The 144,179-nt window shown below is 45.0% G+C and overlaps 3 protein-coding genes and 1 non-coding gene across 5 annotated transcripts; 2 read left to right on the top strand and 2 right to left on the bottom strand.

Annotated features, from left to right (window-relative positions):
- Nucleotides 1-16,173: 16,173 nt before the first annotated feature.
- On the bottom strand, nt 16,174-34,595 carry LOC106601005 (cyclin-dependent kinase 12). 2 transcript variants are annotated; one of them, XM_014192844.2, is made up of 14 exons: nt 32,564-34,595; nt 28,822-29,520; nt 28,092-28,271; nt 27,735-27,874; nt 27,195-27,365; nt 26,899-27,088; nt 23,564-23,620; nt 22,672-22,773; nt 22,242-22,319; nt 21,345-21,461; nt 21,072-21,203; nt 20,615-20,838; nt 19,979-20,422; nt 16,174-18,072 (listed from the first exon to the last, which is right to left on the bottom strand). In XM_014192844.2, exons 1-14 carry the CDS (start codon nt 33,820-33,822, stop codon nt 17,654-17,656), a joined length of 4,212 nt encoding a protein of 1,403 aa, XP_014048319.1. In that variant the 5' UTR covers nt 33,823-34,595; the 3' UTR covers nt 16,174-17,653. The 2 variants fall into 2 exon arrangements, 1 of the variants encoding a protein (XP_014048319.1); XR_006769178.1 differs by having other exon boundaries at nt 17,863-18,072; nt 19,442-20,422.
- LOC123741957 (small nucleolar RNA SNORA5) lies at nt 28,400-28,536 on the bottom strand. Its single transcript, XR_006769480.1, has one exon. It is a non-coding gene; the product is annotated as a small nucleolar RNA SNORA5 (small nucleolar RNA).
- Nucleotides 34,596-37,213: 2,618 nt separating the features above from the next.
- On the top strand, nt 37,214-55,526 carry LOC106601006 (F-box/LRR-repeat protein 20). The gene is made up of 15 exons (XM_014192845.2): nt 37,214-37,658; nt 42,075-42,136; nt 45,259-45,313; nt 45,428-45,502; nt 46,186-46,280; nt 46,422-46,490; nt 46,609-46,704; nt 47,074-47,200; nt 47,662-47,736; nt 48,597-48,727; nt 49,051-49,111; nt 50,073-50,117; nt 50,215-50,271; nt 50,498-50,710; nt 50,864-55,526. Exons 1-15 carry the CDS (start codon nt 37,617-37,619, stop codon nt 50,969-50,971), a joined length of 1,311 nt encoding a protein of 436 aa, XP_014048320.1. The 5' UTR covers nt 37,214-37,616; the 3' UTR covers nt 50,972-55,526.
- A 2,977-nt stretch (nt 55,527-58,503) lies between these two features.
- LOC106601007 (SH3 and cysteine-rich domain-containing protein 2-like) lies at nt 58,504-114,965 on the top strand. The gene is given in 13 exon segments (XM_045715013.1): nt 58,504-59,432; nt 81,246-81,388; nt 81,390-81,503; nt 81,505-81,605; nt 96,096-96,190; nt 97,798-97,888; nt 98,981-99,099; nt 99,500-99,566; nt 99,713-99,801; nt 99,917-100,005; nt 109,228-109,279; nt 110,539-110,676; nt 112,384-114,965. Coding segments are annotated over 13 exon segments (1,365 nt in total). The 5' UTR covers nt 58,504-59,264; the 3' UTR covers nt 112,483-114,965.
- Nucleotides 114,966-144,179: the final 29,214 nt, after the last annotated feature.

Below are 144,179 nucleotides of genomic sequence, written 5' to 3' on the forward strand. Positions count from 1 at the left end.
CTAAACCAGCTGCCATTACCCAACACAAGAAGAGGTTCACCAGCTGAAGAACATTCTGGAACCTGCCTGGAACCAACAACATCCATATTCAGTTGGACTGATGTTGTAGTATAATTATGAATGCCTATTATGCTCACCACTGCATTGTGGTATAGATATTGCTAGCTGTTGTACATATGTATAGAATTGTGTTTTATATAATATTTTTTACAAGTGTATTGACAAGTGACTAAATGATTCCAGCTGCATCAGAAACCAATAAAGTGTTGACTTCAACTTCTGGATCAATTCATTGTGATATTCATGAAATGTACAGTCGTGGCCAAAAGTTTTGAGAATGACACAAATGTTAATTTTCACAAAGTCTGCTGCATCAGTTTGTATGATGGCAATTTGCATATACTCCAGAATGTTATGAAGAGTGATCAGATGAATTGCAATTAATTGCAAAGTCCCTCTTTGCCATGCAAATGAACTGAATCCACACAAAAAACATTTCCACTGCATTTTAGCCCTGCCACAAAAGGACCAGCTGACATCATGTCAGTGATTCTCTCGTTAACACAGGTGTGAGTGTTGACGAGGACAAGGCTGGAGATCACTCTGTCATGCTGATTGAGTTCGAATAACAGACTGGAAGCTTCAAAAGGAGGGTGGTGCTTGGAATCATTGTTCTTCCTCTGTCAACCATGGTTACCTGCAAGGAAACACATGCCGTCATCATTGCTTTGCACAAAAAGGGCTCCAGAGGCAAGGATATTGCTGCCAGTAAGATTGCACCAAAATCAAACATTTATCGGATCATCAAGAACTTCAAGGCGAGCGGTTCAATTGTTGTGAAGAAAGCTTCAGGGCGCCCAAGAAAGTCCAGCAAGCTCCAGGACTGTCTCCTAAAGTTGATTCAGCTGCGGGATCGGGGCACCACCAGTACAGAGCTTTCTCAGGAATGGCAACAGGCAGGTGTGAGTGCATCTGCACGCACAGTGAGGCAAAGGCTTTTGGAGGATGGCCGGTGTCAAGAAGGGCAGCAAAGAAGCCACTTCTCTCCAGGAAAAACATCAGGGACAGACTGATATTCTGCAAAAGGTACAGGGATTGGACTACTGAGGACTGAGGTAAAGTCATTTTCTCTGATGAATCCCCTTTCTGATTGTTTGGGGCATCCGGAAAAAAGCTTGTCCGGAGAAGACAAGGTGAGCGCTACCATCAGTCCTGTGTCATGCCAACAGTAAAGCATCCTGAGACCATTCATGTGTGGGGTTGCTTCTCAGCCAAGGGAGTGGGCTCACTCACAATTTTGCCTAAGAACACAGCCATGAATAAAGAATGGTACCAACACATCGTCCGAGAGCAACTTCTCCAAACCATCCAGGAACAGTTTGGTGACGAACAATGCCTTTGATGGAGCACCTTGCCATAAGGAAAAAGTGATAACTAAGTGGCTCGGGGAACAAAACATCGATATTTTGGGTCCATAGCCAGGAAACTCCCCAGACCTTAATCCCATTGAGAACTTGTGGTCAATCTTCAAGAGGCGGGTGGATAAACAAAAACCCACAAATTCTGACAAACTCCAAGCATTGATTATGCAAGAATGGGCTGCCATCAGTCAGGATGTGGCCCAGAAGTTAATTGACAGCATGCCAGGGTTGATTGCAGAGGTCTTGAAAAAGAAGGGTCAACACTGCAAATATTGATTCTTTGCATCAACTTCATGTAATTGTCAATAAAAGCCTTTGACACTTATGAAATGCTTGTAATTATATTTCAGTATTCCATAGTAACATCTGACAAAAATATCTAAAGACACTGAAACAGCAAACTTTGTGGAAATTAATATTTGTGTCATTCTCAAAACTTTTGGCCACGACTGTACACTCTTAGAAAAAAAGGGTTCCAAAAGGGTTCTTCAGCTGTTTTATTATTATTTATTTTACCTTTATTTAACTAGGCAACTCAGTTAAGAACAAATTCTTATTTTCAATGACGGCCTAGGAACAGTGGGTTGTTCAGGGGCAGAATGACAGATTTTTACCTTGTCAGCTCGGGGATTTGATCTTGCAACTAGCTTCAGTCTTACTGCTAAAACAAAGGATGAAATAAGCAGACATGGCTTGTATTCAAGACAAAGTGTATTTGCTTTGGAGACCGAGGTAAGCTTACACAGCAGTATGCAGTAACAGTTATGGCAATGTATGACATACAGTGCCCTCCGTAAGTATTTGTCACGACTTCAGCGACTTCACCGACCTTCTAGCCATCGCTGATCCATTTTTCATTTTCCATTGGTTTTGTCTTGTCTTCCATCACACCTGGTTCCAATCTCATCAATGACATGTTGTGTATTTAACCCTCTGTTTCCCCTCATGTCCTTGTCGGAGATTGTTTGTTGTATGTTTTGTGCAAGTGTTGCTCTGGTGTGCAACGGGTTTTGTACCCTTTTATATTATTTTTGTATATATTGGTTGTCGGAGTTTTTTAGCATTTATTAAACTGCTCTGTTTATACCAAGTTCACTCTCCTGCGCCTGACTTCCCTGCCACCAGCACGCACCCATTACAGTATTGAGAGAGTGAAGCATTTTTTCTTCATTTGGCTCTATACTCTAAAAGTTTGGATTGGAAATCAAACAATGACTGAGGTTAAAGTGCAGCTTTAATTTGAGGGTTTTTTCATCTATATCGTGTGAAGCGTTTAGATATTACAACCCTTTTTGTATATTGTGCCCCCATTTTAGGGGACAAAAAGTATTGGGACAAATTCACTTGTGTATTAAAGTAATAAAAAGTTAAGTATTTAGTACCATATTCATAGCATGCAATGCCTAGATTAAACTTGTGACTCTACAAATGTGTTGGATGCATTTGCTGTTTGTTTTGGTTGTGTTTCAGATTATTTTGTGCCCAATAGTAATGAATGGTAAATAATCTATTGTGTCATTTTGGAGTCACTTTTATTGTAAATAAGAATAGAAGAGTTTCTAAACACATCTACATGAATGTGTATGCTACCATGATTACGGATAATCCTGAATGAATAATGACAAGTGAGAAAGCTAGACGCACAAATATCACAGCCTCAAGACATGCTAACCTCTCACCATTACAATAATAGGAGAGGTTAGCATTTTGGTATTTGTGCATCTAACTTTCTCACTCATCAATAATCACAATACATTCAGGATTATCAGTAATAATGGTAGTATCCACATTCATATAGAAAACATTCTATTCTTATTTAGAATAAAAGAGACTCCAATGAAACAATACATTATTTACCATTCATTTCTATTGGACACAGTTGGCAGGCAGTGGGGGAGGGAGGAAGGTCAGGTGCTGTGACACGGCTAGCCCAGTAGGGGGCAGAGGTGTGAAGGCTGGGAGTAGTTGGAAGTCAAACCAGACCTCACCGTGTCACACTGCACACAATGTGTCACTACCCTCTGACAAAGAGTGGGAGAGAGGGATGGTAAAAGAAAGGATGGACTGCAAGTGTGTTTGTGTGTACTTGGCCTCCTCAGTGCTGAAGTGTAGGTGTATGAATTGATGAAAGTATTCAAACGTCTGTTTGTAAATGAGTACAATTATATGTGTTGGTGTGACTGTGTGCATTGTATGTGTGTGTTAGATTGTTTGTATGTTCGACACAGCACATCTCTGGGTCTCTTTGTGTGTGTGTGTGAAATCCTATTTTATTTCCTCTTTCTTCTCTCTCTATCCCCTGAATTTGTCTCCTGGGACTCACTTGGCATCACTCCTCACTTTTTATTCTCGCTCCGCAAACTGCTGCTGTCTGAGCACAAGCTGGCACACCACACACACGCACACTCCCTGGCACACACTAAAACACAGACACTTACTTAAGATCCCACCCATACATGTACAGATCACACACACACACACACACACACACACACACACACACACACACACACACACACACACACACACACACACACACACACACACACACACACACACACACACACACACACACACACACACACACCTTCACATTTAAACCACACACACTCATTCTTTCAAGCTCACATCATAGATAAAGAACAAGCTGTATTTTGACATGCAATCTCCCAATACAAACACCATCAAATACAAGTTCCATCAAAGACATTAACACAAATACACAGACATCTATGCAAGCCCATGATGCGTGTACAGACTCTGAGGTAATACACACAAACAGTTAATCAGTGACAACAGCACATACAGAATCAGTGCCACTCAGAACACCAATGGAGAGAGAGAGAACGTAAACACACACACAAACACACACATCCTGTAAAATGAGAGAAGGTTCCACACGTTCACAAGCACACAAAAAATAACTGTCACAAGTGCTCACACAGTCAGCCACACAAACACTCTCCCACAAACACAGACTGACAGGCAGACGAGAGAAACTTCAAAAAGCAACAAATAAATAAATAAAAGACAAGTATGTTAGAGATGAATTAATAACAAGGAGAGAGAGATGCAAACAGGAAACAAGAGCGAGAGAGAGTGAAGACAGAGACAGCTGGGGAGGTAGACCCCCATCTCACTTTTCTATTGAGCCTAATACCAATACTCACAGCTGTTGAAACTTCATAGACAGCAGGAACTACATTATTCACTGCATACACAACTAGCAGAAGCACTAGTTAAACTGTACGTTAGAATGTGGGGTTGTGAGTACTGTAGGTACTGAATACATGTACCTGTGTGTATAGTATATGAATGTGTACGTAAGTTTGAGCGACAGTAGGAGTGGTCATGAGTGCGTCCTATTTCACCCGTTTTTTTAAAATTTCCTTCCCTCGCTCTTTTTTTGGGACGGGAGAGAGTAGTGTGATGGCAGTATGCAAATGAAATGGTTATTACCGCATTGCTCATCAAGCAGCGCGGAGCAGACATTAATAGGCTGATGAATATGCATGTGAATTTGTTAATTAAGTTAATTATTCTGCTGAAAATGCATTCGTCTTCCAAGGACATCTTCCCCAGGATTCCAACCACCTCCTCTCATTAGTCATGTGATATTTTACACTGGGCCTGGCTGGCGCCGGGACAAGTTGGGTCTGGGGTCAGGGGTCAGGGTGCAGCACACACTACATATAGCATGAGGCTTAAGTCTACTTAATAACAGTAACGACATTCTCAGAAAGGAGAATAATGACCTCAGATCATTTGCTATGTATTCAAAACGACGTTTTTCACATTCAGTCATGAGAGAGAGTTGAACTTGACCGATATATTTTATCAAAACATACACCTGCCTATGTGATCAGGTTTTCCCCTCCATCTCTATTTCTCCTCCCTCCATCTCTCCTGTCCATCTCTCCTCTTTTCCAGTCTAGTAATTCCCTTTCTCTCCTGGTTTTCCTCTAATTGCTTATTAAAACCCTCTTAAATGAACTTTTTGTGCCAACTTTCCAACACATTAATTAATTGTTGTAGCCAATTAAGTGTCGCTGTGCAAATGAGCTTCAGCACAAATGGTCCTGCAGGGCCACCCCCCCCTCCCCCAACAGTCTGCCATCCCAGCAGCCCCTGCTCCCTTAAAGAGGCAGACCTGAGTGAGAAATAGAAAGTGACAGAGCGATTGGTGACAATGGTCACTTTTATCCACCGGAAATGTGGGATTATGCAGTGACTTTATTTGGTCGATGGAGCTTGACAAACCCCAGTCTTAACCCACCCCCCTCAAACACTATGGATACTGATCGCTTCCTCTAATCTCTGTCTAGTAGTTCAACTAGCGATTATGTTACTGTCTTTCTATGGCTGTTACTCATTAGTGATAAAACAGTGAACAAGAAACTGTGGCACCATTTTGGCTCTGAACTATAAACTGAGGAGGATTAGTATTTGGTGTTAAAACAGCAATAAAGCACTCTGCTGCAGCAGTAAAACATATATCACTAGAGGAATAAAGTCTAAATGTTTTTCAAAGAGCCCATCAATAAATATGTAACCAGAACTGGAACGACTGACACACAATTTTGTTGCAAAGATGGTGAGAAGAGACAGCTAATTAGACATTGTGCTTAACTTTCACCACATGGCCTGAGTTGAATTCATCATTTAAATATTTTTCTACGTTTATAATTGTGTCTTAGCCATGAGCGCCCTTAGCAGCGTTGGCAGAATGCAGATGTTTCTGGTTTTCAGGGATACAGTATTTTTCAACCTAACTTCCGTTTCCCCTGAAAAAAGGAAGTAAGGACTCCACAACGTTAGGTTAAGCCATGAGAGGAGAGGTTCGTCGTAAGTGTTCAGCCATTAATAAACAAAATGTTGCCATTTGCTGTTCATGCAACTCTATATGGGCTTTGAACGTGACACGTGCTCAGCTGCGATGCCTGTTCCCTTCTCTGTGTTCCAGTGGTGTGTGTGTCTGTGCGTGCGTATATATAACTATGTCTTAGCTCTGGGGCCGCAGGAGTCTGTCTCCGCTCCCTGAATTTACACAGCCTTGGATCAAAGAGCCTCAGTCATCAAACTGAACATCAAACTCTAGCAGGGCGCAGGGAGGCAACTGTGGCCCAGACACAAGCAAACACTCAGGAGGTACAACAAGCATAAGCAAAAAATACACACACACACACACACACACACACACACACACACACACACACACACACACACACACACACACACACACACACACACACACACACACACACATTCCAGACGAACTAATTAAAGTATCTTGGTCTACTGCTCTATGGGTACAAAAAATGACTAGTGGTAGAATTAAGCAATAAGGCCGGGGGGGGGGGGGGGGGGGTGGTATATGGCCAATATACCACGGCTAAGGGCCGTTCCTTAGCACGATGCAACGTGGAGTGCCTGGATACAGCCTTTAGCCGTGGTATATTGGCCATTTACCACAAACCTCAGAGGTGCTTTATTGCTATTATAAACTGGTTACCAACATAATTAGAGCAGTAAAAATACATGTTTTGTCATACCCGGGCTATATGGTCAGATATACCACAGCTGTCAGCCAATCAGCATTCAGGGCTCGAGCCACCCAGTTTATAATATTTCTTATTCCTCCAGAACCATATAAAAAAGAAGTGTGTAGAACAAGCTGTGGGATGAAACCGATGACAACAGTCAAAATGGAGGGTCTTAGCACAGACATAGTCCATGGGTTGTCTGGATGGGCAATAGTGAGTATGAGAATCAAAATGGCAGGGTGCCACTTTTATGGGCATTCCCTGATTGATGGTTAAACCATGTCTACCCCCGCTCCTCAATGTATTCCTCTTGTCTGTAAGACTTGGCACTGGCATGCCCACTACTTCTCCTGTGGCAGCTCCCCGCGGGCACATTCACTATTATATAAAGCCCCTATAGGACAGACACACACACACACACACACACACACACACACACACACACACACACACACACACACACACACACACACACACACACACACACACACACACACACACACACACACAAGCATGGGAAGGCACAAACAGACATATATATGCGCACACACACACACACAACCATCTCAGTCACACACTCTGCATTTGGGGCAGGTGAGCCCCCCACCATCAACACTCATAAAGGATCACTCACCCAGAGGGCTCAGCTGGGCCTGTGTCTGGCTGGTGGGGCAGGGGGTAAGCGTGTCTGTACGCGTGCCAAATGTAGAACTAGTCCGTGGGCAAAATAGGGCGCGAGGAGAACTCAACACCAACACACACAGTCTGCCATTAGACTGTTCAGCCCCACCTCTACATTTGCCCCATTCTTTACTTTCTACTGTTCATTAGGCTACACAGGCTAGAATGATGTCCAGCAAAAACAAATTGGGGGTATTTAAGTTATTAGTTTAGTCCTTTTTTTTTAATCAAACAAACACATTGTAAAGCATAAAAACATTGAGCATGACATCTAGACATACCCTCCAGGATAACACGCATTCACAATCTAATATTACTTCAGCATCGCATAAGATACAATACAACATGGGTTCACAAGCACAGTATTAACATACAACCTGGGCTATCCCCTCCCAGTCCCAGAAACGACATGACAAAGAAAGTGTGTCCGGATTCTCTTAACGTTTTCATTTCTACCAGTGATTCTAGCAAGCATTTGTTCATAAGATGCCACTTCCAGCATTTATTATATCCACTGTTTCAGAGTAGGAGTGGCCAAAGTAGAAGGATCAATCTAGAAGCTGTAATGATACCAACAGTGAACAGTGAAAGTTCCTCATTTGATACATTAGGTAATTATGTTGTCACCTAAGAGACATATTATTGGTGAAACCGGGATTGTTGATTCTGACCATTCTCCCAAATGTCTCAGAATATCCTTCCAGAAACATAGTTATGCATTCCTATATAGCATGTAAGGATGTCCCTGTGTCAAATGTACATTTCCAGCACAGATTATTGTCGATAAAACCCATTTTATGAAGCCTTGTTGGAGTCCAATATAACCTACTGTATGTAGTATCTTGTATTGAGTGACCTTCCCCCTGGCTTCCCTTATGTTCCTCCCTGAGTTAGACTAACTCTTTAACCAGGTATCATCCTCAATTTCACATGATGTCCAGCTACTTTTGAATTGCAACCAAATGTTTAAGCGATGGTGTTAAGAAAATTACAGCCGATCTATTACAGTTTCGGCCTTAGGTTCTCCTCTCATGACTGAGCATCCATAGCATGCTGTAGGTATTAATTGCGTACATGATGTGCCATCTACATTTATGTTGGGAGTCTATGGTATACAGTTTTTTTATGTAATGTGCTCTTGACATTCAAGTGTTGTCTTTGTCACAGTAAATAACACAGTTTCTCATGCTTCCCGCCTCATCAAAAGGTGCTAATGGCCGTGCTGCCCATAAAGTGCTGGACAGGACAACGATATTTTTAGAAGACAAATAGTCTGTGGTTACAACCGAATAAACCGTGTTACCGTCTGGATGAAATACAGGTAGGTCTAGGCTGGACTACGTTTAAGGTTTTTGCGCAACGTTTTTTTTTTTGCTCCCACAGGAGGAATATGCGGAGCCGGCATCTTCAACACAGTCCTTGCAACCTAATGTGCCTGTGCCACCCAGAAGAATAAACCCCATGTCCCTCAGGCTCCAAACATTGCCCTCCCTAGACTACGGAGGCCCCTACCTCCGGGTTGTCAACCTAAATTCGGAAGAGCGCGCAGGGTCAGTTTATCATTCCCCTAGGACAAAGACGTGCCGCACCCTCCGTTGGACTGGTGTTAGTGAACGAGACCGGGCCTACTGAGGAGACACTCCGGTATAAGGGAAGGAGACGGAACAGGGCCAGGGTGTGTCCTTCTCCGCTCTCGTATGTAAGCAAAACTGTTGCATGTATGGTCTCTTTTCTCAGTAGGCTAACATATTTAATTTGGCTACTTCAATATTTGAACTATATGCGCCTAATATTCAGATATCGATACTTTTGTTGAATGTGTCGTGGATTTGTCTAAGCCCTTGCCATCTCTTCCACAGGGTATACCTACAGCACATTCAAGGCAAGGCAAGGACAGAGACAGTCCAGCTCACCTGCCGCTCCACGGTCACAGTCAGTGGACACGAATGGACATCAACCTACTTTGAGTAACGCCCCAGCTCCAGGCTAAAACTAAACTGCAAATAGCCTGGCATATCCAACACCTTATTCTGTCAGTGGACAACAGAACAACACCTTGAGCGAACTCCCAGTAATCAGAACTGAAATAGAGGATTTATCTCAATTTAAAGCAATGTACAGTTGAAGTCAGAAGTTTACATACAGTTTAGCCAAATACATTAAAACTCAGTTTTTCACAATTCCTGACATTTAATCAGAGTAAAAATTCCCTGTTTTAGGTCAGTTAGTATCAACACTTTATTTTAAGAATGTGAAATGTCAGAATAATAGTTGAGATAATTATGTATTTCAGCTTTTATTTCTTTAATCACATTCCCAGTGGGTCAGAAGTTTACATACACTCAATTAGTATTTGGTAGCATTGCCTTTAGATTGTTTAACTTGGGTCAAATGTTTTGGGTAGCCTTCTACAAGCTTCCCACAATAAATTGGGTGAATTTTGGCCCATTCCTCCTGACAGAGCTGGTGTAACTTAGTGCTCACACACGCTTTTTCAGTTCTGCCCACACATTTTCTATAGGATTGAGGTCAGGGCTTTGTGATGGCCACTCCAATACCTAGACTTTGTTGTCCTTAAGCCATTTTGCCACAACTTTGGAAGTATGCTTGGGGTCATTGTCCATTTGGAAGACCCATTTGCGACCATGCTTTAAATTCTTGACTGATGTCTTGAGATGTTGCTTAAATATATCCACATAATTTTCCTACCTCATGATGTCAGCAATTTTGTGAAGTGCACCAGTCCCTCCTGCAGCAAAGCACCCCCACAACATGATGCTGCCACCCCCGTGCTTCACGGTTGGGATGGTGTTCTTTGGCTTGCAAGCCTCCCCCTTTTTCCTCCAAACATAACGATGGTCATTATGGCCAAACAGTTCTATTTTTGTTTCATCAGACCAGAGGACATTTCTCCAAAAAGTACGATCTTTGCCCCTATGTGTAGTTGCAAACTGTAGTCTGGCTTTTTTATGGCAGTTTTGGAGCAGTGGCTTCTTCCTTGCTGAGCGGCCTTTCAGGTTATGTCGATATAGGACTCGGTTTACTGTGGATATAGATACTTTTGTACCAGTTCCCTCCAGCATCTTCACAAGGTCCTTTGCTGTTGTTCTGGGATTGATTTGCACTTTTCACACCAAAGTACGTTAATCTCTAGGAGACAGAACGCATCTCCTTCCTGAGCGGTATGATGGCTGCGTGATCCCATGGTGTTTATACTTGCGTACTATTGTTTGTACAGATGAACGCGGTACCTTCAGGCGTTTGGAAATTGCTCCCAAGGATGAACCAGACTTGTGGAGGACAAAAAATTATTCTTTGGTCTTGGCTCATTTCTTTTGATTTTCCCATGATGTCAAGCAAAGAGGCACTGAGTTTGAAGGTAGGTCTTGAAATACATCCACAGGTACACCTCCAATTGACTCAAATGATGCCAATTAGGCTATCAGAAGCTTCTAAAGCCACATCATTTTATGGAATTTTCCAAGCTGTTTAAAAGCACAGTCAACTTAGTGTATGTAAACTTCTGACCCACTGGAATTGTGATACAGTGAATTATAAGTGAAATAATCTGTCTGTAAACAATTGTTGGAAAAATGACTTGTGTCATGCATAAAGTAGATGTCCGAACCAACTTGCCAAAACTATAGTTTGTTAACAAGAAATTTGTGGAGTGGTTGAAAAACAAGTTTTAATGACTCCAACCTAAGTGTATGTAAACTTCCGACTTCAACCGTAAATGTTTGCTTGTTAGCAATACAGTACTGTATACTACATGATTAATCATATCAAGTATTCCATGAAATCAGATTTTGTGTATTAATGCAGTTTTTTTATTATAAAAAATAAATAAATAATTTCACCTTTATTTAACCAGGCAGGCTAGTTGAGAACAAGTTCTCATTTACAACTGCGACCTGGTCAAGATAAAGCAAAGCCGTGCGACACAAACAACAACACAGAGTTACACATGGAATAAACAAACAATAGAAAAAGTCTATATACAGTGTGTGCAAATGAGGTAGGATAAGGGAGGTAAGGCAATAAATAGGCCATTGTGGCAAAATAATTACAATATAGCAATTAAACACGGGAGTGATAGATGTGCAGAAGATGAGTGTGCAATTAGAGATACTGGGGTGCAAAGGAGCAGAATAAAATAAATAACAGTATGGGGATGAGGTAGTTGGATGGGCTATTTACAGATGGGCTATGTACAGGTGCAGTGATCTGTGAGCTGCTCTGACAGCTGGTGCTTAAAGCTAGTGAGGGAGATATGAGTCTCCAGCTTCAGTGATTTTTGCAGTTCGTTCCAGTCATTGGCAGCAGAGTACTGGAAGGAAAGGCGGCCGAAGGAGGAATTGGCTTTGGGGGTGACCAGTGAAATATACCTGCTGGAGTGCGTGCTACGGGTGGGTGCTGCTATGGCGACCAGTGAGCTGGGATAAGGCGGGGCTTTACCTAGCAAAGACTTATCGATGACCTGGAGCCAGTGGGTTTGGCAATGAATATGAAGCGAGGGCCAGCCAACGAGAGCATACAGGTCACAGTGGTGGGTAGTATATGGGGCTTTGGTGACAAAACGGATGGCACTGTGATAGACTGCATCCAGTTTGTTGAGTAGAGTGTTGGAGGCTATTTTGTAAATGACATCGCCGAAGTCAAGGATCGGCAGGATAGTCAGTTTTACGAGGGTATGTTTGGCAGCATGAGTGAAGGATGCTTTGTTGCGAAATAGGAAGCCGATTCTAGATTTCATTTTGGATTGGAGATGCTAAATGTGAGTCTGGAAGGAGAGTTTACAGTCTAACCAGACACCTAAGTATTTGTAGTCCACATATTCTAAGTCAGAACTGTCCAGAGTAGTGATGCTGGATGGGCGGGCAGGCAGCGATCGGTTGAAGAGCATGCATTTACTTTTACTTGCATTTAAGAGCAGTTGGAGGCCACGGATGAAGAGTTGTATGGCATTGAAGCTCGTCTGGAGGTTGGTTAACACAGAGTCCAAAGAAGGGCCAGAAGTATACAGAATGGTGTCGTCTGCATAGAGGTGGATCAGAGAATCACCAGCAGCAAGAGCGACATCATTGATGTATACAGAGAAAAGAGTTGAATGAATTGTGTGTGTGTGTGTGTGGGTGGGTGTATGGGATGAAAAACATTTTCTGGGGCCTGTAGTTTTTCCTGATCTGGTAAGCTAACCAGGTAAAACTCCAGACCTAATATCGTATGACATGATTAATCTGTTGTATAAAAGGTGACAGCTTTGCACACTCTTGGCATTCTCTTAACCAGCTTCACCTGGAATGCTTTACCAACTGTCTTGAAGGAGTTCCCACAAATGCTGAGCACTTGTTGGCTGCTTTTCCTTCACTCTGCCGTCCAACTCATGCCAAACCATCTCAATTGTGTTGAGGTCGGGTGATTGTGGAGGCCAGGTCATCTGATGCAGCACTCCATCACTCTCCTTGGTCAAATAGCCCTTACACAGCCTGGATGTGTGTTGGGTCATTGTACTGTTGAGAAAAAAAATGATAGTCCCACTAAGTGCAAAACAGATGGGCCGCAGATTAAAGGGAAAGCAGCCAACAGGTGCACAGCATATGTGGGAACTCCTTCAAGACTGTTGGAAATCTATTCCAGGTGAAGCTGGTTGAGAGAATGCCAAGAGTGCGCAAAGCTGTCATCAAGGCAAAGGGTGGCTACTTTGAAGGATTTTCGAACACTTTTTTGGTTACTACATGATTCCATATGTGTTATTTCATAGTTTCGATGTCTTCACTATTATCCTACAATGTAGAAAATAGTAAAAAATTAAGAAAAACCCTTGAATGAGTAGGTGTGTCCAAACTTTTGACTGGTGCTGTATATCTTAAAGAAGGACTAAACACAGCCACTGGAGTCTGCTGAGGGGAGGACGGCTCATAATAATGTCTGAAACTGAGTGAATGGAATAATCACATGGAAACCATGTGTTTGATAACATTCTGCTCCAGCCATTACCATGAGCCTGTCCTCCCCAATTAAGGTGCCACCAACCTCCTGTGACACACAGAGAAAGCAACATGATTGGACTGTAAAACTCACAGGGCTGAGCTTGCATCATGCAGGTTTGCATCTCGCGTAGTCCTGCCCTATGCAACTGTAGGTCTAATAAAACAATTACTCACAGTCTTGTCAGCTATTGCGTTTATTGATTAATTCCAGTTAATAATTTGGGATTGAAAAAGTCTAGCCTAGTCTGCCCAAATTGGAATATACCCTGAACAAAAATATAAACACGACATGTAAAAGTGTTGGTCCCATGTTTCATGAGCTGCAATAAAAAAAAATCCCTGACATTTTTCATATGCACAAAAAGCTTATTTCTCAAAAATGTGGTGCACAAATTTGTTTACATCCATGTTAGTGAGCATTTCTCCTTTGCCAAGATAACCTGACAGGTGTGGCATATCAAGAAACTGATTAAACAGCATGATCATTACACAGATGCACCTTGTGCTGGGGACAGTAAAAGGCCACTTTAGTATGTGCACTTTTCTCACGCAACAAAATGCCACAGATGTCTAAAGTTGAAGGGGCGTGCAATTGGCATGCTGACTGCATGAATGTCACCTGAGCTATTGATAGAGAACTGAATGTTCATTTCTCTACTGCAAGCTGCTTCCAACATAATTTTTGAGAATTTGTCAGTGCATCCAACCACTCATTCTGATTGGCTGGGCCTGGTTGCCAAGTGGTTGACCTTATGCCCAGTCATGTGCATTTCTCGAGATTGACTCATTTCCTTGTATGAACTGTAACTCAGTAATATCTTTGAAATGATTGCGTTTATATTTTTTTTCAGTATAAACCAAATTTGATCCCATTCACATTCTCACAAACAAATGGGCTATAAATGCCCAACGTTACCGCTTCGTTTACCTTGGCCAGAGGGACAGCTGCTGTTAGTAGCCTATAGTTGATCAGACTGAAAAATGGTCTCGTTTCCATCCAATAAAGCATGTCAGATCACTAATGCTGCTACATTTATGTATGAGTTTTTGCTCATCGCGCTTTCTAAATAAATACCGGAAGAAAGTGGAGAGATTTGTGCCCGGCCAGCGCGAAACTGCAATTTCCGTGACTGATTGGTCAAGACACGCACAGAGCCTGCAGCAGCACTCGATGTTTAGTACTGAAATTGTGCATGAGTTCTCAAATCGATAAAAAAAAAAAAAAAAAGGTTATTTGCCCCTTTTAAAAAATGTGCGGCAATAGATTTTATTAAACTAAATCAATAGTAGCGCCACACCTGATTGAAAAGTCCTGTGGCAAATTATGCCTTGCCACACGTTTTCCAGCGGCCCTGTGTGTATGTGTATGCATAGCCACACGTTCTCCAGCGGCCCTGTGTGAATGTGTATGTGTGTGAGAGTGTGAGAGAAAGCATTTGAGAGAAAGATGATTCAATGTGCCACCTAGTGGCCATTCTGAATTCTAACAAGCAAAATACACTGAGCATACAAAACATTAACAAATCAAATCAAAGTTTTTTTGTCACGTGCGCCGAATACAACAGGTGTAGAGAAATGCTTACTTACAGGTCCTAACCAACAGTGCAATTTTTAAGTAAAAAACAGGTATTAGGTGAACAATAGATAAGGAAATAAAAAAAAACCAGTAACAACTGAATAGTAACAGTAGCGAGGCTATATATAGGCACCGTTAGTCGGGCTGATTGAGGTAGTATGTACATGTAGGTATGGTTAAAGTGACTATGCATATATGATAAACAGAGTAGCAGTAGCGTAAAAGAGGGGTTGGCGGGTGGTGGGACACAATGCAGATATTCTGGTTAGCCAATGTCCGGGGGCACAGGTTAGTCGGGCTAATTGAGGTAGTATGCACATGAATGTATAGTTAAAGTGACTATGCATATATGATAAACAGAGTAGCAGCAGTCGGGGGGCACACAATGCAAATAGTCCAGGTAACCATTTGATTACCTGTTCAGGAGTCTTATGGCTTTGGGGTAAAAACTGTTAAGCCTTTTTGTCCTAGACTTGGCACTCCGGTACCGCTTGCCATGCGGTAGTAGAGAGAACAGTCTATGACTGGGGTGGCTGGGGTCTTTGACAATGTTTAGGGCCTTCCTCTGACACCGCCTGGTGTAGAGATCCTGGATGGCAGGCAGCTTAGCCCCAGTGATGTACTGGGCCGTACGCGATGTTGCAGCTGTAGAACCTTTTGAGGATCTGAGGACCCATGCCAAATCTTTTCAGTCTCCTTAGGAAGAAAAGGTTTTGTCTTGCCCTCTTCACGACTGTCTTGGTGTGTTTGAACCATTCTAGTTTGTTGGTGATGTGGACACCAAGGAACATGAAGCTCTCAACCTGTGGAATGCTTTCGACACCTTGTAGAGTCCATGCCATGACTAATTGAGGCTGTTCTGAGGGCAAAAGGGCTACAACTCAATATTAGGAAGGTGTTCCTAATGTTTTGTATACTCTGTGTACATGACAAGAGAATAAAGCACATCACTTTAAAACTTTCTGGTCGCATGATTTCCTTTAATAAATTGAACCGAGAAAACACATATTACAAAATATCATCTTTTACAGTCACATGGTCACATGAAACCCAAAGTCAGATCTCTTCCCAATTTCTCCCTTCCCAAAACAAAACAAAGGAAACAAAACCATGGACCATCTTTTTAACATCTAACTTTGTCTTTAAAGTAGAAAATAAATCACACAAAAACGTATTTGCTGCACAGAATTAGGCAGGGAGGCAAAAGATAACAAGGCTATCAGAGATCGTCAGGGAAAGCTTTGGAGAGGTGTGTGTGTGTGTAGGTCTATAGGTGTCCAGTTGCTACGGGGTTGGGTGACCGGCTTGCTAGCTGTGACCAGAGGGTCAATGAAAGACTAGTGAGTATAGTAGAGCAGTTAATGAGACAGTGTCTGAGTGTAGCAGAGTGAGTATGAGGGTTAGAGAGACACATGTACCTGTTACTAGAGAGAGAGCGTTCGAGAATGAACATTTTCATTTCTACATGGGAAAGCTAACTGGGGCTGACATACATAGATTGAGCGAGAGAGACAACAAGGGGAGATAGGACTGAGACCCAAATACCTTATTTTACAGTACCTTTGGCCAAGGACACACAAGGTATGCTAATGTATTTTGAGCCATGCCTTCTCTTGTTAATGTGCCTTCCAGAACAGAAGAAACAACCCAACTCTTCCCTGCGGGCAAAGATCATTCAGGGGTTGCTAAGGTCACAAAGGAGGCACAAGGTCGAAAGTCAGGAGCCAGCTAGCATGATGAGACTGACTGAGTAGTTAACTCACTCTCAGTCCCAGTGTTTTACATCTGCACCCCCACTGACCCCCAGTTAACCACCTCTACATTTCAGACTTGTTCTTTGTTCCACCGGTGTCATACGTAGCAGACACCAACCCCCACCCATTCAACTGCAGATGAAGAGGAGTGAGGACACCAGACTCCAAAACCCACTGATAGCCTCATCGTTAGAGGGCACTGCAGTAGACATAACAATCATTTGAGTTGCAAATTAAACCAAAAAAATCACAGCTGATCACATTCCACGTGTGGAACTCGTTAGGATCCAACTTCTTCAGCAAGTCAGGAGGTCCAGGAGGAGGGGCAGTGTTAGTGATTGAAGGGTGTGGAAGTTTGTCCCACCTCCAGGTCTAGCACCTCACCAAGGCCCAACCCCAGTCTGTCTGTCTAGAGTGGGGCTTAGCTTGTCCTTTAGCCAAACCAACACTGTCCATCTTCACAATAACATCCTAACCCAAAGACCTGCTCTTTCCTTCAGACTAACAATCTCACAGCCATCTACCTCACATCTTCCAATATACACAACCTGCTCAGGTGAGATGCTCTTCTGTGCCCACCTAGAGAGACTGGTCTATAGTATCATCATTATCAGTACAGTAGGTGTCCCTGGCTCCTGTTCGTCGGCCCATTGTACCCCAGGTCTCTAAACAGGCCCACCCAGGATCAGCGAGCGGTCCTGTGGGCAAAGCGGAGGTCCTGGTCCTTGGGGAACTGTGCTGGGATAGCAGAGGCAGCGGGTTCCATGCCAGTAGGAGGCTCTCTGGCAGGAGATGGTTTAGGGGAGTCAGTCGTCCAGGCAGGGGGTGGCTGTCCCCGGACAGGGGTACCCACGGCGGGGGAGTGGTCCCTGCTGCGCTGGGGGGCCCCAGCCTCTGGGTCCTGCTGAGAGATGAGCTGCAGCAGGGCGGCTGCCACCGCTGGGCTGATGTCCTGACCGGGCCCGGGCTCAGAGCTGGGCTGCTGCTGGCCAGGGGGGAGGAGGGCTGAGGGTGGAGTGCCAGGCGGAGAGGGGGGACGTCGCTCGGAGGATGGAGGGACCTGATTTGTTCCGATCGGCTGCTTCCGCTTGGTGACTGCACAGTCTGAGGGGGGGTGGGGTCAGAGAAAACAAGTCAATCAGATATTTACAAGAAACACAAAGCACACAGTTACAGTGAGATTTCACCTGGACATTTGCACCATCTACACTACAGACACATTTTTATTCAATTCCCTTTAGTGAAACGTCCCAGAGAACCAGGTAAGTGTCTGCGAGTGGGGTCTAGACAACGTACAGCTGTATTTCCCACCTTGGCCAGCAGAGGGAGATCATGTACCATTCCTACCGCTGGATCCTCACCATCCACTCAACAAGTCGTTTCAGTTGGATAAATGTTTCCAATAGGCTACTGTTTTAATTGGATGAGTAAAACGTGTAGTTGTCATGGGTTGATATTGCTACTAAATACCACAATTGTGATTATGATAAATGTTCATTCTCTAAATTAGTCTGGAGGTGTGCCACCTACGTTATTTCTCCCCTCTTGGTTCATGGTGACTGGTATGTTATAAAATCCTTAAGTAGGTAACATTTTTGAACGTTGACAGACAAGTTGTAATGTTGAGAGATGATGGAATATCAAAAGACCTCATGGTGGCCTAAATAATCAACATAACATTTATTCACACGTATGTGAACAACACAAGAAAGAAGCAGGACATGGGGGCGTGTTTATAACAATAATAATCGATTGGATTCATATAGCGCTTTTCGAGACACCCAAAGCGCTTTACATAGTAGAGGGGGATTCTCACCTTAGGGTTTGTTCAACCCTGACAGACACTCAGTTATATTTCAACAACAATACGAGCATGGGTTATTATGGATAGGGAGGGGTAAAACCTGAAGTTTGGGGAGGGGGGGGGTGACACTACAGGGAGAGAGGTGCATAAAGCTCCATGCAGGCCATAAAGCTGAGACAGAGAGATGCCTTCTCAGTCTGCTGTCATGGCTACCGGGCAACACTGCTGCTACAGTTGTTTCCTAGGCAACAGGGTTGTTGCTTTAAGTGCCAACAGTAGGGTGACTACAGATAGACAGACTACAGAGGAGAACGCTTTACTAGCGTCGGATGATTCCGAGGTCTAATGTAAAAGACAACATACAAAAATAAAATTAAAATGTGTGATTTAAATAAAAGTTAAAAAGAAAGACATGCAGGTGAAGTCTAAGGTTCAAAACATATATTTTTGCTTGATAATTTATTAGACTTTCTTCATAAAAATGTTGACATTACAGACTGGTTTTAAAGCAATATATTTTTATGGAAGGAAGAACAATCCAAGAAACCTGCTTTAACAAATGGAGAAATGAGAGAGAAAGAGGGAATGGGAAAAGAAAACAGGGTGATAAAGAGGCAGAGTGAAAGGAAGAGTGAACCATTTTCTTTCTAACGCTGTAAAACTACAAACCTTCTCTTAGTTTACATTCACACCAATGAGAAAAGTCCTTGTGCCCAAAGCCCAGTCCATGTGACCTGGGCGTCCGAAGCCACTCTCTGGTCAGACATCTTGAGAACTTGCCAACTTCATGTATGGTATGTTTCCACCTATGTGTGACTGAGTGGGTGAAAGTAGCCTTTTAAGTAGGAGACAGGTGAGACAGACAAAAGATGGGTAGGGGGGTGAAACTGTTGTTGATAGGAGGTGGGTCTAGACAACATAAAACTCATCTTCCTCAAAAAATATTTAAAGTAACCATGGAATCTTTCTTCCGGTTTGCCATTTAGTTAAGATCTTTCATCTCATCAGCTCGTTTATAAAGGAATTTACAACTGCTTTATGGTAAGCAGAAAAATAATCGATGACAAGATCCGCACCATGACAGGGAAGCTATGACGGGGCGTCACCCTCCGCCCAGTCTCCTCCCCCTCGTCCACCAGTCCCCTGTGAGATCCCCCTGACCCAGTGCTCTCTGCCCCTCCCCCTAGAGACTGAACCCAGACTTGCCCTTGCGGTCAGCAGTGGAGGCAGACGAACCGCGAGGCACCGCCTCCTCTGATTGGACGCCATTGCTCTCGTCGCCTTGCTCAGTCCCCTCGGCCTGCGGCTTAATGAGCTGGCCCAATAGGAGGGCCAGGAGGTTGGTCTGGTCGTCCTGGCTGAGGGGCGGCTCGCTGTGGTGCGGGGAGGGCTCCTGAGGCTCTGGGGGAGGTTCGGGGGGCTGGGACCTAGCCGGACCCTGGTCCTCTGAGGCCCCCCGGTGGTGGGAGGCCTCGGTCAGGGCAGACAGGGACTGGCTAAGGGTCTCTAGCTGCTGCTGGCTCTCTGGGTTGGAGGAGACGTTGAGGAGCTGGGCCATCTGAGGCAGGCTGAGGTCTGTCTGTCTCTGCAGCAGGTTCAACAGTACAGCCAGCTCTGTCTGGTTCAGCTGCTCCGCTGCAGCACCCAGGCCTGATGGGAGAGAGACAATGGTCACACATACTGTAGACAGAAGCCTGCTGAGAGTGTATGGAGACAACATGTGTTCACATTATAGACTTACAACCCTCGTCTGCCTGTGCAGCCACTATCTAACCAAGGAGACATTTGGATAAGGGTATGTTCTTCTATAGTAGCGAACTGTGACTACTGTGTCGGCCTGACCTGCTAGCTCATTGGCTGAGATGGCTGAGGAGGGTGGTCTTCCGGGTGGCGGGGGCGGGGCTCCAGCTGGGCTGGCTTGGGGCCGGCTGTTCTCTCCACTGGAAGCCCCCGAGGGGTCCTTACGGGGCACTTTGGGCACAGGCACATCCTCGGGCAGCCCGCTCTGACGCTGGCGCCGCCGTTTCTTACTCCACAGCTCGTGGCAGTCCTGCCAGTGAGGGAGACTGGAGAGAGAGAGCGAGAGAGAGTGATACAGAAGCAAAAACGGGGTGATGAATGCATGAGGGAGAGATACAGAAAGAGAGGCAAAGTTAGGTGTATGGAAAAGAAATCGAGAGGGGTGTTGGTGTGACAAAGAAAGCAATAAGGGTGTTGGGAGTATGGTGGTAGATAGTTTGAGGTTTTTCTCTAGATGTAATGGGCCCAGGAAAAGACAGGGCAAAGACGAGGTCCTCACTTGGGCGGGGACATCTTGCTGGGTTCCACGTTACACAGGAAGTCACTATTGAGGGCCTGTTCGGCCGTGCAGCGCCGCGCAGGGTCAAGGGTCAGCATGCGGTCCAGCAGGTCCAGGGCCTGAGCAGGCAGACTGACAGAGAGTACGAGAGAGAGAGAGCAAAATTAGACAACGCGAGTCAAACAAATAGCCTCAACAACTGATGTACTGCCACAACTATCATACTGATGAAAGGACAAGAATATCCCATGGTGTGTATGTCATGTGGCGTACAAGGCAAACTCCTCGCGTAGCCGTCGGCGGTACTGTTTCTTGGGCTTCATGGTGTTGAAGTAGGGCAGCTTGATGACGTCAGGCCAGGCAGCGGGACAGGGGCTCCCACACAGACGACTGAGACAGGGAGAGAGTTAAAGCTGTGGTAAACATGGGTCCTATCCCAGATGGCACCCTATTCCCTATATAGTGCAATGCTTTTGACCAAGGCCCTTAGAGCTCTGGTCAAAAGTAGTGCAATATATAGCAGGGCTATTCAACTCCTATTTGAGAAGATCCAGTCACACAAATATCCTAGGCGGCAAAGGCCCAGATGGGAAGTCATTTATCACCGTAGTAACAACCTCCAACCTTGCAACCCATACGACCCGAAATGGTTCACACCCCTCTTGTTGGCGGATAGAACATACTTTTAATGAGCTAATTTCCTGCAATTCTACACATTTGGCCATTTCTTGTGTGTTCAAACGATACCCGAGTGACTCAACAAAATCTAAAATGGGGGACCAATGTGGGTCGAGGCCCCTGGGCACATCATTTGGCCATGATAACTACAAGATTTAGGTAGCTGGTCAACTTACCTATCTAGTTAACATCAACTGGACATTTATGACAAGTTAAAAACATCTCTTTAAGATCTGTCAGTGAATGACATGAGGAAGCCTGCCCATGCACTTCCAAATTTTAGAAATTGCACTCAACCGCAGTAGGTTGAAAGCCCGACTGAGTTCCAAAAACAAGAAAGTCAGGACCCGCGGTCCGTATTCACCCCATTCTGGGTCTGGACTGCGTTCTACCTGTTGAGTATGGCTGCTATATAAGATAGGTTGCCATGTCAGACAGGATTGTAATGTGGAGATGCAGTCTTCCAGGCAGCAGGGGGCAATAGCAGCATACCTGATCAACTCTAACTGCAGCAGCTCCTGATTGGCCTGGAAGATGGGCTTCTTGGTGAACAATTCTCCCAGAATGCACCTGTGAACAAACATTCAATGGACAATGTTGGCCACTCACATTAAAAAAAAGCATTCACAAATCTTGAGTTAGGATTTGTTAAGAGTGATAATTATCTGCCAATCATTAGGTTTAGCGCTCCGACTACTTCAGTCAAAATGATATAGCAGTTTTATAGTGACACCATGTGGAACAATAAGGTAAGTACAATCTGTTTCCCTACGTGGCGCTTGCTCGATTGGAGAATATATGTGTGAATGAAATGTTTGTGCACCAATAAACCTGCACAGGGAATGAGTGTTCTTGGGCATGTACAGAATCAGTGTCCAGGTGCATGACGGTGTGTGTGTGCACAAGGTGAGTTTGTACTAACCCGCAGCTCCAGACGTCGATGGCTGGAGAGTACCTCTCCTCTCCCAGGAGGAGCTCAGGGGGGCGGTACCATAGCGTGATTACTTTATTAGTGTAGGGTCGACTGGAGGGAGCAGGGAAGGGGACATTCAGATATAACACACAGATAAAGTACATTTACTATGCCCTCCAGTGTCAAAACACCCACAATTCATCTCTCAACAATGGGCTGATGGGAGGCAAAACCTCTTTATACAGGACACAGCTCCACCTATTGGGGAATCACTGGAATAGATAGACGTTTTCATTCTGACCGCAATGGCAACAGAGGCCTTTTCTCAACTGGATTTGCTCAACTCCCACGTCCTCTCTCGCCTTCTTTTGAAAAAGGTAATGGAGGAGAGGCGAAGGAACATGGATGAAAATGTGGCTTGTATGAAATGAGACTCCTCCACTCACGGATAATCAGGCAAATTAGGTTTACAGGGGTGGATCCCAAATGAGTAACGTGATAAAAATAGATACAGATAAAACGATAAGCAGCATATTGTTTGTGTGCATGCTTTTCTCCTCCAACAAAACAAAAGTGGATTCAAAGGGGCTGTGGCAGATATCAAAACTCTTCCGTGAAGGACTCTGGTAGGATACACATGGCTAAAGGTGGCTATCAAGGAGGGAAGGACACTGTTCCGGTCGCCTACTAACGAATTGGCATTTCCTTGACCACTTATCGGTTTCCGGATCACAGAGGAGAGCGGACATAGGAGAGGGTGAAGGACGGGCTTTTTCCCAAATGAGAAAAGGCCCGTGTGAGGGTCACAGTTCAAAAGGGTTGAACCAGGGGCAGGAAGGACCACTGACTTTATGGTGATGTCATCGTTGCTCCAAAGCAACTTGAGAAATCCAAGTCTCACCTTTCCTCTGAGTTGTAGAGGCGGGCCAAACCGAAGTCAGCCAGTTTGATCTGACCACTGCACAAGGAGAGAGATAAAGAAGTTAGAGACAGAGAATCAAACTCAATAACAAGACAACGCATTACATTCTACAGCTGCTACCTTACACAACCCTCACTAAGTGAATAATTCAATCACAACAGCGAGGCAGAGGAAAGGGCATTTGAATTCCCATGGTAGAACGTTGCACATTGACAGAAGCACCAATCAAAAGGAAAAACCCAATCCTACTATAGCTCCAACAATCATTTCAAACAACTCCCTGTGCTTACTACTAAAACCACACAAACTACTACCGTTTCCATTACCATAACATTCTAGGTTAGTGTGTCAATTGTTAATAGCAGGGACCGGCAAAGCTATGTTTTTCCCTCCTTGGGGAACTGCTTACATTAAAGGTAGACTCAGCGAGATGACGTAGATGCACAAAGTATTCAGCAGTAGTGGGTCAATTTCCACGACAACTAAGAGCGTTGAAGCGCGAGGCTGAACTCGGCCGCTGTTTTTGTCCCGTACATACTATGTTGTAGCAGCGTGAATCGCAGATACTCTGTGTGACAGGAAAGTCTTGCGTCACGCTCATCTCATTATCTGCGGTGCTGCTCGTCATCTCGTTGAGTCTACCATTAAAACTAGCACTGCGGAACTGTATCGTTTAAAATGGACAGTGAAGCATCTCAGCGACCAGCCAGATACATCTCACGGACCGGCCCAAGGACCAGGGATGGGGAAACACTGTTCCTTCCTCCTTGTGAACCTATTAGTCACGATACCAACATTTTACTAATGATACGATACCAGGCCAAGTATCACGATACCAAGAAGTATCGCGATACCATGGTGGGGGGGGGTCTGTGGCTTAGCATCCTGTTCACCCCGTCTCCCGGACGCTTGTTCCCGTTTTTTCTAAACGTTCAGTGCATGTGCTACGCAAAAATCTGTCACTGAAATTCACACTTCTACTCAATACAACACATTGCATTTAACTGCATAAAATGGCTGATTTGCTCATATTTGTAAAGGCCTACGTGTGATTTGGCTGGAGGAAAAGACATGCATAATGATCGGCAGGTAGCCTAGTGGTTAGAGCGTTGGACTAGTAACCAAAAGGTTGCAAGATCAAATCCCTGAGCTGACATGGATAAAATCTGTTGTTCTGTCCCTGAACAAGGCAGTTAAACCCACTGTTCCCAGGCCATCATTGAAAATAACAATTTGTTCTTAACTGACTTGCCTAGTTAAATAAAGGTAAAATCATTTTTTTTATTAAATTGTAGCAGTAAGGGGAAAACGCTGCACGACACCTTTCTCTTCAGTTAACACAGACACACTCCCTCACGCGCTCTCTGTCTCCCTCTCTCATAAACACACACGCCTCTCTCTCTCCCACAAACACACACACTGCTCCACAACTTTTAAAACGTTAGGAACCAAACAGAATTTAAGGAGCCCCAGAAAGAAAGATTTTTTTGATACAGTTTAGGCTTACATTAGGCCTATATGAATCTGGCTTTGAAGGACATCTCATGAGTAGCAGACCCTTTTCCTTTCCTCCTGTGCCAATCAAATTAGTCTAAACCTACTGTCAAGTTACCAGGTTGTTAGCTAGCTAGGTAACATGACTGAAAAACGTCAGAGACTGGGGATTAGTTTAAAACTGCCCGCAACATGGTTTGTGAAATTATATAAAATGCGCACGAATCCTGCTAGAAAGACAGAAAGGTATCTCTGGTAATATTGTGCACGAATCCTGCTAGAAAGACAGAAAGGTATCTCTGGTAATATTGTGCACGAATCCTGCTAGAAAGACAGAAAGGTATCTCTGGTAATATTGTGCACGAATCCTGCTAGAAAGACAGAAAGGTATCTCTGGTAATATTGCTCAGATGTTTTGCTGTTGTTGCAGTTTAGGCTAGAGACGAGCTCTTTTCTTTTCTGTAAAGCTGCAAGCACGCCTGTCGTGAAGCTGTGCTCCATTTCCCCTCTCTGACACTCAGGGGCTGTATGACAGTGAACTTGCAAAGTCTACTCAGACTGACCTGTGTTCTTGGTTATAACAGGCTATGAAATTATACAATGTAACAACACTGCTCGAACTGCTCGCATGTAACATAATGTACAAATCTAACAGAAGACTTATCAGGGTCTCTCCCCACTCGCCATCACGGATAAATTATATTTAAAAAACTAATGGAGGAATAGATGTACATGTAGAGGGCACGGAGAGAGAAGCAGGTGAGTGAGGGCTGGGAGGGGATGCTGAGAGAAGCAGGTGAGTGAGGGCTGGGAGGGGATGCTGAGAGAAGCAGGTGAGTGCTGGGAGGGGATGCTGAGAGAAGCAGGTGAGGACTGGGAGGGGATGCTGAGAGAAGCAGGTGAGTGAGGGCTGGGAGGGGATGCTGAGAGAAGCAGGTGAGTGAGGGCTGGGAGGGGATGCTGAGAGAAGCAGGTGAGAGTGAGTGCTGGGAGGGGATGCTGAGAGAAGCAGGTGAGTGAGGGCTGGGAGGGGATGCTGAGAGAAGCAGGTGAGGACTGGGAGGGGATGCTGAGAGAAGCAGGTGAGTGAGGGCTGGGAGGGGATGCTGAGAGAAGCAGGTGAGGACTGGGAGGGGATGCTGAGAGAAGCAGGTGAGTGAGGGCTGAGAGGGGATGCTGAGAGAAGCAGGTGAGTGAGGGCTGGGAGGGGATGCTGAGAGAAGCAGGTGAGTGAGGGCTGGGAGGGGATGCTGAGAGAAGCAGGTGAGTGAGGGCTGGGAGGGGATGCTGAGAGAAGCAGGTGAGTGAGGGCTGGGAGGGGATGCTGAGAGAAGCAGGTGAGTGAGGGCTGGGAGGGGATGCTGAGAGAAGCAGGTTAATGAGGGCTGGGAGGGGATGCTGAGAGAAGCAGGTGAGTGAGGGCTGGGAGGGGATGCTGAGAGAAGCAGGTGAGTGAGGGCTGGGAGGGGATGCTGAGAGAAGCAGGTGAGTGAGGGCTGGGAGGGGATGCTGAGAGAAGCAGGTTAATGAGGGCTGGGAGGGGATGAGGCTGGCTGATTATAGCTGCCATACGTGATATGAGCATGAAAGTGAAGTGGCATTGGACCTGTGCATATAAGAGACTAGTGGCTGACGCTTCAATTCAACTGACTTTATAAACCCAAATGACTTTATAAAGATTTTATAACAGGCGGCAGCAGGTTCTTTAGATCGGTAGGGCTGAAAGATTCAGTGGTATCATACGAAACAGTACTAAGGTATGTTAAAATGTTGGTATCATAACGTTTTGGTACCGTGATATTACCATGCTACACCAGTACCTGTTGTTGAGCAGTATGTTGGAGCACTTGATGTCTCTATGCAGGAAGTTCTTCTTGTGGCAGTAGTCCAGTCCCTCCATCAGCTGTCTCATGAAGCTCCTCACGTGTTCCTGGGAGAACTGACACAGCCCTGACTCCAGTAGACCCATCAGGTCATGATCCATGTACTCAAACACCAGGTAGAAGGCACCTGACGGAACAGGCAGGGATAAGGGGGATGCGCATACACACGCATACAGGCACAGACATACACCAAGCACAAACCCTACACACACACAGTCCCCCTTTCCACACACCTTTGTCCTTCTTGAAGTCCAGTGCGTCCTGTTTGTCTGTGACGATCTCCTTCATGTTGACCACGCTGCGGTGGTTGAGCTGGCGGAGGATCTTGATCTCTCGGATGGCCGTGATGGGGAAGCCCTCCTTCTCATTGTCCAGACGCACCTTCTTCAGAGCCACCAGCTCACCTGGAGGACAGGAGAAAATTAACATTACAGATTACGTCACTGTCCAATGTAGGAGGTGGATGAAAACGTCCGTTTTACTGTACCAACTCTGTCGATTGTCCCGATCAAAAGTTTAATAAATGTGCTAAATAAAAACACATTTGTCCAATGTACACGGACGCCCAACGGAAATGTGTCTTCTGCTTAATTTCAAATTCCTCTGAAAGACACATACAGAGAGGCTAGAGCAAAGGGGACATGGGGAGGCGAGATCAGTCACAACACCCCATAGCATACACACATACCGCAGGCATGGTGATCATTTGTGCCGCTCTCAAGAACAACAAAACACAGGTATGCCAGTGAAAGGGCAGCACACGGGGCTCTCACCGGTGTCTTTGTCCTTGGCCTTGTACACCTGGCCGTAGGTGCCCTCCCCGATAATGCCGATGATGTCAAACTTGTCCACGCAGCGTTTGCCCCAGTCGCTCTGTGTCTGTTTGCGTTCGCCATAGCGAGGACAGCAAAACCTAGACAGGAGAGCCGAGGAGACTTGGTATTAGGAAACGCTTTACCTCACGGAATAAGCCCTTGATGATAACTTTGTACCATCTTGTGCTTATTTTTTATTGAAAGGAAATAGGCTGCGATGGGAGAGGAGGGCTGTGGAAAAGAGGAGTGTAGATAGGTGGTTTGGGGGAATTGATAAGGAGAAGGGTAGGTTAGGTTGAGCAGGTAGGAACTCACTTTGGTCTCTTCTTGAGAGCGGACAGGGGTGGAGGTGGAGCTCGGTAGACGGGGGACTGAGGGGGCGAGGGGTCTCCTCCGGCCAGCGTGGGGGGCAGCGGGAGGTCGATCAGAGACGGCCGATTCCGCACCTCTTTCTCCTTCCTGGAAGACCTCTGAGGAGGAGTGGACTTCTTCGGACTGATGGCGGGAGAGAGAGAAAAAGGGAGAGCGAGAGATCGAAGGTAAAGAAGGAAGGAGAGAAAAAGAGCATTTCATTACTCCACCGCATCATCGTTTCTCTAGTGAGTATGGATTTTCTTTTCCTTATGTGTCTGTAGCACAAATGTATCCCCAATTACCATGACAAAGGGATGTGGGGCCCATGAACTACAGTTTCACTTTGGCAGCCATTTTGGCCAGTGCAGTCCACTGTAGAGGAAGCACTGAATTTGACAAGGCTGCAAGGAGTTAGTGATCATTTTTAAGTCCCATGTAGGCCTATTTTTACTACTTGACATACTCGTGGTCTAATGGCAGCTAAGACATCGCCTACAGAGCATTCAGGTAATCTGTTCAGAATTCCAGTACTGTACTGCAGGCAGGTGTGTGTTTCAGAGAGACTGACTGTTGGGTGAAACCTGAGCCTACTGTATTGGCCTAATGGCTGTTCTGTTGATGACTACAGGTTTGCCAAGCAACAGGACTGGGGAGAGGAGAGTTGTGTATGTGTGTGCGTTTCATGGCTTACCTGTCCTGGCAGTCTCCCACTAGCATGGGTGGTAAAGGCAGGGGGGGCAGAGTGGAGGTCTTGTGGATGGGTGTCAGGCGGGCAGGGCTGCGTGTGGGCATGGGGGCAGGAGATTTGGACTGGGGAGACGACAATGAGGAGGAGAGGGCTGTGGAGGGTGCGAGGCTGGTCTCAGTCTGGCCCTGGGGTGTAGGTGGCTGAAGTTGGGTGACAGGGGTGGAGGGCAGAGGAGGTGGAGGTAGTGGGGTCGTCTGACCGGGGGGCAAAGGGGGAGCAGGAGATGAGAAGGTGGAGGGTGGAGATGCAGAGCCGTGTTCTTCGCCAACAAGAGTGTCCTGGGGCGCAATGGGTGGAGGCTGGAGGTCCGTGACTTGGACAAAGTCTCTCTCAGGTACTCTCTCGGGCTCAGCTTTAGGGGGGCGTGAGGTGGACCCCTTGGACTTGCGTGAGGAAGGTGGAGGGGAGGGGGGGCGAGCTGCAGCCACCGCAGCCTGGCGCTCCTTCTTCCTCCGGCTAAGCTCCGCCCCCAGGCTGGAGTTGAGTGGCAGGCGGGAGGAGGGTGGGGAGCGGCTGGTGGGCCGGCTGCTGTGAGACCCGCCCCCCCCGGCAGAGGACGAATGCTTCTTGTTGCGAGAGCGAGAGGAGGAGCGACGGGAAGAGGAGAAAGGCGGCGAACGACTCCGGGAGCGAACTGAGCGCCTGGAGAGAGAAGAGGCAAGATGTCAGGAAAACAATCATTCCTTGTTGGCTGCAAGTTCTCTCTCTCTCTCTCTCTCTCTCTAAGTTGGGAGTGAGCAACAAGAAAGAGGAACTAGAAGGGAGGACATTTGACATTACTGGGGCATTGTGCACTTGTGTATTAATAAAAACAACAAATGGCACACCACTGCAAATGATAAGTACGGAACGTGTGTTATGTTTATATAATGAGGTAAGACCATGCGGCAAGCTCACTCCACAGCTAGCTTGACATTTCACCAACTGTGCTACCAAATTGGATCCTTTTCTGTAACTCAACTGGTTCGTAAGTGGTCAACTGGCGCTCACGTGTGTTGGAGAGGCAGGACCCTGGTCCAAGCTACGTTAGAGACGAGTTCAGAGAGGTAGCGCCATTTGCTGAGATAGCACACTGACTGCGTTTACACATAAAAGGAGTTGTGTCTCCTTCCATATAAGCTACACTTCCCATTCCCTTAGTCAGCATACAGACATACAATTAGGTCAGCCAGGGGGACAACCTTTGGCTACTTTAAGTTCAGACTAAAGCAATGTGTGTACAAACGTACTCCAGAAGTCTACTGTCTTGTGGGTTAACCTCAACATTCCAAATAGCTTAGGGACATAAATTCAAACACCTCATCACCATACATACTTTTGATAACCATCAAAGTAACCCTTATTCAAATGTGGGAGATGTAAGATGAAAAGTATAAAGATTCTGAACATACTTAAAGGGATACTTCGGGATTTTGGCAGAGTGAGATAAACTCATCTATACCATTTTTATCTGTGTCCAGTATGAAGGAAGTTAGAGGTAGTTTTGCGAGACAATGCTAACTAGTAAGCAATTCTGCTGGCGCTAGTTGGCAACTTCCTTCAAAATGCATGCAGACAGAAAAATGGTATCCACAAGTTGATCTGACTCTATTTCACTAGGCAAATCAGTTAAGAACAAATTCTTATTTACAATGACGGCCTCATAAAGGTCGCTTGGAAGAAGATGGCACTGACGAAAATCATTAAGTATCCCTTTAATTGCGGAGACAACATTCAGATTCCATCATTTGTTTGAAGGTTAGGAAAACAAATGAACTAGTAGCAAGTGAATATGTCCCTGAGCATGAAAACTTATACAAGTCTACAAACTAAATCTAAAATGTGATTCTTATAAGTTAATAACTGGGACATTGAAGTTAATTAGCTAGACTAAACAAATAGCCTACAGTTAGCTACATGCTCGACTGGCACCCGAGTGGCGCAGTGGTCTAAGGCACTGCATCTCAGTGTTAGAGGCGTCACTACAGACCCTGGTTCGATTCCAGGCTGTATCACAAGCGGCAATGATTGGGAGTCCCATAGGGCGGCGCACAATTGGCCCAGCGTCGTCCGGGTTAGGGTTTGGCTGGGGTAGGCCGTCATTGTAAATAACAATTTGTTCTTCACTGACTTACCTAGTTAAATAAAAAGGTTAAATAAAAGAAAATGAAATAAAAAGACTACACCAACATGATTCACCAGCAGCATCTTTCAATAGGGTCTACTGACAGCAGAGAACCTTTTAACAATCACTACGGAGGGCCTAGTTTTATCGTACAGCTATGCCACCTCTCACCAACAGAAGCTCAAGGTCCACTCACTGATGCAACACAAAATCAAAATGGCTGAATGTCAACAGCCTAGCCCAAGGCTGTCCAACCCCGTTCCTGGAGAGCTAACATCAGCCCGCTGCCTGGCTAGTGTAGCCTATCCCCCAACCCATGCCCTCTCCTGCTCCAAAGACCACAGCTCCTCATACGGTTTCCCTAGACTGGAGCACACAGGACTTGCCTGTCTGTCTGAGCCCAATGTGATGCCTCTCCCGACGTCCATAGGTTTCCCTTCCCCCTCTACACCACATGGCAAGAGGCAACAACTCCCTGGCAGAAACAGCCCTGCGTGTCACAAAGACACATCTGAACATAGAATCAATGTCTCTTCCCTGACCATAGTTTAAAGTAGCCAGTGCAGGTCATTGCAACCTGGCCTAGCCATTCCCTTTCCAACACCCTGAGGCTAGGAGCACAGGAGAGGAAGCTACAGGTACCCTCTGTTACCCATGGCTCAATCCTCAGCTGTCTAAAGTGCTGTCTCAACCACTTACGATTTAAAAAGGTACAATATGCTGAAATCTCTCCGCCATTTCCTGTTTGCAAAATTTCTATTAGTTGTCCTAATTTCAGTTTGTTACAAAACAAGCAATGCATCATTGTACCAACTAAACTCACTGTGAAATATTGTCTATAACCCAAAATATTGTATTTTCAGCTGTTTGAAGCTGGTGTACAAAACCGAAAGTTAAAGAGGCAAAAACGAAACTTAACAGGAAGCATAGAAATAGCGCATATAAAACAGATCTACTGCTTCTTAAACTTACTTTCAATGAGAATGACAGATCTATAACTCACATTTCTATGTGAATTTGGTCAGGTCGCCCAAAAAGTTACATATTGCAGCTTTATCAAACACATAGTACACGCACTTCCTTAGCACAAACAAAAGGGGGTAGAAAACAAACAGTAGAAACAGTCAGAGTGGACCTGGCGTCTCCTCCAGTGGCCTGGCCATGTTCCAGTGTGACCAATAAGATCATCAACAGTAACAACACCAGTTCATTATCACGTTCGCGTCCTTACTGGGCCTCTGTAAAAAGGCACTTTGGGCACTTGTGAGAATCAATGTGTGTTAGACAGCACTGGTGAATATGCCTCTGTGTGTGGAGGTGCATGCCATACAGTGAGTGAATAACCAACAGATTGGGTGGCTAGTAGTAGTCCATAGCTACAGGTTAGTATTAGGCTGTGTCTCAAATGACACCATATTCCCTTTGTAGTCCACTACTTTTGACCAGTCTCATGGGACCTGGTCAAAAGTAGTGCTGAATAAAGGGAATAGAGTGTGATTTGGTACGTATTACACTACTAGCATAAATGTGAATATGAGGCAGGCTGAATGGAAGGTGCCTGGGCCAGGCTAGAATACTCACCGGGACACAGGGCTAGCGCTGGAGGACCTGCGGTTACCATAGGGACTGATGGAGCGTCTCCTGGAGTAGGGGCTGTCGTCTCGCTCATAGCTGGAAGACCTCTGCCTGCTGGCGTAGGGGCTGTCCGACCTCTGCCTGCTCCGCCTTGACATCTCCCTGTAGGGGCTGGGGCTCTGTGGGGCCGGCCTGCGTCTCTGGTGGTGGTAGCTGTCCACCTCCTGGCTGTAACCACTGACCATGGGGCTTCCATTACCCCCTCTCCTTGGGGGGCTGGGGGACTGTGTAGGGGCTGTTACCTTCCGGCGAGGGCTCCCCCTGCTCGAGGAAGGCTGCCCCTTGCCCTTAGGGCTGGACTTGTGGCTCTTTGAGGACTTGCGTTGGCTCCTCTCCGTCCGGACCTTCTGAGAGGCAGAGGTGCTCTGGCTGGCGGTTGCATCCCCCCGCCCCTCACGTCCCTCTGTCTTCTGTGGCTTATCCTTGCGAGACTTCCCGGAGCGGCCACCCTCCTTGCTGCGAGATGACGAGGAGGAGGATGTGGTGCTTCCCACACTGGCTGCAGTTTGGGCCTGGGAGGAAGGGGGCAACTCTCCACGCTTTGGCCCCAAGTCAGCCTCCAGCTGACCCTGACGTCGTGATCCGGAGGACAGGGATGCTACAGAGGACAGGGAGGCCACCTTCTCCTTGACTTTCCCAGAGCTCCCTCTCTCACGGTCTTTGCTGCTTTTTTTCTTGGTACTCTGACCCCCTTCCCCAGAGTCTCTAACTTTGTTGGGATCCTTCGACTTTTTGCGAGAGTGTCGGTGCTTGTGTTCCCGACCATCTCTACCAACAGCCCCGCCCCCATCCCCTTTACTATAATCTGGGACGGGTTCTAACCGATCCCCAGACCCTCTTTCAGCAGGCGGGTCCGAAAAAGTATCCGAATCGGAACTTATGTCGTCATATTCTACCAGCGGCTTCACGGCGCTAACGGAAGGAGGCGCTGTGGAGGTGAGGGCAGAAAAACCAGGGCCCTGAGCCACCTCGGACTCACGTCCATGTTTGGCTGATTTATGCCGTTTGCGCTTGGAAGAAGATGGCACTGACGACTTTGACTGGAGGTTACCGTCCTTGCTCGTCATGTTGCCCGCAGAGGTATGAGGCAGGACCAGGGGCTGGTGTTGCCCGCTGTTACCACTCGTTGTTTGGGGCGGCAGGGCAATGCTACTGTTGGATTCCGGCTTCCTCTTGGTCCCATGGTGTCTATCCGACCCAGGCATTCCTCACGTCAGCGGCGGAACCTCTCCCGAGCGTCGGCCTCTGTAGCCGAGATAATACATTAACGGGAGAGTAGTACTCCGAAATCCGGTAAAATGAGATCCAGTGTTCTAAGCAGGCCGACAAATAGAAAATAGTCTGCCCAGGTTTAGTCCTCACGCATTATCCAAGTCGTTCGGCAGCATGGTTTGTCAAAGCAGAAAAATCAAGGTTGCTAGTGCCAAAAAACGTCACTAAAACGAAGGCCTGTGCATTTAACTAGTTAGAGAAACTGGCTGAAAAGGCCCAAACAATAAATCGGAGCATTGTGCGCTCTTCTCCGTTTCTATTTGGCTAGCTAGCTCTGTGTAGCTAGCATGCTGCGTGGTAAAAAACGAAAGAAAAAAAATAAGTCCCTTTTCTTTTAGCTTCCCTTGTCCGGTGCCAAGCTTAGTTTAGGTGTTATTGTTCCTTAGATTTACGGTTTTGGAGTTCAATAAACAAACAGTTAGCCGTCATTAACGGCCGATGTTGTTTCTCGAACAAAATGAAAACTTGACCCGGTTGGTACAGTTTACATGGTCCCTTTTAATATAATTTTATCTCTTGTTAATTTGATATTGATCAGAAATTATAGTATTTTCATGTGCAGTAGATGTTCCAGTTTATTTTTAATGGCTCTGGGAATCTACCAGGCCTATCTTTAGGGCGATGATAGTGGATTTAATAACATCCACAGCCCTGTCAAGAGACTACAACCGCCATTGTGGCTCCTGTTATAAATTCTGCAACTGCGCTCTTATCGTTATCGCCCTATGACTAGAACCGGAAGTCTCGAAGGCTGTCATTCTTCACGGTAGCTCAGCAACAGCCTATCCCAAAGCGCTATCCAAGGAGCTGCACCGCCTTCCACCCTTGGCGAGACGCAACGTTTCACCTGTAGAGGGCCAATTAAATATAACTTTCTTTCCATGAAAGTCAACGTTATTGTATTCCAACTACATTAACTATCTTGTAAATAATTTAAACAACTTCTGAAGTTGACAACAAAATACGGAACACAAAAACGATACGGGTAGAGTAATGTGTCTTAATTTTATTGAGAAATTAAACAGAAAGTGGCCATAGCCCTGTGCAGCCGACCAAAGAGAAACAGCTAGCTATGTATGATGTGTAAGCACAGATATTGAGACCTCTCTGTCGTAAAACATAGCAAACTGACACTAACCGACTTAAAAACAAATGTATTTTTTATCACTCAGTGGTGTCACCTCAAAAACCACATCACTCAGTGGTGTCACACCAACAACCACACAAATGGTAACTAGAGACCAACTATTGCTTCCATGAGGTATCCGCACATTCAATAATAATTGAATTTAGCTTCATAATAAATCAGCGCAGTGCTCAACATTAGACAGTTTATAGTATTTTTTTTTTTTTTCAACACTAATGTTATCGTAGACCGGTCTCCACCATCAGAGACTTGTGTTATAAAAAGTGTCCATAATTGTATGTTGAACCAAATAGTAATTTATCTAACAGATACCTCAATTTCCAAACTGGACTCAAGGGTAGACGTAACATAGTAAACAAAGTCCGGGACACAAATTAGTATGATACGTTACATTTAGTATGGTATTTATTAATTTGTGGATGTCCATCATCCATTTCTATGATATGTTACGAATTACAATTTGTTGTGGCTAATGCTAATGTTAGCTAGGCTAGGGGTTAAGATTAAGGTTAAAGGTTTAGTTAAGTAGTTTCAGAGTAGTTAAAACATGTTATTTTATATTTAACTAGGCACGTCAGTTAAGAACAAATTCTTATTGACAATGACGGCCTAGGAACATTGGGTTAACTGCCTTGTTCAGGCAGAATGACAGATTTTTACCTTGTCAGCTCGGGGATTCAATCTAGCAACCTTTCGGTTACTGGCCCAACGTTCTAACCACTGGGCTACCTGCCGCCCCAAATGTAGTAAGTAGTTGCTAAAATGCTAAAGTTGTCCGTTTTGAGATTCAAACACGCAACCTTTGGGTTTTAGACCTTTGCGTTAGCTAACATGCTAAAAAGTAGTAAGTAGTTAAAGTTTCTAAAGTTGTCCGTGATAAGATTTGAACATGCAACCTTTGGGTTGCTAGATGTTCTTGTCATATCCACCCCGACCGACCAACCAACCACCCTCATTTCGTTTTTACTTTCTGTAACCATATCAAACGGCTTTTAGTTTACTATGTTACGCCTAGTCTATGAGACCAGCCTGCCATTTCTCGACCAACTACGCTTGTCCATTGCTGTGTTCACAACCACTTGGAACTCTGAAAAATATGAAGGCAAATCATGACGTTTGTTTTCTTCAGGTTGGAAAGTCAGAGCTCTAGAAAGATGCCCGAGTTGGATGATTGTTAAAATCGATGTTTTTCCCAGTCGGAGCTAGTTTTCTTCCGAGTTCCCAGTTGTTTTGAACGCACTAGTCGGAAGTCAGAGATTTCCGAGTTCCCAGTTGTTTGGAACGCGGCACATGTCCCGGATATATGACGTCTTAGCAGCTGGACGTATGTACATGCGACGTTGGAAATTATAGCCAAAGTACATTTCCTCCGTTATAAAGATATTATGTGTAATCATTTTCTTTATACTGTGTGAGTCGACAATAGGAATCCAGAAATAACTACAACTTGATTTAAAATGCAATGGTTCAGTGTGGATTTCTACTCTGTGTTTACGTGCACATTTTCCCGCTGTAATGACATCGGATGACAAGTCACGTATATGTGTCTTCATTGGTTTCTTGCGAGCTGGAAGCAGTCCAAAGCGGAAGTGCTCTTTCCCCAAACAGCAACAACAAAGTTACAATGTATCCATTCGATCATCAGATTGGCAGTTTCAGAATGTTGTCCATTGTTTTGTCAATGGCTAAGGGCTATTATATATATATATATATATATATATATATATATATATATATATATATATATGCATGTTTTATAATGGGAAATAATGGACACCACAGTGCATTATTTTTTAATAAAGATATGCCTACATTATTATGACCATTTATGTGTATACACACAAAGTAGGTATATGCACAAGGCGATGTTATTATGTATGTAATCTTTATTTATGCAAACTAATTATGCCCTTTATCCTGCATGAAAGACAACACAAAAAACTGTACAAAACAAATCGCAGGTAGGTTATGCTCCTGTCCAAAACTAGGCCTCACATGGCTCCAATGACAACTGGACAGCACAATAGCATATACAGTAGGACTACCAATAAAGTGCTCTTGCGTAGTGTCCTCCTTTATATCACACTATTTAAGGTTAATGTTTTGATATCCCATAGCCCAATGATGTAGGCAGGGCCTAGGCTAAAGGGAGAAATAGGCTTGGCCTAATTCTATAGAATTCTAAATAATGGCAGAATATTGCCCTGATGAAAAATGCATGTAGGCTATACTTCGTCCAGGGTTATTACTAAATGTAATTATTTGTGTCCATAATAAAGAAGGCTAATGCTAAAAGCAGTGTTCACATATAAAGGGGGGACGGTGGAGGGGAGGGCGAACTAGTGTGGAGATATAAGAGTTCGGGCTGTTGGCTGGGGCAGTTGTCGAGAGGTAGGCTATTGTAATTGTGTTACAAACCGAAAAAAACTATGAAATCCGCCGTCGCAGCTGCCGAAACAACGGTAGCATGGTAGCTTTGGACTGGGGTTTGCAAGACGAGCGCCGATATCTACACGTTACTGCAATTTTAACACCGAATTACTTATCCCCCTGATCGAGTCGGGTAAACCACCGTCCGAGATGGGGAAGGAGGTTAATGGTGTTTCGCGGAGCCGGTTTGAGGTGAGTTTATAATATAGGAGATTGATAGATGACAATTATTTTTGATTGGTGTTATGGTGTTTGTTAAACTGCGTCCATGGTTGCGCACCGATGCAGCTTCCGCAGTCAGTGTTTGGATTAGGGCAAACATGTTGTTTTCAAGTATCGACAATATTTCTTCAATAGCCTACCAGAATGTACAATTATTAAATGGGGTTATAGTTTCACATTTTGTGTTTATAAAGCATTCATAGGTTTCCGGGCTGATTAAAAAAAATTGTGGAGCCTATCCGAGCTTTCTCTTTGTGCCGTCAAAACAAAGACAATGGCACAAATACAGACTTTTAGGCTTCACACTGATACGAAGCCCTATATTTCCCATCGTTTTATAAACATAAAATGTGCTAATATTCGGGCCTACTTCATCCTACTGTGTGACTGAGTTATTTCACAGAGTTGGAGAATTGGAATGTTGTCTTTGATCAGCTAGGGTTCTGTTGTGTAGACTCATGGCCGCTGCGGGTTGATTCTGCTACAGATGGGCCATTCGCTCGGCCACGACTCGGCTTGTCCACCACCACACCGAATATCAACAGCAAATGCAACAATATATAACTGTTTTTCAAATCATACAGGCTATGATTTCCCTATAGATGTTTACGTTGACAGAAGCCCGATGTTTTTTTTATGCAAGCGATCGTTATTCAACGTTGTGGCAAAGTTTTCGTCGCTTTATACGCAGCGATAAAGAATGCACCAAATGTGAAATATGGCTTTGGATAAATACAGTCTCATGAACAAATGCCGTCCGTGTGTGTTCACGCCGTGACATTGGCCTGACTACCCTGAGCACTCTGTTGTTTAATCCTCATCTAGGCGGCGTGGGATTTGTGTGGTTTTATTTATTTTTAACAGTGCAACAGCTGACGACTCAGAAGATTCAGGCCGTACCTTCTGGCCTGACAAGCTGACATCTGCGGCAGATACGTGAGCTGTAGTTTACTAGCCAATAACAATGGACTTAAACGGTTTGGACAGTAGAATTGAAATTGTGTTGCATTTATAGGCAGGCCTATTCTTAGTCACGCCCCTGTTTTTTAATGCATCAACATATTGCCTATTGTCAAGTGGCCTAGTGTTGTTGATTGAAACGCTACAGTTAGAGAGATAAACTATCTTGCCTTGTGCGTATTTCGTTTCCAAAGGGATAAGGTGTGTTTTCTTCAGCAATTCTTAGAGTGAATCAGTCAGTGAGCTCAGCTCATGTACTTTAACCAAGGCAAGGCAACACATATATTCCATTAGTCTTGAGCATTTCAAACAGTTTTTCATAGACCAGAGACAAAAATATTATAAGAGAATTCTAGAAAGTCATTCATATCTAGAGATATTCTTGATATGATTTCATATTCAAATAGTAGAGGAAAGTGAACAATTTGTACATTTAACTTTTAATCTATCATGCTGGGAAAGGATCCAAGTTATTTAAAAACGTCCTAAATAGTATGAGTATGATTGGAGATTCAAACATGATTTAGCCTTATTTCAAACCATTCGATATACAGTGCATTCCGAAAGTGTTCAGACCCATTGACTTTTTCCACATTTTGTTACGTTACAGCCTTATTCTAAAATGGATTTTATATATATATCTCCTCACCAACCTACACACAATACCCCATAATGACAAAGTGAAAACCGGATTTTAGAATTTTTTGCAAATGTATAAAAAAGCAAAAACAGAAACCTTATTTACACAAGTATTCAGACCCTTTGCTATGAGACTCGAAATTGCGCTCAGGTGCATCTTGTTTCCATTGATCATCCTTGAGATGTTTCTATAACTTGATTGGAGTCCACCTGTACTAAATTCAATTGATTGGACATGATTTGGAAAGTCAACACACCTGTCTATATAAGGTCCCATAGTTGACAGTGCATGTCAGAGCATAAACCAAGCCAAGAGTTAGAAGGAATTGTTCGTAGAGCTCTGAGACAGGATTGTGTCAAGGCACAGATCTGGGGAAGGGTACCAAAGCATTTCTGCAGCGTTGAAGGTCCCCAAGAACACAGTGGTCTCCATCATTCTTAAATGAAAGAAGTTTGGAACCACCAAGACTCTTCCTAGGGCTGGCTGCCCGGCCAAACTGAGCAATCCGGGGAGAAGGGCATTGGTCAGGGAGTTGACCAAGAACCCAATGGTCACTCTGACAGAGCTCCGGAATTGTTTGTCTGTGGAGATGGGAGAACCTTCCAGAAGGACAACCATCTCTGCAGCACTCCACCAATCAGGCCTTTATGGTAGAGTGGCCAGACATAAGCCACTCCTCAGTAAAAGGCACATGACAGCCCGCTTGGAGTTTGCCAAAAGGGACCTAAATGACTCTGACCATGAGGAACAAGATTATCTGGTCTGATGAAACCAAGATTGAACTCTTTGGCCTGAATGCCAAGTGTCATGTCTGGAGGAAACCTGGCACCATCCCTATGGTGAAGCAAGGTGGGGGCAGCATCATACTTTGGGGATGTTTTTCAGAGGCAGGGACTGTGAGACTAGTCAGGATTGAGGGAAAGATGAGTGATGTGAAGTACAGAGAGATCCTTGATGAAAACCTGCTCCAGAGCCCTCAGGACCTCAGACTGGGGCAAAGGTTCACCTTCCAACAGGACAACTACCATAAGTTCACAGCCAACACAACGCAGGAGTGACTTCGAGACAAGTCTCTGAATGTTCTTGAGTGGCCCAGTCAGAGCCCGCACTTTAACCCAATCGAACATCTCTGGAGAGATCTAAAAATAGCTGTGCAGCGACGCTCCCCATCGAACCTGACGTAGCTTGAGAGGATATGCAGAGAAGGATGGGAGAAACTCCCCAAATACAGGTGTGCCAAGTTTGTAGCGTCATACCCAAGAAGACTCAAGACTGTAATCGCTGCCAAAGATGCTTCAACAAAGTAATGAGTAAAGTATCTGAAAACGTTTTGCTTTGTCATGGGGTATTGTATGGAGATTGAGGGGGGTGGGGGGGGCAGTTTAATCAATTTTAGAATAAGGCTGTAACATAACAAAATGTGGAGGAAGTCAAGGGGTCTAAATACTTTCTGAATACACAGTACAATAGGATATATCACATGGAACAGTATTTCTCACCATTCAAGAAAAGGTACTTTGTAATAATATGTGACAACATGCTCAAACCATAAGGGCAGTTCCACGGAAACGGAATTGCGTTGACTCAGGTTTTTCACTTAATTGGTAAGCCCAACAAAAACCATTGATTTCAAAGTTTAACAAACCATACAAGTCTATGCACAATGAATGAATACTTTTGAAAACAATTTACACTGAACAATTTACAATAACACATTTACAGGAAGAAATGTGCAGATGCAAAGTTTGGTGACAGAATTTTGGTTGATTTGATTGATTGATTGATTGTAGGACAGGCTTAATGTACTATTGACCCAGTGCGTCCACTGAATTTGTATTGTAAGTTAACAGAAAAAAAATCATAGATTCACCTTCAAAATATACATATATTGGAGGTCAGACTAACAGCAGACTCATGTTGACTTTGTCACAAAGTTGCTCAAGTCTCTACAAAGTATATTCCTGTTTATGCTTGATATCTTTGTCATTACATGGACCACCAACATGGTTCAGCATTACTGCATTTGACAGGTCCTATTCTGACTACAATACTCCTCCATAAAAAAATAAATAATAATATATGCCATTTAGCTGACCAAAGTTATCCAATGCGACTTAGGCTGCACTTACACAGACAGGCCAACTAAGATATTTGTTCCACTAATTGGTGTTTTGACCAATCACATCAGATCTTTTCACATATCTTTTTCAGAGCTGATCTGATTGGTCGAAAGACAAATGAGTGAGAGAAAAAAAATATCAGAATTGGGCTGCCTGTGTAAATGCAGCCTTAGTCATACAACATTTTGTTGTATGAGTGGCCCCAGGAATCAAAGATGAATGCAATTGACTTACCCATTAAGTGCTTCATACTTGGACAAATGTAGGTTTGCTCCTAAATATGGGAACTCTGCAAACTAGAGTAGGATACACTGAAAGATGATGTCATGGAAAACAGTATCAAGGGACTGAATATCTCATGGATCATAATTCTGTTTGTGGGTGTGTTAAAACACCTCTTTTGTAGTCACTGTTTGATTAGGAGACAGAAAATGTCTCCCTTCCTCTCAATCTCTCTTCATCGCACTCGCTGTACCACCCCCTTTCTCCCGTCAAGCTTTGACATTGAACCTATCTCTACTGATGACGGTGATTGTTTATCATTGGTTATATGCTGGAGCTTTCCTTGGGGTGGGGCAGAGAGAATAGAGGAAGTCTAGGCCAGTCCTGCTGTGAGCGATGGAGCCAGAGGAAGTTAACACGCTCTTCTTCATCTCTTCCTCACAGATGTTCTCAAACAGCGATGAGGCCGTCATCAATAAGAAGCTGCCCAAGGAGCTGTTGCTACGGTGAGCGAGGGCTTTCCAATGACTGGGCTGTATGCACACACAGAATATGGCATGCCACATGCTCAACACCATCAAACATCTTAACCTGCCCAAAACACAGCCGTTTACACTCTGGTCCACCTGCTCCACACAACACAGCCACTGACAATTAGCGAGGTTACATCGTGACACTTGAGCCATGAGCCACCTTAGAAACGAAGGGTCACTATACCGGGGATTCTAGTGGTTTGGTCAACATCACCGGCCATCTGCCACACTCCCTCATGCGCCCCATCCCACTTGCCCCAATTTCCCCTCCCCCCCCCCAATGCTAAAACTAATTAAACACAGATGGTCTGGGCTATAAAACATTCTAATCGATTAAGCAAAAAAAAAGTAAAGCCCCAGAGCAAACAGAAAATGGAGGCCATAACTCAAGCCTGGGTCTCACCAGCAGAACGGTCTGGGATAGAGGTGCTGACGGTTGGGGGTGTGCTGAAGGTGCAGGGGCCACAGACTGAGCTCTGATTTACTAGGGCTTTTGGGTTACGGGCAGGCTTGCCGAGGCCAATTGCAACATACTCACCCTACATCACACTGGGCTGCAGAGTGTAATGTGTTACATATGAATCCATCACACATGCATACCTATTCTCGAAGGGCATAGGCAGTATTCACACTCCTTGACTTCTTCCACATTTTGTGTTACAACCTGAATTTAAAAATGGGTAACATTTAGATGTTTTTTGTCACTGGCCTACACACAATACCCAATAATAAGTTCAGTAGTAAAAATGTCTTAACGAGTGACACGTTGCATGGACTCTGTGTGCAATAATAGTTTTTAACATGATTTTTGAATGACTACCTCATCTCTGTACCCCACACATACAATTATCTGTAAGGTCCCTCAGTCGAGCAGTGAATTTCAAACACAAATTCAACCACAAATACCAGAGAGGTTTTCCAATGCCTTGCAAAGAAGGCTACCTATTGGTAGATGGGTAAAGAATTTTAAAAAGCAGGCATTGAATATCCCTTTGAGAATGGTGAAGTTATTAATTACACTTTGGATGTTGTATCAATTCACCCAGTCACTACAAAGATACAGGTGACCTTCCTAACTCAGTTGCAAGAGAGGAAGGAAACTGCTCAGGAATTTCACCATGAGGCCGGTGGTGACTTTAAAACAGTTACAGGGTTTAATGGCTGTGATAGGGGAACTGCGGATGGATCAACAGCATTGTAGTTACTAACCTATTTTATAGTGAAAAGAAAGCCTCTACAGAATACAAATATTTGAAAACATGCATCATGTTTGCAACAAGGCACTAAAGTAATAATGCAAAAAATGTGGCAAATCAATTCACTTTTTGTCCAGAATACAAAGTGCTATTTTTGGGGTCAATATGTTACTGAGTACCACTTTACATATTTTCAAGCATAGTGGTGACTGCATCATGTTATGGGTATGCTTGTAATCGTTAAGGTCTGGGGAGTTTCTCAGAATAAAAAATTAACGGAATGGAGTTACGCACAGGCAAAATCCTAGATGAACTCACCTTTCTGCAGGACAATAACCTAAAACACAAGGCCAAATCTACACTAGAGTTGCTTACCAAAAAGACAGTTTGACTTAAATCTACTTGAAAATCTATGGCAAGACCTGAAGATTCACAGCTGCAATTGCTGTAAAAGGTGCTTCTACAAAGTATTGACTTAAGGGTGTGAATACTTATGTAAATGAGATAATTTAATAAATGTTGAATTCTCTCTGAAACACAACAATGTGGAAAAAGTCAAGGGGTATGAATACTTTCTGAAGGTACTGGTACACTACATACATACATACAGTACCAGTCAAAAGTTTGGACACACCTACTCATTCCAGGGTTTTTCTTTATTTTTACTATTTTCTACATTGTAGAATAATTGTGAAGACATCAAAACGTTGAAATAACACATATGGAATCATGTAGTATCCAAACATGTGTTAAAACAAATCTAAATATATTTTATATTTGAGATTCTTCAAAGTAACCACTCCTTCAAGACCGTTGGAAAAGCATTCCAGGTGAAGCTGATTGAGAGAATGCCAAGAGTGTGCAAAGTTGTCAAGGCAAAGGGTGGCTATTGGCTATGGAATACAAATGTGTTGGTTATTACATGATTCCATGTGTTATTTCATAGTTTTGATGTCTTCACTATTCTACAATGTAGAAAATAGTAAAATTAGTCAACTTTGAATGAGTAGGTGTGTCCAAACTTTTGGTGTGTGTAACCAATACAAATACCTTCAGTTAATTTGTAAAATTCTGAATATCTTTTCATCTACACAATTTATCAATACTTTCTGAATACTGTGTGTGTATGTATGTACGTGTGTATGCACTTAAACAATTGCTGGGAGGAACCAGAAAGATCAGTTAGGCTATTGGAATTATTGCATACATACATACATACATACATACATAGGTACATAGGTACATACACAGTGCTTCCCACTGTTGTCAAGTTGGTTGGATGTCCTTTGGGTGGTGGACCATTGTTGATACACACAAACTGTTGACTGTGAAAAACCCAGCAGCGTTGCAGATCTCGACACAAACCGGTGCTCCTGGCACCTACTGCCATACTCCGTTCAAAGGCACCTTTTTTGTCTTGCCCATACACCCTCTGAATGGCACACATTCTATTCTCAATTGTCTCAAGGATTAAAAATCATTCTTTAACCTGTCTCCTCCACTTCATCTACACTGATTTGAAGTGGATTTAACGAGTGACAAATGAGGGATCATATCTTTCACCTGGATTCACATGGTCAGTCTGTCATGGAAAGAGGTGTTTTTAACGTTGTGTGTGTGTGTGTGTGTGTAATGCCCCACCACACAATCTCTCTCTGCAAAAGTAAACATTTATATAGCCTTCAAACACAATAACCATACTAGAGTTAACATAAATTCACCCACACAAGAACACAATCAAGTGTCATATGCTCATCAAACATAAAGTGGCATACGTAGCAGAGTTCTATGTAATTAAAGGGTAGAACCGGGATTCTTGGTAGAGCCTTGTATACATAGAGGGCTCTGGTTCTGATTCTGGGTACCAGGGGTTCTGAACCATCCCTGTCTGTGTTCCAGAATCTTCTCCTTTCTGGATGTGGTGACACTCTGTCGCTGTGCCCAGGTCTCACGGGTGAGTTTGTGTTTCTGAAGTGTGTGTTTGGTTCAGTGTGAGAGTGTATGTAATTGTGTGTTGGACAGAATAGTGAAACCAGTGAAGTTGACCTTGTGCCCCTCTCTCCCTCAGTCGTGGAATGTGCTCGCCCTGGACGGCAGTAATTGGCAGAGGATTGACCTTTTCGACTTTCAGAGAGATATTGAGGTCAGGAAGTCTCGCATAAACCTTCTTTTTCCTCACCTCTTCTCTCTCCTATCCTCTCCATCTCCTCCTCACCTGCCATTGATTTATCAATTGTCTTTGTCTGTCTTGCTGTCTTTTATGGAAACAAAGTGGACATTCATGGCTTTGACCTTATAAACACAAACAACATTGACTTTAAACCCACATACCGTGATTATCGAAGATTGAATTCAGGACCTTAGCAGTTGGTTGTCTACCAAAGGAAAGTTTGAATTGACTACTATTGATGTTGTGCGTTCACCACAATCAATGCCATGTACTGTATGTCACTCTATTGACCTTGTCACTGTATGGATGACCCCAGATGACCATGTTAAAGGCATTTGAAGGGTATGACTGATGTATTCACACGTGACCAGTTTAGTACATTGCCATAATCAACGATGAATGAATGACCTGAACGCCAGGTCAAGTATGATCATGTCTGCCAGACTTGAGTGCAATATTAAGACAGACACTCAACAGGCTCTGTGAAATTGGTTCAAGTTAAGCAGTCAGTGTTTACAAAGATGGTTGAGTTTTGCCTGAACAGGCAGACTCCTGCCCTATGCTCCTGCTACATGTATTCTTGCATGTATGTGAAAGTGAAGATGATCTGGGGATGAATCTATGTTTTATGAGAGGTTTGTGTCCGTGTGTTGCAGGGGCGAGTGGTGGAGAACATCTCGAAACGATGTGGGGGATTCCTGAGGAAGTTGAGTCTGAGGGGCTGTCTGGGGGTGGGGGACAGCGCTCTGAGGTGAGGACTGACTGGGAATCTGGCCTAGACTGGGCACTCTTGGCACTGAGGAGGGTGAGGGGAGGAGATTTATGTGGGAGCTGGAGGGCAAGTACACACACTCCAGTGCAAATATGTCTGTTCCTGTTTGTTTTTCAACAGAACCTTCTCCCAGAACTGCAGGAATATTGAGCTGCTTAGTTTGAATGGCTGCACCAAGATTACTGATAGGTATTTACAGACATTTATGCCTTATTTTGTTTTGTCTAGTATAATTATGTTTTGCTAATGTACTAAAGTGTTATATTATTATACATGTAAGCCTCTTGTCTCTTTCTCTCCCATGCAGCACATGTAATAGCCTCAGTAAGTTCTGTCCCAAGCTCAAACACTTGGACCTCGCCTCCTGTACCTCAATCACCAACCTGTCACTCAAAGCACTCAGGTGAGGGGTCTCTCTTTCTCCCACTCATACTGTCAGCATTCCTGGAAAAACCTTGTCACTCACCTTTTGGTGATTTGATCGTAGTCATCCCTCTTCATGCTCCGTGACAGTTTGCTGACTCTAGGACTAATATAAGCCATTCAAAATATCCTGGGACTTTTTTGAGATGCAAGGTTTTTCCGGGACTCTGACAATACTCACACACACACCGGGGAGTCTCCTCAGCAGGAGCAGATGGTTGCATTTGTTGTACAAGTGTAGGGTGAACAGGTAATTCAGGGGATGTGCATAAATATAGGACACGTTGTTGTTTTGCCTGCTTTTTATCTAATATCTGTCTCGTGGTCTGACCCATTTCTTCCCCTGCAGTGAGGGCTGTCCTCTGTTAGAGCAGCTTAACATCTCGTGGTGTGACCAGGTGACTAAGGATGGCATCCAGGCCTTGGTACGATGCTGTCCCGGACTCAAAGGCCTTTTCCTCAAGGGCTGCACACAGGTAGGGCCAGGGCAAGGCAACAAAAGGGTCAGCTAGAGATGGGACCATTTTTAAAAAGCATAAGGTCGCTATCTCAGTCTAAGCAAGGTGCATGAACGGAAGAACAGACTGGATATGTGAGAGGTAGTCAGACACCCTTGGAGGTGAAATGAACAAACGGATCGCGTATGATTAGTATTGTAGCCAGGAGGATGAGGCGTTAAGATATAGGTAGACTGAAGGGCTGACTGAGGGGAGAGGGGCTTAGCTAGTCTAGATATGAGACCAGGGCTAAGGTTTCTATTGCAAACAGTGTGATGGGGATGTTAGATCCAAACAGCAGGTAGGATATTTAGTTGCAGAAGGGGGTTAGCTAGCTAGCTCATTGGTGGGGTTACCTTGGGGCACTGCTAATGGGATTTCAAATGACACCTCTCTCGCTCTCTCTCTCTCGCTTCTTTCCATCTCCACCAATTAACTAGTTGGAGGATGAAGCACTGAAGCACATTGGTGCACACTGTCCAGAGCTGGTCACTCTCAACTTACAGACGTGTTCGGTAAGCAAGCACCTCTTTCAGTGTTTAGGTCACATAACGGCAAAACCTGCTGGTCTCACAGATCCAAAATAAAGTGTCTCGCTTGATATTTCAGCACCCATCATGTTTGGGGCTGAATGCTTTGTTGTGATGGGTTGGGAGATTGTAACTCCTGATTAGGTTTGTCATTGAGAAATGATGAATCTCTAATAGCTGTTGTGGCCATCCATATGGAAGGTAAATGAGTCATGTCCTGCCTCTCCTCTGCTGTTTTTATTTTTTTGGTGGACTGAGGGGAGTTTCTTGTGTACAAGGCTGCTCAGTCAGTCTGCATCCTGCCCTGCAGTAGAGGGACTGGTGTGGACTGAGGCCTGCCCTGCCATGTAACCTACATAACCAATAGCGTGTGAAATCCACCCAGACAACACATTTGTTTCTCTGGCATCCTCTTTATCTGTGTCTCCAAATTGCCTTCCTGTTATGTCTACACCCCAAATGCCTCTTTCTCCCTCCCTCCCTCCCTCTTTCCTTCCTTGTCTCCTTCTCAATGTCTCCCATCTTTCAGCAGCTTCCTCATCTTTTGCCAGAATCGCCTCTTTTTCATCCTCTGACCTCTCTCTCTTTTTACACCTGTGCTTTCTTTGTGTGGCTCCCCCTCGCAACTTTCTGCAATCTTGCAAGATCAGAACTATAGAGGGAAAAGAGATGAAAATATATCACAAAAAACAAGATATGATTCTCATTCCCCGTTCCGAGGTGGATATTCATAGCCTACGGCATTAGTTATGGTAATATTATGTTCATTTTGTTAATGGCGTTATAGCTGTTTGATGCCGTGGAAGTTCTGCTAGTGACCCCCGTGCCTGCTTCCTTCTGAGCAGCAGATCACAGATGAAGGTCTCATTACTATATGCCGGGGCTGTCACCATCTGCAGTCGCTGTGTGTCTCAGGTTGTGCCAACATCACAGACGCCATCCTCCACGCCTTGGGACTGAACTGCCCGCGCCTCAGGTTGGTACTCCCTCTGCTCCTAGTCCACCTCCTCACCTCCGACCCCTGCTCCAACCCCTCCACACTGGTCTCAGGTGTCCCCCACCAAGCCCGCCTCATCCAACCCACATCCACGCTACCCCCCCACCCATCCCTGCTTCTAACCCCTGTTCACTCCAAATACCACAAGAAACTCCATACAACCCTTCATACATTAAGACTCAAATACACCCCGCTCTCCTTTCTGGTTAGTGCCCAAGTTAACCCACCTTGTATTTCCTCAGACACGTCAATACATAGCAGTTCCCCCGACCATAACAACAGTATGTCCTGTCTCCTTTCAGAATATTAGAGGTGGCTCGCTGCTCTCAGCTCACAGATGTGGGCTTCACTACACTAGCAAGGGTGAGTGTGGAAACTGACACAGGTCACACACACACACCTCTGACATACAATACCATTCAAAAGTTTGAGGTTACTTAGAAATGTCCTTGTTTTTGATAAAAGCAAAACATTTTTTGTCCATTAAAATAACATCAAATTGATCAGAAATACAGTGTAGACATAGTTAATGTTGTAAATGACTATTGTAGCTGGAAACGGCTGGTTTTTAATGGAATATCTACATAGGCGTACAGAGGCCCATTATCAGCAAACATCACTCCTGTGTTCCAATGGCACGTTGTGTTAGCTAATCCAAGTTTATCATTTTAAAAGGCTAATTGATCATTAGAGAACCCTTTTGCAGTTATGTTAGCACAGCAGAAAACTGTTGTACTGATTAAAGAAGCAATAAAACTGGCCTTTAGACTAGTTGAGTATCTGGAGCGTCAGAATTTCTCGCATGGAATAGCCTTCATTTCTCAGAACAAGAATAGACTGACGAGTTTCAGAAGTTCTTTGTTTCTGGCCATTTTGAGCTTGTAATCGAAACCACAAATGCTGACACTGCAGATACTCAACTAGTCTAAAGAAGGCCAGTTGTATTGCTTTTTTAATCAGAACAACAGTTTTCAGCTGTGCTAACATAATTGCAAAAGGGTTTTCTAATGATCAATTAGCCTTTTAAAATTATAAACTTGGATTAGCTAACACAACGTGCCATTGGAACACAGGAGTGATGGTTGCTGATAATGGGCCTATGTAGATATTCCATTAAAAATCAGCCATTTCCAGCTACAATAGTCGTTTACAACATTAACAATGTCTACACTGTATTTCTGATCAATTTGATGTTATTTTAATGGACACTTTTTTTTGCTTTTCTTTCAAAAAACAAGGACATTTCTAAGTGACCCCAAACTTTTGAACGGTAGTGTACATGTGTTGTCTTACTGTTTTTTTTTTGTTGTTTTTTTTCTGGCAGAATTGTCATGAGCTGGAAAAGATGGACCTGGAAGAGTGTGTGCAGGTGAGCTAGACTGCGCAACACGCACGTTTCCACACACACTAACATACACTGTAGCACCATCAACCATAAGGATACGTTTGTTTATGTCTCTCCCCAGATCACGGACGGCACACTTATTCAGTTGTCCATCCACTGCCCTCGTCTGCAAGTTCTGGTGAGCACTAGCGTGTGGCTTCTATCCTAGGAGCTTGTCTCATTCATGCTTTGTTCAATCTAAGCAATGTCTTTAAATTCTATGAAATACATGTCGGAAGGACTTGTTTCTTAGATAATCCACAGTCTCGTGGTGTTAATAACAAAAGAAACCCAGTGTGTTCCGTGACCGTAGTATTGCTGTTCTTAACTGTTCCTTTGTTGTTGTTGTGGTCTCTCTCTCTCAGAGCCTGTCTCACTGTGAGCTGATTACTGACGATGGCATCAGACATCTGGGCAGCGGACCCTGTGCCCACGACCGGCTGGAGGTGATCGAGCTGGACAACTGCCCCCTGATCACGGACGCCTCGCTGGAGCACCTGAAGACCTGCCACAGCCTGGACCGCATTGAGCTCTACGACTGCCAGCAGATCACCCGCGCAGGCATCAAGAGACTAAGGGTAGGCACTGGTGCTACAGCGTACATTGCTGCTTATGCGTTGTGCACAGACACCCGGACACAAAGATTACAGTAGGTGAATGAATGTTTCTTAGATGCGTTTGTATAGACTCTTACACCAACACTTGTCTTTATCTCTTTCTCTTCTCTCCAGACCCATCTACCTAACATCAAAGTGCACGCGTATTTCGCTCCCGTCACCCCACCCCCCTCAGTCGGGGGGAGTCGCCAGAGATTCTGTCGCTGCTGTATCCTGCTATGATGTGAAGACTGCGCCCCCACCCCCCTCAGCCCAACATCTGCCCCTCCACCCAACCTGGCTCGGCCTGGTCCGATCCGGCCTCAAGGTATACATGCTGGTGTGTCCCCCCGATTGGCGTTGCAGAGAGAGGGAGAGAGCCCAACCACCACAGGGTCTGGGAAGAACCTTCCCAACGACATTACCAAACCCACTCACAACAGCCTTTGTCAAACACACAAATAAACACACACACACATCACCACAGATGAGCGTCAGTACATTCCCTGCTGTCCCCAGGCCCATGTTCTAAAGACCACCCAGCATTACAGGGAGGATTACATAATAGAACCACTGCTGTTTACAGATTAGGCTCCTAATACACTGTATGGACTACATGAAGCTAGGGCTCACTTAATAAAAGGTTCCCTATGAACTACAATGACCTTTTACTGAAGGATCAGGAAGATGGGTTTGGATAAGAAACTCACATCCAATGTGTGTTTGTGGGTGTTGGGAGGATAACCAGAAACATGGCTAGAGCTACTATGAGGATATTGGTTTGGTAGAAATGCCCTCAGAATCTTTCAACGACTGTCAAGCTACCTCTAGACATAACTGCACTTCAATGTGAGTAGCTCTTTGTTAGCCTCTGGTTCCAGACTGCCCACTCCAAACCAAACTTTTTATTTTCACTAAAGATCCGTTTCCATTGGCACTTTGAAGTCAACCCAGGTTGGGCTGGCCTTGGTGGCTAGCTGAAATTGTTTCCACTGCCTCCAAATAGAATAAATTATGTCATGTTGCTAGGTAGCCAATATGTGACTGCAGCTGGCTTCGCTAATGTTGCTAACTGGCAAGATGTTGAAGAATTTCAATTCACCCTCACAATGCTGTAACTAACTTTAACCCACACTCCTGTCAGTGCTAGCCATACTCAGAACCATGTATTTAGCTTGCTAACTAGCTAAACGGTTAGCGTCGCCATTAGCTAGCTAGCTAATCAAGCAAACCAGACGGCAGGTTTGAGTTTTTTAAATGTATTTAATTATATTTTTTTATACGACAGGTTTGATATGATGTAGCTAGCTAGCTTTCAATACGAACTGGCCAGCTAAAAGTCCTGCTAGCTACAGTAGCTTGTTTTAACTCTGATATGCTAGCTAACAATGGTAGCTAGCATTTTAGGGCTGACTGTTGTCATAGAAGTTTATTGTGTAATGCAAAAATGAATGGATCCAGCTGTGGTGGTAATTCGTGTCATGTCTGACTACTGCAGTACTGCTTGTCCATGTGCTAGCTAGCAGCGCACACACCCAGATGAGCTGCTAAACGTTGTCACCATCCAGCGGTTATTTTTATTATTATTATTTTATTTTATTTACTGCGTCACCAGCCTGAATTCTAAACGCGCTGGCACCAGTTGTGAAACTGGGCTGTGCTGGTTCGAATTTGAGCATTCCATTCGAACAATCTCAATTTTGGCCCTAATTTTAAGTGCCAGTGGAAAAGGGGTTTAATTTAACAGTCCTGGCGTCTTCTACAGCCATTAAACAGCCCCCGCACACACACACAAACATATTGTAAATACAGTGGGTAGTAGTTCTTCTCTAGACTCAAAGTAGCTACAGCTTAGTGCAGGCCTGCTAGGGGGTATGCTGAGTTTATCCAGCAAAATGATGACACTTTTTAAAGAGTCTCTATGACTCACCTAATAGTTTACTGCCAAATGACTACACACACTTGCACATACACATGCGCACACACACACAGCTCAATACCTTCCCCCTTCCCCTCTCTCTGTTACAGTCAGAAGCTTCATTGTACAAAAATAAAAAAGAGAAAAGCAAATATTTTTCTAAAAAGGACACCAATTGAGACTTACACGTGGGGACTTGAGAAGATGCCAAATGTTGCATGTAACAATTCTAGTTTTTTTAATCTAAATGTAATATATGTAAGTACTGTGGAAATCCAGCGTTGCAGCCAGCTAAACCACACCACAGACCATGGTGTGAAGGAGAGATTTATGTCAATGGGTCTCGCACTATGAACTATGTTAAGCCAAACGCATACTGTACACACACAGGTGTGTTTTTGTGAATGTGTGTGAGAGAATGTTCCGGGGCTATGGAGAGTAGTTTGGACAGTGAACCATCACTGGTTCTGGAGTTTGGAGACATAATAAACCAGGCCCCTGCAAGCTAGTCTTAACAACAACAAAAATATTGAATAGAGACCCAAACACATAAAATAAAAAAGATTGACGTCACTGTGAGTTTGATGCCAGACAGACCAGAAGGACGGAAAGAAAAAGCCAACCGAAAACAAAGTATCTGTATTTTCATTTTGTTGCTTTTAGTCTTTTTTTCCCCTCTTGGTGATGAACATTCTTGATGAATGCGAGCTGGCAAACCACACATGTGTAGGAGGAGATGCCCAGTGTTGCTAGCGGGCACCAGGATCTGGTCAGTGACAGTAATGCCCCTTCAACTCCCATGAGGCCATGCAGGGGAGAGGGTGACAGTGGAGTTGACCCTGCCACCAGCGCAACACCCTCCTGTTGCTGCTTGGGACCAGTGACGTGGGAAGAGAAGGGGCCGCTGGAATTGGATAGGTGCGATCACTAAACAAGGAAGTCGTTTAGAATCTTGACCTGGAGTGAGCTGAGTGCACAACACTGGCCTGCTGACAAATGTGTCCCAAAACGCCACGACTACCACCTTACCAAAAGACTTTGACCCCTGTTCATGAGTATCAAAGCCTTTCATCTGGATCCTTCCTCCTCTCCCACACTTTAGCCTTCTCTGTTTTCTGTCTCTCCTCTTCTATTCTCTGTTCTGTTTTTCTTTTTATAGTTTAGTCTTTTTTTAGCCTTTTTCTGTTCAAGTTGGTGACTTCTACATCTCGTTCTCACCCCTCCCCTCTCTTTTCTGTTTGGTGTGTTTTGGGGTGGGGCTGTTTTTTTGTTTTGCATTCAGTCATGAGTTCAGTGTTTTCCCCAGTGAAGTTTGAGCCCTCTTGCAGTCCCTGGTTTTTGGTCTTATGCAGTTTGTGTTCTATGACGAGTTCTTGTTACCTAATGTCCAGAGTGTAGTTACCTAATGTCCAGAGTGTAGTTACCTAATGTCCAGAGTGTAGTTACCTAATGTCCAGAGTGTAGTTACCTAATGTCCAGAGTGTAGTTACCTAATGTCCAGAGTGTAGTTACCTAATGTCCAGAGTGTAGCCTTTGGGGTTGGAGACAGTGCAATTTGTAAAATAAGTTGATGAGTCGGTGAGGATGAACCGGTGTTGCTTGTATGTATAATGGATGTTATACAACATATTGAATGTGTTGCCATGAAGGCGTTGTCTGGGAACGTGGGGGGTGGGTGGGTTTGGGGGTTAGGGCCTAGGTTGTGTGCTGATGTAGCAGAAACAGATTCCTCTCCTGATGTGCTTTCCCTTTTACTTGTTATGCCTTGATTTGGGGATCCCCTAACACCATGATGCAGCCCAGCCCACTGTAGAAACAAACAGATTTGGTACGCCCAGTAGGAATGTTATAATGTTCTCTAAAAATACATATTTCCTTCTAAGATTCAAACCAACTAACAGGCAAAACATTAAATGATGATTATTTTCTGTTTTGTGATTTCTCAGTTGGGGGTGGGAGGAGGATAATGCAAACGGCGATTAATCCAGTCTGATCTGTTTTGTTTGAATGCGGGTTTATGGGGGATTAGAGAACATCCAGGAGCCCGGATATGCAGAGATGCATAATGTACTCTGATACTACTCACCCTCTGGCTGGATGCAACTGTGCTCCCACTGCTCCGTACGGTCTGGAGTTACTGGAGGGGAAGTCAGGGTGAGGCCAGGATCCATAACACCTGTTTGCCCTCTTCACACATAGTTGCTGAGTCACCGGCACCACTTGTACTCACTTAGTCATACACAGACGCACTGAGACACACACACACACACGCGGTACGCACTGACCATTTGCACTGCCATGGTCCCCTCTGAATCAGAACTCAGTTGAGAGCGAAGGTATGCAGAGTAGACATGCATGCCTTCACATACACACTATTGACAGCACAGACAACAGGCAAATTCAGCCTCAAGCGGTTCCGTTAGAATTTATTCAATATACAAACACACGAGAACATGTCCATACCGGGTTATCTCATAAACTACCCTGTAGAATGTCAAGGCTAAACACATGCAAAGCAATTATACCACTTCATTCCTCTGATTTTTTTTTTCTCCAGCAGTTAACATGGAAGATGACAGATTACTGAATTCTGGATCAGTCCATTTTCATGTCCACTCATTCCCTACGACTAGACTGTGTGTTGGAGGGGGTGGGGGAGGGGGTTGGGAAGGACGGCTGACTGGCTGCGTGAACAAGATGGTGGATCTAAAGTGTGTTCTTGGTAGTTTGACACCTGGGGATTACTTTACTTTTTTTTTTACTTTACACAATGACTGTAGTTCATATAAATTAATGTAAATCTTTTTCTTTTTTTTCTTTTTTTACAATTAACTGATTATAAATGAATATGTATGAATAAATATATAACTATATTATTAAGATTTGCCTGTTATTTCTGTAATTGCAGTATGTTGAAGTGTTAATTTGTTTTGCTCTGAAATTTTTCCTGACCTGACTAGGAAAAACTCTTGGCCCCAGTTATAGGCTATAAATAGGGAGCAGAGGTTTTTCCTGGCCAGGTCAGGTAGTCTCCACTATATTGTAGTAGTCCTACATGTTTTCCTATTACTGTATGTAATGCATGTTGTCCCAACCTTAGCGTAACACTAGAGGGCAGCAATAAGCTACTTTCCAAAAAAAGGCTGTGGAGAAACCCAACCCTGAGTACCCTGCGGGGTTGTAAGAAGCAGGCTGGAACTATGTTACGAGTAGTTAAATGCTATTTTACTTAATTTATCCACTTTGTAGCAAAACTTCATTCAAACATGTTTGTAACCCAAGTCTTCATACTAATGGTGTGTGGGTATCTGATGTCTGTGATGAAATCCTAGATGAATGAACAGGATCATTCTGTCTGCCCCATTGGGAGTAACCACACTGCTACCCGTCCTACAGTGCCACGACGACCAGCGACTTAGCTTGTGATGTTGTTAGGCTCATAGTGCCACACGGGGGCCATTTTGGCTCCAGTTGTCCCCCTGCTGCTGGAGATATTGTGTTCCTCCTCCTCCTTCCCTCTGGCATGGAGTGGCTTGTTTTCGCCTTCTATCTTGTCATTGGAGGGACCTTTATTTTTAGCTGGCTTACAGACACCTGGGGTATTAGTCTGCGAATGCACAGCAGAGCAGGCAGCTTGAAAATCTTATGAATGTCCAATGAGGGTGTATTGTTTTCTCCACACAAAGCAATTGACTAATAAGAATGCTGTGTCCTATGGCTAAGTTTGTAGTCAAGATTCACACTCTGGGAAATTGGTCACGCTTACACTCGTGCCATTCAGCATAATGCCATTATATATACACACACACACACTTCTGAGACTAATGTGGCATATGCTTAAATATGATGCATGTTGCAGTAGACAAACAATGCACACACATGCAGGAGATCAAACTGCAGCCCCAGTGTTATGTTAGGTAGCATGTTCCATTGCTCTCTGCGTCTGCACAATCCGCCATGCAGCTGGCACTTGCTGCTGACGCGCTGGAGAAAACTAGGAATAATTCATTTGAAAATGATTACTGAGGCTGGAGTAAAACAACAATAATGTCACTCTCCTTGGCTTCCTTTCCTCCTCTCACTCTTCTTCTCTCTCTCCTCCATTAAATGGCTTATGACAGCTTAGCCCAAACTTTGATGAAGGGCTTAGGTGGAATAATGGAATGCATACATTCTTAGAAATACTGTAATCATATGCAGAAGTGTAGCTCTCTCTGTTGTTGTGGCAGACTGCTACCAGCTCAGTGTTTACACACACACACACACACACACACACACACACACACACACACACACACACACACACACACACACACACACACACACAGGCTCTCCATCACTCTTCCCCTTTCACCTATGTGAAAGTAGAAGAGTTTGTCCCTGATTGTCCCTGTCAGTGAGTCCACAGTTGAACAAATGACCAATCAATGGAAAACAACAGATGAATGTGATGGGTTGAAAGACTAAGGAAATTGTTTGTAACCACAGCCGCCACCCGTAGCCCCCCTTATAACCATCACCCTGTCAGTATCACATGACCCATGATGAATGGCTACTGCCTGCTTGTTTGGCATCAGAGGCACATCTGTATAGGAGATTAGGAGCTCACCTTCATAAAGCAGCCTTACAGATAGGGCCTGTGACTGTGCCCGCTGTGTTTTTATAGGACAGGGAGAAAATGAAGGGGAGATGGGCTGTGCAACATTTGCTGTATCTGCTAAATGGAAGATGCTGTAACAAAGATAGTACGTAGAGGTTCATTTTATAAGCACAGGTAACCTTGGAGCGGAGCATAGTCGTTAAAGAAAGGAGAGGACAGAAACCAGGAAGAGAACAGAGAAGATCATTACTAGAAGATGCTCTGGTGTCTCTCTTTATCTCACTCGTTCCCTCGCTCTTTCTCTATTTATTTCCTTTCACTAACATTATCCGACTTCCTACCTCTCTTTTAGATATGCTCATGTAGATACTTACACATAGACAGTGGAAAATGGGCCAACCCGTCCCACAAGGGTCGTCTTTCTGGGGAAAATAACTTGAAAACTATTAATAAAAATGGAATCTCTTCTCGGATTAGATTCCTAAGTGTCCTGTTAAAACATTACACTGACTGCTCAGGATTTTTTCCCCCTCCTCTGGGTCATTCAGATCAGTGTTTTTCATATTTAGCCTAAGTATAAACAGACCGTATTATCAGTAGGATACCCGGTGAGACGGCTTCATTCTCTGTGTTCATTCCAAGACAAGTGCACTAGTCAACGTGCAATGATTGAAACTGTTTTTGAATCATCTATTACACTTCAGGCAAGATATCATCACATCAGTGTGGAAAACCTGGCCCCCTAACCAATCATTTCATAATAGACAGGTATGACATCTACATGTACCCTGTGGTGAGTGCTCTAAGGTGTAATAAGGTACAGTATATTATTTGGAAGTGATCCATCATGCTGATTCATGAGCTGTCCAGTGGAGAGAGAGAGAGAAAGAGAGAGAGTCTGATCTTGTTTGACTTGTGCTGGATGACACATACAGAAGGGCACGTATAGGCTGGCTACCTATATTGATGACAAACACAGAGAAACAAAACATGGTGGTGACGGTGGAAACAAAACTAGTCGAGATTATTTTCAGAAGTTTTTATTTATTTATTTTTTTACCTCTACACTGACCATTTATTCTAAAATAACAATCTCTAATGTAATCATTATGCAAAAGATACTTTCTTTTAACCATATCGTCTTAGGCATGTGAGAAAACACTTTATGATAGCCCATCAATGGAAATGTTGGCAATACAAGTGTTCTATGACCATGGCATTCATTTACACAGATTTTCCATTTTCCCAATACGGTTATGGGAGCTTTATTTGAAGCCCAGTATTTTCTATCCTAACCTACTGTTACACCAAGATACCGCCCCTTTATGAAATTCGGACAACCACCAATCCTTAAATTTGAGTAAATTCATATTTACATAGTTGTAAAGAGTGCGCCAATCATGCGCCACGGACGCAGATGGAGGCGGGACTGGGTTTGAGGTTTAGTCGAATTTATGTTGGCAGCACACGTCCAATAAAAGGTTCGACGAAAGGAAAATGCTATTACCATACTACTACAGGAGTTCTGGCTTGTGCGAGAAACCTTCCTGGAACGTCTCAACTACTTGTTTTTTGGAAATGTAATGGACTATAAGCCCTCAGATTCGAAAACATCAATATTTGTTCTTCTTCAGGAGAGTCGCACCTGCTTGATCCAACATGAGGTATTTGGATCAGAGTTTAGTTGACTACTATAGTACTATCAGGGAGAATAGCAGTTCGTAGTTTACTTGCCTCGCATGACAGGATAGGACCGTTATTTGCTGATGCGTAACTATGGTCCAATCTTTCGAATACCGCCACAGACTGCACCCTTTCTGCAGCCCTGAACTGAAATGCCTTTAGACCTGTGATGTATATTAATTGGATGTAACCCTGTGCATCTCGTGTCGCATGATCCTCAACAGCCTGCCTATTCCCCGCGCGCGTGAATCGTTAAAACGTGGTGAGGTGGTACGCTTTATTTAGCCAATCTCAACGTCTACACTGGGCAGTACTTTTGACAAACTCACATTTGAATGAATTCAGCAGTAACAGTCCAGTTATTCTGGAACCCGGACCACATACAGCCGACTGTCTCATTGCATCCCGTGAAGAGACTGATGATGACGGAGAACAGCGAGATGGAGACCGAGACGCAGCTCCAACGCTCGCCAAGCAACATGTCCATCACACCGGTGTCCAAGGCAAGTGGTATACTACACTCACATGTCTCACTGGCTGACAACTGTTTCGGACCTCCGTGAAACAACTATCCTTGCAAGATAACCAGCGGGAGAAATGTTATCCTCAGTCTACAGTGGTTTACGGTTTTACGCAGTCTGTTCTTTTGACTAGATAGTGGAGATTTTGAAATACGTTTGAATGGTTGTTCAAGGTGTTTTCACATGGTGAATATGTTTGATTTGTGTTAACACGTATAATATTTGGCCAGAAAGCCATGACACAACCACATACCAGTAGCCTGTATGACTTGGTTTAAGAAAGTTAAAAGTGCTTGTTGCTTTCACTATCACATTGATATCTTTCTTTTGTTTTATGATGCTGAGATGGAGTTACTGTTGACTTAATATCAGAAGAAAATCATAGTTAATTACTTCTTTATTACAGTATTGGAGTTAAAACATTTTTTTTATAACATATAGAGTTTTTTTCATAATTTGAATCGTAATAAACCCAACTGTCTTGAACACAGTAGATTGCAGCCAGGTTAATCAATCAATCAATCAATCAATCAATCAATCAAATGTATTTATAAAGCCCTTTTTACATCAGCCGATGTCACAAAGTGCTATACAGAAACCCAGCCTAAAACAACAAACAGTAAGCAATGCAGATGTAGAAGCATGTTGGCTAGGAAAAACTCCCTAGAAAGGTGGGAACCTAGGAAGAAACTTAGAGAGGAACCAGGCTCTGAGGGGTGGCCAGTCCTCTTCTGGCTGTGCCAGGTGGAGATTTTTAACAGAACATGGCCAAGATGTTCAAATGTTCATAGATGGCCAGCCGTGTCAAATAATAATAATCACAGTGGTTGTAGAGGGTGCAACAGGTCAGCACCTCAGGAGTAAATGTCAGTTGGCTTTTCATAGCCGATCATTCAAAGTTAGAGACAGCAGGTGCGGTAGAGAGAGATTCGAAAACCGCAGGTCCGGCACAAGGTAGAACGTCCGGTGAACAGGTCAAGGTTCCATAGCCGCAGGCAGAACAGTTGAAACTGGAGCAGCAGCACGATCAGGTGGACTGGGGACAAGGAGTCATCAGGCCAGGTAGTCCAGAGGCATGGTCCTAGGGCTCAGGTCCTCCGAATGAAGAGAAAGAGAGAGAGAAAGAGAGAGAGAGAGAATTAGTGGGAGCATACTTAAATTCACACAGGACACCGGATAAGACTTGAGAAATACTCCAGATATAACAGACTGACCCTAGCCCACCGACGCATAAACTTTTGCAGCATAATTCCTGGAGGCTGAGACAGGAGGGGTGCATTTCAAACCACATCATCAGTAAGTTGCGTCACTATGGAGAACTAAAATAACTCACGTCAGGTGACGTAAGGGGGACAAGATGATTGGAACGTTCTCTTACTCTTACTGTGTGTGTGCGTGTGCATGTGTCTGCGCTTACGCGCACATGCTCAAAATGAAGAAGACTTTACAAAGGGACACGCCAGTTCCAGAATGTTTTAGAATAAATGTCCTGTCCAGGTTATCTTGCCATCAGGCCCATTAGGAAAGTTTGTTTAGTTTTGAATGTAAATTATTTGAACACTGCAGACACTCACAGCATTACTCCACTCACAACATTTGTTTTAATGGAAGAGATTACAGAGTGCCAAGCAATTTCTCAATTGATGCAAACTAATTTACTGTCCAGAATTCAAGGCCCCTGGGGTAAAAAATGATAGAAACAAGTTATTACATGTTCTGGTCATTTAACTGCCTTGCTGTGCATGTTTCTATCGTTGTCTATCATGTGTCATTGAATGTGTTGGCAGCACTTTTGTACATATTTGCTGAGATTGAGGCTAATGCTGGGTTTAGATGGCACGAGGTAGACGGCAAACTGGATGTCATTGTTTTCAATGAGAGAACGACGGTAAATGCCTTGAGGCAAGCGGTGAATGCAGTCAGCCGCCACTGTAAACGGGTCTTGCGGCCAGAGTTAAACTATTTCAACTTTTGCCTTCTGCCATAGCGTTGTTTTCTACAGGATGTTGATTTGCACTGTTTGTTTACTGAAGTCACCATAGCAATGCATACACCCGTGATGGCTTGCTTTTGCCATCACTCTCTTTCTTGCTTCTCTTTCTTGCTTTCTTGTCCTGCTATGCCGACTGGTATGAAGGTTTTTGCATGCACCATTAGATAAGCGCACACAACATCCACTGATGTAGCCTACCTACGCTTGAGGTTTGTGATTAGATAGAATGCTACCTGACTGTGAGACACCATTTTGAAAGGTACTTAAAAAAGTGTCCTTGAAGTAGTAGATTATAGAATACACTGTAAAGAGTGTCAGGGTTTAAAGTGTTTTTTCTTGAAGCACCTTTTTAAACAGACACACAGACAGACAGACAGACAGACAGACAGACAGACAGACAGACATCAATCACTTGCCACAACCATTTGCTTATGGTAGTTCATCGTATTCGATGATGACTTCCCCTTCTGAGTTAACAGTGAATTCTTTGGGGACTGTAGAGTCCAATCCGAGATCCACACACTTTATTGCAGGTGGGGCATATGCAGTCTGTGTTGGCGGGGACAGGCATGGTTGTATGTCTCCTGAGCTGTTTTTGCTGTCTCTTTGTGCTCCTCTCCTCTTCTCACCTCTGTACACCGCTCTGGCAGAGCTGCCACCAGGTGGAACGGTTGGCAGCAGCGTCCTCCAGGTCTGTGGGTTTGATGTTGCACTTCTTCATCTACGTTTTCAGCTGGTCCTTGTAGCGTTTCATCTGCCCCCTGCAGACCGCCGGCCAAGATGTAGCTGGCCATACAGGATCTTCCGTGGCAAGCGCTCCTGAGACATTCTAATGACATGCCCAAGCCAGCACAGTTGGTGTTGGGTGACCATGGCCTCCATACTCTTGCAGTTGGTCTTAGCAAGTATTTGTATGGGGCACACAGTCACACCAGATGATTCCCAGGATGCGCTGCAGGCATCTTATGTGGAATCGCTCGAGCTGCTTGTTGTGGCGACTGTAAGTGACCCAGGCTTCACAGCTGTAAAGAAGTGTGGTGATGCAAACGGCTTGATAGATGCGACTTTGGTGTGGAGGTGGAGATCCCTGTTTTAGAAGATCCTGCGTCTAAGTTTCCCGAAGGCAGCTTATGCTTGCTTAATCGTATTTAGAATTTCAAGGCCGATGCTGCAGTCCTCCGAGAGAATGCTGCTCAGTTGAAGGACGGAACTATTGCCAGTGATTTGTGTTCAATGGTGAAGACAGGCATGGTGGGTGGAGGACTAGATCTCCATTGGCTGACCACCTCTGTCTTGGTGGTGTTGATAGACAGTCCTATCCTGCTATAGACCCTCAGAGCCGCTACAAGGGCGGAGTGTGGGCCACAAGAGCACAGTCATCAGCATTCTGCAGCTCAAAAACTCGCTCCGTATAGACCTTGGTGGTTGCTTGGAGCCTCCTGATGTTGAATAGGTTTCCTTCCAGCCTGAAATCCACCGCAGCACTGCTGCTGTCCTCAAGCTCCTTGTGGAGAAGTTGGGTGCCACATAGGAGAACATGTTAAAGAGTATCGGTGACAGCACACACCCCTGCCTCACACCGATACTTACTACAAAAGGCACTGACTCCTGCCCCCCTATGGCCACCCGAGCCATCATCCATCATGGAACTGGCAAAGGATGTTGCCAATATTTTGTAGAATGCCCATAGTAGTTCCCTGCTCACAGTGTTGAAGGCCTTGGAGAGGTCGTCAAAGGCCATGAAAAGGTCCTGATGTTGTTCATGGTACTTCTCCTGGAGTTGCCGTGCCGTGAATATTATGTCGACTGTCTCCTGTTCTTTCTGAAGCCGCATTACGACTCTGGCAGCAGTTCCTCTGTGATGTTGTTCACCAGCCTGTGTAGCATCACTTTGGCCAGGACCTTGCCGGCAACAGCCAGAAGGGATATCCCCCGGCTGTTGCAGCAGATGGACTTGTCATCCTTGTTCTTATAGATGGTGACAATGTTTGCATCCCGCCACTGTTGGGGGACAATCTCCCTGTTCCAAACCTCAGGGATGTACTGTTGGAACGTTCTGGTGCAGAAGTAACCTCCTTTCTTAAGTAGCTCTGCCGGGATGCTGTCAGTGCCAGGAGTCTTGTTGTTCTTGAGGGAGTGGATAGCTGATAACACCACTTGGAAGGTTAGCGAATGGTTGCGGTCTTGAATGGGTGGACGGACAGGCAGTTCTTCCAGGATGGATTGGTCTGTAGGAGAATGCTGATTGAGTAGTGCTTCAAAGTGGTCAGCCCACCTCATAGGATCTGGTTTTGGTCCTTCAAGAGAGTCAGACCATCAGCTGTTTTCATGGGGGTGATGGAGCGACTTCTTGGGCCATAGATAGCTTTTGTTGAGTTGTAGAAATTGTGCATGCCGTTTTTGTCAGCATAAATTTGGATTTTCTATGCCTTATTCGTCCACCATTCGTTCTGCAGAGCACGCAAGGTTGTTTGCACTTCCTTGCGCAATGCACGCCAATCCTTGTGAGGGGTAGCAGATGTGGGGCTGTTGAGAGTAGCCCTGTGCACTTTGTGCATATTGTTCAGTAAGGCTGTGATGGAGGCAGAGTTCTCATCAAACCAGTCCTAATGTTTCCTACCTCTGTAGCCAATGGAGTGGGCCACTGCCTGATAGAGCACTGAGATAATAGATGCCCACTTCTGGTCCATGGGGTCCTCTGCACTCAGAAGAGGCTCAGTCTCCCTCAGCCTTTCAGCGAGAGAGCGACAGAACTCGTCCCTTACCGCAGGTTTCTCAAGCCGGATACAGTGCAGACGCCTCTTACTGGACTTCTGCAGGCGTTGGGGGGGACGTATTCTCACCTGGAGTTTAGTCAGTATCATACAGTGTTCTGTCCAGCATTCTGCACCCCTCATGGTACGTGTCAGCAGGACGTCATTAGTGTCAGAATGTCTCACTATGACGTAGTCAATCAGGTGCCAGTGTTTGAAGCGTGGGTGCATCCATGATGTTTTATATTTGTTCTTCTGCTGGAACAAGGTGTTCGTGACAATGAGATCGTGCTCGGCACATAGAGTTAGCAGCATCATGCCGTTCTCATTGACCTGGCCAACACCATGCATAGCCAGCACCCCACTCCATATCCTGCTTTTCTGTTCCACCCTAGCGTTGAAGTCACCCAGCATAAACATCTTGTCATTCCTGGTGATGCGGTGAAGGGCTTCATCTAGTGGCTGGTAGATGCAGTCCTTTGCCTCATTTTCAGATGGTAATGTCGGTGCGTATGCACTGAGAAGAGTAGCATAACGCATCTTGGCTAGGGGGATACAGAGAGACATGAGTCTTTCACTTATGCCAACAGGTGTTTCGGTGAGGCTGGGTAGAAGGCTGTTCTTAATTGCCAGTCCCACACCGTGCTGATGTTGTCCACTCAGAGGGTAACCTTTCCAGAAGAAGGTGTAACCTTCTCCCTCCTCTTTCAGGGAACCTTCATCCAGGAACCTGGTCTCACTCAGGGCAGCAATGTCAATGTTGTAGCGCATTAGTTCTACAGCAATTAAAGCTGTTCTCTGATGGGGTCTTTCGTTATTATCGTCAGTGTCAAAGAGTTCTGATGTTCCATGTCGCCAGTTTCAGGGGAATTATTTTCTTCAGCATTTTTCGACCGCTGAGTGGATCTCCCAATAGGTGCGGTAGCCTATCCAGGATGGAGTGATTTTTAGGCAATTTTTAGGCCACCTTTTCTAGGCCTCTCCCCAGCTGGGGTGAGCAGTATGGCTCCTAAATAGGGCTGCTCAGTCACACATGGGTCTGCCGAGAGCAGCTGCCACTCAAGTCTCAGCTGCTGGCGACCATAATAGCCCTGTGCCACAGGCGTGCAGGGGTCTGATTAAGCGCTCACGGTGCATTCACTCCTGCCCCCGTCACCAGACACCCCAGCGACGCCAGACTTTAGTCCGGTTTCCGGTTGATGGCTTCACCGAGGTCAGAAGTGGATACCTGGGCAAAGGAAGTTATTTAAAGTGCCGCTGAGGATGCGCAATCCCCAACAGCACTACTTCACTGTAGGAAGGTGAAATTCCAGTGGCAAGGGGGTAAACCCAGGACGACCAGTATCTTCCACAGCTGCAGGAGGCTGTCTGAACCCCAGTCTGTCAGTGCCTACCGCGCGCCGCCAGCACGCTGCTTTTCTCTCAGGGTCTGCTCCCCTAGCCTTTGTCATACCAGACTAACCCATAAGGCAGGATCAGTGGTTGGGGCCCACTGCTGCTCTGAGATCCCTTGCCGGTTAGCCTGGAGTTTCAAGACAACCAGTTAACGTGTGCCGCCCTCGAGGCAGCCAGACAGGAGTCTTCGTCATGGAGAGGCTTTGTACCGGCAAGGGGAGACTTGTGCATGAAGCTGCTCCCCAATTCACCAGAAGGGCTAGCCGGCGGCAGCAAGGTATAAGCGAGAGTATGCAAGCACGTGGTAAGCACTAGATGCTTCACATGCACCCTGCGGTTGACCACACACACACACACACACACACACACACACACACACACTCACTCACTCTCCCTCTTTCTCTCTCTCTCTCTCTCTCTCTCTCTCTCTCTCTCTCTCTCTCTCTCTCTCTCTCTCTCTCTCTCTCACTCACATACACACACGCACTCACACACCACACACACACTCACTCACTCACTCACTCACTCACTCACTCACTCACTCACTCACTCACTCTCCCTTTCTCTCTCTCTCTCTCTCTCTCTCTCTCTCTCTCTCTCTCTCTCTCTCTCTCACACACACACGCACACATGCACACCACACACTGTCTCACACAGACACTGAATCAGCTCACACATGCTTCACATTTCTATTGTATTCCAGATTACTATGGTTTACTACATCACCCTGAAGAAGGCACAGTGATGCCGTAACGCTGGTGGTTTATGTACAGTCTGCGACTCTATCTATTTTTATAGCATACAACTTACTACATCACTCTGACATTGCAATCGAAACATGTTCCTATCATGAGTGTGAAAACACATTTACTCACGTAGCATGATTGCTCTCCTGTCTTTGTTTTGAGCTCAGTGAGCATTTTCCTCATCAGACATGCAGAGAGGGACCTCTGTCTGTCTGTCTGTCTGTCTGTCTGTCTGTCTGTCTGTCTGTCTGTCTGTCTGTCTGTCTGTCTGTCTGTCTGTCTGTCTGTCTGTCTGTCTGTCTGTCTGTCTGTCTGTCTGTCTGTCTGTCTGTCTGTCTGTCTGTCTGTCTGTCCGTTCAAAAACCACCCGACTCATCAGGGATTTGAACATCCCGCTTCATTCCTCAATGTTAGCTACTACTATAATCTCTCCCTTCGTTATTGGGAGCTTAGGTTGTAGTATAAAGGCATCAAGGGTCAGTGCCACAATTATTTATCTTGTTCACCTTAAACCCCATGGTTCTGATTGAGGTTGACTCGTGCAGTGTTAAAATAGTAGGTTAATTGCCTATGGAGCTCCCATGAAATGCTTGAACTTCAATAGCTTTGTGCCCAAAGACACTTTGTCAGTTGTAGTCTATTAAGAATCCATTAGTTGAGCACTGTGGTACATGTCAAAACCATTCTCTGCAAATAATCGGATCAGGGGGAGGTGTATGGACTCTATAGACAGGGTCTGATGGTCTCAGGATGTGGGGTCCTTGCTGTCAATCTTTTGTCCATGCACGCACACAGCACACGCTGCACACATCCCATCTCCCCGTCATTCCTTCTATCTTATCTTTCTATCCTTCTGTTTCTCTTTCACACACACAATCAGAGCCACTCCAAAAAATAAGGCCTCCTGAGTTATTTGACATGACCAGATATCACACAAGCACAAGGCCATTCTGATGAGAGGGAGATAGAGAAGAATGACTCCCATCAGATAACAGATGCTCCCTGAAGCTGCCTGCAGCGTGTTCCCACTAGTCCCAACTTAGATGAAGGATGTCAGAAATTTAGAGAAAGGCAGAGAGCCAAAGAGGGAGAAGGAGAGGAGAACTCTAGAGTGTCGCCGCTGGGCTGGCTCACAGTGGCGTGCCTTGTCCAGACGGGCTGAGGTGTGTGTGTTTGTGTGTGTGTGTGCGTCTGTCTGTGTGTGTCGAGGAGCAGATGAGATTCTGGGGGAGTGGACAGCAGCCAGGAAAATAGCACCCTTCTAGTAACTGCAGACTGTCAACCCTATCAACATCTTGAAGAACAATCTGGCCTTAATGGACATGCACTCTTCTAGTCTTCACCTAGCACAGCCATTAGAGGACTGGCCACCCCTCAGAGCCTGGTTCCTCTCTACCTTGCACAGCCATTAGAGGACTGGCCACCCCTCAGAGCCTGGTTCCTCTCTAGGTTTCTTCCTAGGTTCCTGCCTTTCTTGGGAGTTTTTCCTAGCCACTGTGCTTCTACATCTGCATTGCTGGCTGTTTGTGGTTTTTAGGCGGGGGTTTCTGTATAGCACTTTGTGACATCTGCTGATGTTAAAAGGGCTTTATAAATACATTTGATTGATTGATTGATTGATTGATTGATTGATTGACTTACCACCATTCTCTCTCCTCAGACAACCACTGCGGTGGTTGGTGTAACACCTTCACTGCTTGGTTTATTAATGCAATGCCTTGCCTGTCACTGACAGGGATGCACTGATTAGGACTGTGGCGCACTGCAGGGAGGGAGCAGTGCAAAGATAAGGAAACATCCATATTTCATGTGATTATGTGTTTACTGGAAAAACTCCAGATATGCCGCAGGTAGCATGTGCATTGGCAATTGGGTCTCTCTGTCTCTCCCCCTTCTCTCTCTCTCTGTCTCTCCCCCTTCTCTCTTTCTCTCTTTCTCCCCCTTCTCTCTTTCTCTGTCTCCCTCCCACTCTGTGATTGACAGGCTGTGTCACGGGGTCTAGCTTGTGGACGGTGACTGGGAGAGTATAACAGGCGGGTGATGAGCTGTCAGGGTGAAGGTGATGGTGGGTGCCTGGGTGAGGAGGGGAGAAGCGGGTACTGCTGATGTGAGGGGGTGAAGAGAGGAGGGGGACGGGGGTGGAGGTGCCAGCCAGGTAGAGCAGATATCCTTTTATATGGAGCTTGGTTTCACACAGCCTAGCACAGTACGTCTGGAATAAATACACAGAGAGAGAGAGAGAGAGAGAGAGAGAGAGAGAGAGGAGGGAGAAAACGTGTTTGTGAGTGTGCTCTGTGTGTGCCCATTGTTTGATCATTTGGGTTCATGTGTGTGTGTGTGTGTGTGTGTGTGCATGCAGAGAGAGCTAGAGATAGACTGCTCGTGCATCTCTCAGACAGACGTGTGTACTTGTGTGTGTGTGTGTGCGTGCGTGCAGAGAGAGCTAGAGAGAGACTGCTCGTGCATCTCTCCTTCAAAGTGGGACTCTGCCGTTTCCATGCATAATGAGCAGCTTTAGTCTAGCAGTGAAATCTTCAGACATTCAAGAGTTTCGTATCTCTTCTGTTTTTCTTGCATATATGATAAAGAACAAAAGTATTTATATGACCCTTAATACCTGATTGGCTACTTGAATCCTCTCACAATAGGATTCCCTTGCATTTAATTGGACCTTAGAAACACTGTTGCATAGCGTGATCATTTGTGTCTTTCCTCACTATTCCTCTCTTCCTCTCTGGACACCTGTTTATGCTCTTGTTTCTATCAACATCATCAGGAGCACCATCACAGCATCTGCATCCCCAGCACTTCTTACATCCACACAGACTCTGCAGATATTTGTATCTTCATTAGAATAATGTTAGGTCTCTTGTCAGCATTTTAAATGAGTCCTCTGTTTACATTTTCTCTCCAATTCCCTCTGGCAGGATAGAGAAGAGTACGCAATATAACACCGACTGAACCTATCAGTAAATAATACTCCTATCTATCTATCTATCTATCTATCTATCTATCTATCTATCTATCTATCTATCTATCTATCTATCTATCTATCTATCTATCTATCTATCTATCTATCTATCTATCTATCTATCTATCTATCTATCTTATCTATCTTATCTATCTTATCTATCTATCTTATCTTATCTATCTTGTCTATCTATCTATCTATCTATCTATCTATCTATCTATCTATCTATCTATCTATCTATCTATCTATCTATCTATCTATCTATCTATCTATCTATCTATCTATCTATCTATCTATCTATCTATCTATCTATCTATCTATCTATCTATCTATCTATCTATCTATCTATCTATCTATCTATTGACCAACCTACCTACCTACCTACCTACAGTACATACCTTACTGTTCCTACCTACCCGACCTACAGTACATACCTTACTGTTCCTACCTACCTATCTACAGTACATACCTTACTGTTCCTACCTACCTATCTATAGTACATACCTTACTGTTCCTACCACCACCCCACCCTACCTACCTACCCCACCCACCACCACCACCTACCTACCCACCACCTACCTACCTACCTACCACCTACAGTACATACCTTACTGTTCCTACCTATCTATCTATCTTATCATCTACAGGTAACTGCCAAAATAATGGAAACACTTCAGTAAATAGAGGATACAAGGTGTATTAAAAGTAGGTGATTCCACATTGGTGTGGTTCCTGAGTTAATTAAGCATTTAACATCCCATCATGCTTAGCGTCACTGAATGGTTTATTGTGGTCACTGAATGGTTTAATGAGCATGAAAACGATGTAAACCATATGCCATGGCCATCTCAGTCACCAGATCTCAACCCAATTGAACACTTATGGGAGATTCTGGAGCGGTGCCTGAGACATCGTTTTCCACCACCATCAACAAAACACCAAATGATGGAATTTCTCTTTGAAGAATGGTGTCGCATTCCTCCAGTAGAGTTCCAGACATTTGTAGAATCTATGTCAAGGTGCATTGAAGCTGTTCTGGCTCGTGGTGGACCAACACCCTATTAACACACTTTATGTTGGTGTTTCCTTTATTTTGGCAGTTACTTATATCTATCTATCTATCTATCTATCTATCTATCTATCTATCTATCTATCTATCTATCTATCTATCTATCTATCTATCTATCTATCTATCTATCTATCTATCTATCTATCTATCTATCTATTGACCAACCTACCTACCTACCTACCTACAGTACATACCTTACTGTTCCTACCTACCTATCTACAGTACATACCTTACTGTTCCTACCTACCTATCTATAGTACATACCTTACTGTTCCCACCCTACCCACCACCCTACCCGCCACCCTACCACCCTCCACCCACCCTGCCTACCTACCTACCCTACCCTACCTGCCTACCTGCCTACCTACCCACAGCACATACCTTACTGTTCCCACCCTGCCTACCCACCCACCCACCCACCTGCCTCCACCCACCCACCTACCTACCCACCTACCTACAGTACACACCTTACTGTTCCTACCTACCTACCACAGAACATACCTTACTGTTCCTACCTACCTACCTACCTACCTACAGTACATACCTTACTGTTCCTACCTACCTATCTACAGTACATACCTTACTGTTCCTACCTACCGACCTACAGTACATACCTTACTGTTCCTACCTACCGACCCACAGTACATACCTTGCTGTTCCTACCTACCGACCTACAGTACATACCTTGCTGTTCCCTACCTACCCGACCCTACAGTACATACCTTACTGTTCCTACCTACCTATCTACAGTACATACCTTACTGTTCCTACCTACCTACCTACCTCCACCCCTCCCACAGTACATACCTTACTGTTCCCTACCTACCTATCTACAGTACATACCTTACTGTTCCTTCCTACCCACCTACCTACCTACCTACCTCACCCCACCACCCACCCCTACCTACCTACCTCACCCACCCCTACAGTACATACCTTACTGTTCCTACCCACATACCTACTACCCTACCTACCTACAGTACATACCTTACTGTTCCTACCTACCTACCTATCTACAGTACATACCTTACTGTTCCTACCTACCTATCTACAGTACATACCTTACTGTTCCTACCTACCTATCTATAGTACATACCTTACTGTTCCTACCCACCTACCCACCTACCTACCTACCTACCTACCTACCTACCACAGTACATACCTTACTGTTCCTACCTACCTACCTACCTACCTACCTACCTACCTACCTACCTACCTACAGTACATACCTTACTGTTCCTACCTACCTATCTACAGTACATACCTTACTGTTCCTACCTACCGACCTACAGTACATACCTTACTGTTCCTACCTATCTATCTATCTTATCATCTACAGGTAACTGCCAAAATAATGGAAACACTTCAGTAAATAGAGGATACAAGGTGTATTAAAAGTAGGTGATTCCACATTGGTGTGGTTCCTGAGTTAATTAAGCATTTAACATCCCATCATGCTTAGCGTCACTGAATGGTTTATTGTGGTCACTGAATGGTTTAATGAGCATGAAAACGATGTAAACCATATGCCATGCGCATCTCAGTCACCAGATCTCAACCCAATTGAACACTTATGGGAGATTCTGGAGCGGTGCCTGAGACATCGTTTTCCACCACCATCAACAAAACACCAAATGATGGAATTTCTCTTTGAAGAATGGTGTCGCATTCCTCCAGTAGAGTTCCAGACATTTGTAGAATCTATGTCAAGGTGCATTGAAGCTGTTCTGGCTCGTGGTGGACCAACACCCTATTAACACACTTTATGTTGGTGTTTCCTTTATTTTGGCAGTTACTTATATCTATCTATCTATCTATCTATCTATCTATCTATCTATCTATCTATCTATCTATCTATCTATCTATCTATCTATCTATCTATCTATCTATCTATCTATCTATTGACCAACCTACCTACCTACCTACCTACAGTACATACCTTACTGTTTTTACCTACCTATCTACAGTACATACCTTACTGTTCCTACCTACCTATCTATAGTACATACCTTACTGTTCCTACCTACCTACCCACCTACCCACCTACCTACCACCCTACCCACCCTGCCTACCACCTACCTACCTACCTACCTACCTACAGTACATACCTTACTGTTCCTACCTACCTACCTACCTACCTACCTACCTACCTACCTACCTACAGTACACACCTTACTGTTCCTACCTACCTACAGAACATACCTTACTGTTCCTACCTACCTACCTACCTACCTACAGTACATACCTTACTGTTCCTACCTACCTATCTACAGTACATACCTTACTGTTCCTACCTACCGACCTACAGTACATACCTTACTGTTCCTACCTACCGACCTACAGTACATACCTTGCTGTTCCTACCTACCGACCTACAGTACATACCTTGCTGTTCCTACCTACCGACCTACAGTACATACCTTACTGTTCCTACCTACCTATCTACAGTACATACCTTACTGTTCCCTACCTACCACCACCTACCCTGCCACCACCACCTACCTACCTACCCACCTACCTACCTACCTGCCTACCACCACCACAGTACATACCTTACTGTTCCCACCTACCTATCTACAGTACATACCTTACTGTTCCTTCCCACCCACCCCACCTACCTACCACCCACCTACCTACCACCTACCTACCTGCCTACCACCCACAGTACATACCTTACTGTTCCCACCTACATACCTACTACCCTACCTACCTACAGTACATACCTTACTGTTCCCACCTACCTACCTATCTACAGTACATACCTTACTGTTCCCTACCTACCTATCTACAGTACATACCTTACTGTTCCTACCTACCTATCTATAGTACATACCTTACTGTTCCCTACCCCTACCTACCTACCCTACCACCTACCTACCTACCTACAGTACATACCTTACTGTTCCCTACCACCCTACCTACCTACCACCCTGCCTACCTACCTACCACCCTCCTGCCACCCACCACCACCTACCTACCACCTACCTACCTACCTACAGTACATACCTTACTGTTCCTACCTACCTATCTACAGTACATACCTTACTGTTCCTACCTACCGACCTACAGTACATACCTTACTGTTCCTACCTACCGACCTACAGTATATACCTTACTGTTCCTACCTAACTATCTACAGTACATACCTTACTGTTCCTACCTACCTACCTACCTACCTACCTACCTACCTACCTACCTACCTACCTACCTACCTACCTACCTACCTACCTACCTACAGTACATACCTTACTGTTCCTACCTACCTACAGTACATACCTTACTGTTCCTACCTACCTACAGTACATACCTTACTGTTTCTACCTACCTACCTACCTACCTACCTACAGTACATACCTTACTGTTCCTACCTACCTAAAATCAAATGCCATGGCCGTCTCAGTCACCAGATCTCAACCCAATTGAACACTTATGGGAGATTCTGGAGCGGTGCCTGAGACATCGTTTTCCACCACCATCAACAAAATACCAAATGATGTAATTTCTCTATCTATCTATTGACCAACCTACCTACCTACCTACAGTACATACCTTACTGTTCCTACCTCCCGACCTACAGTACATACCTTGCTGTTCCTACCTACCGACCTACAGTACATACCTTACTGTTCCTACCTACCTATCTACAGTACATACCTTACTGTTCCTACCTACCTACCTACCTACCTACCTACCTACCTACCTACCTACCTACCTACCTACCTACCTACCTACCTACCTACCTACCACCTACCTACCCACCTACAGTACATACCTTACTGTTCCTACCTACCTATCTACAGTACATACCTTACTGCTCCTACCTACCTATCTATAGTACATACCTTACTGTTCCTACCTACCTACCCCCCTGCCTACCCACCTCCCTCCCTACCCTCCTACCTGCCCACCCTGCCTACCCACCTACCCTGCCTGCCTACCCACCCCACCCACCCTCCTGCCTACCTACCCTACAGTACATACCTTACTGTTCCTACCTACCCCTACCTACAGTACATACCTTACTGTTCCCACCTACCCACCTACCTACAGTACATACCTTACTGTTCCTACCTACCTACCCACCACCTACTTACCCTGCCTGCCTACCACCCTACCCACCTACCTACCTGCCACCCTGCCTACCTACCTACCCACCTACCACCTACCACCCTGCCTACCACCACCACCCACAGTACACACCTTACTGTTCCTACCTACCTACAGAACATACCTTACTGTTCCTACCTACCTACCTACAGTACATACCTTACTGTTCCTACCTACCGACCTACAGTATATACATTACTGTTCCGACCTACAGTACATACCTTACTGTTCCTACCTATCCTGACCTACAGTACACACCTTACTGTTCCTACCTACCTATCTACAGTACATACCTTACTGTTCCTACCTAACTATCTACAGTACATACCTTACTGTTCCTACCTAACTATCTACAGTACATACCTTACTGTTCCTACCTTCCCTACCTACCTACCTACCTACCTACCTACCTACCTACCTACCTACCTACCTACCTACCTACCTACCTCCATCATTTGGTGTTTTGTTGATGGTGGTGGAAAACGATGTCTCAGGCACCGCTCCAGAATCTCCCATAAGTGTTCAATTGGGTTGAGATCTGGTGACTGAGATGCGCATGGCATATGGTTTACATCGTTTTCATGCTCATTAAACCATTCAGTGACCACAATAAACCATTCAGTGACGCTAAGCATGATGGGATGTTAAATGCTTAATTAACTCAGGAACCACACCAATGTGGAATCACCTACTTTTAATACACCTTGTATCCTCTATTTACTGAAGTGTTTCCATTATTTTGGCAGTTACCTGTAGATGATAAGATAGATAGATAGGTAGGAACAGTAAGGTATGTACTGTAGGTAGGTAGGTAGGTAGGTAGGTAGGTAGGTAGGTAGGTAGGTAGGTAGGTAGGTAGGTAGGTAGGTAGGTAGGTAGGTAGGAACAGTAAGGTATGTACTATAGATAGGTAGGTAGGAACAGTAAGGTATGTACTGTAGATAGGTAGGTAGGAACAGTAAGGTATGTACTGTAGGTCGGTAGGTAGGAACAGTAAGGTATGTACTGTAGGTAGGTAGGTAGGTAGGTTGGTCAATAGATAGATAGATAGATAGATAGATAGATAGATAGATAGATAGATAGATAGATAGATAGATAGATAGATAGATAGACAAGATAGATAGACAAGATAGATAAGATAATATAGATAAGATAGATAAGATAAGATAGATAAGATAGATAGATAAGATAGATAAGATAGATAGATAGATAGATAGATAAGATAATATAGATAAGATAGAAACCCAGCCTAAAACCCCAAACAGCAAGCAATGCAGGTGTAGAAGCACGGTGGCTAGGAAAAACTCCCTAGAAAGGCCAAAACCTAGGAAGAAACCTAGAGAGGAACCAGGCTATGAGGGGTGGCCAGTCCTCTTCTGGCTGTGCCGGGTGGAGATTATAACAGCACATGGCCTAGATGTTCAAATGTTCATAAATGACCAGCATTGTCAAATAATAATAATCATAGTAGTTGTCGAGGGTACAACAAGTCAGTAACACAAGAGTAAGTGTCAGTTGGCTTTTTCATAGCCGATCTTTGAGAGTATCTCTACCGCTCCTGCTGTCTCTAGAGAGTTGAAAACAGCAGGTCTGGGACAGGTAGCACGTCCGGTGAACAGGTCAGGGTTCCATAGCTGCAGGCAGAACAGTTGGAACTGGAGCAGCAGCACGGCCAGGTGAACTGGGAACAGCAAGGAGTCATCAAGCCAGGTAGTCCTGAGCCATGGTCCTAGGGCTCAGGTCCTCCGAGAGAGAGAAAGAAAGAAAGAAAGAAAGAAAGAAAGAAAGAAAGAAAGAAAGAAAGAAAGAAAGAAAGAAAGAGAAAGAGAGAATTAAAGAGAGCATATTTAAATTCACACAGGACACCGGAAAAGACAAGAGAAATACTCCAGATGTGACAGACTGATATTAGCCCCCCGACACATAAACTACTGCAGCATAAATACTGGAGGCTGAGACAGGAGGGGTCAGGAGACACTGTGGCCCCATCCGATGAAACCCCCGGACAGGGCCAAACAGGTAGGATATAACCCCACCCACTTTGCCAAAGCACAGCCTCCACACCACTGGAGGGATATCTCCAACCACCAACATACCATCCCGGGACAAGGCCGGGATGGTATGTTGTATATACCTTACTGTTCCTACCTACCTATCTACAGTACATACCTTACAGTTCCTACCTACCTATCTACAGCACATACCTTACTGTTCCTATCTACAGTACATACCTTACTGTTCCTACCTACCTACAGTATATACCTTACTGTTCCTACCTACCTACCTACAGCACATACCTTACTGTTCCTACCTACCTACCTACCTACACTACCTACCTACTGTCCTACCTACCTACAGTACATACCTTACTGTTCCTACCTACCTACACTACCTACCGCACTGTCCTACCTACCTACCTCCACCTACAGTACATACCTTACTGTTCCTACCTACCTACCTACCTACAGTACATACCTTACTGTTCCTACCCTCGTATCTACCCTTCTACCTACCTACAGTACATACCTTACTGTTTTTACCTACCTATCTACCTACAGTACATACCTTACTGTTCGTACCTACCTACCTACCTACCTACCTACCTACCTACCTACCTACAGTACATACCTTACTGTTCCTACCCTCCTACCTACCCACCTACCTACCTACAGTACATACCTTACTGTTCCTACCTACAGTACATACCTTACTGTTCCCTACCTACCACCTACCACCTACCCACCACCACCCTCCTACCTACCTACCCACCCACCCACCCACCCACCTACCTCCCTACCTGCCCACCCACCCGCCTACCCACCTGCCTGCCTGCCTACCTGCCTGCCACCCACGCCACCACTGCCCTGCCTACCTACCTACCTACCCACCCACCCACCTACCTACCTACCTACCTGCCTACCTACCTACCACCCACCACCTACCTACCTACCTACCTACCTACCTAACTAAGTCACTGCAGCTTTGGATCAAACTTCTCTCAGAGACCTTTGCTTCACTGGAATAATGTTCTAACAGACAGACAGCACAACATTCCCCAATGCCCCCTCCCCCTGAAAATGTGTGTGTGTGTGTGTGTGTGTGTGTGTGTGTGTGTGTGTGTGTGTGTGTGTGTGTGTGTGTGTGTGTGTGTGTGTGTGTGTGTGTGTGTGTGTGTGCAGTGTGCATGCGTGTCTCTTCCGACATTATTCATTTAGTCTTAGGGAAGTTTCCCAGCAGGTTATTTATACTGTATCATCTGCCAATCGTTTCTCTTGCATCTCCAGACAGAGCAAAACCCAAGGGATGTTGCTGTGTGTGTGTGTGTGTGTGAGAGAGAGAGAGAGAGAGAGAGAGAGAGAGAGAGAGAGAGAGAGAGAGAGAGAGAGAGAGAGAGAGAGAGAGAGAGAGAGAGAGAGAGAGAGAGAGAGATCTGTTTGTTCCCTTGTTTTTCATTTTGAGAGCTGTCCATAAACAACCCTTTGTTTCTCCCAGGGCTGCAACAGTGTTTGGTGCTCAGCACAGCTTTGACCTGGGAGTTGAACAGTTAGACAAACAGACATTGGAGAGGGATTCTTCTTGAGGTGGTGGGTTGGATGCCCATGATATATGGCAGAGAGAGAGGGGGGAAACAGTTACAAAAAGGGAGAGGGAGGGATGGGAGAGAGAGAGAAAGAGAGAGAAATGAAAAGACAGCGAGATAGAGAAAGCTTTTCCTCTGAGGCAGTCCTCTTAGCCTGGTTGACGCACGACCCACGTGACTGCACAGGACGTGGAGAGGCTGGTGCAAAACGATCCCTCGACTTTCTGGGATTATTGTCATGAAATTGCAAAGGAAAGGCATTGAATAAAGCAGTTCAGGGACTAGTTCACACATATGTATGCCATGGTTGGATTTGTACAGTAGCTAGGTCACAAGGTATTGTATGCAAAGGACTTAATACACATGTAAATGACAACAAACAGTCATTATGAACTGGAGCCTTGTAGATTACTATGCATGAAGCGAACTGGCAGTACTGTATGTTAATGTTGGCGTTACTTCAGATAATAAGCTGCGTCTGTCTCAACTAAAATAGAGTTTAACGAGGGTTTCTCTCTGGCTGAGTCTCAAATGGCACTCTATTCTATCTATAGTGAAGCGCTTTTGACCACGGCCCATATGGCTAGAAAGGGAATAGAGTGCTATTCGGGAAGAACAGCACAGAGGCTTGATTAGATACGCTCTAATTAAGACGTGTGTTCTAGCACGGCGCGGGCAGCAGGCTACGACCGACCATAGAAATAGAATCTAGATTCTGTTACTATGACGCCAACGCTTCATTCCTCTGACTAAACATGCTCTGGACAAACGCATGACGCACTGCACCGCACCTTATGGTAGCTACGTCGGGAGCGCTGCGCTGACAGGTGTGTCAAGCCAATCCGCCTCTCCACTTCAATTCCCAATCGTCATCGACTCAGATGAGCAGCTGTAATCAAATGATTTGACACGGGGAGAAACACACACTCGACACAAACCAGTGCACGCACACACACTTCTATGCTCATTAACACGTACACAGGGACACTGGGTAGCTATCTGTCTTTCTGACTCACACGCTCTCTTGGACAAACTGTTTTCATCTCCTATTCCCTGAGAAACAGAGGCGTAAGCCTCCGCTCGCAGCAGACCGGCGGGCAGAGAGAGAGCGAGTGTGTGTGTGTGTGTGTGTGTGTGTGTGTGTGTGTGTGTGTGTGTGTGTGTGTGTGTGTGTGTGTGTGTGTGTGTGTGTGTGTGTGTGTGTGTGTGTGTGTGTGTGTGTGTGTGTGTGTGTGTGTACGTGCATTCGCACGCAGAGTGCAGGGAGCTGTGTCTGTGGTGGATCAATGGTCCGTCTGACTACCCTGGTCCGTTCTTTTAGATTCAGACAAAGGAGAGGACAACGCCCTTCTCTCTCAGCTAGCTCTTCTTCCTCCTGTCACCTCTATGGTGTCTCTGTGACAGACACATCACCACAGCACCATCCATAACACCTAACTTCACATGATGTATCAATATCTCTGGTCTGAGGAGCAGGTTGGCATTTATTGTCATAAATCTTGCCTCGGAGGCAGCTCTGCGGTGGTCACTAGCTAGCACAGTCAAAGTCATAAAATCGGGTTTTAAACTTAACCACACTGCTAATCTTAATGCCTTACCCTAACCTTGAATTAAAAGTAAAAAACACATTTTTATTTTCCATACATTTTTACATTAATAGCCAATTTTGACTTTGCAGCTGGCCCATCTAGCAGAAATTGTTCAGTTCTGCCTCCAGTGCAAGATTCATAACAATAAACGTCAACCTGTGCCTGGAGAGATCATCAGTCAGTTGAGGGACATGTATTTATTTAGGTAATCAATGCAAGTTGGAGAGACAGAGAGACAGGATACAGGAGGGATGGCTTTGACACGTGTTCATTAATCAGTCATGCAGGAACAGCTTGGTCAGTAGAGCTGATAAGGAATGAATGATAGTCACGTCATGTACAATACGTGGGGTAAGGATGCTGTGTGAATAATCCTGTGTGTGTATATGTCAAATCAAATCAAATGTTATTTGTCACATGCGCCTTACAGTGAAATACTACTTACTTACAAGCCCTTAACCAACAATGCAGTTTTAAGAAAAATACCTAAAATAAATAAATAAAAGTAACAAATAATTAAAGAGCAGCAGTGAAATAACAAAAGCGAGGCCATATACAGGGGGTACCGGTACAGAGTCAATGTGCGGGGGCACTGGTTAGTCCAGGTAATATGTACATGTAGGTAGAGTTATTAAAGTGACTATGCATAGATAATAACAGAGAGTAGCAGCAGTGTAAAAGATTTGATTAGATGTTCAGGAGTCTTATGGCTTGGGGGTAGAAGCTGTTTAGAAGCCTCTTGGACCTAGACTTGGCGCTCCGGTACCGCCTGCCGTGCTGTAGCAGAGAGAACAGTCTATGACTAGGGTGGCAGGAGTTTGACAATTTTAGGACCTTCCTCTGACACCGCCTGGTATAGAGGTCCTGGATGGCAGAAAGCTTGGCCCCAGTATGTGTGAAAGTATGTGTGTGTATATGTGCATTGCATTGTATAGGTGTGTGTGATATGTGTGTATTTTTACCATTTAAGCCCAGCACTCACACTGACACTGGGCCAGAGGTAGGCTGGTGTGATGACATCATCAATATGCCCTGTGAAGGTACCGAATCAGATAAGGAGCCAGGAGATTGGCTGCTGATAGCTGGTGATAAGGCTGCTGGGTAAACTGGAACAGTCCTCTTCATCAGCTTCTCTCCCGCCGAACCAGGGAAATGTTATTTACACACATCCAAACCTCAACGTAAAGCCTTCCCACTGGGCACACACTGGTTGAGTCAACGTTGTTTCCATGTCATTTCAACAAAATTACTTTGACGTGACTTTGAATTGGCGTCTGTGCCCAATGGGTTACGGGCTAGCAACCTTACATGAAACCCAACTAAATGGCATTTCACAAATTATTATTTTCCATGTGAGTGCTAATGTCCTTTTGTGCTGTTGGTTTTTCATGAAATGGTGAGTCAGCATCACTTGTTTATGGAACTACATGTTCTATGGGAACGACTTGGCAATGGAAAATTGCTTGTTCATCCTCTCAGGGGAAACAACTGGTACGTGCACATGTTATTGTACCTGTTAAATCCCTAACGTGTTGATATCTGTTGTGAATGTTCTCCTCATGCTCCCCTCTCTCCTCTTTCCCTCCTTGCAGCTCCAGCGTCTGAAACGCTCCCTCTCCTTTAAGACCCTGATGCGCAGTAAGAGTGTGGAGAACTTCTTCCAGAAGTCCTACAGTGACACCCGTCTCCCCCCGGACTTCATCACCGACCCGCCACCCCCCTCCCCGCCCCCCTGGCTCTCCCCTCGCCAGTGAACGCTCACCCTCCCTCTCTCCGTCACTCAGCCCCAACCCCTCCCTCTGCTCCCACTCCCCGTCTCTAAGCCCCTCCCCCTCGCTGTCTTCCAAGGCCCCGCCCCCCGGCCCGCCCCGTGACGCAGGTGACCCACTGCTTCCAGGAGCACGTGTTCCGCAAGCCCACCCACTGCCAGCTCTGCAAGCACCTGATCGTGGGTAAGGTGCCTACTTTACTCCCAGGCCTCTAAACACTACCAGCCTCCTTAGGCCTCAGTGTCTATGTAGGATTAGTTGCTTCATTCAGCCATTTATCCTGGTTACTTGATCTTGTATTTCTAGCTGGTATGTTTCATTACTTTATGAGGTCACTGCCACTGTCCATTATACTAGAATCCACTTGACTATTAAGTGAACAGATTTCAAAGGCAGCACCTGACTAGGTAGCTATTGACTGGTTTAATTAGTTACTCACATCATTTAATTCCTATTCAATAGCAATAACAATGTAATATTGATAACAGTGAAGCAAACATTAGGTGGATTACAGTGAGGGAAAAAAGTATTTGATCCTCTGCTGATTTTGTATGTTTGCCCACTGACAAAGAAATGATCAGTCTATAATTTTAATGGTAGGTTTATTTGAACAGTGAGAGACAGAATAACAACAAAAAAATCCAGAAAAACACATGTCAGAAATGTTATAAATTGATTTGCATTTTAATGAGGGAAATAAAAAAAAAGTACCATATTTTTTTATTTTTTTTTAAATGCATGAAATGAAAGGTATGCATTCACTGCTGTAAGTCGCTCTGGATAAGAGCGTCTGCTAAATTACTAAAATGTAAATGTAATAAGTATTTGACCCCCTCTCAATCAGAAAGATTTCTGGCTCCCAGGTGCCTTTTATACAGGTAACAAACTGAGATTAGGAGCACACTCTTAAAGGGAGTGCTCCTAATCTCAGCTTGTTACCTGTATAAAAGACACCGGTCCACAGAAGCAATCAATCAATCAATCAGATTCCAAACTCCCCACCATGGCCAAGACCAAAGAGCTCTCCAAGGATGTCAGGGACAAGATTGTAGACCTACACAAGGCTGGAATGGGCTACAAGACCATCGCCAAGCAGCTTGGTGAGAAGGTGACAACAGTTGGTGCGATTATTCGCAAATGGAAGAAACACAAAAGAACTGGCAATCTGCCTCGGCCTGGGGCTCCATGCAAGATCTCACCTCGTGGGGTTGCAATGATCATGAGAATGGTGAGGAATCAGCCCAGAACTACACGGGAGGATCTTGTCAATGATCTCAAGGCAGCTGGGACCATAGTCACCAATAAAACAATTGGTAACACATTACGTCGTGAAGGACTGAAATCCTGCAGCGCCCGCAAGGTCCCCCTGCTCAAGAAAGCACATATACAAGCCCGTCTGAAGTTTGCCAATGAACATCTGAATGATTCAGAGGACAACTGGGTGAAAGTGTTGTGGTCAGATGAGACCAAAATGGAGCTCTTTGGCATCAACTCAACTCGCCGTGTTTGGAGGAGAAGGAATGCTGCCTATGACCCCAAGAATACCATCCCCACCGTCAAACATGGAGGTGGAAACATTATGCTTTGGGGGTGTTTTTCTGCTAAGGGGACAGGACAACTTCACCGCATCAAAGGGACGATGGACGGGGCCATGTACGTTCAAATCTTGGGTGAGAACCTCCTTCCCTCAGCCAGGGCATTGAAAATGCGTCGTGGATGGGTATTCCAGCATGACAATGACCCAAAACACACGGCCAAGGCAACAAAGGAGTGGCTCAAGAAGAAGCACATTAAGGTCCTGGAGTGGCCTAGCCAGTCTCCAGGCTTTAATCCCATAGAAAATTTGTGGAGGGAGCTGAAGGTTTGAGTTGCCAAACGTCAGCCTCGAAACCTTAATGACTTGGAGAAGATCTGCAAAGAGGAGTGGGACAGAATCCCTCCTGAGATGTGTGCAAACCTGGTGGCCAACTACAAGAAACATCTGACCTCTGTGATTGCCAGAAAGGGTTTTGCCACCAAGTACTAAGTCATGTTTTGCAGAGGGGTCAAATACTTATTTCCCTCATTAAAATGCAAATCATTTTATAACATTTTTGACATGCGTTTTTCTGGATTGTTTTGTTGTTATTCTGTCTCTCACTGTTCAAATAAACCTACCATTACAATTATAGACTGATCATTTCTTTGTCAGTGGGTAAACGTACAAAATCAGCAGGGGATCAAATACTTTTTTCCTTCACTGTATAATTGGAATTTATGCAGGAGAATAGCAGAGGTACCACATAAATGGTATTACACTCTGCTCGTGTGTGTATTCTTGGTTTTTGGACATAAAGCATACAGTATGATTGGATTGAGAAGCTGAGGGAAAGTCTAGTTTGTGTGTTCACGTGCCCTTGATTTGATATGCTGCTGCGTGTGTAGAGGTCTCTTAACATTCTCATACTCTTTTCCTCTTTGCTAAATCTACTTCCTGTCACCATGATTGATTGCAGAAGCTATTTTATTCCTCTTTGTTTTTGCTTGTGTTTGCTTACGTCATCATTTTTTCTTCAACGCATCAGCTGATCCAGCTGTCCTGTAGCCTACCTCATCGCTCCCAGTCTCTCCTCTCTCTCTCCCAGTCTCTCTGTCTCTCCTCTCTCTCTCTCCCAGTCTCTCCTCTCTCTCCTCTCTCTCTCCCAGTCTCTCCTCTCTCTCCCAGTCTTGTTCGCTCTCCCAATCTCTCTGTCCTCTCTTTCTCCCAGTCTCTCCTCTCTCTTCCAGTCTCTTCCAGTCTCTCCTCTCACTTCCAGTCTCTCCTCTCTCTCTCCCAGTCTCTCCTCTCTCTCTTCCAGTCTCTCCTATCTCTGTCTCTCCTCTCTCTCTGTCTGTCCTCTCTCTCTTCCAGTCTCTCCTCTCTCCCAGTCTGTCCTCTCTCTCTCCCAGTCTCTCCTCTCTCTGTCTCTCCTCCCTCTCTCTCTGTCTCTCCTCTCTCTGTCTCTCCTCTCCCAGTCTCTCCTCTCCCAGTCTCTCCTCTCCCAGTCTCTCCTCTCTCTGTCTCTCCTCTCTCTGTCTCTCCTCTCCCAGGCTCTCCTCTCTCTCTCTCCTCTCCCAGTCTCTCCTCTCTCTCTCTCTCCTCTCCGTCTCTCCTCTCTCTCTCCCAGTCTGTCTGTCTCTCTCTCTCTTAGTCTCTTATCAGTCTCTCCTCTCTCTGTCTCTCCTCTCTCTGTCTCTCCTCTCCCAGTCTCTCCTCTCTCTGTCTTTCCTCTCTCTCTCCCAGTCTCTCCTCTCTCTCTCTCTCAGTCTCTTATCAGTCTCTCCTCACTCTGTCTTTCCTCTCTCTGTCTCGCCTCTCCCAGTCTCTCCTCTCCCAGTCTCTCATCTCTGTCTCTCCTCTCTCTGTCTCTCCTCTCCCAATCTCTCCTCTCCCAGTCTATCCTCTCTCTGTCTCTCCTCTCTCCCAGTCTCTCCTCTCTCTCTCCCAGTCTCTCCTCTCTCTCCCAGTCTCTCTGTCTCTCCTCTCTCTCTCCCAGTCTCTCCTCTCTCTCCCAGTCTCTCCTCTCTCTCTCCCAGTCTGTCTGTCTCTCTCTCTTAGTCTCTTATCAGTCTCTCCTCTCTCTGTCTCTCCTCTCTCTGTCTCTCCTCTCCCAGTCTCTCCTCTCTCTGTCTTTCCTCTCTCTCTCCCAGTCTCTCCTCTCTCTGTCTTTCCTCTCTCTCTCCCAGTCTCTCCTCTCTCTGTCTTTCCTCTCTCTCTCCCAGTCTCTCCTCTCTCTCTCTCTCTCTCTCTCAGTCTCTTATCAGTCTCTCCTCACTCTGCCTTTCCTCTCTCTGTCTCGCCTCTCCCAATCTCTCCTCTCCCAGTCTCTCCTCTCCCAGTCTCTCCTCTCTCTGTCTCTCCTCTCTCTGTCTCTCCTCTCCCAGTCTCTCCTCTCCCAGTCTCTCCTCTCTCTGTCTCTCCTCTCTCTCTCCCAGTCTCTCCTCTCTCTCCCAGTCTCTCTGTCTCTCCTCTCTCTCTCCCAGTCTCTCCTCTCTCTCTCAGTCTCTCTGTCTCTCCTCTCTCTCTCCCAGTCTCCCAGTCTCTCCTCTCTCTCCCAGTCTCTCCTTTCTCTCTCCCAGTCTCTCCTTTCTCTCTCCCAGTCTCTCCTCTCTCTCTCCCAGTCTCTCCTCTCTCTCCCAGTCTCGTTCGCTCTCCCAATCTCTCTGTCCTCTCTTTCTCCCAGTCTCTCCTCTCTCTTCCAGTCTCTTCCAGTCTCTCCTCGCTCCTCTCTGTCTCTCCTCTCTCTTCCAGTCTCTCCCTCTCTCTCCCAATCTCTCCTCTCTCTCTTCCAGTCTCTCCTATCTCCAAGTCTGTCCTCTCTCTCTCCCAGTCTCTCCTCTCTCTGTCTCTCCTACCCCAGTCTCTCCTCTCTCTCTCCTCTCCCAGTCTCTCCTCTCTCTCTCTCCTCTCCCAGTCTCTCCTCTCTCTGTCTCTCCTCTATCTGTCTCTCCTCTCTCTCTCTCCCAGTCTCTCCTCTCTCTGTCTCTCTCTCTTAGTCTCTTATCAGTCTATGCTCTCTCTGTCTCTCCTCTCTCTGTCTCTCCTCTCTCTCCCAGTCTCTCCTCTCTCTGTCTCTCTCTGTCTCTTATCAGTCTCTCCTCACTCTGTCTTTCCTCTCTCTGTCTCGCCTCTCCCAGTCTCTCCTCTCCCAGTCTCTCCTCTCCCAGTCTCTCCTCTCTCTGTCTCTCCTCTCTCTGTCTCTCCTCTCCCAGTCTCTCCTCTCCCAGTCTCTCCTCTCTGTCTCTCCTCTCTCTCTCCCAGTCTCTCCTCTCCCAGTCTCTCCTCTCTCTGTCTCTTCTTTCTCTCTGTCTCTCCTCTCTCCCAATCTCTCCTCTCTCTCCCAGTCTCTCCTCTCCCAGACTGTCCTCTCTCTGTCTCTCCTCTCTCTCCCAGTCTGTCCTCTCCCAGTCTCTCATCTCTCTGTTTCTTCTCTCTCTCTGTTTCTCCTCTCACTCCCAGTCTGTCCTCTCCTCTCCCAGTCTCTGCTCTCTCTGTCTCTCCTCTCACTCCCAGTCTGTCCTCTCCTCTCCCAGTCTCTCCTCTACCAGTTTCTCCTCTCTGTGTCTTCTCTCTCGCTCTCTCTTATCAGTCTCTCCTCTCTCTGTCTCTCCTCTCTTTCTCCCAGTCTCTCCTCTTCTGTCTCTCCTCTCTCTCCCAGTCTCTCCTCTCTCTCTCTCTGTCTCTCTTCTCTCTCTCTGTCTCTCCTCTCTCCCAGTCTCTCTTCTCTCTCCCAGTCTCTCTTCTCTCTCTCTGTCTCTCCTCTCTCTGTCTCTCCTCTCTCTGTGTCTCCTCTCTTTCTCCCAGTCTCTCTTCTCTCTGTCTCTCATCTCTCTCTCCCAGTTTCTCCTCTCTCTCTCCCAGTCACCCCCTCTCTCCCAGTCTCTCATCTCTATTCTCTGTCTCTCATCTCTCTCCCAGTTTCTCTTCTCCCTCCCAGTCTCTCCTTTCTCTCCCAGTCTCTCCTCCCCCTCCCAGTTTGTAACAGAACTGAGCTTGAGCAAATAGAAGATTCAGATCAGTTCATGTATTTTTTGGTTTGTGTTTCCACGTCTTTGTTATGGATAGGGCTCTAGACTAAATCCTTCTAAACATTCGTTTTGGCACCAGTGAATAAGTAAACCTTGAACTGGAAATAAATTGTTTGGATGACTCAAAACAATGCAGCTTAATGACATAGGGATTGTCTTCTCACTCTCCAACATATAAAAGAAAAACGCAAAACGAATTATATCAAGAAAAAGGACAAAGAATATTTCTCCACTCTAACTAGGCTTGTTCCTAAGACAATGCTTGATGAGAATTGGTGTGACTAAAAACCAAATAGAACCCAAATGCCTCCAGCTGGTTGTCAGTCTCTCCATGTTTTGAGAGGAACTGTTGATAATGCACTGCTTAGTTCAGCAGGCAGTGCCAGCACAATAGAAGTAGGGCAGTGCTTGATCAACCCTCTCTGGATGACTGAGATGAGATTTACATCAAACAGGAACCTGCTTTGATCACATGCCAACCTTGTTTATTTCTACATTCTGTCTCTCTCTCCCTCTCTCTCTCAACCCCCCATCTCTCTCTCTCAACCTCCCCCTCTCTCTCTCTTTTCTCTCTCTCTAACCACTCTCTTTCTCAACCTCCCCCTCTCTCTCTCTTTTCTCTCTCTAACCACTCTCTCTCTCAATCTCCCCCCTCTCTCTCTTTTCTCTCTCTCTCTAACCACTCATCTCTCTCCCCCTCTCTCCCCTCTCTCTCAATTCAATTCAAGGGGCTTTATTGGCATGGGAAACATATGTTAACATTGCCAAAGCAAGTGAAGTAGATAATATACAAAAGTGAAATAAGCAATAAAAATGAACAGTAAACATTACACTCACAGAAGTTCCAAAAGAATAAAGACATTACAAATGTCATCATATATATATACAGAGTTGTAATGATGTGCAAATGGTTAAAGTACAAAAGGGAAAATAAATAAACATAAATATGGGTTGTATTTACAAAGGTGTTTGTTCCTTACTGGTTGCCCTTTTCTTGTGGCAACAGGTCGCAAATCTTGCTGCTGTGATGACACATTGTGGTATTTCACCCAGTAGATATGGGAGTTGGGTATGTTTTCGAATTCTTAGTGGATCTGTGTAATCTGAGGGAAATATGTGTCTCTAATATGGTCATACATTTGGCAGGAGGTTAGGAAGTGCAGCTCAATTTCCACCTCATTTTGTGGGCAGTGTGCACATAGCCTGTCTTCTCTTGAGAGCCAGGTCTGCCTACGGCGGCCTTTCTCAATAGCAAGGCTATGCTCACTGAGTCTGTACATAGTCAAAGCTTTTCTTAAGTTTGGGTCAGTCACAGTGGTCAGGTATTCTGCCACTGTGTACTCTCTGTTTTGGGCCAAATAGCATTCTAGTTTGCACAGTTTCTTTTGTTAAGTCTTTCCAATGTGTCAAGTAATTATCCTTTTGTTTTCTCATGATTTGGTTGGGTCTAATTGTGTTGGTGTCCTGGGGCTCTGTGGGGTCTGTTTGTGTTTGTGAAAAGACTCCCAGGACCAGCTTGCTTAGGGGACTCTTCTCCAGGTTCATCTCTCTGTAGGTGATGGCTTTGTTATGGAAGGTTTGGGAATCGCTTCCTTTTAGGTGGTTGTATAATTTAACGGCTCTTTCTGGATTTTGATAATTAGCGGGTATCGGCCTAATTCTGCTCTGCATGCATTATTTGGTGTTTTACATTGTACACGGAGGATATTTTTGCAGAATTCTGCATGCAGAGTTTCAATTTGGTGTTTGTCCCATTTGTGAATTCTTGGTTGGTGAGCGGACCCCAGACCTCACAATCATAAAGGGCAATGTGTTCTATAACTGATTCAAGTATTTTTAGCCAGATCGTAATTGGTATGTCGAATTTTATGTTCCTTTTGATGGCATAGAAGGCCCTTCTTGCCTTGTCTCTCAGATCGTTCACTGCTTTGCGGAAGTTACCTGTGGCGCTGATGTTTAGGCCAAGGTATGTATAGTTTTTTGTGTGCTTTAGGGCAACAGTGTCTAGATGGAATTTGTATTTGTGGTCCTGGCAACTGGACCTTTTTTGGAACACCATTATTTTTGTCTTACTGAGATTTACTGTCAGGGCCCAGGTCTGGCAGAATCTGTGCAGAAGATCTAGGTGCTGCTGTAGGCCCTCCTTGGTTGGTGACAGAAGCACCAGATCATCAGCAAACAGTAGACATTTGACTTCAGAGTCTAGTAGGGTGAGGCCGGGTGCTGCAGACTGTTCTAGTGCCCTCGCCAATTCGTTGATATATATGTTGAAGAGAGTGGGGCTTAAGCTGCATCCCTGTCTCACCCCAAGGCCCTGTGGGAAGAAATGTGTGTGTTTTCTGCCTATTTTAACCGAAAACATGTTTGTGTACATGGATTTTATAATGTCGTATGTTTTTCCCCCAACACCACTTTCCATCAATTTGTATAGCAGACCCTCATGCCAAATTGAGTCGGAGGCTTTTTTAAGTCAACAAAGCATGAGAAGACTTTGCCTTTGTTTTGGTTTGTTTGTCAATTAGGGTGTGCAGGGTGAATACGTGGTCTGTCGTACGATAATTTGGTAAAAAGCCAATTTGACATTTGCTCAGAACATTGTTTTCACCGAGGAAATGTACAAGTCTGCTGTTAATGATAATGCAGAGGATTTTCCCAAGGTTGCTGTTGATGCATATCCCACGGTAGTTATTGGGGTCAAATTTGTCTCCACTTTTGTGGATTGGGGTGATCAGTCCTTGGTTCCAAATAGTGGGGAAGATGCCAGAGCTAAGGATGATGTTAAAGAGTTTTAGTATAGCCAATTGAAATTTGTTGTCTGTATATTTGATCATTTCATTGAGGATAGCATCAACACCACAGGCCTTTTTGGGTTGGAGGGTTTTTATTTTGTCCTGTAGTTCATTAAAGGTAATTGGAGAATCCAGTGGGTTCTGGTAGTCTTTAATAGTTGATTCTAAGATTTGTATTTGATCATGTGTATGTTTTTGCTGTTTGTTCTTTGTTATAGAGCCAAAAATATTGGAGAAATGGTTTACCCATACATCTCCATTTTGGATAGATAATTCTTCGTGTTGTTGTTTGTTTAATGTTTTCCAATTTTCACAGAAGTGGTTAGAGTCTATGGATTCTTCAATTACATTGAGCTGATTTCTGACGTGCTGTTCCTTCTTTTTCTGTAGGATATTTCTGTATTGTTTTAGCGATTCACCATAGTGAAGGCATAGACTCAGGTTTTCTGGATCTCTATGTTTTTGGTTGGACAGGTTTCTCAATTTATTTCTTATGTTTTATCATTCTTCATCAAACCATTTGTCATTGTTGTTCATTTTCTTCAGTCAAATATACTGTTTAGAATTTCTACTGCCAAGTTTACACCTTCACTATTACAGTGGAATGTTTTGTCCAGGAAGTTGTCTAAAAGGGATTGAATTTGTTGTTGCGTAATTGTTTTTGGTAGGTTTCCACACTACATTCCTTCCATCTCTAGCATTTCTTAATATTACTCAGTTCCTTTGGCTTTGATGCCTCATGATTGAGTATTGCTCTGTTCAAGTAGACTGATTTTGCTGTGATCTGATAGGGGTGTCAGTGCGCTGACAGTGAATGCTCTGAGAGACCCTGGGTTGAGGTCAGTGATAAAGTAGTCTACAGTACTACTGCCAAGAGATGAGCTATAGGTGTACCTAGCTTAGGAGTCTCCTCGAAGCCTACCATTGACTGTGTACATACCCAGCATGTGACAGAGCTGCAGGAGTTGTGACCCGTTTTTGTTGGTTATGTTGTCATAGTTGTGCCTTGGGGGGCATATGGGGGAGGGAATGCTGTCACCTCCAGGCAGGTGTTTGTCCCCCTGTGTGCTGAGGATGTCAGGTTCTTGTCCGGTTCTGGCATTTAGGTCGCTACAGACTAGTACATTTCCCTGGGCCTGGAAATTATTGATTTCCCCCTCCAGGAGGGAGAAGCTGTCTTCATTAAAGTATGGGGATTCTAGTGGGGAGATATAGGTAGCACACAGGAGGACATTTTTCTCTGTTAAGATAATTTCCTTTTGAATTTCAAGCCAAATGTAAAATGTTCCTGTTTTGATTAATTTAATGGAGTGAGTTAGGTCTGCTCTATACCAAATTAGCATACCCCCTGAGTCCCTTCCCTTTTTCACACCTGGTAGTTTGGTGGATGGGACTACCAGCTCTCTGTAACCTAGAGGGCAACCAGTGGGTCCGTGTCCTCTACACCAGATTTCTTGTAGGATGACAATGTCTGTATTTCCGATTTCTTTGATTAAGTCCAGGTTCCTGGTCTTTAGGCCAAAGGCAGATGACCTCAGGTCTTGGATATTCCAGGATGAGATAGTGAAGGCTTTGTGTTCCATAAAGTGTCCAATGTTGTTGATCGTGCAGTTTGGCCACAGGCCAGTAAGTGTGAGCAGAGCATGCTGCGCATCTGGTACATGCCATTGCTTTGGGCTAGTGTAAGAGTGGGGGTTGGGCCTGTTTGCCCGCTCACTGCCTGGGCGTATGTGTGACTTCCATGTTGAGGCCCTCTTTGTGGGGGTGGGGTGCATGGGGTGGGCAGGAGGGGCATAGGTCTGAGGGTGTGGCATGGTTGACTTGGGGGGTGGGTTTGATTGGTTGGGGTGGGGGTGGATGTGGATGTGGTCTCGGCGTGGGTCTTCTATGTGTAGGACGGGGGGGGGGGGTGTCTCGCTGGTCTGGGCGGGGTGTCTATTGATCTGTTGCTCCTGTGTGAAGTGTTGGGGCTGCGTTTGAGAGCGATGTCCTTTAGGGTCCGGGCGAAGGTGGGCACTGCTGCCTTCTATAGGTGGACCTGGTCATAAAGGCTGTTCAAGTCCAGGGTGGAGTGGTGGGCCAGGTAATCATTTGGTTTTGAGGCACAGTCACGAGAAATACTTGCGTTTACCCACTGTATGGTAGCAGGGTGGAAGTCTTTTCGTGGTAGCAGGGTGGATATAACCACTTGTGCATTGGGGAAAGTAGATGAAGCTTTTTCAATCACTCCCTTCAGTGCTGTGGCCACCCTTTCCTGCTGTGTTCTCAGGTCGCTTGTGCCTGTGTGTATTATTATGTAGCTATGTGAACATAGTTGGTTCTCAGACAGAAGGACTAGGGCGCGCTGGGTGTTTGGACACCAGAGTTTAGACGCACTGTGTTTTGGAAAAAGTTTATTTTCTTGTATATATTTCCCGTTTGAGACCATAAGGAGTACAATCTGTGTCTTGTGTATGTCCTCAGTGGGTGTGGGGGGGTTGTCAGGAGGGCTATCAGGGTGGCTGACAGGGGGGGGTGCTCAGAGGGGGTGAGATCCCCTGGGCTTGGGGTTCTTCATTTGTCTGTTCTGCTGTGATGTCGACGCTATGGTCAGGGTCTGGGGTGGGCTGTTCTGCTGTGATGTAGACGCTATGGTCAGGGTCTGGGGTGGACTGTTCTGCTGTGATGTAGACGCTATGGTCAGGGTCTGGGGTGGACTGTTCTGCTGTGATGTAGACGTTATGGTCAGGGTCTGGGGTGGACTGTTCTGCTGTGATGTAGACGCTATGGTCAGGGTCTGGGGTGGACTGTTCTGCTGTGATGTAGACGCTATGGTCAGGGTCTGGGGTGGACTGTTCTGCTGTGATGTAGACGCTATGGTCAGGGTCTGGGGTGGACTGTTCTGCTGTGATGTAGACACTATGGTCAGGGTCTGGGGTGGACTGTTCTGCTGTGATGTAGACGCTATGGTCAGGGTCTGGGGTGGACTGTTCTGCTGTGATGTAGACGCTATGGTCAGGGTCTGGGGTGGACTGTTCTGCTGTGATGTAGACGCTATGGTCAGGGTCTGGGGTGGACTGTTCTGCTGTGATGTTAACGCTATGGTCAGGGTCTGGGGTGGACTGTTCTGCTGTGATGTAGACGTGGTCAGGGTCTGGGGTGGACTGTTCTGCTGTGATGTAGACGCTATGGTCAGGGTCTGGGGTGGACTGTTCTGCTGTGATGTAGACGTTATGGTCAGGGTCTGGGGTGGACTGTTCTGCTGTGATGTAGACACTATGGTCAGGGTCTGGTGTGGACTGTTCTGCTGTGGTGTTAACACTATGGTCAGGGTCTGGGGTGGACTGTTCTGCTGTGATGTAGACGCTATGGTCAGGGTCTGGGGTGGACTGTTCTGCTGTGATGTAGACGCTATGGTCAGGGTCTGGGGTGGACTGTTCTGCTGTGATGTTAACGCTATGGTCAGGGTCTGGGGTGGACTGTTCTGCTGTGATGTAGACGCTATGGTCAGGGTCTGGGGTGGACTGTTCTGCTGTGATGTAGACGCTATGGTCAGGGTCTGGGGTGGACTGTTCTGCTGTGATGTAGACGCTATGGTCAGGGTCTGGGGTGGACTGTTCTGCTGTGGTGTAGACGTGGTCAGGGTCTGGGGTGGACTGTTCTGCTGTGATGTAGACACTATGGTCAGGGTCTGGGGTGGACTGTTCTGCTGTGATGTAGACGTGGTCAGGGTCTGGGGTGGACTGTTCTGCTGTGATGTAGACACTATGGTCAGGGTCTGGGGTGGACTGTTCTGCTGTGATGTTGACACTATGGTCAGGGTCTGGGGTGGACTGTTCTGCTGTGATGTAGACGCTATGGTCAGGGTCTGGGGTGGACTGTTCTGCTGTGATGTAGACGCTATGGTCAGGGTCTGGGGTGGACTGTTCTGCTGTGATGTAGACACTATGGTCAGGGTCTGGGGTGGACTGTTCTGCTGTGATGTAGACACTATGGTCAGGGTCTGGGGTGGACTGTTCTGCTGTGATGTAGACACTATGGTCAGGGTCTGGGGTGGACTGTTCTGCTGTGATGTCGACGCTATGGTCAGGGTCTGGGGTGGACTGTTCTGCTGTGATGTAGACACTATGGTCAGGGTCTGGGGTGGACTGTTCTGCTGTGATGTAGACACTATGGTCAGGGTCTGGGGTGGACTGTTCTGCTGTGATGTAGACGCTATGGTCAGGGTCTGGGGTGGGCTGTTCTGCTGTGATGTTAACGCTATGGTCAGGGTCTGGGGTGGACTGTTCTGCTGTGATGTAGACACTATGGTCAGGGTCTGGGGTGGACTGTTCTGCTGTGATGTAGACGCTATGGTCAGGGTCTGGGGTGGACTGTTCTGCTGTGATGTAGACACTATGGTCAGGGTCTGGGGTGGACTGTTCTGCTGTGATGTAGACGCTATGGTCAGGGTCTGGGGTGGACTGTTCTGCTGTGATGTAGACGTGGTCAGGGTCTGGGGTGGACTGTTCTGCTGTGATGTAGACGCTATGGTCAGGGTCTGGGGTGGACTGTTCTGCTGTGATGTAGACGTGGTCAGGGTCTGGGGTGGACTGTTCTGCTGTGATGTCGACGCTATGGTCAGGGTCTGGGGTGGACTGTTCTGCTGTGGTGTTGAGACTTTTGTTGGGAGCTGAGGTGGGCTGTTCTGCTGGCTTCTCTGCGGGGGTGGCCACCTTTCTAGTAGGTTGTTCTCTCTCACACGCCATCCCCTCACCCTCTCCTCCAGCACTCTGATCCTCTCCTCTAGTGCTCCGTTCTTCTCCTGCTCCTGCTTTCTCTCCTGTTGAAGTTGTCTCACCACAGTCCAGAGTGCAGATATGTCTCTCTCCACCTCCAGCTCTCCGGGTCTGGTTAAGGGGGTGTTGTTGTGCTGGACTGTTGTATGAGTCTGTGCTGACTGGAGTGTAATCAACTGATGTTTCAGCTCCACCTGCCTTACCTCCAGCTGGGTGAATGTATCCTTCATTTCAATAAGGGAGTAGTACTCTGTGCTGGGAGGTTGACTTTCCGCTTGGGGTTGCTCGTCTGTGGGGTTAAATAATGAAGAGGTCTGGTCTGACCCGCTCGGGGTGGGGGTATCTTTCTCAAGGGAGAGCTTCTCCTGCTGAGCTAATTCTTTGATTAGGTGAAAGTCCAGCTGAAACTGTTTGGGGGTGTTGCCCTGTACCATTACTGTTCCAGACTTATAGAGATTTATATTAGCTGACTCAGAGTCCTCGTTGTCTAGTATCCTGAGTAGAGGTCGACCGAGTATGATTTTTCAACGCCGATACCGATTATTGGCTGATCAAAAAAGCCGATGCCGATTAATCGTCCGATTTTTTTTCTTCCCCCCATGCCCCGGAATAAGGCAGTTAACCCACCGTTCCTAGGCCGTCATTGAAAATAAGTATGTGTTCTTAACTGACTTGCGTAAATAAATCGGCAAATCGGTGTCCAAAAATACCGATTACCGATTGTTATGAAAACTTGAAATTGGCCCAAATTAATCGGCCATTCCGATTAATCGGTCGACCTCTAATCCTGAGTTTCCACCCCTTCGGTAACACCCCCCTCTTAACAGAAGGGTAGTGTGCTAATATAGCACTGTGCCATGCCAGGGGATGGCCTGTGTGGAAGATGAGGTTGCTGATGTTCCCATTTTTGTAATAGTCAGCAAAAAGTGTCTCTTGATTTTCCATAAGGAGCTTCATTTTGTGCTATTTTTGTGTCTTATCATTCTTTACATACACAGGATACTGTATTTTAATTACCTCTGAACAGCGGGAGGCAGCTTCTAAGGCCTCTCCATTTGGTTGGAGAGTTGTATCAAGCTTGGCAGCCTTAACTTAGCATTCAGTCCTTATAAAGTAATGTAATGTATTTTTATTCTTGGCTTTTGGAAATAAAATATACTGTATCTTCAGACTATACATTACTCACTCAGTTCCAGGTTGGATAGTGTTTTCAGGTTTCTGTTGTTTTCCAGAACATTTGCTGTATAGGAATAATAATCTTTGGTAGTTGTAAACCTTCCAGGTGATTCCGTAATTCAGGCCAAAAACAGGTTGTAGGTTTTGAGTTTTGATTTGGAGTGAAGGTTATGTTGTAGAGGGTAGCATACTGTATATGTTCCTGACAATTTTTTTGTTGAGTTTATATAACTCTAAATCTATCTTTTTTTAAGAACATGCTGAAAAATGCAGGAGCTCATCTGCTCATTACCTCTCTCTCTCTCTCTGTCTGTCTGTCTGTCTGTCTGTCTGTCTGTCTGTCTGTCTGTCTGTCTGTCTGTCTGTCTGTCTGTCTGTCTGTCTGTCTGTCTGTCTGTCTGTAGGTAACTCTAAACAGGGTCTTCGGTGTAAAACCTGTAAGATGGGTGCTCACCTGTGGTGCACCTCAGAATTGTCCCAGCAGCCCTGCAATGGAAAGGTATGTTCCCTGCCCTGGTCTACAGATCTGGACACACACACACACACACACACACACACACACACACACACACACACACACACACACACACACACACACACACACACACACACACACACACACATACACACATACATACACATACACATACACACACACACGCTCCCCCCTTCCCACTGCCCCTTTCACACACACACTCCCCCTGCAACCCAGCAGTACTGGCCCCAAGGCTGAATCAGTGCTTCTCTAGGTCCTGTCCATGTCAGTGGTCAGAGTGGTCCCTCTGGTAGATGGCAGAAGCTCCACTGTCTGAATTCTCCCTGTCTAAATATTCCCTATCTGTTTCAAACCACACATGATCTCTCTTGATCCCTTCAAGGACGCCAGATAGATGCCATTGGTATGCAGGGGAAGTCCGATCCCTGAACAACGTTGTTTGAAATTCACTGAGGAACTCAGGAGCTGTTGGATGTAGAAAAAAATACTGTACTGAGAAGTTGAGAGGGAGTGTGTGATAGAGGGAGGGAGGGAGAGAGAGAGAGAGGGAGGGAGGGAGAGAGAGAGAGAGAGAGAGAGAGAGAGAGAGAGAGAGAGAGAGGGAGGGAGGGAGGGAGGGAGAGAGAGAGAGAGAGAGAGGGAGGGAGGGAGGGGGGAGGAGGGAGGGAGGGAGGGAGAGAGAGAGAGAGAGAGAGAGAGGGAGGGAGGGAGGGAGGGAGGGAGGGAGGGAGAGAGAGAGAGAGAGAGAGGGAGGGAGGGAGGGAGGGAGGGAGAGAGAGAGGGAGGGAGGGAGGGAGAGAGGGAGAGGGAGGGAGGGAGGGAGAGAGAGAGGGATAGAGAGAGGGAGGGAGAGGGAGAGAGAGGGAGAGAGGGAGGGAGAGAGAGAGGGAGGGAGGGAGGGAGGGAGGGAGGGAGGGAGGGGGGGATAGAGGGAGGGAGGGAGAGAGAGAGGAATAGAGGGAGGGGGAAGAGAGTGATAGTGAGATATGGGAGGATTCTCTACGATAAGCCAGAATATCTTTGGAAGGAACAAAGGAACACCATTCATCCCTGTAACTCTTCCCCTGCATTATAACAATGCTGATAGCTCATCTCAATGTCAGCACACAGGGAAATCAATATCTCCATTGAAACAGTGCCCGTGCCTAATTCAGTGTGAAATTGTTTGTGTGTTCTGTGTGCAGTTGTGAAAGTGTAGGTAGGCTGTGTGCTTGTGTGAGCGTTTCAATATGTGTGTGTGTGTGTGTGTGTGTGTGTGTGTGTGTGTGTGTGTGTGTGTGTGTGTGTGTGTGTGTGTGTGTGTGTGTGCCCGCGCATGGTTGTGCGTGTTGAGACCCCGGCAGCAGGTTTAATTGATTTAAAATGAAGCCAGAGAAAACACAGGGATGTTAGCAATCTTATTTCTCGCAGGATACTCGTGTATTGACTTTTGGCAACTGTTGGTCAGACTGTTGCTGCTAAGTCTGCCCTATCTCGTCCTCTCTCTCTACTTCAATTACTGTAATGTAATTCTATAAATTGGCTGAATATAAACCCATAACTACAGGCTATAAAAATGAATGAATGTAAACAGAAAATCCATATTATTCTCCCTCCTCTGTGTGTGTTAGTCTGGGGTCGGGGCCTTCAAGCGGAACTTCAGCTCTCCCATGCTGGTCAACGAACAACTGGCTGTCGTCAAAGAGGTGCAGCCCACCCAAGGTGAGCATGCCCAGTAAAGAAAGTGTGTGTGTGTGTGTGTGTGTGTGTGTGTGTGTGTGTGTGTGTGTGTGTGTGTGTGTGGATTTGTGTATCTGCAGCCATGTGTGGGGTGTCGTGCATGAAGACGTGTGTGTATTCTGCACGTGTCTATCTGCATGTGTGTGTCCTATGCTAGCCCTGCGAGGAAGTGGACGTGATTAATGTCTTTCACCCTATAGAATAGATCTTTATGAATAAGGGTCAGCTCTCATTCCACCTGCTGTCCTTTCCTTCTTCCCTGTTTCCTTCCTCCTTCCATCCATCAGTGTTCCGTTAACCTGCCCCCTCCCTCCCACCACCATAACCCCAGGTCTGTCACTTTGACGTCTGGGCTTGTGTTCCAAAATGGGACCCGATCCCATTGGCCCTGTCAAAAGTAGGGCACTATAAAGGGAATAGGGTGCTGTTTGGGACTCACCTTGGGTCTGAGCCAGGGCAGGCTTGGATTATCACCTGTCATTACACACATCAGGTAATACAGAACAGCCCATCTGGCTGCCGTTACAGTGACTGTGGAGCAGGGAAATGACTGGTTTAGTTAAATCTAGGTTTAAATTGATGGAGCTCTACCTGGAATAGAGAACCAGTCCCAACTGATTCTCACTCTGACTGAAACTCTGAGAAAACATCAACTCAATACAGCCTTTACCACTAATGCTTGACTTTCATCTCACAGAACACTGAAACGACAGTGTACTTCCTGAAAATACAATGTGCAAACATGTAAAGAGCCTTGGACTTTACTGGTGCCCTCTGTCAGATCTTCAGCAGGTCACTGTCTGTCTGGGACTGTGTCATTACAGCTATATTTAGAGCTCTGGGCTGGGCCTCCCTTAAAGTCAGTTATGATGGCAGTTATACCTTATGATCCCAATCTGTGATGCTGCTTCTACAAGGTTGTGTGTGTGTGTGTGTGTGTGTGTGTGTGTGTGTGTGTGTGTGTGTGTGTGCGTGTGGGTGTGGGTGTGCGTGTGCGTGTGCATGTCTGCTTGCACGTGTGCGTGTCTGTGCGTGTGTTCCTGTAAAGGTTTAAATATCTGTGTGTGTTTTCAGGGGCAGGCCGGGGGCGAGGGGTGGACCCTATTTACGCAGCCCTGCGCTATGGGACATCCCTGGCACAGATGAGCCGCTCCAGTTTCGGGAGCGTGTCCGAGTCGCCCACGCACAGCCAGGTATGACGTCACCACCTGTACCACGGGGACACGCAGCCTGTTAATTAGTGACTCTATAGAGGGGGACTTCACCTTCATGTGACCCTGTATTCAATCTTCACATGTTCACCTGCATGTGAGCCTATTTCTCTTGTCCTGTTGTGTTTCTAGCAATCCCAGCAATTCTCCCTCACTTAAACTAGCATTCTTAGCTACAGTATATCTCTATGACTCAGAGCCTGAGAATCTGTTCTCAGTCAACTTACCTGGTAAAATAAGGGTTTGACGTAGAAAACTACAGAAACACATTTAGTGTCTCGATGTGTCCCGAGTTTGACCTCTCTCACTCGGTTCCATCTTTTCCTCTGTTTTTTTTGGTCTTAAATCCCTCTTTTTCCATTTGTTGTTTTCTGTTTCTCAGGGTGAAGGAGAGGAGGGGGAGCACAGGCAGTACAGCATGGAGGAGGAGATGCCACAGGAGACAGGGGGTAAGAAAATGAGTGTGTGTGTGTGTGTCTGTTCACCTGTGTGTGCCCTCATGTACTTATGTGTGTGTGTGTCTTGAGTATGTACATCCTTGCTTGCTGTCTGACCTGATCGTTCAGGCTGAGTGACCCATCTCCTTGTCTGTCAGATCTGCCTCAGTGTGAAAGCGAGAAGGCTGAACCTGAGGGTGGGGGCAGCGAGCAGCTCCAGGAGCCTGTAGAGGAAACCAGTGTGAAGGTACACACACACACACACAGTCCTTTTCCTGCTAGCTGACCTTATGTTCAGAGACACTATATTTAACTAAAACGTTTTCCGTCTGTATTCCTTCTCCCTGTCCGTGTCCATCCAGGTTCCCAAACGTATTGAGGTTCACTCGATCCACACGTATGTAGCGCTCTACAAGTTCCTGCCTCAGGAGCACCACGACCTCGGACTAGAGTGAGTGATTGAATGGGGTCTGTTTGTGTGTCCGTCACAGTATTTTACAGCATCTGTCATTTCTTCAAGATTAAAACATCCTTGCCATCTGTAGAAGGGACAATGTGAAGGAACCATTAAGGAGGTGCAGCCTGCTAATGGTAAAACACAATGACAATTACTGACCACACATACACACCGTCCGCTTTGGGGTGGGGGGAGGGTGGGGGGGCTGAACGATAAAGACACTGAAAATGAATTAGAGATGAAAGGATGAGGAGAAATGTGGAGGGACTAGATCGAGAGAACAGCTTGAAACAGACATGAGCACAGAGAGAGAGGAAAAAACAGGGGGGTGGGGGAAGGGAGAGACAAAAGAGATGCAAAGAATGCCAGCAGAACAGATAGAGGGTAGAAGGGAGTGAGAGGAAGAGGAGAAGGAAGGAAAGATAGAAGAGTATAAAGGTCAGGATGTGTGTTAGGGAGAGAAGAGAGCTGTTGATGCAGGTAATAAAGAGGTGCATCGCCATGGGGATGGTTCACAGCCATCTGGTGTCTCACGGGTGTGTGTGTGTGTGTGTGTGTGTGTGTGTGTGTGTGTGTGTGTGTGTGTGTGTGTGTGTGTGTGTGTGTGTGTGTGTGTGTGTGTGTGTGTGTGTGTGTGTGTGTGTGTGTGTGTGTGTGTGTGTGTGTGTGTGTGTGTGTGTGAGAGAGAGAGCCAGGACGATCAAATAGGGCAGCAGAGCAAACACCCAAGGGACTTCATATAGAGCATTTGTGTAATGGGGACACTACATTAGCTCTGTGTATACAGTACAGTAGCTCTGTGTATACAGGACAGTACAGTAGCTCTGTATACAGGACAGTACAGTAGCTCTGTGTATACAGGACAGTACAGTAGCTCTGTGTATACAGGACAGTAGAGTAGCTCTGTATACAGGACAGTACAGTAACTCTGTGTATACAGGACAGTACAGTAACTCTGTGTATATAGGACAGTACAGTAGCTCTGTGTATACAGTACAGTAGCTCTGTGTATACAGGACAGTAGAGTAGCTCTGTATACAGGACAGTAGAGTAGCTCTGTATACAGGACAGTACAGTAACTCTGTGTATACAGGACAGTACAGTAACTCTGTGTATATAGGACAGTACAGTAGCTCTGTGTATATAAGACAGTACAGTAACTCTGTGTATACAGGACAGTACAGTAGCTCTGTATACAGGACAGTACAGTAGCTCTGTGTATAGGACAGTACAGTAGCTCTGTGTATATAGGACAGTACACTAGCTCTGTATACAGGACAGTACACTAGCTCTGTATATAGGACAGTACAGTAGCTCTGTGTATATAGGACAGTACACTAGCTCTGTATACAGGACAGTACAGTAGCTCTGTGTATACAGGACAGTACACTAGCTCTGTATACAGGATAGTACAGTAGCTCTGTGTATACAGGACAGTACAGTAGCTCTGTATACAGGACAGTACACTAGCTCTGTATATAGGACAGTACAGTAGCTCTGTGTATATAGGACAGTACACTAGCTCTGTATACAGGACAGTACAGTAGCTCTGTGTATACAGGACAGTACACTAGCTCTGTATACAGGACAGTACAGTAGCTCTGTGTATATAGGACAGTACACTAGCTCTGTATACAGGACAGTACAGTAGCTCTGTGTATATAGGACAGTACAGTACTCTAGCTCTGTATACAGGACAGTACAGTAGCTCTGTGTATAGAGGACAGTACACTAGCTCTGTATACAGGACAGTACAGTACCTCTGTGTATACAGGACAGTACAGTAGCTCTGTGTATATAGGACAGTACAGTAGCTCTGTGTATACAGGACAGTACAGTAGCTCTGTGTATACAGGACAGTACAGTAGCTCTGTGTATATAGGGCAGTACAGTAACTCTGTGTATACAGGACAGTACAGTAACTATGTGTATACAGGACAGTACAGTAGCTCTGTGTATATAGGACAGTACAGTAACTCTGTGTATACAGGACAGTACAGTAGCTCTGTGTATATAGGACAGTACAGTAACTCTGTGTATACAGGACAGTACAGTAACTCTGTGTATACAGGACAGTACAGTAGCTCTGTGTGTACAGGACAGTACAGAAACTCTGTGTATACAGGACAGTACAGTAGCTCTGTGTATACAGGACAGTACAGTAGCTCTGTGTATATAGGACAGAACACTAGCTCTGTATACAGGACAGTACAGTAGCTCTGTGTATACAGCACAGTACAGTAGCTCTGTGTATAAAGGACAGTACAGTAGCTCTGTGTATACAGGACAGTACAGTAGCTCTGTGTATACAGGACAGTACAGTAGCTCTGTGTATACAGGACAGTACAGTAGCTCTGTATACAGGACAGTACAGTAGCTCTGTGTATACAGGACAGTACAGTAACTCTGTGTGTATAGGACAGTACAGTAGCTCTGTGTATACAGGACAGTACACTAGCTCTGTATACAGGACAGTACAGTAGCTCTGTGTATACAGGACAGTACACTAGCTCTGTATACAGGACAGTACAGTAGCTCTGTGTATATAAGACAGTACAGTAACTCTGTGTATACCGGACAGTACAGTAACTCTGTGTATACAGGACAGTACAGTAACTCTGTGTATATAAGACAGTACAGTAACTCTGTGTATACAGGACAGTACAGTAGCTCTGTGTATATAAGACAGTACAGTAACTCTGTGTATACAGGACAGTACAGTAGCTCTGTGTATATAGGACAGTACAGTAGCTCTGTGTATACAGGACAGTACACTAGCTCTGTGTATACAGGACAGTACACTAGCTCTGTGTATACAGGACAGTACAGTAGCTCTGTGTATACAGGACAGTACAGTAGCTCTGTATACAGGACAGTACAGTAGCTCTGTGTATATAGGACAGTGCAGTAGCTCTGTGTATATAGGACAGTACAGTAGCTCTGTGTATACAGGACAGTACACTAGCTCTGTATACAGGACAGTACAGTAGCTCTGTGTATACAGCACAGTACAGTAGCTCTGTGTATACAGGACAGTACAGTAGCTCTGTGTATATAAGATAGTACAGTAACTCTGTGTATACAGGACAGTACAGTAACTCTGTGTATACAGGACAGTACAGTAGCTCTGTGTATATACGACAGTACAGTAGCTCTGTGTATACAGGACAGTACAGTAGCTCTGTGTAGATAGGACAGTACACTACTCTGTATACAGGACAGTACAGGAGCTCTGTGTATATAGGACAGAACACTAGCTCTGTATACAGGACAGTACAGTAGCTCTGTCTATACAGGACAGTACACTAGCTCTGTATACAGGACAGTACAGTAGCTCTGTGTATACAGCACAGTACAGTAGCTCTGTGTATAAAGGACAGTACAGTAGCTCTGTGTATACAGGACAGTACAGTAGCTCTGTGTATACAGGACAGTACAGTAGCTCTGTATACAGGACAGTACAGTAGCTCTGTATACAGGACAGTACAGTAGCTCTGTGTATACAGGACAGTACAGTAACTCTGTGTATATAGGACAGTACAGTAGCTCTGTGTATACAGGACAGTACAATAGCTCTGTATACAGGACAGTACAGTAGGTCTTTGTATACAGGACAGTACACTAGCTCTGTATACAGGACAGTACAGTAGCTCTGTGTATATAAGACAGTACAGTAACTCTGTGTATACAGGACAGTACAGTAACTCTGTGTCTATAGGACAGTACAGTAGCTCTGTGTATACAGGACAGTACACTAGCTCTGTGTATACAGGACAGTACACTAGCTCTGTGTATACAGGACAGTACACTAGCTCTGTGTAGACAGGACAGTGCAGTAGCTCTGTGTATATAGGACAGTACAGTCGCTCTGTGTATACAGGACAGTACACTAGCTCTGTATACAGGACAGTACAGTAGCTCTGTGTATACAGGACAGTACAGTAGCTCTGTGTATACAGCACAGTACAGTAGCTCAGTGTATACAGGACAGTACAGTAGCTCTGTGTATAAAGGACAGTACAGTAGCTCTGTGTATACAGGACAGTACAGTAGCTCTGTGTATACAGGACAGTACAGTAGCTCTGTGTATACAGGACAGTACAGTAGCTCTGTATACAGGACAGTACAGTAGCTCTGTGTATGCAGGACAGTACAGTAACTCTGTGTGTATAGGACAGTACAGTAGCTCTTTGTATACAGGACAGTACACTAGCTCTGTATACAGGACAGTACATTAGCTCTGTGTATACAGGACAGTACACTAGCTCTGTATACAGGACAGTACAGTAGCTCTGTGTATATAAGACAGTACAGTAACTCTGTGTATACAGGACAGTACAGTAACTCTGTGTATACAGGACAGTACAGTAACTCTGTGTATATAAGACAGTACAGTAACTCTGTGTATACAGGACAGTACAGTAGCTCTGTGTATATAAGACAGTACAGTAACTCTGTGTATACAGGACAGTACAGTAGCTCTGTGTATATAGGACAGTACAGTAGCTCTTTGTATACAGGACAGTACACTAGCTCTGTGTATACAGGACAGTACACTAGCTCTGTGTATACAGGACAGTACAGTAGCTCTGTGTATACAGGACAGTACAGTAGCTCTGTGTATAAGGGACAGTACAGTAGCTCTGTATACAGGACAGTACAGTAGCTCTGTGTATGCAGGACAGTACAGTAACTCTGTGTGTATAGGACAGTACAGTAGCTCTGTGTATACAGGACAGTACACTAGCTCTGTATACAGGACAGTACAGTAGCTCTGTGTATACAGGACAGTACACTAGCTCTGTATACAGGACAGTACAGTAGCTCTGTGTATATAAGACAGTACAGTAACTCTGTGTATACAGGACAGTACAGTAACTCTGTGTATACAGGACAGTACAGTAACTCTGTGTATATAAGACAGTACAGTAACTCTGTGTATACAGGACAGTACAGTAGCTCTGTGTATATAAGACAGTACAGTAACTCTGTGTATACAGGACAGTACAGTAGCTCTGTGTATATAGGACAGTACAGTAGCTCTTTGTATGCAGGACAGTACACTAGCTCTGTGTATACAGGACAGTACACTAGCTCTGTGTATACAGGACAGTACAGTAGCTCTGTGTATACAGGACAGTACAGTAGCTCTGTGTATAAGGGACAGTACAGTAGCTCTGTATACAGGACAGTACAGTAGCTCTGTGTATATAGGACAGTGCAGTAGCTCTGTGTATATAGGACAGTACAGTAGCTCTGTGTATACAGGACAGTACACTAGCTCTGTATACAGGACAGTACAGTAGCTCTGTGTATACAGGACAGTACAGTAGCTCTGTGTATACAGCACAGTACAGTAGCTCTGTGTATACAGAACAGTACAGTAGCTCTGTGTATATAAGACAGTACAGTAACTCTGTGTATACAGGACAGTACAGTAACTCTGTGTATACAGGACAGTACAGTAGCTCTGTGTATATAAGACAGTACAGTAGCTCTGTGTATACAGGACAGTACAGTAGCTCTGTGTATATAGGACAGTACACTACTCTGTATACAGGACAGTACAGGAGCTCTGTGTATATAGGACAGAACACTAGCTCTGTATACAGGACAGTACAGTAGCTCTGTGTATACAGGACAGTACACTAGCTCTGTATACAGGACAGTACAGTAGCTCTGTGTATACAGCACAGTACAGTAGCTCTGTGTATAAAGGACAGTACAGTAGCTCTGTGTATACAGGACAGTACAGTAGCTCTGTGTATACAGCACAGTACAGTAGCTCTGTGTATACAGGACAGTACAGTAGCTCTGTGTATACAGGACAGTACAGTAACTCTGTGTGTATAGGACAGTACAGTAGCTCTGTGTATACAGGACAGTACACTAGCTCTGTATACAGGACAGTACAGTAGCTCTGTGTATATAAGACAGTACAGTAACTCTGTGTATACAGGACAGTACAGTAGCTCTGTGTATATAGGACAGTACAGTAGCTCTTTGTATACAGGACAGTACACTAGCTCTGTGTATACAGGACAGTACACTAGCTCTGTGTATACAGGACAGTACACTAGCTCTGTGTATACAGGACAGTACAGTAGCTCTGTGTATACAGGACAGTACAGTAGCTCTGTGTATAAGGGACAGTACAGTAGCTCTGTATACAGGACAGTACAGTAGCTCTGTGTATATAGGACAGTGCAGTAGCTCTGTGTATATAGGACAGTACAGTAGCTCTGTGTATACAGGACAGTACACTAGCTCTGTATACAGGACAGTACAGTAGCTCTGTGTATACAGGACAGTACAGTAGCTCTGTGTATACAGCACAGTACAGTAGCTCTGTGTATACAGGACAGTACAGTAGCTCTGTGTATATAAGACAGTACAGTAACTCTGTGTATACAGGACAGTACAGTAACTCTGTGTATACAGGACAGTACAGTAACTCTGTGTATATAAGACAGTACAGTAACTCTGTGTATACAGGACCGTACAGTAGCTCTGTGTATATAAGACAGTACAGTAACTCTGTGTATACAGGACAGTACAGTAGCTCTGTGTATATAGGACAGTACAGTAGCTCTTTGTATACAGGACAGTACACTAGCTCTGTGTATACAGGACAGTACACTAGCTCTGTGTATACAGGACAGTACAGTAGCTCTGTGTATACAGGACAGTACAGTAGCTCTGTGTATAAGGGACAGTACAGTAGCTCTGTATACAGGACAGTACAGTAGCTCTGTGTATATAGGACAGTGCAGTAGCTCTGTGTATATAGGACAGTACAGTAGCTCTGTGTATACAGGACAGTACACTAGCTCTGTATACAGGACAGTACAGTAGCTCTGTGTATACAGGACAGTACAGTAGCTCTGTGTATACAGCACAGTACAGTAGCTCTGTGTATACAGGACAGTACAGTAGCTCTGTGTATATAAGACAGTACAGTAGCTCTGTGTATACAGGACAGTACAGTAGCTCTGTGTATACAGGACAGTACAGTAGCTCTGTGTATACAGGACAGTACAGTAGCTCTGTGTATACAGGACAGTACAGTAGCTCTGTGTATACAGGACAGTACAGTAGCTCTGTGTATATAGGACAGTACAGTAGCTCTGTGTATACAGGACAGTACAATAGCTCTGTATACAGGACAGTACAGTAGGTCTTTGTATACAGGACAGTACACTAGCTCTGTATACAGGACAGTACAGTAGCTCTGTGTATATAAGACAGTACAGTAACTCTGTGTATACAGGACAGTACAGTAACTCTGTGTCTATAGGACAGTACAGTAGCTCTGTGTATACAGGACAGTACACTAGCTCTGTGTAGACAGGACAGTACACTAGCTCTGTGTATACAGGACAGTACACTAGCTCTGTGTAGACAGGACAGTGCAGTAGCTCTGTGTATATAGGACAGTACAGTCGCTCTGTGTATACAGGACAGTACACTAGCTCTGTATACAGGACAGTACAGTAGCTCTGTGTATACAGGACAGTACAGTAGCTCTGTGTATACAGCACAGTACAGTAGCTCTGTGTATACAGGACAGTACAGTAGCTCTGTGTATATAGGACAGTACACTACTCTGTATACAGGACAGTACAGGAGCTCTGTGTATACAGGACAGTACAGTAACTCTGTGTATATAGGACAGTACACTAGCTCTGTATACAGGACGGTACAGTAGCTCTGTGTATATAGGACAGTACAGTACTGTAGCTCTGTATATAGGACAGTGGATACTGGATAGTCTGTGTACATGAGTCTGATTCATGTTTATGTATTTGTGAGTGATGTGTGCTTGTGCATAGGGCTGTGATGGTCATGGAATTTTTGATGATGGTAACTGGCCAGCCAAATGACCGCAGTCACCGTAATAACTGTTCAAATAGCCTGGGCAAAACAAAATATATACACATTTTCTCCTTTCCTCTGCTCCTGACTGCATGTGTTGCCATAGAAATAGAATTAATAGAATGGGCATCCTCATTCAAGTCCATGGTGGCGTAATGGGTGGAAGTAAAAGCAGGAAGTGTACCCATCAATATGTGCTGTGATTTGTTGATTCAACTCAACTGACATTACAAAAAAATTCATTCCATTGCATGAGCCACATCAGTCAACATAATTTGAATGAACATTCTACATTACCATGGAAATGGTTGCATCAGAATATCAAACAGCCATTGCAAGGGAAGGGGGAGTTGCCTAGGCTGCTGAAGGCTCGTTTGCTACAACACCTTGCTTGTTTCAGCAAGGAGAAACAAAGTTTCATCACGTTGTTAAGAGTCCGTGTTACCGCAGATATGGACTTAACCGCACGAATGCTCGGCCGTCCCGTCTTCAGTCAGCCCACAGCTCCACACAAAAAAAGAAATCATCACAATAATGTTTTTTCTTTAAACGATTATGACGGTTATTTTGTTTTCATGTCGGTCTTTGTCCATAACCGTTGGTTACACGCCTATACGGTCGTTGTGCCAGCTCTATGTCGTACATGCATGTCTGCGTGTGCGTGTTTTTTTTGGGAGGGGGGTATGTGAGTTATTCTGTATGTGTAAATTGTGTGTGTGTGTGTGTGTGTGTGTGTGTTTACACAGATATGTGCGTGCATACATGCGTGCGTCTGTGAGTGAGAGAAAGTTTGAGAGGGAGAAAGAGCAAGACACAAGTCACCGTTTGTCAGACACCATGCTTGCCACTGATTGGTGCTATTTCGTCAGTTACACATCCAATGATTGCTGCTATTTTTAACATCATTTTAGTGTGTAGGAATCAAAGTCACCTGTTCCTTACCTACATTTGATTCATTTAGCAGACACTCTTATCCACAGCGACTAGGGTTAAGTGCCTTGATCAAGGGCACATCAACTGATTTTTCACCTAGTCGGCTCAGGGAATTGAACCAACGACCTTTCGGTTTATGGACCGACACTCTTTGCTGCTAGGATACCAGTCGCCACCTCTATGAGTCATGGGAGGGGAGTTAATCCCAAGTGAACAGTAGCATGCTGTGTACAAAGATACACCACACAGAGTTTGAAATCATGAACACCCTCTCCCTGTATGAGTCTCTTCTCTTTTTTCAATGCTGGCTTTAATGTACTCTCCCCCCCCCCATGCTTTTTCTCTTCCCTCCTTCCCCCCCACCCCCCTTCCCTTATCTTCCTCTCTGTCTTTCTTTCTCTCTCTCAGGCCTGGTGATCGGGTGCTGGTCACTGATGATTCTAATGAAGAGTGGTGGAAGGTGGGCAATTAATGATCTACACCACTGTAAATGTGTGTTTGTGTGTGGTGTGTGCGTGCGTGCGCTAGTTAGTTAGGCGTGTGAGTATGAACTGTATCACCTGCCATATTGTTGGCCTCTCCTAAACATTTTACATTTACATTTTAGTCATTTAGCAGACGCTCTTATCCAGAGCGACTTACAAATTGGTGCATTCACCTATAATATCCAGTGGAACAACCACTTTACAATAGTGCATCTAAATCTTTTAAGGGGGGGGGGTTAGAAGGATTACCTTATCCTATCCCAGGTATTCCTTGAAGAGGTGGGGTTTCAGGTGTCTCCGGAAGGTGGTGATTGACTCCGCTGTCCTGGCGTCGTGAGGGAGCTTGTTCCACCATTGGGGTGCCAGAGCAGCGAACAGTTTTGACTGGGCTGAGCGGGAACTGTGCTTCCTCAGAGGTAGGGAGGCGAGCAGGCCAGAGGTGGATGAACGCAGTGCCCTTGTTTGGGTGTAGGGCCTGATCAGAGCCTGAAGGTACGGAGGTGCCGTTCCCTTCACAGCTCCGTAGGCAAGCACCATGGTCTTGTAGCGGATGCGAGCTTCGACTGGAAGCCAGTGGAGAGAGCGGAGGAGCGGGGTGACGTGAGAGAACTTGGGAAGGTTGAACACCAGACGGGCTGCGGCGTTCTGGATGAGTTGTAGGGGTTTAATGGCACAGGCAGGGAGCCCAGCCAACAGCGAGTTGCAGTAATCCAGACGGGAGATGACAAGTGCCTGGATTAGGACCTGCGCCGCTTCCTGTGTGAGGCAGGGTCGTACTCTGCGAATGTTGTAGAGCATGAACCTACAGGATCGGGTCACCGCCTTGATGTTGGTGGAGAACGACAGGGGTAAACATCCAGACAGTCAAAAATAGAAACATCATTTCCTCCGAAAATCGCTTTAAGAGGGAAACATAATGAATTTAACTAGCGTTGCGACCTGAAAGAGCTTTTTATTGAGTCGGTAATGAGCTTCAGTCACTCTCAATGTTCTGGATATGGTTGCGTTCAGACTCTCGCAGAGAGGAGCGAGGCTCCGTATTAACCCTTCAGTTAATACGTAGAGCACTGGTACAGTGTTTCTGTTTTATGGGATGGTTTACAAAACACTGAAAATCATACACATCCAGACAAAGTAAATTAGAACATAATTGTGAACACCCAACTCCGTGGATACAGAACTGAATTTATTTGAATGTATGTCATATTTACTCTATGTGTCATCTGTGTGACAGGGAAAGAGTGGAGACAAGGTGGGCTTCTTCCCTGCTAACTTCGTCCAGAGGGTGCGCCCAGGGGAGAGGGTGTGGAGGGTCACCCAGCCTGTCCCTGCCAGCCGAGGGATGGGCCACATGCCAGTGAAGGAGGATCAGGTGAGACACTCATTTTGTCTCGTCTTTCTTCCTTTGCACTGTAGTTGTGCCAAACGATCTATTTCTTGTCTGCTTCCACTGCTTTCTATTTGAACCAGGGGCGAAAATCTGATATCCACTTTGGAGGGGACAATTACATGAAATTTTCTCAAGAGCAATTCCTGAGGGGGACACCAAAAGTAGTGCTGTAACACATAGCCTACATTGTAATATGGTAAATGTATATTGAGGAACCAAAGAAATAAGGTGTTTGCCGTACTCCTAACTACCGGTACCCAAACTACACAACTAATCACAACAGCAATACCATTGCCTTTAACAAATCTTAGTTCAGTCACCAGTTTAAGTTGAGAGTGGGGGTATCCATGGCATTTTCCAATTATGTTCCTATTTTACAAGTCAAAAAATTGAGAACCTTTCATAATGTTGCCAAACAAAGACTCAACAAACTTACCTGAGACTCCCTGTCTCTGCCAGTCTGTCCCTGCATATCTGTCCCCAACTCTGCTGTCTGTGTGCCATCTGTTGCCTGCTCTGCCTAATGACATCATTGTGAAACATTTCCATTAGAATTTCATTTCTTTCTTATGAACATTTTATCAACTAGTCTTTGAGATATTAGGCTACTAGGGTTCTTACTATGCGTTTTGGTGTATTGAAAAATACTCTGATGTCCGTCTTTTATTTTTCTGCCATTTTTCTACCTGGCTGGCTACACACACAGTGTGTAGGTTATTTACAGTAGGAGATGGGCTTCTATCATCTTCAATCATTCTATATGGGCTTCGATCTAAAAGGTAGCTAGCAAATGTGAAACGGATTAAAATGACAAGAGTTGACAGCTGTATGAGTTCACCATTTACACAACATATGCGCAAACCTTTTGTAATTTTAATAGTTTGTTTCATATTGGCTGGCTTCCAACAATAGCTGAATTTGCAAAGCTAGCGAGCACCAATTCAGTTTCAGTGATGTTTGCTATAATCTTTGCTACCTGGGTTAAATAAAGGTGAAATAAAATAAATAAATAAAAGTTCCCTTGCGACAATTTAGCTTTTGCAACGAGACCATTAAATATATTTAAGACAATGGTAGAAGAGAGTGTAGTTCTGTTCAGTTTGGACTTCAGTTTATCGCTAACCTTATCACAGGGACTTTGAAGCACTAACTTACATCATCTGCCTGCTGATTCCATCTTTGACGACGCCACATAAATGGAATAGGTACTAGCTAGCTTAGTAGTTAATATTTGCGCGCTAGCTCTGCATATTCAGCTAGTGTGTGTGTGCGCGATTGACTGGATGAACCTCACGGCAGTTACGTAGCAAGCTAAGGAACTGGCAGTGGATCAAACCATTGTGAGGCAAAGGGCGGGGGGGTCGCAATCTTTTGAAACTTAAAAACGCGCTATTAAGTGTCTATAATCAGCACAATTGCTTTCATTGCGTATTATTAATATTATTTAAATTACATAGTTATGTTTCAGTGATATATTGGGGGGGACAAATCATATTTTTCCCAGGATGGGGGGGTCGTGTGTCCCCCCGTCCCCCCCGGTATTTCCGCCCCTGATTTGAACCTTCCTAAACACCCTTGTTTATTTTTACCTCCCTCCCTCTCTCTCTTTCTTTCTGTCTCTCTCTCTGTCTGTCTCTCTCTCTCTCACCCCTCTCTTTCTCCGTCTCTGTCTCTCTCCCTCTCTGTCAGATCTGTGTGGGGAAGAGTGAGGACAGTGAGGGTTTCCTGAAGCTGAGCAGTGGGAAGAAGAGAGGACTGGTCCCTGCTGAATCCATTGAGGAGATCTAACCTCTGTCTCAACACCAGCCCCCGTCTCTCTCTGTCCAGCACCCTGTAACCTCCCCACACACCCCTTTAAGGCCTGAGGAGGACTAGCCAGTCCAGAGGTCCTCCAACACCACCATTGTGAGGCCCACCACCCTGCTAAACTGAGTAGGGAGCAGGGACAGTTCAGCTTGTGAATTCCAGGTGATGTGGAGGATGCCCCAGCCTTATCCTTGCTGACCTTGTCTCCTCCACCCCAATGTAGCTGACAACCCGGACTTGAAAGGGTTGGTTTCCCTTCCACAGTGGGTTGGCCTAGGTGTTGTGGAGGACTATCTAAGCCCCCAATGCCCCATGTTTTCCTGCTGTAATGTACCTTTGTGTATTAGTGAACTGGGTTTGTCTTTAGTCCACACCACAGGGGTAAGAGTTTTAGGACTGAAGGACTGGCTGCTGTGGACTCCAGTAACTTCCCTCAGGAAGGAAGGAACTTTGAGACTATTTTCTGTCTGGTGAGTCTGGTCTCTCTGTGTGTGATTTGACCAGTTCTTTTTCACTGTCCTCTGTGGCTGGATATCATGAGCCTGAAGAATGCAGGATTAAGGCCGTCACATAATATCCAGTCAAAACGTGGCGCGCCGTTTCGCGCATATATAATGACTAAAATGTTTGCCGTTTTTTGTTCGTTTTGGTGTTCGGCAGTTTTTTTTTGTCTGTTCGCTCACGCAACATTTTGTATTGGGGCAAGTTGAAGTTCGGTAGCCGACGTCTACGCCCTTTCGTCTGTAATTGGCCAACTGTAGTGTTTTCAAATGAAGGTCTTTAAGGGCGTTTGAGAGCACAGTCGTGCGCACACACCTAGCCGAGTTCTGCTAGGAGCAAACAGAACCTAGTATTAGAGTACGTTACCTTCGTCAGGAGGATGTACTTGTGTTGTGTGTGGGGGTAATGTTCCTGGACACTGCATGGAAGAAAACATTTGTTCTTTCTCTGATGAACTAGAAGTGTCACGCTCCTGATGACATCATCACAGATGGACGCCTACTCTGATCATAGTAATTCATTTCAGAGGTGACAATGAAGGAGATAATTGCATGCTGAAGGATGTACTTGTTTGAATGCCGGTGTCAGTGAGATGTTCGGGATACTGGTGATGGTTGTAGGTGTAGGTGCTTGCATTTTCTCTCATCCTTTCGTTTGGTCCACCTTCTCTCTTTCTGTCGCTCTCGGTCTCTCTCTCTCTCTTTCACTATCTCTCTTTCTCTCGTCTCTCACTCTCCTTCCCATCTTTCTCAGCTATCACATTGGTCCCTTGGCTGGGATTTGACATCAGCTTGATTTAGACTGGCACAAAACTTAACTGCTCTGTAAGGACGGATGGACGGGCAGGCGGGCGACACTGGGCAGAGTACACCCTGGTCAGACCAGACAGCCAGCAGAGGACAGGACAAACTAGGTTTATTTCGACACACACTCTCTCAGATCCTGACTCACCGGCTGACTCACTGACATTCGACCTTGCACTTGGAAGGTTCCAGAAGGTCATGGACGTTAAGCCCCGTCATTCTATTGTACAGCTGGCGAATCAATCAAAGACTTCAGAAGATTTGTTTTTCTCTGTCCTATTTATGAAAAATACAAGAGATGAAATTAGATTGGGGCAGTGAATACTTACATAAATACTTCAATGTTTTTTGTTCTCTCTCTCAGTAGTGTTTGAATAGCCTAGACTGTAGAAAACATCTATGAATAGAGGCATTGCTAAAAAAAGAAACAAATGGAGCAACAACACAATTTTTTTAACTGCTCTAAATTAGTTTCAATTTTCTGGCCAATTTAGCAGACGGGCACTGAAGAGCCGTGGAAGACTTGGGAAGTGTGTTCGTGTCTTTTGGCTCGTCTGTTTGGTCCACCACTGGTAAACAAACAACAGCCAAGAGCCAGTCGGCTGGAAAACCACATGAACAGACCTTGTAAGTGTGACAACCGGACATGGTCCCGCTGGTCTGAGGGACAGGGAGCGAGGGATATGGAGAGACGTAGACAAAAGGTTGACCCAGGTGTAGAACCATCATAAATCAATGTGTCTGTATGCAGGTTTCTTTGTCTATGGCTGACCAATTCAACATTGATCAAATGCCAGTCTCTCTCTCTCTCTCTCTCTCTCTCTCTCTCTCTCTCTCTCTCCATTCCCCTCTCTCTTTCCCTCTGTCTCTCGCTCTCCATTCCCCTCTCTCTTTCTCTCTGTCTCCGACACTATTGGGCATTTTTACTGCTAGTGGGAGGGGTAGCTGGACTGTTGTATTGTACATGTAGATGTAAGCAAGTTTAATGATAGGATAATGGGTTGGATTTCAATGTTTCCATAATGTATTGATTATTTATTGATTTAGACAGATATCTATCTACTTGCTGAGTTGCAGCACGTAGCTGTCACACTGTTGGCATTAATAACATGTCCCCTCCCGCTTCCTGTAATATAAGAATACAGTATATACAATAAGCCATCTGGAGAGTAAAAGTAGTATGATGATGATGAACATATTGGGTGCGTTAGTAAATTCAATCTGGAGTGCCAGAGTGCGCTCTGGGCGTTCGTAAATTCAGATTGTTGGTCAGATTGTCCGACCGTAAATTCAGAGCGTTTTGCTCTCGGAGCGTTCAGCGCTCACACTGGACAAGCTGGCCGAGGAGGAGGCTTGATTCGAGCGTTCAGACCTCATAAAGGCAGTCCAGTACCCAAGCTAGCTGGCTAATGTTGGCTAACTTGCTTGCTACTTCCAGAAAGAAATGAGAGAGCACCTCACTCAGACCAGTTTACTCGACCTAGCAGAGCTGGTTAGGCTGTTTTTATGTTATCCAGAGCGTTGGTGAATGTAATTGTGCTGCTGGCAACAATTTAGTTCCACTTTCTTTGACGACGTTTATTGACACCGGCCATATTCAACGGGTGTTGAGCGTTCGTAAATTCATCAGTTATTCTGCGCTCTGGCACACTCAGACGAGAGTGCTCTGAAACAGTGGCGGTTCTAGACCATTTCAACTGGGGGGGGCCAAGCTGGGGCCAGTTGTACTGTTAGAGGGGCCAGTTACATTAGACGTTATTGTTGTCATATCGTTTTCTTCACTGCATTGCAGGCATTAGCAGGCAAAAGACCATGTTCATAATCATCATCGTTGCCACTGTCTAATAACGGATGTAAAAAAAGAACGATAGCAAAAATGTGTCATGTAAAAATTATTTCATACTCCACATTTAGGGGGGCCACAAGGGGGTCCAACATTGTTGTCACAGGGGCACTAGCCCCCCATGCCCCCATGCCCCCTGCCCCCCCCCCAGAACCGCTAGTGCTCTGAAATCAGAGTAGATAGGCAGAGTGAATTTACGAACGCACCCATTATTTCATGTTTTGTTTCTCACATAGTGCATGGTAATATGATCATCTTTGAGTCTATATCCTCTGTGTCTGTGGATGGATGATGTGTCACAGTCTGTGATGAATATTGTTTTTTCCTTCCGTTGGGGCCATGTGTTCCTATGTGTAGCAAGGACTTCTCTTGTCCTCACAGTCCCAGACCAGGAGCTAACAAGACCACAGTACAGTCACTGGGTATACAGCTAGAGGAATTGTTTGTTAGCTTATTCCTTCACACAGGATGTACATTTCTGGTAGGGTTCATGTAGACTGAGAGTCTGTCACCCTTTGTGGACCCTGTTTGATTCGCTCTTCGTGTAGCATTTCTGTGTACAGGCCCTGGCCTCATTTCCCAGTTGCGATGTAACTTAAGCATTACGATGATTTTACCAGATGCGTTGTTATTTACAAACCAATTTGTTAAAGAGCTACTGCCTCTGTAATTTTGGTCATAAAGTCAGTCTTGTCCAAAACAGAGATTTGCGGGATGATAGGGTACAGTAACAGTTTTCTGTGTTTCCAAAAAAAAATTATCCTGCCCAAATGCCCACAGCTGGCAGCACACAAGTAATCATCTATTCAAAGCGACGCTGCACTCGACCTTATCATAATGCCCATGGTCAATATCCCTATGGGGCACGTTAGGGACCATCAGTAAATTACACAATATTGGGACATTAAAACGTTAATAGCTTCAAATTTCAATGACTTAAAAGCCTCAAACCAATTGTAAAAATGTATATACAAGTATTGAAAGCATTTAACCTATTACTGCAGTGGGCTAAATCAGGGTCACACAGAGTGTTTCTTGGTAGTCTGAAACAAATCTACTTTGAAACAAAAGTATCCACCTCACACACATGGTTATGGGCTTTAAAATAGGAAGACACTTTGACCTTGTCAGATATTGAGTTTGTATCCCAATATTACACTTTATTTACATCACAGAATACTGAAATATAACAAAACTGTTTGACATACAAACACCAGATTTTCGGCAGTTAAAAAAAATGTATAATGTTGATTAATTATGAAATGATGAAAAATCTGAATAACATTCCACTTATGAGGGCCACTAGGTCATTTGGCTGCATGAAAGAGCTACTGAGACAACCCAAAAATATGCACATGCAATTATTGTCCCATTTACATTGTGTAATTCAATGACATCCCTAACTATCCCCAGAGATAGGCTGTCCAAAGCCAAACCAATCTTCGCCCCGATCGCACACCAGCCAGCTGAAGCTAATTGGCTAAATAATTTGGCTAACTATTCCCACCTGCGAACACACAAGACACCCACATTAAACCACACCCCGAAACCAACTTACGTTTGAATTCAGTCATGGCCGCTAGCATTTATTAACGAACCAAATCTAAAACGAGGCCAAATTAGGAAGTGCAGTCGCTCTTGTAAGAGTGTTTCCCAAACAAGAATGTAGCGAGGCATAACGTTTGCGTCATTAGACCATGTGTCGATACTGATTAGATCAAAATAAAAGCAGCACTCTCAAATCAGCTTTCTCCATTCAAATCTTACCTTAACTTTATAATTATCCCACAATCCTGACGATGGATCACCTCCTATGAGATATTACCACCTACAGTATGGCTGCAAATAGGCTATTGATGCGGCTTGTTATGCCCAACAATAATGCACTAAATCACAGTGGTCCCAAGTGTTGTCACACATCATGAAACACATTGAGGCAAAAATTACAGATAGTAGCCTTGTAGAAAAATAGAACTGAATTGATTGAACATTACGTTAATTTCAGTATGATTGAAACAGCCTATATAGGCCCTGTAGCCTATATGTCTTTTAAAGCAGTCGTCTCGGTTTTCATTTGAAGCATAATTGTATCCTTGACCTGTTTGTAACAAATACTTTGGTAACTTTGTATTTGTAGTTAACTTCGTTTTGAAGTTGTCACAGTCAGACAGATAGAATCAAGATGTTTAGGCTATCTATGTTTAGCAGAGATCTGTGAATAAAGTGACGCAGAAGGGCACCTTGGACACGAGTGGCCTGCAAAGGTTTTTCTAAACCTACCCCTAACCGTTACTAACGAAGGCTCTGGGAAAACACCTCGGCTACTAAAGATACATCGTAAGAAAGTTCTATCAAGATGAAGGCTCTGGGAAACAAGGCTCTGCACAGTAAGTGTATGTTTTAGTGTGTGTGCGGTTTAGTGTGTGTGCCTTTGTTAATATCATTGGAAGAACACATGCCTCAATAAAAAAATCTTTAACCCTGAAGGAAACTGGTGTTGTGTGAGTAACTGTCTCTGCTCTCATTCTCCCTCGTCTAGCCACTTTACTCTTTAATACCAGCATCATGTCCTCTTCGCTCTCTCTTCGCTCTCTCTTCGCTCTCTCTTCGCTCTCTCTTCGCTCTCTCTTCGCTCTCTCTTCGCTCTCACTCCATCATTGTCACTCGCTTCCACTCTACAGATGTAGGATCTTAATTTGAGCCAGTTTGTTACAGCAGGAAAATAATCCTGCAGCAACAGGAAATGTGATTTATTATGTGGATTATAATAAATAGTCATTGTTAAATGGGTTGATACATATTTCACAAGGGAAAATCAAATTCCAAACTTCAGAAGCCTTTTTAAACCTCAAATACACGACAAGTACAACAATACCTGCACTGTGTTCTCCTCCAACACATCTCCTTCTTTTGTGAAATAACCTCTACACTTCATTTTGCAGGGCAGGATAGTGTGCAGAAATCCAGTGGGTTTGGAAAAGACAATGGACTTCCAGACTCCTTGTTTAAGTATAGGGATAACAAACGCTTTACTGAAATGGGGCCTACTTCTATGACTGCCAATGACTGCAATCTGGCCTTTCTCTAGTGTGTGTGTGTGTGTGTGTGTGTGTGTGCGTATGTGTGCATGCGTGTGCGTGTGTGTGTGTGCCCGCGCTTGTGTGTGTGTGCATGCCTATGTGTGTGAATGTGTGGTGTGTGCACCCTCGTATTACAGCAGCAGGGGTCTTTTGGTGTCCTCTTGTCTGCCTGTAGTAGCCATCATCTGCCTAATTAGTGTATGAGGAGCAGAGCATGGAGGGAGGCATGCTGAGTGAAACAGTACTTAATGGCACCCACCCACACACAGTCACAAACACACAAACACAAATATAGGGGCTAAATATTTTGACGCTTATACAAGGAACACAAATAGTCAGGGGTTGTGATGTCATTTCCTAGTTTAAAACGAGGCTGCTGAAAGGAAGAGATCTGACAGGCCAGAGAGGGAGAGAAGTGGAGGTAAAGAGAGAGAGAGGGAGGAAGAGAGTGGGGGGGTGGAAAGAGACGGAGGGAGGGAGAGAGGTGCCAGAGGAAGCTTCATATCAGAGTGAAAGGTAACACTTTATTTGGATAGTCCATCTGTAGATGCTCTACAGACTATCAGTAACATTTCAACTAACTATCTACTAACCCTAACCTTAACATTACCCTAACCCTTATTCTAAACCTAACCCTAACCTTAGCAAGCAGTTTCTTATCAACAGATAGTTTGTTGATAGTATGGCCATCTGTAGAGTATCTACAGATGGAGAATCCAGACAATCCAAATAAAGTGTGAACGAGTGAAATCCTCACCTCAAAAGAAATTAATCACAAGCTCTATGTTATGTCACTGACTGTCAAACATCCTCTGGTTTTGGGAGTCCTAATGGGTTCATGTTTGTTCATAACTTACAAACCAAAATGAATGAATGGCATGTATGCAGGACACATCTCCCAAGGGGAATAAACAGGCTGTCCACTGTACCAATTGATCTTCGGATTTCTGTGAGCGTGATAGGGCAAAGCTAGCCTGGGAACCCTACTAAGGTAGATAGAAGGCTGCATGGAAGGCTATCTATAGAAAGTTCGCTGGCCTGTGCAAAACCTGATCTTAAGGCCAAGATAGTTTACTACACCTAAGGTGAAAACATACACTGAGTTAAGAACACCTAATATTGTAGAGTTTTTTGGGCCTCAGAACAGTCTCAATATGTCGGGCCATGGACTCTACAAGGTGTCGAAAGCCTTCCACAGGGATGCTGGCCCATGTTGACTCCAATGCTTCCCACAGTTGTGTCAATTTGTCTGGATGTCCTTTGGTTGGTGGACCATTCTTGATACACATGGGAAACTGTTGAGCATGAAAAACCTACTACCATACTCCATTCAAAGGCACTTAAATCTTTTGTCTTGCCCATTCACCGTCTGAATGGCACACACACACAATCCATGTCTCAAGCTTAGAAATCCTTCTTTAACCTGTCTCCTCCCCTTCATCTACACTGATTGAAGTGGATTTAACAAGTGACATTAATAATCAATCAATCAAATTAATTTATAAAGCCCTTTTTAGATCAGCCGATGTCACAAAGTAGGCAGTCATTGTAAATAAGAGTTTGTTCTTAACTTACTTGGCAAGTTAAATAAAGGTTAAATGTAATAAAACATATATAAAACATATAAACCTAAGTACAATACAGAATCCCAGCCTAAAACCCCGAACAGCAAGCAATGCAGATGTAGACGCATGTTGGCTAGGAAAAACCCCCTAGAAAGGCAGGAACCTAGGAAGAAACCTAGAGAGGGGCCAGGCTCTGAAGGGTGGCCAGTCCTCTTCTGGCTGTGCCAGGTGGAGATTATAACAGTACATGGCCAAGATGTTCAAACGTTCATAGATGGCCAGCAGGGTCAAATAATAATAATCACAGTGGTTGTAGAGGGGGCAACAGGTCAGCACCTCAGGAGTAAATGTCAGTTGGCTTTTCATAGCCGAGCATTCAGAGTTCGAGAAGCAGGTGCGGTAGTGAGAGAGAGTTGAAAACCGCAGGTCCGGGACAGGGTAGCACATCCGGTGAACAGGTCAGGGTTCCATAGCCGCAGGCAGAGCAGCAGCATGACCAGGTGGACTGGGGACAGCAAGGAGTCATCAGGCCAGGTAGTCCTGAGACATGGTCCCAGGGCTCAGGTCCTCCAGGAGGGGAGGGAGAGGGAGAGACCATAGCTTTCACCTGGATTCACCTGGTCAGTGTATGTCATGGAAAGGGCAGTTGTTCTTAAAGGAAAATTCCCACCCTGTCACGCCCTGACCTTAGAGAGATGTTTTATTCCTCTATTTGTTAGGTCAGCGTGTGATGTGGGGTGGGGTGGGCATTCTATGTTGTATATTTCTTTGTTTTGACCGAGTAGGGTTCCCAATCAGAGTCAGCTGTCTATCGTTGTCTCTGATTGGGAATCATACTTAGGCAGCCTTTTCCCACCTGTGTTTTGTGGGTAGTTATTTTCTGTTTAGCTTATGTGCCTGCCTGACAGAACTGTGTGTTTTCGTTTTTCCCTTTTGTTATTTTGTTTGAGTGTTTCTTGAACTTACCACGCTGCGTTCTGATCCACTTCTCCTTCAACTACAAACGACAAGCGTTACAGACCTACCCACCACCAAAGGACCAAGCAGCGTGGTCAGGAGGAATGGACCTGGGAGGAGATCCTAGACGGGAAAGGACCCTGGAGGCAGGACGGGGAGTATCGCCGTCCGAAGGAGGAAATAGAGGCAGCGAGAGCCGAACAGCGACGCTATGCGGAACTAGCACGGCAACAACGGAAGCCCGATGAGGCAGATCCCCCCCCCCAAAATTTGGGGGGGCACACGGGGAGATTGGCGGAGTCAGGGTTGAGACCTGAGCCAACTCCCCGTGCTTACCGTGGGTGTCACGTCCTGACCAGTAAAAGGGGTTATTTGTTATTGTAGTTTGGTCAGGGCGTGGCAGGGGGTGTTTGTTTTGTGTGGTTCGGGTTTTTTGGTTTATTTTCTACATTTTCTATTTCTATGTGTTTATCTAGTTTTTCTATTTCTATGTTGGGGTTTTGTTAGGACCTCCAATTAGAGGCAGCTGGTTGTTGTTGCCTCTAATTGGAGGCCATATTTAGTTGGGTTAGTTTTCTCTTGTGTTTTGTGGGTGGTTGTTCCTAGTATAGTCTGTGCACCTTACTGGACTGTTTTCGTCGTTTGTTTTGTTTAAGTGTTTTTTTCTTTAATAAAGTAAAGAAGATGATCAATATACCCACTGCATTTTGGTCCACCTTCAATGACGCCTGTGACAGTGGGGAGCATGTGACCAGTCAGGCATCTTGTTATGCTGTGATGCACACTATATCTTCAGTGCGCATTCATAGCCCGGTGCGCTCTGTGCCTGCGCAACGCATTTGCCGTGCTAGAGTGGGCATTCAGCCAGGACGGATTGTGCCGACTCAGCGCTCCTGGCCTTCAGTACGCCTCCTCAGTCCAGGATATCGTGCGCCAGCTCTACGCACTGTGTCGCCAGTGCGCCTTCACAGCCCAGTTCGTTCTGTGCCAGCGCCCCGCACTTGCCGGGCTAAAGTGAGCATCCAGCCAGGACAGGTTGTGCCAGCCCTACGCTTCAGACCTCCAGTGCGCCTCCACAGCCCAGTATATCCTGCGCCAGCTCTACGCACCCGGTCTCCAGTGCGTCTCCCCAGTCCGGTGAGACCTTTTCCGGCTTCACGTACGAAGCCTCCAGTGATGATCCATGGTCCGAAGCCTCCAGTGATGATCCATGGCACAAAGCCTCCAGTGATAATCCATGGCCCGGAGCCTGTAGTGATGATCCATGGCACGAAGCCTTCAGTGATGATCCATGGCACGGAGCCTCCAGTAAAGATCCATGGCGCGGAGCCTGTAGCGACGATCCATGGCATGGAGCCTGCAGCGACGGTCCCCGGTCCGGAGCCTGCGGCGACGGTCCCCGGTCAGGAGCTTGCGGCGACGGTCCCCGGTCAGGAGCCTGCGGCGACGCTCCCCGGTCAGGAGCCTGCGGCGACGGTCCCCGGTCAGGAGCCTGCGGCGACGGTCCCCGGTCAGGAGTCTCCGGCGGCGGTCGACAGTCCAGAAGCCCCGGTGGGGGTTCCCAGTTCAGAGCCTCCAGCGATGATCCATGGTCCGGTTACACAAAAGTGGAGGGATCAGCGGGCGGAGCGGGGTCTACGCCCCGAACCGGAGCCGCCACCAAGGGTAGATGCCCACCCGGACCCTCCCCTATAGGTTCAGGTTTGCGGCCGGGAGTCCGCACCTTTGGGGGGGGTACTGTCACTCCCTGGCCTTAGAGAGATGTTTTATTCCTCTATTTGTTAGGTCAGGGTGTGATGTGGGGTGGGCATTCTATGTTGTATATTTCTTTGTTTTGACCGAGTAGGGTTCCCAATCAGAGGCAGCTGTCTATCGTTGTCTCTGATTGGGAATCATACTTAGGCAGCCTTTTCCCACCTGTGTTTTGTGGGTAGTTATTTTCTGTTTAGATTATGTGCCTGACGGAACTGTGCATTTTCGTTATTTTGTTTGAGTGTTTCTTGAAAATAAATATCATGAACACTTACCACGCTGCGTTTTGGTCCACTTCTCCTTCAACTACAAACGACAAGCGTTACACACCCAAAAACAATATTTTGGTATTTGTTTCATTAGTCCAAACTCTTTGGCTTGTGAGCAATCAAGTTTTCAAGATATGTAACTTTCAAAATACAGAAATTGGCCTCCCAAGTGGCGCAATGGTCTAAGGTACTGCATCGCAGTGCTCGAGGTGTCACTACAGACCCGGGTTAATTCCCAGGCTGTGTCACATCGGCTGTGACCGGGAGTCCCATAGGGCAGCGCACAATTGGCCCAGGGTCGTCCGGGTTAGGAGAGGGCTTTACTTGGCTCATTGCACTCTAGCAACTCCTTTTGGTGGGCCGGGAAACTGCAGGCTGACTGCGGTCATCAGTTGAACGTTGTTTCCTCTGACACATTAATGCTTCAGAGTTAAGCCAGCGGGTGTTAACCTGTCTGGGAAACGTGGGACGTTTGCGTCCCACCCTAATCAACAGCCAGTGGAATCGCGTCGCGCGAAATACAAATACCTCATAAATGCTATAACTTCAATTTCTCAAACATATGACTATTCTACACCATTTTATAGATACACCTCTCCTGAATCGAACCACGTTGTCCGATTTCAAAAAGGCTTTACAGCAAAAGCAAAACATTAGATTATGTTAGGAGAGTACCCTGCCAAAAATAATCACACTGCCATTTTCAAAGCAACTAGCATGCATCACAAATACCCAAAACACAGCTAAATGCAGCACTAACCTTTGACAATCTTAATCAGATGACACTCCTAGGACATCATGTTACACAATACATGCATTTTTTGTTCGATAAAGTTCATATTTATATATAAAAACAGCATTTTACATCGGCGCGTGACGTTCAGAAAATATTTTCCCTCAAATGCTTCCGGTGAATCAGCGCAACAATTTACAAAATTACTATTCAAAAACATTGGTCAAATATAATATTGTCATTCAAAGAATTATAGATTAACATCTCGTGAATGCAACCGCATTGCCAGATTTAAAAATAACTTTACTGGGAAATCAGACTTTGCAATAAACGAGGTGCTATGCTCAGAAAAATAGGCTAGGCGATACAGGTTAGCGCCATCTTGGACTCATCTAAAATCAAATATACTATTGTAAATATTCACTTACCTTTGATTATCTTCATCAGAAGGCACTTCCAGGAATCCCAGGTCCACAACAAATGTAGTTTTGTTCGAAAAAGTTAATAATTTATGTCCCAATAGCTCCTTCTTGTTAGCGCGTTCCGAAGGCTACTCATAATGTACGAGGCGCGCGGGACTTGTCGTCACGAATGTGCACATTTTTTTTTATTTACGTTCGTTCAAACATGTCAAACGTTGTATAACATAAATCTTTAGGGCCTTTTTCAATTAGAACTTCAATAATATTCAAGGCGGACGATTGCATTGTCTTACTAAACGTTTTGGAATGAGAGAGTACCCACGGGCACATGCGTCATAATAGTAATGGCCCTCCCTCTATGACAAACTTTCCAGGCTTCTCGTTCAGTCAGTTTTTACCGGAGAAGACTCAAACCACTTTGTAAAGACTGTTGACATCTATTGGAAGCCTTAGGAAGTGCTAAATGATTAATAAGTCCCTGTGTGTTTCAATGGCAAAGACTTGAAAGTGATTCCACACATCAGATTACCACTTCCTGTTAGGATTTGTCTCAGGGTTTTGACTGCCATATGAGTTCTGTTATACTCACAGACACCATTCAAACAGTTTTAGAAACTTCAGAGTGTTTTCTATCCAACTCTACCAATTATATGCATATTCTCATTTCTGGGTAAGAGTAGTAACCAGTTTAAATCGGTACGTTTTTTCTCCGGCCGTGAAAATACTGCCCCCTATCCCCAACAGGTTTTAAGAAACTTGGTTTGGAGGGTCAAATTTCGGAGAACACATGACTCGACCTTCGCAACTCCGTTGAGGAGTTGCGGCGATGAGACAAGATTCTAATTGGATATCACGAAATTGGGGAGAAAAAGGGGTTAACCTGTTGAGGACAGACGTTCCGCTAGCGGAACCCCGTTCTGCCTGCGGAACCCCTACCCAACAGCCAATGGCATCGCACGGCGCGAAATACAAAACCAACTAAAATACCACAATTCAATTTTCTCAAACAATCACCTATTTTACACCATTTTAAAGATAAGACTCTCGTTAATCTAACCACATTGTCCGATTTCAAAAAGGCTTTACAGCGAAAGCAAAACATTAGATTATGTTAGGAGAGTACATAGACACAAATAATCACACAGCCATTTTCCAAGCAAGCATATATGTCACATAAACACAAACCACAGCTAAATGCAGCACTAACCTTTAATGATCTTCATCAGATGACACTCCTAGGACATTATGTTATACAATACATGCATGTTTTGTTCAATCAAGTTCATATTTATATCAAAAACCAGCTTTTTACATTAGCATGTGATGTTCAGAACTAGCATACCCACCAAAAACTTCCGGTGAATTGACTAAATTACTCATGATAAATGTTGACAAAATACATAACAATTATTTTAAGAATTATAGATACAGAACTCCTTTATGCAATCGCTATGTCCGATTTTAAAATAGCTTTTCGGCGAAAGCACATTTTGCAATATTCTGAGTACATAGCTCGGCCATCACGGCTAGCTATTTTGACATCCGCCAACTTCGGGGTCACCTAAACTCAGATTTACTATTAGAAAAATTGGATTACCTTTGCTGTTCTTTGTCAGAATGCACTCCCAGGACTTCTACTTCAACAACAAATGTTGTTTTGGTTCCAAATAATCCATAGTTATATCCAAATACCTCCGTTTTGTTCGTGCGTTCAGGTCACTATCCGAAGGGTAACGCGCGAGTGCATTTCGTGACAAAAAAATTCAAAATATTCCATTACCGTACTTAGAAGCATGTCAAATGCTGTTTAAAATCAATTTTTATGCTATTTTTCTCGTAAAATAGCAATAATATTCCAACCTGGCAACGTTGTATTCATTCAAAGGCTGAAAGAAAAAAATGGAGAAGTCTCGTGAACGCGCATCTCAGTCTCACTGTCCCCAGGCTGACCACTTACAAACTCTGCTGCTGTACTTTGCCCAGAGACAGCAGACACACCATCGCCATTCCACTTTCAGGCGGTTTTAGAGAGCCAATGGAAGCCTTAGAAAGTGTCACGTTACAGCACAGATGCTGTAATGTTGATAGAGATGCAACAGAAGGACAACAAATTGTCAGACAGGGCACTTCCTGTATGGAATCTTCTCAGGTTTTGGCCTGCCATATGAGTTCTGTTATACTCACAGACACCATTCAAACAGTTTTAGAAACTTTAGAGTGTTTTCTATCCAAATCTACTAATTATATGCATATTCTAGTTTCTGGGCAGGAGTAGTAACCAGATTAAATCGGGTACGTTTTCTATCCGGCCGTGAAAATACCGCCCCCTATCCCAAAGAAGTTAAACTACAAAAAACATTATAAATACAGAAATCATCCCCAAAATGCATCATATAGGGTTGACTTCTGTATTTTGAAAGTTACATTTCTTGAAAACTTGATTGCTGATAAGCAAAACATTTTGGAACAATGTCAAAAATGGACTAATGAAACAAATACCAAAATATAGTTTTTGGGTGGAGTTTTCCTTTAATGTCTTGTACACTCAGTGTAAGTTTCTGTCCTGACCCAGAAGAGCCACCACTACAGTAGTAATTCATCATCATTGACTCACCAGCTTCTATAAGCACTTTACTGTGACGCCTGCTTCCCATCTGTTGTGAGTCAAGGCCCTCTGTGTCCTCCTCCAACTGATGAACTGTGCTACTCTGCTGTGGGGGATGACTGGACAGAAACTTGTAGTTAAACAATTCCACCTCTCTCCTCTGTTTTCTGTCTCTGTCTGCCTGTCTCTCACACTGATGTTATTCAATCCCTCCCACACTGTCTCGTACAGGGGTGCAACTTTGGTTTTAGAAGTGTGGGGGACATATATATTTTTTGTTCAGTAGGATAAACACTCCAAACAGCCTACCTGACCACTTGGAGGTGGCGTCCGCATGGTCCTAAAGCATACAATTGACTCATGTTGTATCACATTCCAATGATAAAACTGTGGGGGGGGGACAAAAATGCAATTTCGGGAATGTGTCCCCACCCCTGTCCCAAGTGAAAGTTGCGCCCCTGGTCTCGAACAAACAGACACTCACAGACACACTCTCACGCATATTATCCCTCACTTTGTCTCATTCAGTCTCTCTCTCTTCTCTCTCAATGTCTGTTTCTCTCCTTCACATCAGCCTCCTTCTTTCTCCCTTCCTCTCTCTCTCTCTTCCCTTCTCCCTCTATTTCTCTGATTCATCACTGTTGACTGTGAACTACTGACTCACTCCCTCTTGTTCATAGTTAATATGGTCCTTCTCTTGATGGGACTTGTGATCGGAGTTATTGAAAGGAGTTCTCCGTTAAGCCTTCATCTATATTCACCCCAACACATTAGGTGATGAGAAGAGGGGGAGGAGTAGGGGGAGCAGGAGGGGAGGAGGGTGTGAGAGGAGAGGAGAGGAGAGAGGGCACTGAATATGAAATTATTCATTAATAATAGCTCATCTCCTGATGCTGTTCAGGCTCAACTCGGCTAATGTGTGACTCTAAAGGTACTAAACAGACAGCGAGTGGCAATTATCGGGCTTTATGAATCTGGTTGTGTCTGAGACATTGCACGGTGGTGTTAGTATTGGCCAGCCCCACACAGACAGACTGGTCCTCAGGGTGACACACATTGCTTGTGGCCCCTGAATAAATGTCTGAAATCGTTATTCAAAAAGCCTCATGCAGTAATTACCATCACTGTCTGACAACCTTTTGGCACTGACTGACTGGACAGACGAATAGCTTGTTTGTGTGCTTGTGTCTGTTCTGTCCTGTCCTAGATGCTGGAGAGCCTGGACAAACTGGCGGATCGCGCATCATCTGGTGTGGTGTGGCATGTTGTTTGTCTTTAACACTCTCTTTTCACCTTTTTATCCTTTCCCATTTGCTCCAATTCTCTCAGCCTCCACACTGTTGCTTTAGAGAGTGTGTGTGTGTGTGTGTGTGTGTGTGTGTGTGTGTGTGTGTGTGTGTGTGTGTGTGTGTGTGTGTGTGTGTGTGTGTGTGTGTGTGTGTGTGTGTGTGTGTGTTTGTGGAGAACTTGAGGACACCGACAAAATGGTGGACTTGAGGACACTGACAAAATGGAGGACTTGAGGACACTGACTTGATCACAGGGCTCTGCATTCACCAGAAGAAACGTTTCATCACCAAAGAAAGGGGCCCGTGAAAATGGAACAGAGGAGGAGGGAGAGCAGATCAAACGCCAGAGGACAAGATAAGGAGTGAGAGGAGTGAGAGGACAGAGCTAAAAGGGAGGAGAAGGTATTAACTGATACAACTTTCTCCAATACACATACGGAGACACGTAACTGCAAACACATGTACACGGTCACACAACACACTCATTAGACCTACAAGGTTAAAGTCAAAGTGTCCATCTCTCTGGGACTTCAGTAGTGTTGTGTCATCGTTATTATCTTGTGCTTATACAGTATAGTACATTTCCTCTCTCCTTCTCTCTAGTTTATTATAGTGAGTGATTAGAGACTAAAAAAGCAGTGCCCCGTCTCTCTCTCTCTCTCTCTCTCTCTCTCTCTCTCTCTCTCTCTCTCTCTCTCTCTCTCTCTCTCTCTCTGCTGTCTCTTAAATGGAATTGAGTGTCAAACACAGCCATTCAACTCAATACAACTGGGAAATTCCACAATAACAAAATTGTGATAGTTCAGTACTGTACTGAACTAAACTCTACTTTTCTCTACTCTACTGTACTGTGTTGTCCAAACTTGTGAACCCAATTGTGGTTTGTGACTACTATGATTTCCCATTGTAGACAATTCAACTGCTGAAATTCCATGACTGATTTTTTTGGAAGGGGGTGGGGTTCTACTAAGCTTTGTGGAATTGTTTTAAGAAGGTCATACCAAGGATCATTTTGCTATTTGATTTTGAATTTTAAGACCCCTTGAAGTATCCCGCGCACAAAAAAAAATATATATATACAGCCATATAAAATAATTGGAAGTAGTGTACTTCCATTCATTTTTTCAACTGGTACCGGGGGAACTTCAGACAAGTCTTGTGATGCCTGTGGGGGTCCTAGAGCAAAATAACTGGCATGTACATGTCTGTGAGAGTCTCACCTTTGCACAGAGGGGTCATAGTTGTTTGTAGGCCACCATTCAGACGCTTTGTGAGAAGACCGGTTTTCGGGATGCCTCATGGTCTGATCAACACTGCTCTAGCTCTGTCACCTTTCATCACAGATGCGGAAGTGCGACATAGGAGGATGCAGTGGATTGAGACGCATCCAATGCAAAAAACAGATATCTCTAGCTTAAACGGATGGATTTTTATGGGGATTTTTTGTATTATGCTAATTGGATTTCTTCGACTTTAGGAGGTTTAATGTGTGTATGCCTTAATTTCTCAAAAATATGTACTCTTAGCTTTCATTTGACACCAGATTTGACATGCTCCTATGAACTTCACGTGTTGGTGCTCATGAGTCCTTTTAAAATGGGCAATTATCAACTACAGTCCTCCATGGTGCAGCTAATAGTCCTTGTCGCAATTTCCTCTTCTTCCATTCTCAGAAAAGGAGGAAGCACAATAAATAGACAATGGAAACAACAACTACCAACTGTAGTTGGTAATTGTCAGAGATTCAAAGCAAACGCAACAATGAAACGCTAGTAAAATTAGTTTCTATTCTAAATATAGCAGGTAATCAGAGGTTACACACACAGGCACACCCAGGCATAAACACACACACACGTACACACACAAACACTGGCATACACACACATACACACATACACAAACAGGCCTGTATGGCTGACACCTGCTGACAGAAGCATAATTAGTTCTTCCTGTACAACATACCATTAGGCTATCCCCATATTTCACCCACACAGTAACACATCCAATGCAGTGCTCTCATGCAATGCAGTATGTGTATTTCTCACAATCCTGTATCTCTCTCTCTCTTTTGCTCTCTCTCTCTCACACACATGCACACACACATGCGCGCGCGCACAAATACATGCACACATGCAACCATAATTTAATTCTCCAATAAGTGAATCTGTCAGTGAAAGTAATCAGATCTCATCTCAGTGAGTGGAAGAAAGGGATAGTTGTATCTTTTGATCGTGGCTCTTCCTCCCCTCTCCCCTGGTCCTGTCGCGCATCTATTTCTGATCAAAGAGAAATATCAGCAGGATATATTAACTTTATGGAGGAGAGACAAGCCGCAAGGGACAAAGGGAATGAAATGGCTGTGACACCGGACTTCCAAGCACACGCCGCAGGGACCAATTTCAGTGTCGCACAGGGAGAGGCACAGCACAGCTACACAGCAACACTGAAACTGTATAACAAACAGATCAGATTATAGTGCATACGTTATTTTGTCTATTTCCGTACCAGCCACACAGACACCCTATACTCTGTAGACAGTAGATATATATATTTGCAGTCTAACAATGTTATGTTAGAGTATGTGGTGGTGGTAGTATTGTGTGACAGACAGACAGACAGAAACACAAATGTCTCATGGCAGACTGTCCCTTTGACTTTTACTCCCGCTGTTGCTGTGAACAGCAGGAGTCACACCAAGGCCAGTAGCCAGGGGGAAAGTCATACCTTAGATGGACACAAGTCACAGGTTATATCAGACATCCTGCCTGGATGTGACTGGGCTCGGTGTGTTGTGGTTTCAGTTTGGTGGCTTTTTTTTGGTCTGTCACGACCTTTGATAAGTTCAAGATCAACCTACCTACTGAATTGATCCAGTGACGATCAGATAACGAAAGACAAGTATTAAGTGTAATCTATGTCAATTGTTTTCAGTGTAAGGATACAGATCAGCTCAGTCAGTTTTTTTGTCCACACCCCAGCTCGACCCTCACCATAGCCATAACCCTAAGCCCTTAACCCTAACCCTAGTTCGTTGAGGTTTGTCCCTGGACCAGGATTAGTAGTGCTGGTGTCCAGGGACAGTGTTAGGTGTTGTAGGTCTGATACAGACTGGTCCAGGATCAGTAGTGGTGGTGTCCAGGGACCGTGTTACGTGTTGTAGGTCTGATACAGACTGGTCCAGGATCAGTAGTGGTGGTGTCCAGGGACCGTGTTAGGTGTTGTAGGTCTGATACAGACTGGTTCAGGATCAGTAGTGGGGGTGTCCAGGGGCAGGGTTAGTTGTTGGAGGTCTGATACAGACTGGTTCAGGATCAGTAGTGGTGGTGTCCTGGGGCAGGGTTAGTTGTTGGAGGTCTCAGGTCTGTCATTATTACCCTGCATAGAATTTGTTCAACACATTTCCTCTAATTTAACTGAGGTGACCCGGCCTCCTCTCTCCCTGCATGCTGCGCTGTATTAATGAAACATGAACTTCAGCCTCAGCCTCCTCGTGGGGCTGTAGCGTACCATGCAGATTGCTCAAGAGTGACTTCGAAATTGGACGTCTATCCATGTCCTGAGGTCGTCAGGAAATGCCTTTTAAACCCAGCCACTAGGGGCAACAGTGAGCACTATTACCATTAGGTAGGCTTGGGTTATTGCTATGGCAGTTGTGGATAGCGGTGGCGGACGGTGTGATCCTATCACTCTGGATCAGATGGTTGTGTGTTTAATCCCAGTGGTGGACACTTGTTTTAAAAATGTTTGTTTTAACCCTAACCCAAACATTAACCCTTACCTTAACCATTTGGAATTTTATTGTTTAATTTCCTTTAAAACAGGTCATATATTTTTGCACATAATTTTATACACATAAAAACAGCATAAAAGAATAAAACACAGCATTTGAATATTACAAATAAGTTTGTTAAAAAGTATATATTGTTAAAACCAATAAAACAACCATAAATAAGAGTACTTTTTTATGTAAAACATCCAATTCTGTAAAAGCCATTTAAAATGTGTATAAATTATTTAACAAAAGTAAAACATTTTAAGACATGAAAAACATGTTAAAAAGTCCTTATCAAACTCGCCTCCTCCTGCTCTTCCGAATCAATTTGGGGCCCAGCGGAGACCCGTGCTTAAACTTTATGTTTTAACCCTATCCCAAACCTTAACCTTCTCAATTTTACGTTTGGGGCAATTTCAACATTTGACAGGAGGAGTCAACCCAGGGTGTCAAAAACACTTTGAAATCTGTGAACAATACACATCAAGCCCTTTTTCTGTCTCGCTGTCAATTACCTTTTTCTCTCTGTCCTAATTTATCAGTCTACTCTTCAAATACTCCAGACAACCTCTCTGCTTCTCACCCTCTCCTTCTATCCATTACTTTCACTCTTCTTTTCTTCTGTTTACAAAGACCATTTCTATCCATCTCCATCGCTCTCTCCTCCTCACCTCGTTTCAGATTAATGATACACCTCAACAAACATTTGTCTCTCTCCTCTCCAAATGTTTTCTTTCTCCTGACCACCTCACTGACATAGTGACAGAATACCAGAGAGATTTAATGCAACAGCAAAAATAAATACAGCAATCATTTCTCGGAGGAGGACATGCAGGCTGTAATGTGAGCTTGTTTGCTACCTGGCATTTTTCTCATCCTCACTACATTTCTCACAATGTTATTTCCAGATCCAGTTTACCTGCCTCCTGTATAGCTGTCTCCTCTCCTTTCTCTCACCTTGGTGAAACACTGACACCCCAGCAGATAGCACTACCACAGACACCCCAGCAGATAGCACTACCACAGACACCCCAGCAGATAACACTACCACAGACACCCCAGCAGATAGCACTACCACAGACACCCCAGCAGATAGCACTACCACAGACACCACCGCAGATAACACTACCACAGACACCCCAGCAGATAGCACTACCACAGACACCCCAGCAGATAGCACTACCACAGACACCCCAGCAGATAACACTACCACAGACACCCCAGCAGATAACACTACCACAGACACCCCAGCAGATAACATTACCACAGACACCCCAGCAGATACCACTACCACAGACACTCCAGCAGATAGGACTACCACAGACACCCCAGCAGATACCACTACCACAGACACCCCAGCAGATAGCACTACCACAGACACCCCTGCAGATACCACTACCACAGACACCCCAGCAGATAACACTACCACAGACACCCCAGCAGATAGCACTACCACAGACACCCCAGCAGATAACACTACCACAGACACCCCAGCAGATAACATTACCACAGACACCCCAGCAGATAACACTACCACAGACACTCCAGCAGATAAGACTACCACAGACACCCCAGCAGATACCACTACCACAGACACCCCAGCAGATAGCACTACCACAGACAGCCCACAGATAGCACTACCACAGACAGCCCAGCAGATAGGACTACCACAGACACCCCAGCAGATACCACTACCACAGACACCCCAGCAGATAGCACTACCACAGACAGCCCAAAGATAGCACTACCACAGACAGCCCAGCAGATACCACTACCACAGACACCCCAGCAGATAGCACTACCACAGACAGCCCAGCAGATAGCACTACCACAGACAGCCCAGCAGATACCACTACCACAGACACCCCAGCAGATAGCACTACCACAGACAGCCCAGCAGATAACACTACCACAGACACCCCAGCAGATAGCACTACCACAGACACCCCAGCAGATAGCACTACCACAGACAGCCCAGCAGATAGCACTACCACAGACACCCCAGCAGATAGCACTACCACAGACACCCCAGCAGATAGCACTACCACAGACACCCCAGCAGATAGCACTACCACAGACACCCCAGCAGATAGCACTACCACAGACAGCCCAGCAGATAGCACTACCACAGACAGCCCAGCAGATAGCACTACCACAGACACCCCAGCAGATAGCACTACCACAGACACTCCAGCAGATAGCACTACCACAGACAGCCCAGCAGATACCACTACCACAGACACCCCAGCAGATAGCACTACCACAGACAGCCCAGCAGATACCACTACCACAGACACCCCAGCAGATAGCACTACCACAGACAGCCCAGCAGATAGCACTACCACAGACAGCCCAGCAGATAGCACTACCACAGACACCCCAGCAGATAGCACTACCACAGACACCCCAGCAGATAGCACTACCACAGACACCCCAGCAGATAGCACTACCACAGACAGCCCAGCAGATAACACTACCACAGACACCCCAGCAGATAGCACTACCACAGACACCCCAGCAGATAGGACTACCACAGACACCCCAGCAGATAGCACTACCACAGACACCCCAGCAGATAGCACTACCACAGACAGCCCAGCAGATACTACTACCACAGACACCCCAGCAGATAGCACTACCACAGACACCCCAGCAGATAGCACTACCACAGACACCCCAGCAGATAGCACTACCACAGACACCACCGCAGATAACACTACCACAGACACCCCAGCAGATAGCACTACCACAGACACCCCAGCAGATAACACTACCACAGACACCCCAGCAGATAACACTACCACAGACACCCCAGCAGATAACACTACCACAGACACCCCAGCAGATAGCACTACCACAGACACCCCAGCAGATAACACTACCACAGACACCCCAGCAGATAGCACTACCACAGACACCCCAGCAGATAGCACTACCACAGACAGCCCAGCAGATAACACTACCACAGACACCCCAGCAGATAGCACTACCACAGACACCCCAGCAGATAGCACTACCACAGACAGCCCAGCAGATAGCACTACCACAGACACCCCAGCAGATAACACTACCACAGACACCCCAGCAGATAGCACTACCACAGACACCCCAGCAGATAGCACTACCACAGACACCCCAGCAGATAGCACTACCACAGACACCCCAGCAGATACTACTACCACAGACACCCCAGCAGATAGCACTACCACAGACACCCCAGCAGATAGCACTACCACAGACACCCCAGCAGATAACACTACCACAGACACCCCAGCAGATAGCACTACCACAGACACCCCAGCAGATAGCACTACCACAGACACCCCAGCAGATAGCACTACCACAGACACCCCAGCAGATAGCACTACCACAGACACCCCAGCAGATACTACTACCACAGACACCCCAGCAGATAGCACTACCACAGACACCCCAGCAGATAGCACTACCACAGACACCCCAGCAGATAGCACTACCACAGACACCCCAGCAGATAGCACTACCAGATAGCACTATTTCACTTTTGTTTATTATCTATTTCACTTGCTTTGGCAATGTCAACATATGTTTCCCAGGCCAATAAAGAGAGCGAGAGAGAGAGAGAGAGAGAGGGAGGGAGAGAGAGAGAGGCAGAGAGAGAGAGAGGGAGAGAGAGAGAGGGAGGGAGAGGCAGAGAGAGAGAGAGAGGCAGAGAGAGAGAGGCAGAGAGAGAGAGAGGCAGAGAGAGGAAGGCAGAGAGAGAGAGAGAGAGAGAGGCAGAGAGAGAGAGAGAGGCAGAGAGAGAGATAGAGGGAGAGAGAGAGGCAGAGAGAGAGAGAGATAGAGGAAGAGAGAGGCAGAGAGAGAGAAAGAGGGAGGAACTGAGATGTATGGTGCCCTTTTCATATATTCATGTAGCATTTGACAGTACTTCAATGAGAGGGGGATAAAAAGTTGGGGGCAGGAAGGAGAACGAGTAAACTGGATGCTGACTGAGGGGGAACTGTGAAGACAAACACTGGCACAGGAGGAATGGAAGAGGAGACACAAACAAAGAAAGCAAAAGTGCAAGTAGAGAAATATTGGCAACATAAGCAAGGAGAGAGAGAGGTGCAGAGACAAGGCTGTGACAGTGTAGTGTAAGATGTGAGAGAAGGAGAGGGAAGAGGAGGAGAGATTGACAAGTCACTGTCCTTGCCATGACCTTGGTGGAAGTAAATGAGGAGATGGGGAGAGTAAGACACAGAGAGAAAGATAGTGTAGACAGAGAGAGAGAGAGACAGAGTGTGTGAGAGAGAGAGAGGTTTAAAAATAAGCTTAACTGGACACCTTAATGAGGCAGTGACTGAACTGAGAGAGAAAGCACGCAGGGCATTCTACGCCATTAAAAAGCAAATTCAAATTGAAATACCTATTTAAATTTGGCTAAAACTAATTGAATATGTCATTGAACCAATTGCACTTTATGGCAGCGAGGTGTGGGGTCCACTTGTAAAACAAGATTTCATCAAATGGGACAAACACCCCATTGAAACCCTGCATGCAGAGTTCTGTAAGATTTTCCTACATGTTGTTGGGTCGCGTCAATTCGAATCTGGTGTCGGAACAAAATAGTCAGCACAGAGTAACTTCTGATTTCTTTGTACTTTAATTAATGCAAACACTTGAGTGGTAAGTATGTTGTTCGTATATACGGGCTCACTGAAACACCACGCAGGGCAGACAGAGAACTGAAATGATATCACAAGTTCTTCTTTAAATACTTCTTGACAGACTTAGTTCCCCCTCCTTGCTGGGCCTGTCAGAGTAGAGACTGGGTGTGGTTTAGACTTACTCCAGCCTATCGTTGGCGTGCAGGTTGGTCCCAACCTCTTGACGCATCACATGTTGCCTGGCGTTGGATCTTATCTTCTTAGTGTATACTCAAGAGTCAGCAACCACTCAATTTCCAGTGATTTACTTATACTGTTGTTTCTCCACTCTACCTGTTCCTCACATGTTCCCCTTGTGATGGGTTTCACAACCTCCTATCACTAAGTCAGCTGCCTACACCTTGTTACACAATGCACAGTTCTCTAAAACCCCTACATTGCACCCATTATCTTGTTATTACTGTTGTTCAGCAAAAATCTCTTGCAAAACCCTGTTTTAAAGCATCATCATTCTGTCCACATGACCCACCATCACATGAGCCACTTTCTCTAACATATAGCAGTATTCAATTATCTATAGTTTATATACTTAATATTGTGGCATAGCTTCTCTGTTATTTATATAGGTTATGCTAACAAATAGTTGGTTAAACCCTAACAGTGTCCAGAGGAAAACTACAAACAATGCATGCAGGGCAGAATTAGGCCAATATCCACTAATAATAAAAACTCAAAAAAGAGCAATTAAGTTTTGGAATCATCTAAAATACAGTGACCCCCTCTCATATCATTACCAAGCCCTGCAATGCCAAGAGCTGAGAAAAGAAAAGAGTCCCCTCATCCAGCTGGTCCTGGGGCTGAGTTCACAAACCTGTTCTACTAACACACTGAAGCCTCAGGACCAGAACATCCAATCAATCAGAATAAACCAAATTACAACACAGTCAAAACAAAACGACATTGCTTATTGGGAAACACAAGCACAAACACAAAGCAAAATGCAGTGCTATCTGGCCCTAAATCGACAGTACACCATGGCTAAATATTTGACCATGGTTACTGATCAAAACCTTAGAAAAACCTTGACAAAGTACAGGCTCGGTGAGCACAGCTTTGCCATTGAGAAGGGTAGACACAGGAAAACCTGGCTCCCTGTAGAGGAAAGGCTGTGCAACCACTGCACCACAGCAGAACCTGAGACGGAGCTGCACTTCCTGACAAAATGTCAAAAATATAAACAATTAGAGAGTGTAATTTCCCCAAATTTGAAACCCTTATTCAAGGTTTCAAAGACGTCTCTGATGAGGATAGGCTACCCGTCCTGTTGGGGGAGGACGCAGAGAGCTGTGGGTTGGCAGTGCACTACATTGCTGCCTGCCATAAGTTGAGGGACAGTGTCTGACAGACCAATCAACCTGCACATGTACTCTACTGTATGGCTATTGTTGAATGTATGGTTAATCTGACCCTTGGTTATTGTTGTTACTGTTGTCCCGTTGACAATTTTGATTCTCATTTTATATTGTAAATATCCAAAATAAGCTTTGGCAATATGTACATTGTTACGTCATGCCAATAAAGAGAATCAAGAAGGAAAGCGAGAGAGAGAGAGAGAGAGAGAGAGAGAGAGAAGGAGAGAGAAGGAGAGTTTGTTTGTTATAACAGGAATACAGCTGAACAATGTGAGCACCATCCAGGATCCAGAGCCACTAGACAACCACAGAAAAACAAACGCACCAAAACAGAAAAGTGACGTAGGTAAATGGAAGTGAGTGGTGAGTGAGCACAGACAAGACAAAAACAACTTCATCGACAATATTCTATTGGGACATGATGTTTTTTCAAATTCACTATTTACCCCTCCAAGGGAAGTGATTGGCTGTTCCCCAGTAAACCATCACCCTGCACCTCTGCCCCCTTTTTGGTGGCTTTCAGTGTCCTGACCCCTGCTGTGATGCTGGCTCCTGTTTCCTAGGAACCCAGCCCCCCTGCCCAGATATCCAATCATCGAAGCCAATTTCACAAACAGGAAGGAAATAGGGTTTATATTGACTCTGAATGCCAACATGAAGCGTCTGCTACTCTGCCTCTCCATTGGTTTGCATCACTGTCTTTTATAGCTTGTTGATATGAGGGATTATTCTGAACAGTTTGGCTTCCTAACTTCCTAACTGAGCATCATGGCATGTGACACAAGTATGAACTTTGCCATCTTAAACATATGGATTGAACATATGGATCGTTAAAAGCAATTCCTGAAAATTCACCACTTTATTTAAAGGAGCAATCTGCTGTTGCTTCATACATTGTTGAACATCATAATCTGAATTTCTCATTGTGTGTGTGTGTTTGTTTTTGTGTGTAAATGATTTTATAACTGCTGGGTCAAAAATGACCCTAAGACAATCTTTGTACCCTGGTGGTGTACAGCTTTCATGGTAATATGAACAAAGGCGAAGTTTCACTTTTTCTAATGTTGGGGTCACTCTAAGAAAATTTCAAGTTGAAAAAATATAATTTAGGGGTTTTTCTTCTCTGTTAAACATAGTGGCGGGTCATTTTTTATCCTTAAGACAACACAAGGGTTAACCAGGCAAGTTAATTAAGAACAAATTGTTATTTACAATGACGGCATGGCAAGAGGCAAAAGGCCTCCTGCGGGGATGGGGGCTGGGATAAAAAATAAAAATAAAAAAACACATTGTAAGACAAAATGGACAACACAGACAGAAGACACTGGCAACAGCACAAATGCAACAGCAAACAAACTGTGTGTGTGTGCGTGCGTGTGTGCGTGTGTGCGTGTGTGCGTGCGTGTGTGCGTGTGTGCGTGTGTGCGTGTGTGTGTGTGTGTGTGTGTGTGTGTGGCGTGTGTGAAGTAATGATATAAATAAATAATAATATAAATCTATACTGTACATTTCCAGGAGTGCATCTTCATCCCCGGGCTATCGATGTTTCCATTATTGTATATCGGACCAGAAAACGACAACATCGTAATGCAGGGGGAACTAAGCAGGATACATTTTGTTGTTGTTGTTGGTAATCGGTCTAAATAGTACTAAAGCTGGGTTCTAGTTAGGAAGCCATGTTATTACTCACGTCAGCTACAGCTGTTATATTCTCAAACTGGGCCAGGGATGGAGGGAGAAAGGGAGGGGGAGAAGAGGTCTCTCACAGTTGTGGGTCATCTATTCTGGAGGTAGTAGGGCTATATAAGGGTGAGGAGGACTGACGGCTAACCTACTTCACTTTAAGTCCTTGTCCGTTTCACAGGGTTCTCCAGAAGAATGCTCGGCTCTACCGTAGCCACTGTCCTCCTCTGATTGTCCTATTTCTCCTTAATCAACCTCCAACTGAGACAGAAGGATGTGGGACAAAGTTATTCAAACCTTCACATCATGTCATGGTGCTGCTCCACTACTACAGTGAACAGCTGGTTCAGTAGAGTCTTGTTACTTAATGTAAATGACCTGTTGGTGTAGTTGAGCAAAGAGGGTTGAGGATTTGACTATAGGCGACCCACTCTCTCCTCCTCACCTCTGTTACAGCTCTCAGTTCAGTCCTAGTGGTACCAGATTACCCAATCAATCAATTCACCAATTAGTCAATGTACAATCTATTCACTCAGGGATCCTTACATCCAACCACGACATTAAACCGACTACTATTTCAGCCCAGTCACTCAGCCATTCTGTAAGCCAAGCTATCTATCTCCTCATCTAGTACAACGACAGCTGTCCTGCCTGCTGGACATCTCTACAAAGGAGCTAGTGTGAGTGAGGGATGGAACCATGATGACAAGCCAGCAGCAATTCATTCAGTGTATTGAGCTGACCACAAGTCAGGATTCAGCTCCTTCCACCTACTGCGTCTGTCTGTATCTCTCTCTACATCTGATACAGAAACAGCACTGCTTATGCATTCCCATGTGTGAGGTCACCATGACAAATTGCTCCAATCACCACTCCACCACTTAGCTATTCAATTAAATTCATTTCAATCCATATATCGGCAAAACTGCAATTGGCAGGGAGACAATCAAAAAATCGATAATCCAATCGATCACCATCCTATTCTTCCCTGCTGAGATGGATCCAGAGCAGATTATAGAGCTCTGTGCCTCCACTGCACTGTGTGAGGTAAATAGGGAAGTAGTGAAGTCCAGCATGTTATTTCAAAGGTCATGACTGGCTGGAATAATTAGTGTGGCATTTTAGCCTGGTCTGATGGGAGAAAGGCTGGCTGCAACTAACAGCGTGTGTGATTCTGATCTGCGCTGTTGCTCTTGTCAGCGCTACAAACCCAAACGTGCAGGTCAAACCAGCCAGCCGTGTCCTGTGCTTGAAACAATTCTAATTCTCGTGGGAGATGATGCTGCTGTGCCAATATGATGACGCTAGTGGAAACAGCATGTGCCACTGCCTGGGGCAACAGAGAAAAGCTTACTGTTTAAAATATACTGACCAAAAATATACTGAACAAAAATATACACGCAACAGCAACAATTTTAAAGATTTTACTGAGTTAGAGTTCATATTAAGAAATCAGTCAATTGAAATAAATGCATTAGGCCCTAATCTATGGATTCACATGACTGGAAATACTGATATACATCTGTTGGTCACAGATACCTTTAAAAAAAGGTAGGGGCGTTGATCAGAAAATCAGTCAGTATCTGGTGTGACCATTTGCCTCATGCAGCTGTTGATTGTGGCCTGTGGAATGTTGTCCCACTCCTCTTCAATGGCTGTGCAAAGTTTCTGGATATTGGCGGGAAATGGAACACGCTGTCGTACATGTCAATCCAGAGCATCCCAAACATGCTCAATGGGTGACATGTATGGTGAGTATGCAGGCCCTGGAAGAACTGGGAAAATGTCAGCTTCCAGGAATTGTGTACAGATCCTTGCGACATGGGGCCATATAATATCATGCTGAAACAAGAGGTGATGGTGGCGGATGAATGACATGACAATGGGCCTCAGGAACTTGTCACGATAGCTCTGTGCATTCTAATTGCCATTGATAAAATACAATTATGTTCATGGTCCGTAGCTTATGCCTGCCCATACCATAACCTCACCACCACCATGGGGCACTCTGTTCACAACGTTGACATCAGCAAACCGCTCGCCCACACAATGCCATACACGCCGTCTGCCATCTGCCTGGTACGGTTTAAACGGTGATTCATTCCTTTGTGCCAGAGGCCATTAAAGGTGAACATTTTCCCACTGAAGTTGGTTACGACGCTGATCTGTAGTCAGGTCAAGACCCTGGTGAGGACGATGAGTACGCAAATTCTCCAAAATGACATTGGAGGAGGTTTATGGTAGAGAAATGAACATTCAATTCTCTGGCAACAGCTCAAATGGACATACCTGTAGTCAGCATGCCAATTGAATGCTCCCTCAAAACTTGAGACATCTGTGGCATTGTGTTGTGTGTCAAAACTGAACATTTTAGAGTGGGCTTTTACTGTCCCCAGCGCAAGGTGCACCTGTGTAATGATCATGCTGTTTAATCAGCTTCTTGATATGCCACACCTGTCAAGTGGATAGATTATCTTTGCAAAGGAGAAATGCTCACTAACAGGGACGTAAAATTTTTTGTGTAAAAACATTTAGAGAAATAATATTTTGGTGCATATGGAAAATATATTTCAGCTCATGAAACATGGGACCAACACTTTACATGAGTTTATATTCTTGTTCAGTATATATACTGACACTACCATTCAAAAGTTTGTGGTCACTTAGAAATGTCCATTAAAATAACATCAAATTTATCAGAAATACAGTGTAGACATTGTTAATGTTGTAAATGACTATTGTAGCTGGAAACGGCTGATTTTTTTTTATAGAATATCTACGTAGGCGTATAGAGGCCCATTATCAGCAACCATCACTCCTGTGTTCCAATGGCACGTTGTGTTAGCTAATCCAAGTTTATAATTTTAAAAGGCTAATTGATCATTAGAAAACCCTTTTGCAATTATGTTAGCACAGCTGAAAACTGTTGTACTGATTAAAGAAGCAATAAAACTGGCCTTTAGACTAAATGCACAGCATTTGTGGGTTCTATTACATGCTCAAAATGGCCAGAAACAAAGAACTTCCTTCTGAAACTTGTCAGTCTATTCTTGTTCTGAGAAATGAGGGCTATTCCATGTGAGAAATCCATGCAAATCAATTTCTAACATTTTTGACATGCGTTTTTCTGGATTTTTTTGTTGTTATTCTGTCTCTCACTGTTCAAATAAACCTACCATTAAAATGATAGACTGATCATTTCTTTGTCAGTGGGCAAATGTACAAAATCAGCAGGGGATCAAATACTTTTTTACCCTCACTGTATGGCCAATATACCATGGCTCTGCGTTGCGTCGTGCCTATGAACAGCCCTTAGACGTGGTATTTTGGCCATATATCATACCACACCCCCCGGGCCTTATTGCTTAAATATATTCAGCATTCTATGTAAAAAGATTTTCATTGGAATAACTGTTCTGGGAAATTAAATGTTTATGAATCTCGAGAAATGAAGAGCATAGAAAAGTGGTCTGTGCAAATGTGCTGAATTTGAAACGTTTTATTACCATGGAGTCAGCCAGGGCCCATCTTCCGAACAGCTAGTCTGCTGAATTTCAACTGTAAATTCTTAGAGACCCCCTGATGTTCCATTAAAATAAATCACAAATCATCAAAGCAACACATTGTTTCGAAAGCCCTCAAACACAGACTCAGACAATTTATAATTAACCCTGTATCACCCTGAACACTGGTGAATCATTTCTATTTCAATTACGCTTTGGACACCAGGGCAACAGACTTTCTCTAATGGACTAATCTGTTGTAAAAACACATTTCACACAAAGCACCAAAAGCAAAGTAATTAGAAACGCTTGTACATTACCACCACATAAACACAGTGGAGAGAGAGCGCATATGTGTTCCCTCTCCATGGTGTGGGTCGTTAGCCAGCAGAGGAGCAGACATATAGGCCAGGTTTATGTGAAGGATTACGAGCTGACATGGCCTGAGGCGGCAGGAGGAGTCCTGGAGAATGAGCACCACAACAGCAGCAGAAAAACACAAAAGTAATGACTATGATAGAGCTCCAACGGCAGGCTGGATGGGGGCTTAGCAAAGGCTTTGAAATGTCCAACTGGACCCAGCCATATTACAGCCACAACACAGGACTTGGACAACTTGGAATGATGGTACGCCAGTGTGTAAAAGAGGATCTGCGTACAACCCATTAATTTTGTATAGGTCCCATGTGGCTCTGTTGGTAGAGCATAGTGTTTACAACGCCAGGGTTGTGGGTTCGATTCCCACAGGGGACCAGTACTGAGATAAAATGAAATGTATGTATTCACGACTGTACGTTGCTCTGGATAAGAGTCTGTAAAATGTAAATGTACACATTACCTGTGTACGATTACAAGTTAG

This window comes from Salmo salar, chromosome ssa03, assembly GCF_905237065.1.
Source record: "Salmo salar chromosome ssa03, Ssal_v3.1, whole genome shotgun sequence".
Taxonomy (NCBI): domain Eukaryota; kingdom Metazoa; phylum Chordata; class Actinopteri; order Salmoniformes; family Salmonidae; genus Salmo; species Salmo salar.

Bases quoted from the DNA above. Each gene is read 5' to 3' on its own strand.
- LOC106601005 (XM_014192844.2), bottom strand. From the start codon at position 33,822: ATGCCTGGGTCGGATAGACACCATGGGACCAAGAGGAAGCCGGAATCC. The intron at 27,875-28,091 runs GTGAGTTCCTAC...TCTCCTGTCTAG, and splicing joins GCTCTCAAGAAGAGACCAAA to GTTTTGCTGTCCTCGCTATG. The intron at 22,320-22,671 runs GTTAGTACAAAC...GTTTGTTCACAG, and splicing joins ATCGACGTCTGGAGCTGCGG to GTGCATTCTGGGAGAATTGT.
- LOC106601006 (XM_014192845.2), top strand. From the start codon at position 37,617: ATGGGGAAGGAGGTTAATGGTGTTTCGCGGAGCCGGTTTGAG. The intron at 47,737-48,596 runs GTAAGCAAGCAC...CCTTCTGAGCAG, and splicing joins TCAACTTACAGACGTGTTCG to CAGATCACAGATGAAGGTCT. The intron at 49,112-50,072 runs GTGAGTGTGGAA...TTTTTCTGGCAG, and splicing joins GCTTCACTACACTAGCAAGG to AATTGTCATGAGCTGGAAAA.